Source organism: Haemorhous mexicanus, chromosome 6 (assembly GCF_027477595.1).
Source record: "Haemorhous mexicanus isolate bHaeMex1 chromosome 6, bHaeMex1.pri, whole genome shotgun sequence".
Lineage (NCBI taxonomy): Eukaryota > Metazoa > Chordata > Aves > Passeriformes > Fringillidae > Haemorhous > Haemorhous mexicanus.
This window is the reverse complement of record NC_082346.1, coordinates 57,579,050-57,721,922: the sequence shown is the minus strand read 5'-3', so window position 1 is coordinate 57,721,922 and position 142,873 is coordinate 57,579,050. Positions and strand designations below refer to the sequence as shown.

Here is a 142,873-nt window from a genome sequence, read left to right as displayed (position 1 = left end):
TTGTAGTCGAAGACAAATCCAGTGTTTAAAATGCAGAGCAGGACTGTTCCCTATGGAGACAGCAACTGCCCCACAGAGAAATAGTTTATGAAGAGACAAGCGTTAAGTGTGCCATGTTTTAGTACTTCTCCATAGAGCCATGAACCATTTTGAAAACATGCTCCGAGCTATTCCAACTTAAAATAAGAGACACACAGAGAAACAGCCAAAAAAAGTCACCTTAAGAACAAAAATAAGTGCAAACATTTCTTTACTTTAGAAATTCAAGCTAAGAGGAGTGGGAACACAAATACCGGACTATGAGAACAGTGTGTTCATGATGTAGTCAAGGATGAGAAAGTCTTTTTTTTTTTTCTTATTTAAAAAAAAAAAACAAAACAAAAACAACTTTTGCCCCATATTCACTGCAGCACAGAGCATGCTCATAGCATCAGTTTAATGAATTATTTCTATACTAAGATCAGACAAAAACTTGTTTCAACTTTTCCCTGCTCCATACGCTAATGATGTTCTTATGGCACATCCTATTTTATGATTTTCTAAAAAAAAATAAAAACAAACAGTAATTGAAGACTGAAATGCAAACAAAAGTGTCACAAGAATGCAAAATTAAGATTACCAGCTTCAGTAATGCTGACTCTACATTAAACTCTTTACATGTTGCTCAACATGCAAAACCCATTGTTATAAAATTTAAAGTGTAAATTAACTAGTTTTGAAATAGATTAACAGTAATAATTCCACTTCAAAAACAAAACAAAAAAATCTAATAAATACTATATCAAGTATCTTCAGGAGAAAAAAATAACTTAATTTTAGTAGAAAGAAAAATAACTTAATTTTACTAGATTTTGTTCAGTGCTATTTCCAATCACAGCAATAATAAAAAAAGAAAAAAAAAAAAAAAAGAAAAAACTGATTAAGTAGAATAAGACCACAGTACCAAAGCCACTTATGTTCAAGATACAGTACTCTCCCACAACTTTCATATGTAACAGGTTCAGCAAAAATATTTTACAGTTGAGAAATTAAACTGAAAACAAACCCCAAAACTATAAATAAAAGCAAAATTTCACATTACATGTACATTCATAGTTTAAGAGATGAATAATAAGAGGCTGTAACAAGTATATCCTGATTTTCCTTAAAGAGGAAGTACTTATTTAAAAAAAAAAAAAATTCAATCCCATATTATTTATGTAGGTAGTGCTCAGTTTTTGGACCAGAGGGGGAAAGGCATTGGGAAGGTTTTTCTTCATAAGATGCAATACAGTATTTCAAGCACAACTTTTAAAAATAATCTAAATCAGTGCTTCAAATTCATTTCAAAACACACGCTTAAGTTTCACCAAACAACTCCAGGAGTGTCAAGAAAGCTGGTGAAGCAATGCTAATGCAGCAGAAGGACATTCACACCCCTCAGATATTATTATTACTATTACATTTCAGTCCCATGTACATGTACCTTGAATGGTTAATTTGACTGGAAGGGAACAAAGTGATATCCACCGACATGCACAGACCAAACGATGATCTAGTAGGCAAGAAACTGAATTATCTGGAGTAAAACTGGCTATAGTTACAGGCAGCCTCAGTTTACAGACAAACTAAAAAAAAAAACCATTACCCCCAACAACTTCCCCTGAAAAGGTGGGACTTGGGGAAGAAGTCAGGCCACGCTTTCCCTCCAGCGGTTCATCTTCATGCTGCCTCTCGGGAACACCAGAAATTGCACACAATTTGGCTCAGAGGGAATTGCCAACTTCATAAAAATAAAATAAAATAAAACATCGATTCATGTTGCTGGTTTTAGCATGGCAGCAAACTTTTCGGGCAAGACAGCAGGGCATCTCCTAATGCCCACGGCATGAGTTACCTTGAACTAGGAAGCCCCAGAAACCTGGGATCAGGAGGGGTATTTGGCCACTCTGTAGGTGCTGTCCCCTCCAAGGGTGATGGGAGCAGCCTCTGGATGCAGATATGGGAATGAAAATATTCACATATTATACAATCTTTTTGTATGTCCTAGCATGCATCCTTCAACATTTTGGGAGTGACTACGCTGCAGACAGAAGGTGTTTTTCCATCCACGTTTTATGCTCAAAAGCAGCTTTTCAGCAGGTCAACCCAGTGAGGAGGATGGGTGGGAAGGGAAAATTTAAGTCAAGTCCCAAGGCAAAAACTTCTCATTTAGATTTTAGGACCAACTGCAGAACCGTATTAATGGAATTAAGAGAATAAAAAATGACCAGTACCAAAGATGCAGCCAGGAATCCTCAACCCCTTTAAAATTTAGGCCAATTCAATGTCTCATCTAGCTCTATGAAATAAAAGTACATCTGCTCACTCTGTAATGTGTGGACAGGTTTCTCTACACCAAAATGTATTTAAATCATAGTTCATCTCTTCAGATGTTTCTCTGCAACACACAGAGGGCATTTGGGGAGCTTAATGGAAGCCAAATTTTTCTCCAGAATGTGCTGATAATCTTTTTTCAAAAAAAAAAAAGGTTAAAAAAAAAGGAAAAGAAAACCCAAACAAACAAAACCCTGACCACAAAGCAAGTACTTCCAGTGTGAAAACTGATGCTAAATCATTGCAGAATTACTTAAGATCATTTCACATTAATAATGTAACATGGGTGCACAAGAGAAGACCTAAAGGACTGTGCTAGGCAGGGTGGCAGGGGAAGGGGGGAGGTGGAGAGGTGGAAGGATTGCATTAAAAGGCCTCTGGAGTGTATACCGCTGCATCTTTTCAAGATCATATACCTGAAGTGAATATCACCAAAACAAAATAAAAGAAAGGAAGGAGAAAAACAAAATTAAAATTCAGATGCTGCCTTTTGTTTTTTTTCCCCTGTTTTGTTTTAAAAGGGTTGGGGGGGGGGGGTTGTAGATACTAAAAAAAAAAAAAAAAACCAAACGAAACAAAACAGAAGTCACACATCTCAAACAACCAAGGACTTTACAAGGCCACAATGAAATTTGCGGATATGTCTGTAGAGATCCCCGGACTGCGTGAAGCGTCTCTCGCACCACTTGCACCCGTGGGGTTTCTCCCTGGTGTGCACGACCGCGTGGCGGCTCAGGTTGTGGGAATACTGGAAGCTCTTCCCGCACTGGCCGCAGGTGTAGGGCTTCTCCCCCGAGTGAGTCCTCTCGTGCCTCTTGAGCGTGTACATGCAGGAAAAAGTCTTTCCGCACAGGGTGCAAGTGGGGACTGACCCGTCGGGGGACAGGCGGGTCCGGGAGCCGTCCTTGTCACGGAAGTGAGAGCTCAGGTGCAGCTGAAGGATGTGTGGGCTCGGGAACACCTTGCTACAGAGGGGACAAATGCAGATATGCCCGGGAGGCACGAGGACGCCCGAGGAGATGTCCGACGAATCCATGTCATCCTCGCTCTCGTCTCGCTCTTGATCTATATCCTCCTCTCGGGCATGAGAGCTGCCATTCCCGGCGAACATGTGTCCTAACCCTGTCACTAGGCTTTTGGCTGAATTCCCAAAATGCTGACTCTCTGGACTCCTGGCTTCGCTGTCCTCCTGATCTGACAGCAAGTCTTGTTCATCTTTAACAAGTGGCTCGGTACCCTGCTGCTGGCTGTCGGAAGCCAGCTGTCCAAAGACATAGGAGGGGTGTAAGGAATCTCTCCCCGGCACGGGCTTGAAAGACAAATCCAGCGCGCAGTCCACATCACTCGAAGCCAGGGGATGGTTAACAGACCTTTGGGACAAAGGTCCTGTGGAACTATTGACATTAGCCTTTGTTTTTCCAGCTGCTGCGGCGCACGGTTCTGCCTCTGTCGGCACAGAGCTGACACTTATGTGATCAGAGGACCAGGCGGGGTGACTGCTGACCTTTTCTTTGCCTGCTGCTCTCTCGTATTCTGCAACGCTGAATTTTTGTTTGTTTCCTGGGTCAAACTCATGGACCAGGGGCACTCCGGCATCTAGAAAATGCTCCGCTTTCTCCAAACTAGCCGCCTCATCATTAATCTTCTCTTCCGAACATAATTCTTTATCTTTCAACTTGCCCTTGCAGACTTTCACAATGTCATACATGTGAAGGTAGCTCGCCGCAGCCAGCACATCTTCCACTGGGAGACTGTTGAATTCCAGCTTTCCCTCGTACATGAATTCGAGCAGCAGGCTGAAGGCAGGGGCTGTGACAATGTCACTGTTCAGATGCACAATATCCCTTTTGTCTAACTGGTCCCTGTAGAAAAGATGGAAGTACATACTGCAAGAGGCAAGAACGGCTCTGTGAGCTCTGAATTGAGCTTCTCCAACTAAAACAGTACAGTCACACAGGAAGCCCTGGTGACGCTGCTGACTCAGACACTGCAGCAACTGGCGGCTATGGTCTGGAAACTCCATTCTTCCTTCATAACCTGTTCAAAACAGGAAAAACTTGAATGCTACTGTAAACTAAAGCCTCCTAGCAGCTGTAACAAACAGATCGGCTTTTTGGTAACCCAAGCCAAAGAAACAGCCTTGGAGATAACATTTACTGTTAATTGTCTGTAATAGTTTTATTAAGGGGGGGGGAGGGAAAAAAAAAAAACACCAACACAACATGTTTCTCATCCTTTCGCACCTGCTCCGAACAGGAAAAACTTGATTGTAAGTAAACAAAAGCTAGTAAAGCAGCAGCCCCTCCAACCTTTGTTTCTCCCACTAAGCACTTTAATAAAATTATGCAGAAGAAAGCGCACACACACCCCCGAAAAGAAAAAAAGCATCAACTCCCAGGCTGTCTTCCCAGCAACACTAACTTGGGGCATCTTTTAATAAAGCATATTCCCCGCGTCACGCACGCACACACACACACACGCACATTTAAACTTTATCCTCAGTCGTTATGCACCGAAACACAACAAAACAGCGGCGGCTGGCGCTGGGGGAGCGGCGGCTCTGCGGGGAGGGGGGCGAGAGGCCCCGGCCCCCGCACGCGAAAAGGGCGGGGGGGATAAAGGGGGGAGGGAAAAAAAAAAAGTTTCCCTTGAAGTTATTAAACGGCAAGGAGGAAAATACGCGGCGGAAGGCCAGCGGGAGGGCAGGACGGAGGCTGCAGCCGGCTGCGTGCCGCGGCCAGGCGCTTACCTTCCGCGGGGCGCGGCGGGGCCGGCCGCGGGCGCGGAGCCGGGCGGGCAGGAGGGAGCGCGGTGCGAGTGCGACCGAGGCGCGGCGGGAGGGAGGGAGGGGGAGAGAGAGAGAGGCAGGCGGGAGGGAGGAGGAGGGAGGGAAGGAGGAGTGCTCGGTTTGCTAATTACACCGCAAGCTGGAGAGTCAGCTGCTCTGACTTCACTGCGATGGAAATGCTACCTCCAGCTGTGCGCCTTTTAATGCCATATGTTACTCCAAATCTCGCTACCAGCCAACCACAGCTTGCTGCCTTTTAAAGTTCCAGCAGCCCCATTTATAGCCCGCGATTAAATCCCACAAACTTGCCCCGAGCCCGCCCCCCCTCTCCGACACTCTCGCCACCACCAGCCCCCAGCCCGGACCCCACCTCCCGCCGCAAAGTTGCTCCCCGCAGCCCGCCGCTGTGACCTTCGCCGGTGCCCGGCTCCGCGCAGCGCTGGGGGGGCCGGCAAGGGGAAGCACCGCGGAGCCGCTTCTGGGATCTCCCCCTTTCACACCCGCGCTCCCCAACTTTGCGGGGAGGACTTTCCCCCGCCGGGGTGTGGCGTGGCGGCGAGTCCCCCCCGCGCTTCCCCGCTCCGCGGGTCCCCCCGCGTTACTCACCGGCGGGCGGCGGCGGCGCTCGGCGTCCGCATGTGCGCGGCGGCGGCGCGGGCGCTCCGCGGGCGCGGCGCGGGGCTGTGGCGGAGCAGGTTGTTCGCCGGCCGCTCTCGCGATACTTTCGCTGCTGCGAGCCGCGGGTGCGGGCGAGGGTGCGGTGGCGAGCGGCCGTGTCCCCGTCTGGAGCACACAATGGCCCCGCCGCCCCGGCCAGCCCCGCCGCCGCCGGCCGGTGCGCGCTGCCGGCTGCGCCCTCCCCCTGGCCGCCTCCTCCTCCTCCTCCTCCTCCTCCTCCTCCTCCTCCTGCTGCTGCCGCCGCTGCTGCTGCTGCTGCCGCCCTCCCCTCCCGGCCGCTGCATTGGCAGCGCCGCCGTCCCGCTCCCAACTCCGCTGCGCCGCCGCGGACAGGGCGCGCCCGCCCGCCCGCCCGCTGCAGCCCGACGTGCCGCGGAGCGCGGGGCCGGGGCAGCGCGGCCGCGGGAGCTCCGCGGAGCCGGCCCCGCCGCGGGGCTGGGGCGAGGGGCGCGGCGCTGCCCCCCCGACACACAGACACACACACAGACACACACCCCGGGTTTGTCTGTAGTTGCGCGCCAGCTGATAAATACCAAATGCCGACGGATTTCTCAAGATGACCTTTTCTGTAGTTGATTTGAATTTTAAATTTTAATTAGCTGTAATCGCATCAAAAGTAAGCGCCCTGCGAGGAGGGGGCGCGGGGTTCCCGCCGGGGTTCCCAGCCCGGTCGGACCCGGCAGACGCGGCCGAAACCCGCTGGGAAGCTGCGGCTGCCGGAGCCCCGGTGCCGCTCCGACCCCGCGGAGAGCTGCCCGGGATGTCGCGGCTCTGGCTTGTCCCAGAGCCTCGGGGCTGCAGCAGCGCCCGGAGGGGAGGCAGGGGGCTGGGGGTTGAGGCTCCGGGTCGAGGTGGATGTTGACGTTTTGAGGGATGAATGTGAGAGTGCTGGTGGGTGAGGGGGAGTGGAGGGGTAGCGGAGCACCGGGGCCACTTCAGAGCTCCCCTCCTAACGCCGTGCGTGGTGCCAGCTGGAGTCTCCAGACTGTGCTTTAGTCTCCAACAAGTACAGCAGGGAAACTCCTTTCCCTTTCCTTCCTCTAGGTTGCTTTGCCTAGATTGTAATATCTGCAAAATAGCAACTTTTTTTTTAAATGAATCCATTTTCCCCATATTTTTCTACAATGGTAGCATTAGTCCCTTAAAACATCAGGTTTGATTTGGATTTAATCTAATTTAATTTGGATCTCTGATATATTAAGGCTCTTTGTCACAGGAGCTGGGGTCTGCATCACCAACGCCACTTTTCTTCCACAAACCTCAACTGTTTAACTCCATTGGCAGTGCATGCCCGGATATTTGGGTGGGTTTGAGCATTAATGATTGCATTGTCACAAAGCCCTTCTCAGAGTAGCCGTATTTGGTAATACCTGCTGTAAGGTTCAAATTGGAAAACTCCAGCTCAGAATGTGGAGGTGCCCAGCTTCAGCAAAAGAGTTAAAGGTCCTGGGGTTAAATCTGCCACCATTCAGTAAAGCTGAGAGCTTTATCTATTTGTCCACCATGGTAGACAGGACTGGCGAGCTCTGTCTGTTTAAAGACAGTGTCATCCTGCAGTCACAGGCTCCACCAAAACTGGAGCAATTTCTTCCCCAAAATGCAAGTGCAATCTCCATGAAGTTACTCTGTGGATTTGCTAACTTGTGGAGTTTTGTTGTCTTTGTACATTGGAAATATTAGGCAGAATTTTGTACTCATATGAATTAGGCTTCTTGGCAGAAATACCTTGTTTTGTGTAAGTAATAATTCACGTTACCCTCTCCCCTTTAATAAATAAATTGGGAAAAAACAAGATTACAAAAAGAACCAAGGTCTTAATTCCTATTTGGGCGCTATATGTTCGGTGTAATTGTCTACAATCTAGCAGAGTCTCATTTTTAGGAAGCCAATTACAATTTCACAGTAAGTCTGTGGTCATTATCGGGTTTGAAGTGTCAGAAAATACAACAGCATTCCCATTTCCTCTAAGTATCCATTTGGCATGTTGCTGGCTTGCTTTTTCAGGACTCAGACATACTATACTCACCTTCACACCAAGGCAACGCTGGGTACAATACAGGTGTTGTACTGATTTAGCGACGGCTGTATAAAATACTGGTAGTACAACTCGCTAATGTAAACAAGCACAAAGTCATTACTGGAAGCAAGGCAACAGGAAGAACTGCCCCAGAAACTTTATTCTGGGAGCTCCTGTGTTTCTGACAGCCCTCGTGAGAGCACGACAGGGTGAGCAAACGATCTGCTTTCCTTTCCCTGGCCCCTGAGCCCTTCTCAGGCTGAGGGCTCCCCTCCCACCAAGCCCAGAGAAGGCTCTGTTTTCAGTCCTTCCTCAGTGGAGCAGAGCCAGGCAGAGCTGCTTGGCCAATACTGAGCTTTGTGGCCGGTGCCTGTGCTCGGAGGAGATCACAACCACTGTGCCACCAAACAGCAGGATGGCTGAATGTGGATGGGGGCTGATGGAAGCTGTTGGGAGTGACTATGTTCAGCATCCTTGTGCAGCTGTGTGCATTCCTGGGTCTGGCTGAAACTCTCCTGGGCTCCAACGAGACTTTTGCTGCCTATGGAGCTTTCCAGAGTTGAGCAGAAAGCCCAGCTTTAGGGCAGAGAGAGTAAAAATCAGTGGTGCTGGCAGGGCTTCCACTTGCCAGGCAAGGCTAGCCCTGTTCCTGGTTGGTTTTGCTGCCTGGACACCAGCCAAAGCCCACAGAAATTAGTAGAAAAACCAACTGGATCAGGTCCATAAAGCCTGAGGACTCGCTTCCATTCTTACCCCTTTGATCCAACAAGAGTAGGTATTTACTGAGTGGGGCCTCTCTAGCCCTCTTTGTTGGCCAGATGCAGAAGTGGTAGCAACAGGTTTTTCATGCGATTTAATTGTTTTCTCTCTCACCGCATTGGGCAGAAGCCTCTTTGTGTTTGTTTCTACATGATTTCAGTGCTTTTATGTTCTTTTTCATTTTTAATAGGTCATCTTCTTTGTGATAGTCCAGTTGTATTTCAGAGGGAGAGTCAGGGCCTGAGACTGTCTAATACTTGCAGGATTGAAGCTATTTTAAGTGCATTGGTCATAGTGAGGTTTATTTGCAGAAGTTCTTCCAAACTTTTTCAAAGGCTGTTTTATCCCTTGCAGACAGCAGCGAGCATTAGAAGGACCGAATGCTTCTTTCGCTGCTGTGAAACAGGGAGGAATTTAACCCCAAAAGATGCAGACCTGCTGGTGGTAAGACAAGGAGCTGCCCTTGGCATCCACGGGACTTCCCCAATTAGCAATCTCCTCCAGCACTTACCCTGCAGTCAAATCCAAGGTCAGCATTTGGGGGGGTTGCTCAGTTTGCAGTCAAGTCATAAAAGTGGGCACGACTTTCCCAAAGATCTTTTCAAGCATGTCATCCAAGACTCCAGAAAGCATTAACTTGCACTGCTGCCATTCCAGACATTAATCAGAGCATATATTGCAGACAGTCTCCTCAGCAGTGTGCTTATGTGAGTTGTATTTGTTTTATGGCTGTCCTGCTGATTTCTCCCCGATAACGAGACCCTGCGTGTGCTGCAGTATTTGTGAGTATATATTGGAGCAGCCAGGGCCATTGTCAAATCATCCTAGCAAATGGAGAGGCTGGTGGCACTAAGCTGCATGTATAAATTACATATTGTTCTATTTGCCATAACGTGGCTGTCAATAAGGCTGCATCAATCTAGGAGCAGGCATTCAAATCAAAAAGGACTCTGCAGAGGTACCACTGGCACAGGTCACATTCGACTCTGCAGTGAGAGCTTGCAACATCCCTGTCCGAGCCAGCCAGGCATTTAATATCACACCTGTACCTTGGCTCCCCTGTCAGCATCTGGGAGGCAGCTTTCACTCTGTTATTCATCTCCTATAGTTTCACTCAGCTTTTCTAACCCTTAGCTTCTGGTTGTTTGGGTTTTTTTACAGTCTGCTGTGTTCTGTTTTTCTAGAAATGGTAAATGAAGGTACCTTTTCAGCCTTTATAAAGCCATTGCTTTTTCAGTGAAGAGATCATGCTTCTTGCTTTGCAATGGTGAAGGAAATTTGCATGGCACTGACAAAGCACACTCCTCTTTTAGAGTTTTTTTTCCTCTTTCACTCTTGTTCATCACCCTAGCAACTGTATTTTAACACTGCTTGGGTTTTCTTTGCCAAATTAATTTTAAAATTGAAATAAAATTAAGCAGGTTCCTTCCTTTTTAATATTTGTTTTATTTATTTATCAATGCCCAGGAAGGAATCTGAGAACCCACATTATAAAATAACAGGTGTATAGAAGTTTGTAGAAGGATATATAAAGAAGGACAGTGAAAGACCATAAATATCAGTGGACAGTAAGAGACAAAATTGGTGTCTGCTTTGGGACCAGACATAAAATTTATCAAACCCAGACAAAAGTCTTTAAAACAGAAACTGCTGTATCCTCAGTAAGGGTCCAGTGTAGAGTTACTAATTTCTTATTAAAGGAGAGAATTTAATTGGCGTTGCTCTATTTGTAAGCAAATAATGCACCATGTTAACAATGCACTTCATTTTGGTAACTCCCAGAAGAGACCTTAATATTGCAGAAGTGTTTTGCTAGATTAGGACTGGGAAACCTCAGGATGAAAATACTTGCTAAGCAAAAAATATAACCTAGAATAAAGGACTTTCATTGTAAAGATGTTCTCATACAACTTTTGCAGCAGTTCCCCAGAAAACACTTCATCCCAGGACAAATCAATGTGTTACCACAACTACAGCCTTGAGCATTGTAAGGCAGAGATCTGGCATATTTATCCCACTATTTGCAAAAGGTCTCTTAAGCAGGATCCATTCCTCTCCTGGGTCTTGTGGGGTTGGCAGAATGTGTTCTTGGAACAAGTGTTGGGTTCCTCATTAGATAAATCAGCAATCTCAGGGCATAAAAGACTCTGTCTTTTCTCACATGTGGGGTATTTAATACCAGGCTTCTATTTTGCTTTTCCATGGGGTTTCCAAATCAACCTAGACTGAGTGCAAACAAGCAAGTATTCCAGATGCCTGTTAAAATAAGAAAATCCCAAACATCTCACTTTTCTCCATTGCCCATACTAAAACCTCCCTGTTCCACAGTTCAGACTGTCCTTGCTACAATGTCAGTCGGTGACAGCCACTCCTGCCCTTCCCACACCTCCCCAGAGCTAAAGCAATCACCTCTACTATTCTTTTATCCTTTCTTTAGGTACTGAATCAAAACCAAGCTGCCTGTTCCTTCCTCCAAGACCCTCTGTAACTTGGAGTGCTCACAGTGGTGTCATCTTCCAACCCTATTCCTTGGCCTCCTAGGATGTTTTCCTCTTCCCTCACCCTTGTATCCTTTTTGTGCTGGCCCTTTCAGCAAAGGCAAGTCCTGCTCTTTCCTGTGCCTCAACCTTGCCTTGATGTTGCTCACAGTGTAGTCAGAGGAGCTGGGATGAAGATTTTGGTGACACTGGATAGGAAGGATTTTGGGGTGACTCAGGGAGCTCTGCGCAGAGAGAAGCTGGGCTCAGTGGGCTGTCTCTGCTTGACTCCTTAGGGAGCCTGAATTCAAAACCTGTGCCTCTGAGAGCAGCCCAGCTCCAGGTGTGGAGAGAGAAATGGGAGGCTGGGCACGAGGAGAGCAAGACAAACCATTTTTCTAGTCAAAATGAGCTGCTTTTGTCTTAGGGCTGTACAGTAGCCATCACACTGGTTGCTCCACTTCCCTCTGATATATTCCAGGTGGAGGGGAAGTCCAGAGAATGTCATGTAAGAAATGCAAATAAAAATGTCTTTCTAGACTTCCTTCTCTTATGTATTGTCTGCCAGAACCTTCACTCCCCTCTTTTACTGTTTTGCCTATGGATGCATTTTATGCTTTTATGTTGCTCTTCTGGTAAAAGAAGAATTACTTGCTGTGAGTTTACATAACTTGCCTTTTACTGCTCTGGAAATGAATATGGGACTTCAGTCTTAATTAGACTTTCAGTGTAAGTCCTGCTTTAATGAATCACTGAAAGATGTGAATAACATTAAGCTTCAGAATGTGGCTGCAGAGTTGGATACCTGAGGCTGATCACCCGACTGGGTCTGTGGGAGGATGAGCACTTAGTACTGAGGTGAAGGTGCAGTGAGGGGGAACAGACTCACTGAAACCTGAGTAAGTTTGAATTTAGATGCAGGTAGACCCCTGCCTGTGGAAGAGTTTTGATTTTAGAGCCTGTTCTCGTGTATTCAACAGTTTGCTCCTGCATCATGGCTTCACAACAAAGCAACAGACTTCAGTGCATCAGGAAGTTCAGGCTGCAGTCTGAGATCCAGGCTATCACATTACCGAGTTCCTCTTGCAACACAGCGACCAGCCTGAGCTCCACCTGCACCCAGGGAGGAGAGGGATTTCAGTAGTTTGCTCTTGGAAATAAAGTGGGATGGTAGAGATGTCAGAAGATGTACAAAGCTTTGGGAAAAAAATACCGGCTCGTTAAGATATACTCCCGATGCTTTTGCAAAGTGTCTGTCTCACCTGGTGAACCTGGTGACACTTGCTAAAGAGCAAAAGACACTCAGCACCACACTTAACCTGGAGGCCAGCCCATAACAGTTAATGAGTGAAGGGAACAACCTGGAATGGTGATCACCTGCTGGGGACCTGCGGGTGTCGCTGGTAGGATGTCCCCTGGTCACAGCACAGTGGGATGAACGGAGCACTGCTGTAGAAATGGTGCTGGTGCCCATCTGTAGACAAAAAGGGGTTTTGCAGAAGCTGGCACGACAATGAAAGGCTCCTTTGCAGAAGACAAAGAAGGGGCTAAACTAAAAGTAAAACTAAATGGACTGGGGGAGTTACAGAAGTAGCAGTGGGCCAAAACCCCGTGGTTTTTGCACCTCCCTTTTTTGTTTGACCTTCATGACTCAGACTTATTGATGTGCCTAGGAGGTCCATTGGGCTGGGGTGATTGTAGGACCCCAGGTTTTTGTTGCCAGCAGTGTACATGGTGTGATGTGCTGCTGCTCATGCCTGCCTTTAATTCCATAGTCCAAAAGGCTAAGTACTTACTTTTAGCTGAGTGAAGTAGAGATAGCCTCCAGCTCTAGTCCAGAACAACGTTCAAACTACACCTTTGTAATCAGGATACTCTCATGCTCTCTGCTGCATCTTAGTGATGAATATGGGAGAGGATTTGTGACTACATGAATTTAGACCAGACTCCTAAGAAGGCAGGGACAGAAAAGGAAAGCAGAGGTCCTTTTAAGATCAGTTCTAGCAAAAATATAGTTAAAGAGGAATTTTTAAAAATTTGGTTACTGAGATTTACTTCAATTTCCCCAGCTCTTCCAGCACTGCATTTGATGTGAAGTCAATACTGAGAAGGTCGGCTCTTATGCAGAAGCTGAAACCCAAACAATTCCTCTCTCCTAATTTGGAGATCAGATTGTCCATTTGGTTCATGTATACAGGTAAGGTGGGCAAAAGTAGCAAAATTTATATAGCGCAGAGATGAGAAAGAAAGGATTGCAAGGTAAATTATGTTTGGAACCATACAGAACTCTGGGGAAATAAGTGAACACCAAGGAACAGTAAAAGGATAAAAATGGCAAAAAAAGTACATTTTGTTTACTGGAAAAATAAGACGGGTAAAGGCTAAATCCCACAATCCTTTACTCATGCAAGGATTCCTGTTGACTTAAATACTTGTGTAGAAGTATTTCTCTGGGTAAAGGATTTGTTGGACTGTGTCCAAAACCGGGTTAAGGTTGATGTTTTCACAGAGGCAGCAGTCTTTCCTATGCCACCCTGGATAGTAAATGACATCCATGGAACACGTCTTACAGGACACACCACACAAATGAACAAACAACAACAAAAAAGCAACCTCTGCTGAAGTGCCTGGGATGTTCAGGGTGGCAGGGGGCTGGCAGGAAGGTGACTCAGTGGCCTGGAGGAAGGGTCGGGGGTGCCGGCTCTGCAGACCCTCGGCCGGAGCTCACGGCTGCCAGCACAAACTCACACAAGTTGTTCTGGCACCTGGCCTAGAACAACAAAGGGCTGTTTTTTCCCTTTTGTGCTCAACCCCGTTGCACTGGGACAATGTGAAATTTTTAATTTTATACGCAGAAGGAAGAAAGTATTCGACCTTTTCCTTTTTTTTTTTTTTTTTTTACTTTTCTGTTTCTCCACTGTACTTATCTTTACGTGTGGTTGTGTTACAAGGCCAGGTCAGCAAATACTTTATTCCAGTGACAAGTTTTTGTGCAAAGGTCACAAAGGGTGGCTGTGAGTGATCAGGGCACTTCTAATAGTCACAGACAGATGTGCTACTCCCACCTTTAATTTTCTCCTTCTTCTGTGGGCTGCCAGGTCCAGCTGTTGCAGAAAAAGGGAGAGAACAACGAGTAGAGCAGTAGAAGGGAGGAGTTTGGTGCTTAAAGCCTGACAGACAAATGAGATAAAAAGTCCTGTCTCCCCCGTGCCCTGCTCTTGGCACCAGTGACTCAGGGAGCAAATCTTGCACTTGTCCAGGTGTGCCTCAATGGAGATGCAGAACTCTGGCCAGCCACAGCTCTTGCCACATCTTCAGCAGAGCCATCAGAGTGAGCCTGCATGTACCTGCCCAGCAGCACCAGCAAAGGCTCCACTCTGCCAACGTGAGCCCAGTCTGAGGGAGAACTGCTCATCACCCTCATCCTCCTCCAGGACTTTGCATTAGGTGCCATGAACATGCACAACCCTGGTGTCACTGAGGCTTAACTCTAGGCAGGTGCTCCCTGGATCAGGACCTAAATGGTTAATTTTCAAGTGGCTTCTTAGAGCAGATGTTCCCATGTGTATCCCCTCCTTCCTTCTTCTGACACATTTCCTACACAAACAGCAGATTGCATTGCTGCTGTCCTTTTGATCTGCGGGAGGGGGAGGAAAATCCCACACAAATTATATTAGTTCTCTTTTCAGGCAGGCTGGTGATGGTGGGTATGGGCATGTGCCTCCCTCCCACCTCTCCCTGCCCAGATGCTTTTCCTGGGACTTTCTTTTTTAGTCCCTGCCCACTTCTGGAGCTGCTTTTAAGGTTGCTTACCTTAAAGTCTGGAAAGAAAGAGGAGGTAAGGGTGGGCAAATTGTTAAAAAATTGTTGTTGCAAAACACTGCTGTCTGCCTAAACACATTCAGAGGCTGAGGTACTGTCTGCTCCACCTGCTGCCATGCTGCTGGCTCTTGTGCATGGCACTTGGGTACCTCCACTCTTTGTGGGCACTGATGAGTTAAGCCACACTGCCTGGGTGAGGCTTAAGTCCTTACCAGTCAGGAGACTCTCTTTGAGCTTGTGTCTAGATCATTCCCAATCCCAAACTTAGTGTCCAGCCTAGCGGACATGGCCATATAGTCTCAGGCTGGTTGATGAGGGACAGCTCTTGCAGCCTCTGTGAGAGGTGACTCAGGGTGGGGTGGCAGGACACCGCAGGGTCAGATCATTATGGGGAGATCAGGCCTTCCCTCTTTCTTCCAGGATGAGAACCAGGAAGCAGAAAACTCAGCAAGATTGGGTTGAGGATGAATTAAAGAAGGTGATTCTCTATGGGATTGTAGTTAAGGTGTGCATCTCCTTGATACAGCACCTCCAGGGTGTCAAGACTGTGTAGGTTTGAAGGACCATGAGAAAATGTCATGGTTAATAAATTCATCAAAAGGTGTCAAATGCAATGCACAGAACTGGGTTTATAAAGCCATACAGTGCTGACAGTGTGAAGAATATTCTGGGGTAGCATCACTGATTGCTTACCACGTTCCTACATTCATCTGACCACATCACTGCTGTTCTTTTTTGGAGAGAAGACACTAGGTTTGATGTTCCTCTGCTCTGTCCCAGGATGGCCTTTTACATTATTATCCTGAGACAGAGAAGAAAGCTTTCTGTCACTCTGCTTTGGGTGGCAGTTGCAGGAGCCCTCAAGATGTATGATGGAGATGTTGGAGGTAAGGTGTGATGGAGCTGATGGAGTCAAGGTCTGGTGGCCACTCATTTTTCTAGCATCACCCACCTGTGGCTTGACTGGGGTGAAAAAGACAAACAGTTCTGCCTGAGCTCCTTCCTAGAAGGACCAGGCATGGCTGTTCAGGAAGGACTTTTTGGGATGTCTGGAGGGCTTAACACAGCCAGTGTCCCTGGCCTTGCCACAGCAGCAAGGTGCTGCTGTGGGTGCACATGTGGGTGCACTGACACAAGGCAGGATGCACATGTGAAGTAGCCTAGAACTGAGCTGGCAGCTGCTGAGACATCTAAACATAGCCAGTGGAGTTTCAGAAATCAGGTGTTTTTCTTTATTTAATTTTATCTTTTTCCCCTGCTTTAGCATCATCCTCATTTCTAACCCTCAGCAGTGGGCTTATGGCATCAGTGCTTTCTCCCATGGCCTTTGGAAGCTTCCATAACAAACACCTGATTATTATGAGGTCGATGATTCTTGAGGCAGGGGATGGGAAGGCTCAAACGTGACACTGTGACCAGCCAAACAGCAAGGCAGGGAGTGACTTATTGAAATGCTCTAAATAACAAATTCTTTTAAACCAAAACCAATTCCAAAGAGACTCAGCATATTTGCAGATGTTATTCATAGAGAAGGAGAATCAAATATCATCAAATAACCCACTAAGCCTGACTTGCTCACTGGCTTAGATGGGATAAGCTAAGCTTTGCATGTTATTTCGCTTGATTTCTTGAGCTTGTAACCAGAAGCAGGCAGTTTGCAGCAGTCAGCCCTCACGTTCAATTCAGCTCCTTCTTCTGTTGCTAAATTTATTAAAATTGCCCAAGAGTGTGCACTGGAGCCATCTCCATGTGGCTGTTCACCAGCATTTCTGCAGAGACATCAAGTACACAAGGATCCTGGGCGGGTTGTGTGTGTGGGGGAGGCTGTGTGCAGCCATGGGGGCTGGCTGGGCACTGCCAGCACCTCTGCTTTCCCAGAACATCTGGCAAAGAGCCAGAACATCTGCCCCTGGCACAGGCCACCAGCCTCAAGTAGTGCTGCTCTTGCAATTGCTCTCACAGCAACAGGCAGCAGTGGGGAAAGGGAAGAACAGGCTTGTACACTCCTGCAAGGAAAAGTGCAGGTCGCTTTTCTTTCTTTTTTGCTGTCTTCTTTTTGCTTTTCTTTCATGGTGTTTCACACGCAGTGGTTTTTACAGTTGTGTTTGGGATGTTTCCTACATGGTGATTTATGGATATCTTTGGATTTCACAAAGGTCTGATGTTTGGTGTTTCACCTTGTCTGCAGGAGAAAAAAATAACCTGCCCAGTTCTTTGTTTTCCTCATTTACATTTTTTCATTATTCTTCCATTGCAACCCATCAAGTGAGCTCTCATTTCAAAAAGTATGGGGGTAGAAAAGCTACAGTTTGCTCTATTTTCATTTCCCTGAAACTTTTTTGAAGTTCATGAAATGATGAGAAGGTAGAGACAGCAAAGAAAAAGCAGCCAGAAAAATGGGGACAAGAGAATCCCTCCCACTTGTCCCCCTGGCATCACCCCAACATCTTTCATTTCATTTTGTTCAGCAATAACAATAATAGGAAACAGACTTTTTTATCAAGTTATCAAGTGTCCTTTGTGAATACTCAAAAAGGTAATTGCTTTTTTAGTTTGTGACCATAAGCACTGGGCTTCATCGCTCAACAATTGGAAATGGAAAAGTTAAAAAGAAAAGCAGGTTATGGTAGGCACAGTCCCAGTCACCAGGAGCTCAGACTGAATAAGGGAGACAAGGATTCCCCCACAAGCATCAGAACCCTGAGGTCTCCACAGGCCATAAGGGTACACTTGCTCTTAGACATTCAGTCCATCAGACCATATTGGCTCTGCAATATCAGTAAAAGCTGAAAGCAATTTCTTTGTGCCTTTCCCAAAGTTGCCAGCATCCCTCAGTCCCACCCAGCATCTGTCCCGTGGTACAAACTCTCTGTCCCTGATGCTTTCACAGGTAATGCCAGGAGTGTGATCAGAGCTCAGGGCTTAGGTGGTTGCCCTTCACATCAGGAGACTGTATGATGCATTTCAGCACTTAAAAAGATAAACTTGCCAGTTTCATTGCCTTGTGTGTAATATATGTTTATGAAGAATGTGTCCATACAATTTATACCACTAAATTTTCAACCCTGTGGCAGCCCTTAGTAGCCTTAGATGCAGCAAGAATCAAATTCTTTCCCTTTAACATCAAATTGTTCGTTATTGTGTGATTTATTCAAAGGCTGCAGCGTGGAAAGTAAGAAATGCCTGTTGTTGCCAATAATATAATCACATGTGGGGCTTAATCCTGTAAAGATGCACAAGGAAAGTTACTTACATATCTAAGTCTTTGGTGCAAGCAGCAGTTTGAATAAACTCCTCAGCCTGAACATGCATCTGTACAGTATTTAACATGTAGGGTTTGAGCCAGCCTGGGGTCTTTGTGCTAAATATATAATAATTATTATAATGAGGGTATTAATGATTTGTTTGTGTGCTGTTCTTACATCTAGTGCCAAATATTATACAGAATGTGAATCTGGGAAGAATTTAGCCCTTCACATTTTATATCTGTAATAATCCATGACTGAATTGCTGGATTCCATCTCATTTGTATATGCCATATTTTTTTCCAGAACATCTGTTTAAACCCACACTGGATAGCTGCCAGATTAGTGGAAAGGATATGGTATAAAGAAGACTTTTGTTTCCTCCGAGCAAGGAGAAAAAATAAGTTACAAGTTGGTGCAGATTGCCGAGAAGAAGCAACTTTTTCTCTCCAGAAGCAGATGTCCTGTAGTGTTTGAAAATGAAATGTTTTTGTGTCTTGCAGGCAAAGGTTCTGTGCTTCAACAATATTGATTGTCAGTTAGTGCAGGCTGTCAGCCTGCCGTGGTTAACCTACCAGTTGTTGGAGAGACAATCACGAGCAATTAAGAATCACATTTTGCAGTTTCAAATGCATCCATATTGCCACTTCATTCAAAATCCTTTTTTTTTCCCATGTTGGAAAGTACATTGGTGAGAGAGAGAGAAGGAGTTTTCTTTTTTCCTCCTGCCAACCATATTTTCATTGCTGGTCAAATTAAGAGAGATATATAATGCTCATAAAGTTGCTGCAGTTTCTTGATTAAAATCTTACATCCAGCACTCCTTTCAACATCAATCTATATTTATAAGGAGTGAGCACATTGCATTGCATGTCTCTGTGTTGTGCCTTAGACACAAAGCACCAGGGAAGCATCAAGGAAAGATTCAGCTGCAGAACCAGCAGTAGCACAAAGAGGAAAGGACTGTTCTTCATGAGGACAGGCCTTTGTGATTTGAAACAGGAAAATGGATGGGAAGATTAAAACCAAGAAGAGCCAAGGGCTTAGCAGCTGAAATTGCACCAGTGCTGGCTATGCAGCAGTTGTGGGAATGGCTGGTGGAGTCAAGGTAGCAAAGAGCTGGAATCAACCTGAGAAAAACAGCCCACGTGAGATGAAAATGGAGCACTACACATTCCCAAAATCAGAGTGCCTGGAAAACCTGTGGCTCTTGCCACCTCTCTGCCAACCATCCTTCAAGGCTTCAGTAGCTGGTGGCCCTTTAAAGAGAAATATCAGAGGCACTGGGTCTGGGCACACTCTTACCATACCTCAATTTATCACAAAGCCTGTGCCAGGCACTATGAACATTATGCTGTGACAAACCATGCATACTGTCACCTTAGCTGGTGGTTTCAGTCCAAACACCTGGGAACCATCTCAACATCATAAACCAGCATGACTTAGAAGGACTTTAGGCAAAGACAAATCCTGCCTCCTTTTCCAGAACTATTCCATACAAAATCATTTCCTAAAAGCAGCAAAAAATCCATCAGTTCTTCAAAGACAGCACACCACTCACAGCCTCGAAGGAGGTTACCAACCATCAGATGACTCCCACCATGGGGTTTCTCCACACCCTAACCCTCAGAAGCCCTTCCTGTGCCTCTGTAACCCACCTCTTATGACATCCTTGTGTTGTCTGGGTCTATAATGCTCGGGGGAATGGGACTGGGAGCAGCCCTTGCAGGTTTTGTTGGTGAGAACATGCCCCTTGCAGACACATGGGGTTCTGCCTTATGCACAGGGAGAGCAAGAAAATGTCAAGTCCTAAGAAAACCCATAGACATTGTTCAGAGATTGTCAGGAGCAACCAGTAGAAAATGTCAGCACATGCTTCACAGCTCAGAGGATCAGAAAAAGAAGTTGGCTGTGACCCTGTCCTTGGGAAGGGTTTTTTCCCTACCCTGCACTCCCTTCCAACAGCATGATAAGACCCCCAAACACAGAGCAGCATCCAAACACACTAAGCCAGCAATGGACTTGAGCTGAGTCCCACAGAGCTGCTGTGGCATTGCAGCACTGATGGATTAATACAGAAATCTTCATGATTTAGGATCTCAGCAGAAGTATTTCAGAAGGGATGTGCAATTTGGGTCAGCAGTACTGCAAATGAAAGATGCTCAAAGTGGGGAATCCAAAGAAAAAAGGGAAATTATGCAGCTGAATAATATTGAAAAATCATTTCCTACATGCAAATGTACACAGGTTCTGATACCAAGGCTGATATGAGTATAGAAGTGAAGAGTTTCATCTTTAGTAAGACTTTGTCAATTCAAAACTTAGATTAAAGGGATTTCTGTGCAGTAGCTCTCTGACCATCTTCACCTCTTTTCTGTACAAAACACAAGTTTGTGGTTTTGCAATCACATTTTCCTATTTTTAAAACATGTTTTCTCTGCTGTCTTGCTCTGTGAGAAAGACATTGAAAGTGCAAGAGAAACTGTCTCAACAGAGGAAACTGAAATGGTTTCGTGCATGACATGTGAACAAGGGAACAAAGTAAACACTGACAAAAATAGAAAGCAGTGCTTTATTTTCTCTCTGATCTTTCATTTTTAGGGGATATTTGTGATTACAGAGAACTTCCAACATTTCAGGCAAATGGGAAATTTTTGAACAACTGATGTAATAGAGAGTTTAGGTGTTAGCATGCGATGGAACAATATCTTATTCTTCCTGACAGCAGGATACAAAGATTGTATTTAGGACTCTTCCTGAACTGAGCAAGAGCAATGGAGAAATGGCTTTAAATGGACTGCAGATCTTTGCAGCACACTCCATAACTCTGATAGCTCTGTCTCTTTGATTCATCTAGGGTTAAGCATTCAAGAAAACTAAACATGTTTTTTTTTCCCCCTTCTCCTGTGTCTGTCTTTGAGCTGAGGAGGAGTTTTCTATCGACTGATTCAAGCTGTGGAAAAGTACCCTGAGCACCTCACTGTTATTTATGATCCCCAAAATCTTGTTCCTGTTACCAGAGATGAGAAGCTTGAGAAAATCACTTGGTCTTATGCTAATCTCGATCAAACTGTTGACACTGACATTAAGCAAACATACTGGGGTGTAATTACATTTCACACTGATCTATGAAATATTCATGTAATAATAACGAATACATACATGCAATCCTACAATATCATCATCATAAACTGTGGTCAAATATGTATGATATTTGCAATTCTTATACCTTGTTCATATAAATAAATATTCATTAGAACTGAAACTAATTACTGCATGGTTGATGACAGCTGAGAATATTAAGCACCACTACTGAATTATGCCTTCAAAGACAATGAAATGACATTCATTTTTAAGTTGGGTCAGTTTATTTGTCCAGCTATGACAATATTTTTTTCCAATGGAAAGAATAATGTTTATACTAATTGTCATGAGAATGTCTAAGCATTTTCTGTGACTAGTAATCAAATTAGGGAGCTGCAAGTGTCTGTAACTACACCAATGCTAGTCTATTTTCATATTTAAAATTGGCCTTTCCCACAGCTCATTCAAGTTTATGTTCTAGCCACATGTCCCACAGATAAATAAACAGATGCTCTATATAAAGAGTTAGATCATATTCTGAATGAGTGAGGAACATATGTCATCATTAAGGAAAGCTTCAGTGCCAACGCTGGCATTAAGGTAGAGGAAAGAAAACAAGGAGGAACTTGAAATAGAGCAACATAATCCCAAGGAAGTTGTCAAAACCAGAAGAGAGGTTATTTGTGCTAGAGTTGGCAAGAAAATGTTGTTCGGCAGTTTTTACTGAAAAACAAAAGAATAGCTAGAGGAAATTTTGATTTTTAATTAAAAAACATCCTCTGTTGTTGGTAGTTCTGGCCTGGAACCAGAGAGTATGTTTTTTTACCTTAACATGCCAAATCCCTATGTTTTGTTTGCGCTGAACTTTTTGTGCAGTGTTTGAGGTGCTCAGTGAAAACAAGAAAACAAATAAAACTGAAATTTCCCAAGAATATTTCTCTTTGTTGGAAATCTAATTTTTCAAGTGAGAAATTTTCATGTAAGTTTTTTTTCACATGCTGCTGATGAAAGGAGGATATCCAGATATAGCTGATGATAGATCTTTGCTGTCTGAATGCAACCAGATGACATTGCTTTTATTGTTACTGTAGTGTTGTGTGCTTCATAAATAGAGACTGGAAAGACAGTTCATGCCCAAGAGATCATTGTAATCTAAATATAAGTCTAGAGGCTTTATTTATAAAATGTACAGAATCAGGGGTTTTTAATTGCATGCAGAAATATTGTTCAGAGAAAAGTACTATGCACACATAAAAAGAATTTTAGTTCTGAAGTTTTGAGAAAATTGTAAATGAAAGTTCATGCTATAAGTGACAATTAAAAAAAAAAAAAAGAAGAGAAAAGGCATTTGTAAATACCTTAAGGATTTAACTGCAATTCAATCATAGCAAATGAACAGAGGACTGACACAGAAAACCTGGAAAAGACCAAAGATCTCCCTGAAGAACCAAAAGAGGGAGGTGAAGTCTGTGATGGGCAGAGATCACTGATGCAATCCGAGGATTTATGCAGGGTATTGATCCAGGTGATGGTTGATTTCCCTAAATAAAAATCTTTCAAAGATACATCCAAAGGTGTGCTGAATAATAATGCACAAGGTATTGGAAGGAGCGGCAGAGCTGCTGCTACTCCGATTTTTATTGCTAAATTCCCTAAAAAAGGGTTAATTTTTTGGTTTTGGGGTATCCAAAATGTTATGTTTCTGGGAAGGGAGAGACTGTCTAGAGGAAAAGGAAAGACCCACTTGACTGCTATCAGCATGGGGGGATGAGGATCAGGAAACTGGGGACCAGGCTGGGGAGCCTCTGGCTGATGGTCCATGGAGAGGAGGGACGCTCTGCATCTGCACAGCGTGCACCACCTCCGGAGGAGGCTGCTGGATTTAGCACCACTTTTGGCTGCCAGTTGCATTGGTCAGTGGCAGTGTGTAAAGGTTTGGCAGTACACAGCCGGATCTGTGTGAGACTTGGCTGCCTGCACCATCTTTTTATGTACTTGATTTGAGAAATGAGTACACGACAGAAATTTCTCATGGCCTGACGCGACAGAAAACATCCAGGGCTTTGTAAGCTGAAAACCTCTCTTAAAGTCCCAGATCCAGGAAACACCCGCCTGGCACTCTGGAATTGGAAAAGAAACTTTACAAGAAAGTTGTTGAAAGGCTATTTGGAGCAGGATCATTTATACCATGAAGGTTTATGCTATTTCTTGTCCATGGCTGTGCAACTGCCCCTCTGTCCAGGTGTCCAGCATTGCCACAAAAATGAGACTACACCAGCCAGCCCCTGCCAACAAGTTCTGACCTCCTGAAAAGGGAGTGAGGGAAAGGGCAGCCTAGACCAGGGTGGCCACTGTAATTGTCTGCTCACAGTTGTTATGGCCATGACCATCTGCTCTGGGTCCCTTGGATGGGCCAGTCTTCTGAGGCTGACTGGAAGAAGAGCAGAGCCACAGGCTGCCAACCCCAGTCAGCAGGCACTGGCAGGCAGTTGGCAATCAGGTATGTTCCTACCTTGCTCCAGCTATTTCATTTATGTGACTGTTTGGGGGAAACATCTGGCACAACATCTGACTGACACATATCCAGCTACAGAAAGTTGATAAAAACCAAAGCAGCCATCAGGGATAACAAAATGCATTTTTATGCATCTTAAGCCTCATTCTGTTCTCTCAGCCACCAGGAGTGAGCCAGGAGTAACTCAGCTGAGGTCAGTGAAGGACAGGCTAAAGATGGTATGAGTTTTGGTTAAAATGTTCCTGCCTAATGAGACATCCTCTTAACCAAGCCATCCAAATTTCCCCACTTGCACCATCACTGATTTTGTGTAGGACCCAGGATAGTAATTTTTCTTTCCCTCACCTCAGTTTCTCTCTCTAAATGAGGGAAACAAAAGGCTGCTTTGGTCACACAAGTTGATATCTGCCAGTGCATTCTAGAAGAGCTAAACACAATTACAGCCATTCTGGCTCCATTGATGACTGCATGTAACTTTTGGTGTACATTTAACAACTAAAGGTAAAACAAGATCAGGAGCTGGAAAGTGAAATACTTGCAGTTTAGCCTGACTGTAAAAAGCATGTTTTCAGGACAAATGATGAACCACTGCAACAGCTTCCCAACAACCCTGGTGGATTCTCCATGCAGAGCATTTACAGGCTGCCTAGCTTTTTTTCTGACATTAAAGACAGAAGATCCAGAGGATTAGAAATATGTTTTAACATTTAGCTTTCCTATATCCAACAGCTGCTGTCCTCACTACTTTAAATTAAAGATAACAGGATGATGTGAGGGAAGCCCAGGTCCCCGTGGGGCTCAGATGCACGATCCAGCTACCGCGAGCGAACAAGCCACCTCATGTCAGCTGAGATGTGGTAACTCTGTGGGTGCTTGCTCCTACAAGCAATAACAATAGCTCCCTACAGCAGCTGCAGGTGCTATCTCAGCCCTGCTTTCACCACAGGCAAGTGCCATTCTGCTGCCTTTACGGGAGGCAAAGCAGGGCCATGGTTACAGCAGTCACCCCGCTCGGCTGGGCTGACAGGCAGCAGCTTGTCAGATGGCAGGAGCTCGATTGAGACCTGCAGGGATGTGGTCATCCTTCAGACATCTTAGAAGTGGATTGTGGCTGTGCAGTGGCAAAGTTCAAACAGGAAGCCCACAATCTTCTCCCCAGCTCCACGTGAAGTTCTACGGCTTCAGAAGCAGCCACTGCTGCTGCCATCCAAAGTAAATGCTTAAAATACTTTCTGCTGTTGGAATATGCCAGAACAGCCCTCCTCCCACATCCAGCCCCCATATGGAACGATCTAAATGCAAAAGAAATGACTAAAAGGGTGTTTTTGGAAATAATTAGGTCAATTAGAATGTAACAAGGAGAGTGGTCTAGACATAGAGAGCATTTAAATTAGAAACAAACTACTCCATTTGGGTTCTTCAGTTCAATCAGCTATTTAATCATCAATTCATCTATGTGAATTCCTAGCAAATTAGGGAATTTGCTAATTTAATGTACCCTCAAGGTGGTGACTAAATTATGTATCAATGTCACTGATGCCTGCTCTGTCTAAGGCATGAGAAACACAGTCAAGCTCTTCAGAGTGGGGCTTTGGTGTCACACACTCTCCAGGGATCACACAAACTGATCTGTTTTAGAAAGGTCTGTAAGGGTAAAAAAGAGACTTTGGTTCTGCCTTAGCCACTCTGAATTTTGTTTAATGTTTCCTTGCCCAAACCTGAAGCCCAAGCACAAAACTGCTAATAAATGAGAGGGAACTGAAATGAATTTGTTTCTCAGCATGTCCTGTACTCTAAAGTGGCAGGTGGCCATTTTTGAAGCCAAAGGTAATAAACAATAATCACTTTTATAACTGATACAGTATAAGCAGATCTAAAAGTGGAAGGTGATATAGGAAACCATAGCATCCTCTTACATGATATGTTAAGAAACTAGTCCTGTGGCATGTCCAGCATGTCTCCCAGGCAATAGAAAATGCCATCAGTCTCTCCTAGTGGAGCTAACCCTTACCTGGGTGAGCCTGGCCCCTGTGCAAAGCCACACAAGAGTTATCCATCACTCAGGTCACTCCTCTAATTGTAACTGACACATTAAAAAAATCTGTTCTGACTCTATAATTGATGCCCTGCCAGAAGCCAAAGTGTCCCTCCTCTGGGGCTCAGATGTGATCATCTCGCATCCTTAGGACTGACACAGACTGATGTCAAGCTCTGAAGAAAACAAGTGTGTGGTGTTTCTCTGAAAGGGACCTTTGCAGAAAACATGGGTGGGGAGGAAATGGAAGATGAGAAAGTTGGGTAGAAAGGAAAACAAAACTGGAATTTTTGAGAAATTTTACTTTGTGCTGCACAACCTGCATGTTTTACCCTCTTTGCCATTCCCTTTCATTTAGACTCAGCAATTTGAGGAAGCTCCCACTGTGTAGTCAATAACAGGATTCAATCTTGGGTCCTGCCTAGAGCAAAATGGATGCTGTTATTTGTCACACAGTAGCCCTGCTTAAACACCCCGTAGGAAAGGGTGTGCTCCTGTGTGGTGAGAGCAGGCTGACAGCCCCAGAGATCCTTTCTGGATGGAGTGGTACCTCTACAGGTAAGAGGCAGCATCATTCCAGCACGAGGTGCTCTCTGTCAGACCCTGTCATCTGCAGGGGTTCCTGAGAGGTGACACGGAGACGGGAACCAGGCTGAACGTCAGAGCTCAGATGTTTCTTGAGTGGTATTCAAATGCCTGGAGATAGAGGGATGGGTGCAGCCTTGGCAAGATCTTAAAAGCAAGATAAGGAGCAAGGAATAATTAGGCATCTGACTGGAGCTGAAAATTCACATCTCTCCTCAGGATTGGTGAACAGCTTTGGCTAAAATAAGATGCAATTTGAATCTCTGCCAGTTGCCTGTATTAAACTGAACCCTGCTTTTCTTTTCTTTTTTATTTTTTTCTCCTTAAGATCAGAGATTGCTTTGTTCAATGTTGGAGCACGTCAGAAATTCTTCTGTGATCCTTGGAAGTCTAAGTGGGGGGGAGTGGAGAAGAAGGAGTTGCCATATCGCTGCATTTCACACCTGGTGCAACCAAGTGAATGCTGCCTCCAGGTCTGGGTCTGGGATTCAGCAGGGATTTTGTGAAATTACAGAAGCTGCATAGATACAGTTACCCACTTTGCTACCTCTCTGTGCCTGTTTTTAGGACATTTGTCTTGGTTAAATATAAACTCCAAAGAGAGGGACCCTCTGCTCATGCTGGGGCTGGCTGTTTTCAGAGATGTTTGCCCTTCAGCCCAGGACCTTGCACAGAGATCAGCTTCCTTCCATAGCTATTTGCTGGCTTTAAAATGACTTGCACCCTTCCCACATGGGCCTGAAATGGCGTCCCCAGGTCCTTGGGATTCTGAAAGCTTGCAGGCACCATCACTGAAGCCCAGAGCAGACCTGGGAGAGGGGTTTCAAGAAAAATACCCTTTGACTTCAGGGGAAAGTGAGAATATTTGGCCAATAAATGAATACACCAAGTATAGACTAATGTGGTCAGCTCTGAAATGAAAATAAAGACAATTTTAGCATTCCTTTACAGTGCCTGATTGAAGAATTTGGTCACATGGCAGGAAAGAAGGTCACTGATGAGAGCTCTTTTAACAGAAGCTCATTCGTATTTTAAACTGGTCACATGCCTTTTCATTTGTGTCTTCTCTGATGTGAGTCCCCTCTTCCTTCATCTTTATTTACACTAATCCGTTTTCATAATTCGCTTTGAATTGCAAGCAGACTTTTCCCTGTCAGCCAGTTTGAAGGGGCAGCAGAGGCATCCCCCTCAACTCCTGCTTGCCCTGTGCCCAAGAGGAATCGTTTCTCCTAAGGAAAGAGTATCATGGCAACTGCTTTGACATGATGCATTTTATGCTGACTGGTCAAGATCAATTTTAGAAACAAACTGTAGCACGCAAGTGTTGCTACTCTTCCATTTGTCTCTGCAGTCAGGCTCGCATCAAACACATTCCACGTCACGGACCCGAAGAAAAGGTTTGCAGTGGGACTCACAGCTAACACTATCAGAAGTGTTCCACAGTGATGGCACTGTGGCAAAACACAGATTTCTATCACAGAAACATAGATCATGCTCAGGAGGACAGCAGTGTTTGTAAAAGCGTGCAGTACATAATGAGGAGAATTTCACCACGCACTGCAAGGAGATATGTCGGCAGCTACAAAGCAATAGATTTAATTCATACCTGCGAATAATTTGATCTTCAATTTTCCTCCATGTTACTTTCTACACCCAAACAGCTTGTACAAGCTATCAACGGGCAGAAATTGTCAAGGAGTTATGGCTTTTTAAGATCTGACTTTCTCAGCAGTTGCAAACGCAAGAGCAGAATGCTGATTAGCCCTTAGATGACATATGCATAAAAAAAAGGACCCCAGGAATATAATAATTCAAGGCTACTTCAGATGGATTGTGTTTTTGTAAACACTACACAAATAGTGATTTGGGGAATCTGAGCCCCGAGCTGAAAGCCAGGCTGAATGCATTTCCAGGGAATATGCAGTTAGCACCTCGACTGTGGTAAGATTACAACGAGCATTTTTGACTATTGCTAACTATACATTTGAGCTGTGTGGGTCAGTGTGGTGACTCAGCAATCAAAGTTACTTCATCCTGCTGCAGAGGACTGCAGTTTGGTTTCCAGCACCACATTTAGGATTTCCAGGGGGAGCAGGAGATGAGTCAGGGAATTAGAGCAACCTTGCATTACTTAACTAGTGCTTGTGGCTTGATCAATGGCACTGGGAAGGCTCTGCTGTAGGGAACCCCTGCAACAGTGTCGCAGTGTGCTCACTGCTACAGAGCGCTGTGGAGGCTGCCAGTGCACTCAGAAACAGGGGGGAAATAGAGAAGACAAAAAAGATACATACTGTGAGCAAATAATGTGAAAAATTACTGTAGCATCACAGGGCAGGTATTTACCTTATTGTGAGTGAACTGATGCATACTGTATCACATCTGTGATGCAGGCAGACACAAAACTTCATATTGCATGGCTAAAAAATACTGCTATTTTATAGGTATAGCCAATCCCTGGTAAACTGGAATGTACACAAACCCCACAACATTCCTTAGAGCAGGAGTGCGTCCTCCTGGTCAGCGGCAACATCAGGCTGGTAATTAACAAATGCCTGGATAAAATGAGCAAGGTCTTGTTTATCAATCAACATCCTATTAATTAGCTCACATGCCAATTTAAATTGAAGTGATTTGTATTAATAATGGTCGTCTGTGCAAGTTGTGTGGCTTACCTGCAGGAATCTGTCCTTGCCCCTGGGCTTAAATTTTGGCACGTATTCCAGCTTAGGAAATATCTTCACAATTTAAGAACACTGATTTTTGAGAGCTAAACAGCTGTGTAACTGATAGCTATTTATTAATAGAACTTTTGCATGGGAAACCATCACCTGAGAACTACATCTGAAGTGAAAACAGAATAACAGTGTTATGTAAGAAACTCTCTAGCTGAAATCATATCATAAAAAAGCTCCAATGACACACATAAGGGGGTAACATTATTTGCAAATTATAATAATGGCTTTCCACATCTGTTCTCATGAAGAGGGAAAGCTGTGTGGCTGCTGGTATTTTATTTAAGGTTTGAATCCATCCCATATTGCTTTACAGTTTGCAAAAAACCCACAAAACTATTACTCTTATTCATTTTACCTTTTCTTATTTTGTGGAAGGCAGTGGTGTAGCTCAGGTTACTCGGAGGATGTCATCATCCCAAGATCAGGTCAAGCCTCTTCTGGAACTGAATTATCCCAGGTGTGCTTTCAATTTAAAAATGACTCTGTGAGGACAAATATTAGGACAATCACAGCTGCTTCTGTGCTACCGCACGTGATTGTTATTTTATCATTTATAGACTTGCCAGAGCTCCCTGGTGCTGTGTGCTGTCCTCACACTTCACAAGAGGCAACGCCTGCCCCAAGGAACTTATAATCCAAAACCACAGAATGGGCTGAGAGAAGGGAATTAATCAATGATTGACTTTCTCTGCATTAAATACAGGAGTATCTGAGGCATGGAGATTCAATGACTTGGCTAGGTTATGCAGAGAGTCTATAAAAGAATTGGGAATTGAAAGTAGCCCTCTTCCATCTAAATCCAGACATGTTGAGTCATCAGTCAATAACAAGACTGATTTCCATGGCAGTGGTGTTTGGAGGCTTTAATCAGGTTTCATGTCCTATTATGCTGGGTACTGTGTAAATATAGAATAACAGATACTCTCTGCCAGCATGTCCTTAAACAGATCCCTGCTGATTTCAGTGGAACTCTACACGTCCAGAAGGATACCCTGGGGTAGATCTGATTTTCTAAATAGGGATGAGGCACAGTAGGTGGGAGTAAAACCTGCAGGATTTGTGGGGAATATACCATTATTGGTAATGGGTAGCAACTTATTTGATCCCTTGCTTTATTTTGGAAAAGGTTAAATGAACGAGGGAAAATCATTAACTTTTTCAGTGATAGTCTGGTACCTATATGCTTTTAAGTATCTCAGTAGTGGTGTTTTACTGAAATGTAAAGTTTTTCCGCCCAAGAATAAATCAAAACCACTTAAAACAACTTTGGCAAAGCTCTTCTCCAGTTTTGGACACAGTCTTTAGCAAAGAGTAACCTGTTTTCTAGCTGAAAAGGTGGGACTGTGAAAGGTAGATGGAAAATAAAGATGCTATAATGGGAGAACTGTGAGCACGTTTGGAGGACATCTGCTAAGATGTTATCGGTGGCAAAGAAGCCCTGCCCATTCGGTGACATCATTCCCTACAACTGCCAGCCTGTCCTGGCAGGCTCCGGGGCTGCAGCGGGAACGCTGTGTGAGAGCCAGGCTGGATGCGGCAGAGGAACACAGTGGGCTTGATTCCCTCTGGGCTGCCAGGGAATAAATGGCTGAGGAGCAGTCGCTCCTCCAGCTGAATGCAGATGACAAGGCTGAGGGCAGTGAAGACTGCAAGGCCAGTCAGCAGATTGATTTCTTTCACGGTTGCCTTTGTTATTTTAAAGTTAGTATGTAAGATGAGCACCAAGAAGTTCCTGCAGAGATAGTCCTCAGCACAGGACATGGACATATGGAGAAGTGGGTTCTGTCCCACATAGCCCTGGGGGGATAGCCCTGACTTACACAGGCTCCTCTTGGATCCAGCTAATGCATGAGCCCTTCTGCTCAAGGCTGGGACGGGAAGCTGAGCAGAAAGGCAATGCCCAAGAAAACTGATGCTATGTGCCAAGTATGTTGAGGGGTGGGATGGGAAACCAAACAGGTACGTGTTACATCAGCGTGTGTGCAGGGGTTTTGACCCTGAATTTTGCAGTGCTTGTGTCTGATTTTTGCTCCTAATATCTTCTTAAACTTCTCCCTAATACCTACTTAACTTCTGGTTTCAATGCCTTACTCTCCAGGAGCGTGCTTGAATCAGGACTGTGTTGTTGAGGCAGACCTCCAGATCACATTGATTTATTGCTGTTAGGTTTGTGTCACAGACCAGTCTGGCAGTGCATGAACTGAGTGCCCTTCCCGTGAACCTAAAGCAGTGTGATCCTGCAGAGCAGTTCACATGAACTCTGGCCATCAGAGTTATCCCAAATATATGGATCCCACATCCCTTATACTACTGGGTATATAGTCCATGGGACCCCATTAAAGGTAGCCTGAAGCACCCCCACTTCCCTGAAACACCTTAGGAGATGGGGTCATCCTCCACTCCTCCAGGGCCACTACTGCTCACACACACCAAGTGCATTGCAGCTTGTTGCTCTCAGGGAACTTCAGGCTGAGGGCAGAGGAAGAGGGTTTGGGCTTGGAGAGGAGCCCATCCCCCTCAGAGCAGGAGACATAACTCACTCTGGCCAAAGAGCCCAGCAGCCACAAGCCTATCTACAGGCACAGCTAACAAAACCAGTATAGAAGTAGCCAAGGGCTAGAAAAAGCACTCAAAAGTTTTGTGACAATAAGACATCCTGCAGAAAAGGAGAACTCAGTGATTTCACTGAAGGCAAATCTAGCATAAGCTTAGATATCAAAGAAACACAGGAGAAGGATGCTAAAACAAAAAAAAAATAATATAAAAAGTTATTATTGCAACTTTCCTTTCACAGGACTGCTTCTTGTACTACAAATAAAGCAGAAGACATCATTAGGCACAATTTTGTGGCTGCAGTAGCTAGAATGTCAGACCAGACTGATGCTGAAACAGTCACTTCTCCCCTTAATTTTCCAAACTATATAATTTTGAGCAGGTGATTCAAAGCATAGCAGATTGTTGTGTGCATGCAGATGCCATTAAAAACACACTGAAGAAATTACCAGCAATCCCCTCTCTTCTAGCATTATTATGAAAATGATAAAAACACTTGCCAGTCCACTGGATAAATGCCATAGGTATATACACTTTAAAGGATATGGGAAGCCCCTTGTCACCATAATGCTTAAAATCTTAAAAACTTGATTGCAACTCTTGCTCTTTAGGAAACTGCAAATGTCATGAGGAAGACTGAGCTGCTCTGTGCAGCTGGAGATCCATGTGGCTAGAACCAGGGCTCCAAGAACCCACTGCTGTGCCTGTGCCCTCATCCAGCAGAGTGGCTGCTGCTCCTTTCACAGAGATCTGTATGTGGGGATCTGCAGGGGTAATCAAACACTGAAACGGCCCCCCAGGTTAATAGGCCCACACTGTGCTTTGCTCTGTAACTTTAGGTGAAGAACATAATCAGCACTGGGTGTGTGAGGATTGGGAATTCAACAGGAACCTGAAAGTTTTTGCTTTTCTTTTAGTATGTGTCTGTAAAGTCAGTATTTCAGTCTCAGAGGATTTGCCTATCTGACTATAGTTAAGATCGTGATGTTGTCTCACACAGATCATTGGAGTTTAGCTTTTTCAGGTATCTTTCCTGATCTAAGAATTCATGACAAGTCACTTCACAAGGAAGGGGGAAAAGCAGCAGTTTGAAGCAGACTTCAGTCCCTTCACATCAAAGCCCAAGTGTTCTGATGTGCCTACAGCACCTAACGGTGCCTAGTCCAGACAGAGACTTGTGGTTATTATTGTAACAACAAAAGCAACTGCAGTGGGGTATGGCACAGAGGTGAGTATTTGCCATTTTGGTTTTATTTAGTGCATTTTCTATGCAAACCAATTGGGTTCCTGTTTATGTATCAAACTCCCCACAGCATGTTTGCCCCTTGTCATGGCTATCATTATTCCTGGTGAAGAGCACTGTACTGCTCTCACTTTGGAGTTAACAGCATTGACTACCCCCCTACCCAGGGCTGTCTAGCTTTAGCATCCCAGAACAGAAACAGCAAACCAAAGCTAGGTCTCCTGTCCAGCCTGTTCCAGGACTTCTAGAAAGCCATGAGGAAGAGCAGCAAGGCCTCATTCAGTGCTGCTCTCCAGCAACCTTACCAGTTCAGCTGACAGCATTGGAGAAGTACAGATGCACTCACACATCTATTTAGTCTCAAGATGAATTTCTAAAAAGCAAATGCACAATGTTTCAGCATGACTATATTTATTAGTTCTTTTCCAGAGAGCTTGCTATTGTTTTGCTATTGAGAAATATACCTTCAAACATTGGATTAGTTCAGTTTTAGAAGCACAACTATGTTTATTATATTTGGCACTGTGAAAAGAACTTCTAATTTCTATTTTTATTGAGCTAGATTTTTCTCTGAGACCAAACCTGAGTTGTTTGTTTAAAAGCTAATACTGCCTAGACTGAGATACCAGCTCTGTAATTCTAATAAGATGCCATACAGTTTTTTCCTCTGAGTATGTCTGAGTACAGCCCACCTTTTAAAAAGGGAGGAACAAATTCACTGTTGGACCACAGAGGTGCTGTCGTTACTTAAATCATGGAATAGAGCTTATTCTACTGGGGGTTAACTCAGTAATTCCACTTCATCTTACCATGCTAATCTTTCTTCTTATGCCTGACTGGATAATTTTACCCAAAGCTTCATAATTTAAAAATTTAGAAATAACTTTTAAAAGTGATGCTGAATCAATTGTTACCTATATACGTGTTCAAAATGGATGGGAACAGGAGTGCCTGCTCTTCTGGCGTGGTATCAATACACTGTCTGGAAATCATCCATTCTTTGCCACTAACTCCTACATTCAGTATTTTCAGGTAATGTAATACCAAGTTGATGCACCTTATCCTGAAGCACTTAATAAACTGGAGTTAACAGATGTGAAATCTGAGGAAGCGCTCAGGGAAATCTAGGGACTTCCCTGAAAATTAGGGTTTATAGACTATAATCCCACTGATGATAGCTGAGTGATAAAACCCACATTGTTTGTATTTATAACAATTCTTGAGTGATTTCATTGTTCTCAAAGAAAAAAAAAGCTGCTTTTGTTCATTGTTGATACAAAGTCACTCTTGTTGTTGCAGACCAGGCACTTCCTACTTTACCTGGGTATTTTTATCCACAGTACTTTGCTGTGTTTGAGAGATAAGCCCTTTCTCCAGACTCTGAATCACACTTCCCCCTCAGATTTGGGGAATGTCAGATCCAGATCGGGATCCAAACTTTCTAGTTTGGGCCTGTCTTTCATCATGGTAAATCAACAGTCGGCAAATCTAAACAATATGTTCATGTTGAAATCTGGAGGGTTTTTTTTAATTGTACTTCCTTTCTAGCAAACAACGGACGTTTATTTTCTTCTCTTCAGGACAGAAAACTGTTTACCCTATGATCTTATTTTTTAAACTGCTGCTTCATTTGCAGGGGGAAGTCCTAATGACCTTGCTCACCATGCAGCCTGGGAGCTTATCAATCAAGAGAGGGCTTGTCAGGAAGGTGAGAAAGCTCTCCTGAAATCAGATCTATTACCAGAGATCCCCCTGCCCCCACTGTCTCACGGCCAGTGAACTCCTATACTTACACACACTCTTTATTTCTAGATGTAACTACAGCCTGAAGGCTCAAAATTAGTTGATAAATTAATTTTGTCCTTGTTTTTGTTAAGTAAAATACATGTCCTCTGAGTTGCCTCCAAGTTTTGCACACTGGTGATGAATTTAATTTTAAATACATCTTTAAGGACTACCTACATTTTAATACACACTAAGTATTTTGTAAGTAATGCATAGTAGGTCAAAATGTGATCACAACCCCAGATCTTTCCTTTCCATTACCTTTACACCTTAGAGAGTTCCCACAGCCATTCCATTCTGCCCTGGGTAACTGGGCCAGTACCACAGGGCCTGCTTACTCTGCTAAAGTGTCTGAATGGTACATTTTAAAAACTGTGCTGAAATATGCCCCAGTAAACCTAAAGGTGAAGCACAGAAAATCCCACACTAGTGTAGCTGCTCTGCCAGCAGGAACTGCTCTGTATGTTGGTGGGAAAGGAAACATTATTCTTTCTTCACCCTCCATGAAGAAAAGTGAAACATTTCTCCTCTGCCTCATTGTTGGCTCCTCTAGCATACCAGTGTACCCCAAATCCAGGAATCCATTTGATGCTTGGGAACCCTGATGACGGACATGATCAGCCAGACCTAGCTGATCAAAATGGAAGAAGAAAGTGAATTTCAGTAAACATTTACAATCATCAAAATGTTGTAGTAAAAAAGCATCTTATTATATCCAATAGGTTTGTAAAGGCAGAGCTGTATTCCCCAGCTTTACTGCAGTAAATGCGTTTTATGCACTTTTATGTTGCCAACAGTGCAAAGCTGTGGGAGATGTGCTGTTTCCCAAATTCCAGCCAGCTTCCGATTGCAGAAATGTGATCATCAGTGATCGTATGTTTCTGAAGAAATCCAATCAGTTCTTACAACCCAGTTAATGTTTATGGCACTGTCAATTTGAGAATAAGCGAGATCTCTTAATGACCGAAGAAGACAAATTTTGATAGTGGAAGGGTGGAGAAACATTAATCTGTCATTAGTGTTTCCACAACATTGTTTTTTAGAGCAGAATGGCTCTCAAAAACCTTACCAAAAATATTGCCATGCTGTAAGCAATAGTTGGAGCAATTTGTCATGTTTTGAGCCATTCCTACTGTGAAAGCAGGAAGGCCTTGAGTGCAACATCCAGAATCACTACCCCAGCCCCTCCAAGGGTAATTCCTTAATTCAGCCTGTCCAATGTGGAAAGGGATATTGGAGCATCCTCCAACGTACTGTGGTACCTCGTTAGTTATCTGGTATTTTATGGGAGTGTAAGGGAAAACTCTGAGGGCAGAGAAGCACCCCATGTCTTTGGGGGAGCTTGCTGGAAGCATCCCAAGAGGTTTAAAGGAGCCTGACCCTCCCTTGGGTCTGAAATGCTAGGGCTGCCTAAGCCTCTCACCTATGTGGGGCAGGGTCCCTCTTTTTTGGGGTTGCCCTTTGTCCAGAGAAGGGCACTAATCTGGTGGATTAAGGGGCTGGAGAACAAGTCTTTCAAGGAACAGCTGAAGGCACTGAGGGTGGTTTAGCCTGGAAAAAAAAAGAGGCTCAAGGGGATCTTACAATTCTCTAGAACTCCCTGAGAGGAGGGTGTAGCCAGGTGGAGCTCAGTCTCTCTTTTCAGGCAATCAGTGACAGGACCAGAGAATATAGTCTTACATTGCAGCGAGAAAGGTTTAGGTTGGACATTAGCAAGAAATTCTTCACAAGGAAGGGTGTTTTGACATTGGAATGGGCTGCCCATTTCAATGGGAGGTGGTGGAGTGACTGTCCCTGGAGGTGTTTAAGGAACGACTGGATGTGGCACTTAGTGCCATATCTAGTTGACATACTGGTGTTCGGTTATACGTTGGACTCGATGACCTGCCTTTTCCAACCTAACTGATTCTGTGAAATTGTCCATGCTCCAGGCAGCCGGTTCACAGGCCGAGTCAGGACAGGCCACATCCCTCGCCTCCCGGGGCACAGCGTCCCCAGCGCTCTGGTCCAGGCCCGGGCCGGGGAAAGGGGGGACACCGGGCCGCCCGGGGCCAGGAAACGCCGCCCCCGGGGCCTGGGGCCGGGCCGGCGGGTGGGCGGAGGGGGCCGGGCTGGCGGGCGCTGCTCCGCCGCGCTGTGGGAGCTCGGAGGGTGGCGAGGCCACGAACCGCGTCCGGGGAGCGGCGCGGAGCGGAGCGAGGCGTCTCCTCGGCACGGGCGGGAAGCGGCGGCGGGACCCGGCGGCGGCTCCGCGGAGGGTGTGAGCGAGCGAGCGCCGCGGAGACGCGTGCCGGACGAGCCCGGCGCGGGCGGCGGGAGCGCGGCCCGGGGGTGCGGGGGGAGGCGGCGGCGGAGCGAGGCGAGGGGCGGCCTCGCAGGGCGGAGCGGCGGGGAAGGCGAGCCGGCAGCCGGAGCGGGTGTGCGAGCCCCACGGGCCGAGCGCCTACGAGAGGGGGAGGAGGAGCCGCCCCGCCGCCCGGGGATGGTGAGGAGGAGGCGGCGGCTGCCGGGAGCCCAGTGAGGCCTTCGCTCGGCGCCCGCCGCAGAGCCCGCCCGCCTCGCCGGCCGCCCCCTTCCCCCGCTCGCTCGCTGGCTCGCTCCCCCCTTCCCTCCCCTTCCCCTGACTCCCTCCCCAGCTCCCTTCCCCTGCCGCCGCCGCCGCCTCCTCCTCGGGCTCCAGCCATGTAAGTGACCCGCTCCCCGGCTGGGAAGGGCTGGGGGAAGGAAGCGCCGGGGCCGGGGCCTGCTCGGCGCGGCCGCATTGTGCGGGGCCGGGAGGGAAGGGAAGGGCCGGGAAAGGGGGCGGCCGCTCTCCCTTCGCCTTCCCCGGGCGTGGGCTGCCCCGCCGGCCCCCGGGCACGGCCAGGCGGAGTGGGGGGCGAGGAGGCCCGGGAGGCAGGCGGCCCCGGCCGGTCGGTTCGTCCTGCAGGCGGGCCCGGAGCGGACAGGAAGCTGTTGGCTCCCCGGGGATGCGATGGGTGAGAGGGCGGCGGGGCGGGGGTCTCCCCTCGGGCCTGCCCCCGCCCCGGCCCCTGAGCGAGCATCCCCCGGGGAGACGGCGGTGGGGGCGGCTGGGAGGTGGCTTGTGATATTTCTGAAACAGCGGCGGGCAAAGTAGCCGAGGGCCCCCCATTTTCCCACCTCCCCCGCCCCCATTTTCTCCCCTTGTCTTCTGCGGCCGCGTTGTTCAGCCCAGCTCCGCTTTGCGGACCACGGAGTGTTTGCCGACGGGGGTGTGATTCCCTCCGTGGGCATTTCGCGTGGGTAGGTGGCTGTGCAGTGCTTGTGGACTTGATTTTTTTTTTTCTTTTTTTTTTCCCTTTCCTTTTTTTTTTTTTTTTTTTGCAGTCGTGTTTTGCAGAGGTCTAGGGAGCTGTCTGCAGAATCCCCCCCCCGCTCCCCCAGGTGAAGCAGTTGCCGAAATGTTCTTAGAGACTTGTAGGACTTGTGTCTGTTTCTTTGTAAAACACATAATCAAGCATATAAACGTTCTGGTACTTTCAATTTATTTTACTGACAGGACGCTACTGATGAAGGTACATCTTGCACCTTATTGGTGGTGTGTGCCCCCGGCCACCCCTGTGGGAAATATTTTACTGTTTTGGTTTGTTTTCCTGCCTCATGTAAGAAGCAAATCCATGATTTTCTCTTGTTTGTTTTATTTATACCACAGGAGGGATGTACATTTCAAAATACAGTTATAAAAGGGAGTTACTAACACTTAATGCTCAAGAGTATTTGTTTGCAGGTAAATAAATTTGACATACTGCATGACTAGTAATTACTTTCATGTAGTAGTTAGTTTCATGGTGACAGCCACAACATTTGTCTGAGTTAGCAGATTTAAAGACACTGTGGGACTGCCTTTAATTTTTTTTTTTTTAAATAGTAGGGTTTGTGTTGTGTGTGATGTTTATAGAACTGTTTTTGGTGTGCAGTAGTGGTAAATCAAATTTAAGAATTGATCCAGTGTCCACAAGTCACTTTCAGCTCCAGTATTCACTTACGGTCTTATAAAAATGTTCTGTAAGTGATTACATTAACAATTGAATAGTTTCACAACTGTCTTGATTTCTTTGGGGACTGAACAAAACTTCATTTGCAAATACTTTAAAATGGAATTTGATTAAATATATCTCAGGTTGGTAGCAAAGTTCCGAGCAGCACAATTCTTAAATTATATGAGCGTAAACTGTAAAAAGACTTGTTCTTGTTTGGGAACATAAAGAAGATTTTGTCTGGGCTGCAGAGGGGCTTATGAAGAAGTCACTTTTCTGCCATCACTCAGTTTTGAAATAGGTAGCTTAGTTTGTCCTATCAAACTGTTGTTGTGTTTGCAGCATGGACAGTTGGATGTCGTAACTGTGGCCCCTCACCTGAACAGCATTAACCTCCTGTCTATTGATCAGAGGCAGGAGAGCACAAATATTTCAAATTACAGTTTTTTAAACCTAGATTAGGCTAATAGATTGGGAAAAAAAAAAAAAAAGGGGGAGGGGGGGTTGTGGCTGTAGAGATTTTTGTTTTCCAGTTGCCATTTTCCCCAAAACTTAGTATCTGAGAATCCTTTGTGAACCTTGTGATATGCTGCACTTGCTGCTATAGAAATTCCAGTAGAGATGTGGTGTCATCGGACACACAGAGCACATAGTAGCAAATACTGGTGGCCACACCTAAGTCGTGGCCCACAATGCCTTTTTGTAAGGGAAGCTAAGATGGTGGCACAACCTGGTCCTTCTAAGCTTCCTTGAAAGCTGTCTGCCCAGATTTGGTAACTGGGTCATGGTGCGAAGCTGCTGCAGGCTCAGAGGGCCTTGAGCACATTGGAGTCACTGCTGCTCCCGTGAAACAGCCAGGGCAGGATTTGCGTAAGGCAGGAGATGTACTTCACTGGTCAAAGCCTGGTGGGAACATCTATCTGTACGCTCCACTTGAAACGTTGGCTGGAGCCCAACTTTGTTGTGTCTGTGCTGTTTTGGTGCAGTTGGCTGTCAGCTGGGAGCTTGCACTGGGAAGAGAGCGTAGGTTGCTCGTGGCATCCCATGTAATGGGCCTGAATGCACTGCCCTGGCCCAGTCCAGCTCCCGTGTACCTCATCTGCTCTCATGGCAGTGTCATGTGGCCACAGTAGGCAAACTTGGGCAGCTGGATCCTGTTTTGCCTGGTCCTGTTGCTGTATGTTGTGAGAACATGTAAGGATGTACATTTGGGCTCAGAGTGTTCTGGGAGAATCAGGACTGTGCCACACCAGGGCAGTGGGCATCGGTAACTGGTTGTGTGACAAGGCAAAGTGTTAGCCCAGGGGAATGCTTTTTTGTAATCTGCTTTCTGATCTGGGCTAATGAGTGCAGCCCAAACACAGTCTGACGTGCCAGGACTGAGGCTGGTGGGTCAGTCTCCTTTTAGTCCCTTGCTTACTCTACCTCACGAAGATGAGGTGATTACCGTGGGTGCTCCTGCACCCCATAAGCTTAAGCTTCAGCTTAATGGAAGACTTCCTTTTCTTCCTGATCTGCTCTAGGGTGTGAGTGGAAACAAATATAAAACTTTCCATTGAAAAGAAGACAGGAAATTCAGATTAATATTTCTACTTTCTCAGAGAAAAAAGAAGGTGAGGATAATGTATGGAAGAGAATGAGAGAAGGAGCTCTAACATGACTCTCCCAAATACGGAAAAGGTGGTCCTGCTCCACCTTCTGTTGGATGCTTGGTTTGACTGACTCCTTAAAGCAGGTTTCATTGCTGCAGTGCCTACAGAAGTGAGTTATCTCATTATTTATGAAGAACTTAATAACCTTTAAGGCATTAATATGTACGCAAAACCAGTGTCACCCTGATACAATGCTGATGTCATGCCGTTCATGATTTACAGCCCTTCAGCTGCGTGAGGACTATTGCAGTGTTAAAAAAAATATTACAGAAATGCATGTTGAAAAACAAGCAAAGAGAAGACTAAGAGAAAGACCAAGTTGTTTAGCTTTTGACAGTATTCAGTCCTGTGCAGACACAGACTGGAGCAGCCAGGTCATACTTACCTCAGATGCCCTCTCTTCACTGGGAACCATTCCTAGATGGCCATAAATGAGGACTGTAATCATTCCTTTTCTTTTTTTTTTTTTTTTTTTCTTTTTCCCCTCTAAGGATTTTATGGAAAGGAACTTTTTCTGGTTTACACATCTTCAGTAGTACATTGACCTATAGTTAACTTGCTCTTCTATTCCGAGAAATCACTCTTGCTTGCTGCCACTGTCTTCAATAACGTCTCTTACTAAAATAGATGTATTAGGCACAGCTTGAAAGTGTGTTTTAAAATACAGTAGATAGGGCAGGTTTGCTGCTGCTGGAACTGGGCCTATGGACATCTTGTTAGACAGTGAGAAGGGATCCCCAGCTCTTCACATTGCGAATTAAAAATAGCTTAAGTTTCTCCATGTGAAGTAAGTGCTCTGACATGGCTGACTGAAGGACTGAGGTGGGACCCATGATGCAGGTTGGTGTCAGGAAGTGTTTAATGTTTTTCCACTTTGTTGTGCCATGGCTTCTTTACAAAACTCTCCGCCCCCTTCACCACCCCTCTCCCCTGAAAGGAGGTGGGCAGGTAAAGACATATCCCTGAGAGCATGCCTTCAGTAGCAAGTGGGAAATGTTTCTTGGGTTGAAATGTTAGGGAAAAGGCAGTCCAAGCTGCTTGGACACCACAAAGAGTAGAAAAAATAGTCCCTCCGAACTTTTTATTTCTTTGTTGATTTGCTTTTTTTGGCTCTGTTATCATTCAGATTTGGATTATTAAATGACAGTTTAGCTGATGACAAGCAGGAAGCTGCCAAATTGTAATCCTGACAAGTGTTAATGCAGGCAAACCTGGAGTAAGTTAGCTGCAGATTGGAAAATTCTGGTCCTTCATGCTTTTTTATGTTTTTAATAATAGTATTGCCCTTTCTACAGCCTAGTTTGTCTTGTAGCTTCCGTTTTTGTGTATGGTTGTTGGAAAGGATATTGATTGCTCAGTGCCTGTAAATGGCTGAATTCAGGATGCAGAGGTAGGATTGCACAGTCCCTGCACCCTGTATGACACAAAGTTAGAAGCGTTAACTTTCACACCTGGGTGTTGCATTTCCATACTCAAGCTGTGATAATCTTGGGGGTTTTGTTCAACACTTTGCAAATTGCTCAAGCCTCTAAGTGAGGTCTAGCCTCCTCTTGACATCAGCAAGCAAGTCTAGCTTGCATGGCTGTTGTGCATTGTGCACTGCCATTTTGAAAAGAAAAAGCCTTCTGTGTTTGTCAGGTTCTATCCTAATTGCTCTGGAGCTCAAGGAGTTTGTTCCAAGGTATCTCTGGCAGCTGTGGATTACTGGTCTCTATTCTGCAGCATACAGTGTTCTCATATTTATTTATGAAATTAGGAATTATTACATGTCACTTGTTCCAGTGTAATTTTTTGTGTATCTTTCCTCCTTCAGGCAAACATCTGTTTTGTGGAGTTGATAATTCTAACTAGTGAGATCTGCAGATTTGTAATTTGGAAAACAAATCCAAACTCACCTTGTTTCTGATGAGAACTTCAACATAAACTGTTAACTGGAATAGCTGAGGAACATTAACAAACAGTGTAGGTTTGTAGGCAGAGTGTCAGGGAAGTGACCTCCTTTCTCCATCCATTTCTGCTGGCAGTGATGGAACTTGGTCAAATTTGAGCTTTGTGCTTTGAACGCTGCCTATTTCAGATCACTGGGATGTACTACAAAGCCCTCTGCCCCTGCTGGGGTTTCAGTTCTAGGTTGGATTCATTTTGACCACCTGTTTTCTTCCATCCAGTGTTATGTCTTAGTGAGTTATGGGGAATTAGTTGCTTTTTAATCTAGTTTCTGATGGATGGCTATCACCTGCAATGCTCTGAGATAATTGATGCACACATGCCAGATGCATGCAGAGATGGTATATATTTGTCAGGTGGGAATGGGATGTCTCTGTGGTAGGTGAGAGACTCCAGTAAAAGCTGGGTATTTGGTGGCAGTTTACAAATGCTGCTGGGTTTTGTTTTATTAAACTTGTTGGTTACTGCTGGGAATTTGTCATCAGTTAGGTTTTTTGATCACTCAGATAATACCAAATTGAATGGCAGCATGGACACTTCGGAGAGCATAGAAGAAATAAAGAAAAACAGGGAATATTTGTACCACAAGGAGAAAAATAATCAGATTCAATTTAGAAAAATTATAAAAGCTAATGCATTTGGGAAGAGATTACATTCAGTGAGGGAGAGAAATGGCACAGAATGTTTCTGTGGTAGTCAGCCACGAGCAAGGCACATTTTCAATAAGAAATGGCAATCTTGAGCTATTTAGAGAGGGATTTTGTCTCATAAAGCAGAGGGGTAAAAGTCCCAGGTTGTGCTTGGGATATTTCATTGTGAGAAAGGCAGCAGCAAACTGCAGCACAGTTAAGGAAAAGCAGTAAAGTTGATCAGGGTGCTCTAAGGGCTGGGATAAGAGTAAGGTACGTGAGCTTATCTGTGGTTGTTTGTATACCTCTAGGAGAGGTAGAAGTTAGAAATATCAAAGTTAGAGAAGATACTTTTTGGGGAGCCAAGGAGATCTGAGTGGGATTAAGGGGATGATGCTGAAGGTAGGAAAATTGGAAGCAGGATAGGAATATTCATTGTCAGAGGTTTATCTCTAAGACACACTGTATGCTGGTTAATAGACTATTATCAGGCTGTATGAAACCTTCCAGGAAATGTGCTGGAAGTCTTCCTTACCAGGAAACATTGAAAACTGGGTTTGTGATATTTCAGAATTTTTATTGTTGCGAAGAACGAGGTGGTGTTGCAGAGATGGAGGTCTACTAGGTAAGATCTTGGATCCACCCGTAATTCAGACAACACCTGGTAGTGTTGTGAGTCTGCCCATGATCACCCTACTCAGTGAAGAAGTAGAACCTTAGCTAGCCTGTATTTTGGCACCTCTACCTGCCAAGATAAATTCTTGTGGAGAGCTAAGCCCTTGCTTAAGATTTGTAATAATAATAGAACAGAAAAATCCCAAACCAGCAATGCAGCAATGAAAACTACTCCCTGTTGTATACGTAGTTGCACATCTGCAAGGTGCTTTGAAATGATGGTGTACTCTTCTTTTGATCCTTTTAGAAATAGCTGGAAGGGAGGAAAACGGAGGAGAAAACCCTCGTCCCTGTTGTGGAGCCTTCTGCTGGAGTTCAGGAATTTCAGCTGAGTGATCTTTTGCCATAAACTGGTTTTCAAGAGACATTCCTGCCATTATGAATGAAGTAGCGATAGTGAAGGAAGGCTGGCTTCACAAACGAGGTAAGTGACTCTTCCCTTCTGGACAGTGAAACGACTCCATCCCTCTCTAATCTGGTGTTTAGCAGCATGTCCTCAAATAATCCATAATTTTCCTGTTCATCCTAGTGGGAAACAGCACATAGGGAGTGTGCCTGACTTTTTTTCAAGCTTTAGAAAATCCATGTGTAAGGGTTTTTCTTTTGTGTGTGTGCATGTGTTCACCAAAAATTGGTGTCAACTGCTTTGAAAATGATAAAGGTAGCAAGTGAAAGAGGTACTACTTAGAGTGTTAGGGGTTAAACTGTAGTAAATAATTTTGGTTTTTGTGTAGGTCTGTAGCTTTCCTTTTTGTGCTAGAAGGGAGAATTAAGATGGATATTTTTGAACGGTGAAAAATATGCCTGTATTTTATGAGCAATTCTGTGCTCTTGCAGAGACTTGCTAGAAAATGTGCTATTCTGTGTGTGTCTGAACTGCTCTGAGTACCAGTGTCCTGGACAGGAAGAATAGCCTTGAGTTTCTGCACTCTGTGCATTTTGGTTGTACCATGAACGACATTTGATTTTTATAAAAAGTCTTTATTCTTGACAGAGTGGCAAAACTAATAAGACAGTCACGTGTATGGTTAGGCTTTTTGCCTTCTTTTCTTTCCAAAACAGTGGGTTTGGTTTTTCTGGGGAGGTGTTCATTTTCAAGCATTGATCCTATTGGGTATTACCTGTGTCTTTGTACTCTACTATTGTTTCTTGGAAAGGAGAGAGCAGTGTTAGGTACTTTCCATGATAGTGTCATTTTTTTGGACCAAAACCAGAATCTGTGTGCTCCAGCAGTAGGGAAACTTACATGGTTCTGCAGACTCAGGATTTTTCTAGAGGGTTTGCAACAACTTGCCTGAAGGTGCAAAGGTATAACATAATTATTTATGGAAGAAATTTGAAATGCATTATCATAACCTTGGTAAAGGGTGGTGGTTCTTCAACAACAATAAGAAATATCTAGGAATTTAGAAAACATGTTGATAATGTGTATTTAAGAGGGTGGAAGTGTATATTTCTAACAATTGGATATGCAGTGTAGTTCAGCAGATTGATGCTTGATGTACAAATGTTTTGTTGAAGCTTTTTTAGGGGGGTGTGTGGGATTTTTTTTTGTTCCGGTTTATTTCAGTTGGAAACACCTTTGCACTCATTAGCTTAACTAGCTCATTCAGTAATTCTGGTGTACCCAAGCTGCTTTGATCTGACAAAGTATTTGAGAACTATTCTGTGTTTGGATTAAATAGAAGAAAGAAACCCAGAATTATACTTCCAATTCCCGTTTATGAATCTAGAAACTCTTCAAATCGGAGATTTTTTTTTGTTTGTTTTAAACAATGTTTTCAGGCTGGGGGTTTTTAATCATCTGTTGTTGCAGTTCTTCCTACACTTAACCTGTAATTTTTAAAAAAAAATTTGTTATTTTGAGGAGCACTGCACAAAAGTCTGAGGGAGAAACATTTATTTTAAACAGTATGGAAAAGGCATTGTCAGGATGATTCAGAGGCACATGTGTCTGAAACTTTTAAACGATCATGTTGTATTTCAGGTTTGTCTGTGTTTAGTTTTATGAACTGAATTTTTGTTGTTTCTAGGATTATGATAAAGCTACTTTCAAGTAAGGAGACCTCTGGAGGAGGTCTTAGTAAAAGATGCCCAGATCTCCTGATTTTTTTTGTTGTTTTAAAATTGCCTTAGAGAAACAGATTATTATCTCTGATGGATTGCTGATAATATTATGATGAGATTACATGCTGAGCACATTCCAATTTTCAAAATGTTACTCTGCATGTTCCTCATATTTGATGCTGCAAATTTGTGCCCGAACTCCTAAACTGTTAAACGGACCTTGGCATTTTTTGGATGCCAGGTTTCCTAATCTTTTTAACCTGTTTCCCAATGTTCTTCTGCCCTCTTGGTATGTGCAATGACACCTATTTCATTCCAATCCATTGGCTTTGCAGCTGTTAATTTGGCGTTGTCCTCATGAGAGGTTTTTAGAAAGCAATGCTCTATTTTCTCTTCAGCCTGCTGGTGTCAGCCCTGGGAATCTCTTGGTTTTTGTAGCTGTTCAGGGATAGGTTGACAAATTCAGTTCATTTGGCTCTGTCTTTGCTGGGGAGTAACTTATCCACTCTGTGTATGCATGTGTTTTGTTAAGCTTCTTTTTTTTTTTAATAATCTACATTTATTACCAGACACTATCAGTTTGCTGGCTCTGCTAGATTAAGTGCTTCAGCCACAGGATGTTTCCAAAACTGATGTCTGATATGGTGAGCTTCTGAAGTCAAGGCATAAACAATAATTAGTGCAGGGAGGGACTGCTAAAGGGGGGATTTCAGATACAAGAAACATATATATATATATATGTGTGTGTGTGTGTGTGTGTGTGTGTGTGTATACACACACATATACAGGTGTGTATATACATGTGTGTGTATATATATGTAGTATTTTAGATTATTTATAAAACCAAATGTTGCACTGCATGTGCACTTTAAAGATCCTAGGGTTTTCCACATGCAAATATGTTAGTGACTGGCTAAAATCCAGATTAGGCAATGATGTTCTCTCAGCCTAACGTTCCTCATAGCTTTGGTTGGATTTGGTGTCTCTTACAGTTCCTGTCCTGAGCAGTTGAACAGCGTGGCTGGGTGCAGTTAAACAGTTGCCACATCTCACCCCAGCAGTGGCTTAATTTTGGTGGTTTTAATGATTTGTGTATGTATAAATCAGGCTGCAAAGTGCTCTGGAGCCCTTCTGGATGGCAGGTGTAAGTAAGCATAAAGCCATCATTAGCAGGAGCAGGTGTTTCGGCCTGGCAGGGAAGTAGCAGGGCTTTCTAAAGCTGTGTAGTTGTTTTCTTCTGTCAGCATGCTTTACATTTATGTTTTTGTTTCAAAGATTAAAAATACAAATGGAGAAATGAAATTAAACATTGCTGCCTGACCGAGAGTTCTTGGCAGTTCTCTAAGTCAGTCACTGAAGGAAGCTCCACTTCCAGTATTGCAGATGTTTGTTTGTGCTGGGGCCAGTTGTGTCCATGACATGTCTAACCTCAACCAGGCAGAAATAAAAGAATTTGTGAATGAACTTTCCCCTCCCCATCCCTTTCTCCATTAACAGTGCTTGGTGCTGTTACTCAAATACCAGCAAGGACAGACTCTTGTGACCACCCTTTGTATACCTGCATGGCTGGACTGTTCCAGCACACAGGTGGGAGGTGTGAAGGATCTCAGGCTTGTGTTTGTGCATCCAGCCTGTGTGTGTACATCCAGGGTGTGCAGTCCCTGCTTGTGTGATGCTGAACGTTTTGTTTAGTGGGAAAGGAAAGGATGGGGGAAATGGTTCGATGCAGAGGTGCTATAATTGTGATTGAATATGAGGAGAGAAGGAGAAAATTATCTGCCCAAATTGCTGCTTGTTGAGCTCTGAGATTATAGGCTTTCTGAATGTATGTCATGAGGATCCTTAATTTTGGTTGTGTGTGGGGAACTTTTTGGAGAACAGAGGTATACCCAAGTGTATTTTACTTGCTTTACTGATCCATTTTAAAGATCTCATTGGATTTCTTACATCTTTCTGCACTGGTCCCTGTTTATAAAGGTCCTTCTATTGTTTTCAGTCTTCATCCTGGTTTTTTTTTTTTTTTTTTTTTTTTTTAAGTCTTTCTGCATGGCTAACAAAGAGGGGATTGTGTGTTTTGATACTCTGTCATCTCTGTCCTCCCTAGTATGTCCGGTTTTCTTATTAGGGCATAAACTTGTATGAAAAAAGGGAGTCTTTTGGAGGCAGGGAAAGAGGAGGAGGGAAAAATACACCCTGACATTTGAAAAAGGAAATTGAAAAATCTCCATTTCTCAGTCTGAGAAATCTGAAGCAATTATAAGGGACTGGAGAGACCTGTATATTCATTAATATTTAGCAGGAAATGCACAGCTGTTTTGTTTTTAAATAGCATATTAACACCACATAGTAATTTTAACTATGAAAATCATAACATGTCCTCCAAATGCCAATTTTTATGGACTTCAGTCAGGTAAAACTATTTGACTGATGGAGTCTGTAGCTTACAAGCTGATCAAACCTAATAGAGGCCCTAAAATGAGAAATAATACATAGGATACCTCCTCCACTTCTGGATGTAATAACTTTTTTTTCTTTTGGTTAAAGAATTATTTCTGTAATGAATGGAGTGATACAGACAACCTAATAAATAACAAGTGGCCCATTGTGATTTTTCTTGCTATAACTTCATTGCATAAAGTGGATGCAAGATTTGTGTGTAAACCAGGACTAAAATGCTGATTGTTGCTCTTTTAACTTGCCCTAGCAGAATAGCACAGATGGTGAACTTTACCTTTGTTATTTGGAGCGCAGGTTCATACTTTCAGTATTCTGTTAGTGTGAATCAAAAAAGGATTTTACAAGACATGACCAGATAAATTTTTAAGCCAGGGAGTCTCTGGTGTTGCTGTTTTTCTTCACCTCTTCTTTCTTCTCTCTTTTCTGTTCTCACCATGTTCCCTACCTCTTTTTCTGTGTGTGTGCGTGTATGTTTTATGTTGGGGTGTTTTTTTGTTCTTACCTTGGCTTCTGTCTGTCCCTGGGATGTAGTGATGCACTGTCTTGGTGACCTGTGTAGTCAGAACCTTTGAGGTTCAGATTAGTTCAAGGATCGTCTGCCTTTCATGGTATTTCAAAGAATGGCTGTGGCACTTGATGCAAAGGATCCTAAGAGTCATCTGAACTCTGAAGATGCCAGCTATAGAGGGCACAGCTGCTTCAGAGGAAAAAGCTGGGGGGAATGGAAAGGTAAGAAACAAGACAGGGGCTGAACAAAAAACACAGTGGGGCTGAACGAAGAATGGAGTGGGGAAGTTGTGACAGAGGGAAAGAAGGTGATCCTGTTTCTAGAACTGAAGGGTTGGGTTTATAGGGAAATCTGTTGCTCTTCTTGTTGGAAACAAAAGATAAGCTGTGTCAGTTTGTGGTTTTCCTTGTGTGTCTCTTTTTCAACACAAGGGGCAATAGTTTTGCAATTCTAGCTCTTGGTTGCTTTCATTTTGCTTGTCCTGTTCTGGGAAAAGGGGACTGGGGAGGAACCAGGAAATTGTCAACTAATAAATCTGACCTTGGTGGTAGGCAAGATGCTAGAGACATTAAGAAAGGATGAGATCACAAAACATCTGGAGAAATATGAGCTGATAATGGCTAGTCAGCTAGACTTTTGGAGGGTAATCTCATCTGATGGAATTATTTGTGGAGAGATCATAGGAAACAGGCTGGGTCCACTGTACTGTAAAAAGTTTGCTCTGGATGACAGGGGAAGTCAGAAACTGAGAATCAGCTGGTGCAGTGTAACTGTGCTGTACTTCATCTTTGAAAGACCTGGTGTAGCCTAGAAATGGCTCATCTTCCTTTCACAGAACAGACTACTTGTCTTGGAGTGTTTCTGTTACTTTCCAGCAACCTTTCAGAAAACTGTCTTCAAGAACATTTTTGCATTAAACCCATTCTTTATTCTACAGTTTCACATTTTTGAAGGGTGACATCCAAATGTTTCTTTCTTCAGTAAAAATTACTTCCAAAAAGTCTTTATTCTAACATTTTCACAAAACACTTTCAGTTCTTTAGAGAAGTGATGCTGGGTTAGATGTGTTTTTCATTGATTGTAAACTGACTGGAGCTTACTTGGAAGTGAGACTGAGCACTCTCTCTTTGAATGGCAAAGAGGAAGAGCTGGGATGTTGATGCCCAAGTTATTTATGTCAGTCCTGGAAGTTTACTTTCATATTCTGTTTTATTGCACATCAGAAGGGAAACAAACTAGGTCTCAATTTTATCTCTAAAAGTGGGGTAGCGTCATAGATTAATGTTACTTGTTATTAAAAGGGATTTGAGCATGAGGGATCTAGGACATTGCAAGCCCTGTAAAAGCGAGCCTGGGAATGCTTGATACAGTGGATCATGCAGAAAGTGCCTGTATTGGCTTTGATTTTCTTTTTCATGGTTCCTTCTTTTTCAAAAAGGGAAAGGTAGGCCTCTGAAAAAGAAAAAAAAGAAAGCTCTCCATGTTTTCTGTTCTTTTTTTCTCTCAGTAGGCATATTGAGAAGTCATCAGGTTTGGATGTAGGAAGAAAGAAGTACTGAGTGAGTATGCTATTTTGAGGTAAAGAGAGAGCAAGAGAATAAAGCTTGCTCGTTCCTGCAGAGGTGGTTTTAGGCAAGGTGCTGTGCCGTGCATTTAAAATTTGGCGCCTTGTCCTTGCTTGGAAATGCCTTCCTCTGAAGCCCCTGCGTGGATGCCAGAAGGTTCCTTCCCTTCCAGCTGGTGCTGCTGCCACTGTGTAAGCACTGTCAGTTGCACTCCTTGTCTGTGCCTGTGCCTTCCCCTGCCCAAACTTGCTCCTGGTTATCCCTCGTAGCCTGAGATTCTGCCATCTGAAAAAGCTGGCAAGGACTTTGATGCACTTACAGCAGTACATGGTGACATGTGTCTCTCCTCTCCTACATTTTCTGTGTCACTAATAATTCTCTTAAAAATTACAGTGGTGGTTGGTGTCAGATTCATTTGGGAAACAGGCCTTGATATCTGTTGGGGGAAAAAAAGGATTTGTTTATTAGCTCAACATTTAATTTTAATGTATTTTAAAAGAGAGAGCATTGTAGAAATCAAATACTTGTCAGCAGTTTAAGGTTTTCCCCATTTTACATATTGGAGTAGATGATTTACAAAGAAAAAAAAATTAGTTAAGCCTTATTTAAAAGTAGTCTCTCATGGGGGAAGACAGAGGAGGGATTATTATTTTCAGATGCATTATGTTGTAGGTACAATATGCTTCTTAAAGGGGGAACAAAAACCAGGAAACTATGTGAGGAAAGAGGAAGAAAAAGAATGGAGAAAGAAAAGCACCATATTAGGTGTGAAGTAGTGTGTTTTTGTGAGAAATATTTACTGCAGCTGAAAGGGGGAAATAATGAAGACTGACTTTGAGTGCAGTTGGTAAGCACGCTACAGACCTCTGGGGTTATTCTCCCACCTCTTCAAGTTGAGCCAAAAATGTGAAAAAGATAGCTGGTCAAATAACATTGTGAAATTTGTCAGTTTATTCAAAAGTGCATGGTCATATTTGAGGACAGCTGAGGTAAACAATCATCACAGACTGTGGGCAAGTCAGTTACTGTTTCCCCTGAGCCTCCTGGGTAAGTTGGGAGAGCATGTTTTGAAGTGCTGTCCAAAACCCAGGCCTTTGGTGAACTGCATGTAGAAATACACTTTGGAGTCAGTGGTTCTGTGCATGGTGAAGTGGTATGTCATGCTCTTAATGAGACTGAGTGCAGCATCTGAGTAATTTATGGGGCTGTCAAATCAGTCTCCTCTGCCTGGGCTTTACTAATGGTCTCCTAATGAGAACCACAGGATTAGCATGCCAGAAAAGTGGGCTTTGTGTTGGTGGTGAGCCACAGCCTTCACAGGAGATACCTGTTCTGAGAGGGAGCTTGGTCCAGCCTTGGAATGGTTGGGGTTGGAAGAGGCCTTTGAAGATCATCTAGTCTAGCCCCTGTGTCATAGGCAGGCACACCTTGCACTAACTAGACCATGTTGCTCAAAGCCCTATCCAAGCTGGCCTTGGACAGTTCTAGGGATGGGACATCCACAGCTTCACTGGGCTGCCTGTGCTTCTACCACCTTCAGAGTGAAGAATTTCTTTATTAAATATTATGTAGTCTAAATCTACTCTCCTATATTTTAGAGCCATAACCTGTCACAATAAATAAAAAGCCTCTGAATTTTTCTTTAAAGTCCTCAGTATGTATAAAAAGTGAGCAGTAAGGTCTCTCCAGAGCATCCTCTTTACAGGCTGAACAGCCCCAAACCCTCTCAGCCTGTCTCCGTAGGAGAGGTCTTCAAGACAAACATTATTTGCTGATGGACGCTCAAGTGGTTGATGCTGGTGTGCCTTGAAGTGAACTTCAGGTACTGATGGAGGTCAGGCTGCTTACAGCAATTGCTACTAATTCTCAAAATTTAAGTGCAGCCTTTATTTATGGTGGCTTTATAAATCAGTTCCCACTGTAGAAGTCACAAGATTTTGAAAGTTTTGCCTGTTTTTCTCCCTGAAGCAGAGACGCTTGCTAGTCTTCATGACATTGGTTATCTTCTCCAATTTTTCTCTAAGTGCCTGCTTCATGGTTTAGACTAAGCAGAACAAAAAGGGCTGCTTAATTACTTGTCAGAAAAAAGCTCAAAAAATAGAGGATTTGAAATAATTTGTAGTGTGTGTTTTTGTTTTTCTGGTCTCCTAACCTTAGCGATATTAGTACCCTGCTATTTCTGCAGTTGTTCAGAGGGTCTGGGGATCACAGAGCACATCCTGATTACACTTCAGAAAGCAGGCAGTATGAAAAAATAAATTTCTGATTACCTGCAAGATGCTTGACAGATTTAATTGTTAATAGAAACAAAGAAATGAAACTGTATTTGAACTGCTTTTTTTTATTTATCAAATGCCTAAAATAAATCTTAAGATTCAAGAGAAAAAATACTTAGTTAAAATTTTGCTGTATCTTCCTGTACAAGCCTTTGTATGTGCCATATTACAAATGACAACATATTGCTGCAGAGTGATGTAGTTAAACTGGTGTGGAAAACATTCACACTGAGTAGGGTTTATGCCCAGAATTACAAGACTGCACACAATTCTGTGTATTTTTGGTTTTATGCCTACACTGGAGCTTCTCAGTTGGAGTATTAGTAAATAGTTACACCCTTGAACAACCTGTTAAGCAGCTCAAAATCCATTGCCAGGCCTCTGAATAGTGGGAATAGAGCTTTTTATTTGCTGGTTGCTTTTCAGGGGCTTCCAGGCATGGATTGTCTGGACTGGTGTTTTTACATGTCATATGTATCCCTGTGCCTCTCTGTGGTCAATAAACCATCTATAAATAGCAATCATTTAACTAACTGAAAGTGTTTTCTTTGTAATGTAGATTTTTCTTTGTCTTGTTTTATTATTTTTAACTTTTGATCATGCAGGCTCCTTGCCTTCCTGTGCTCATTAAGTAGAATGAAAATTTGGAAACACCAAGGAATAATTCAAGACTCAAATGTGTAGTTGCATAGAATTAGCTGTATTAAATGTTTATTATTCTACTGTAAGTTTATGCATGGAGCAGTCAAGAATCCAGTTGTGATTATCTGTGGTGACAGTGCTGGTTGTAGGATTTGGAAGTAGTTTTCTAGGTGGACTTTGATTTCTGGGCAGAGGATATGAGCCCTATGCCAGTATATAAATTCACTGATTAAGTAATTTTATGGAAAGTGGTCTTCATGCTGCTGGGACAATGTGTCAGGAAGACCATGTTTCAGATCATCATGGTTTTTTTTCCCCATAATTTTTTTTAAAAAGAAATCCTGCCTTTTTGCGTGGTTGTTACTAAAAAAATGGTTTATCTGCTTTAGTCATAGAATAGTTTGAGTTGGAATGGACCTTCGAGATCATATAATTCAACCCCCCTGCCATGGACAGGGACACCTTCCACTAGATAAGGTTGCTCAAAGGCTCATACAAACTGGTCTTGAACACTTCTAGGGATGGGATATTCACAGCTTCTCTGGGCAGCTCGTTCTAGTGCCTCACCACCCTCAGCCTAAGGAATTGCTAACCTCATCTAATCTAAATCTTTTCTCTTAGTTTGAAACCATTCTCTGTTGTCCTGTCACTGTCTGCCTATGTAATAAGTCACTGTCTCTCAATCTCTCTTAAAGAGTGAAATTGGTGACTTTAATACTGTCTTTGGTGTTATTTTTCAAACAGTGAAAGAGTAGTATACTATTGACCTTTTCAATTTGAAGTTTTCTTTGTATCAGGGACAGCTGTAAATCTGGTCTTCTTTTCTGATATAGGTATATTTTTACTCCAGGAGGAACATTTGAAAGGTATATAACTGATGTATCTCCTGATGTCGAAGTCAAAGTTGTCTTATCACTTGCGCAATAAGAAAAGCATTTATTCTAAATAAGAATTAGGCAAAAATTGCATCTTCATTTGTGGAAAACCACTGCAAACTTGCTGGCAGCAACCTCCAGCTGACTTCGGTATCTCTATATTGCCTACTGAACACTTGTGACAGCTTGTTTCTGTTGTTTCTGCTGAAGTTTAGCCTGTAAAGTCAAGATATCTTGATCTGAGAGATGGGAAGATGGTTAAATTACATCATCATGGAAGAATAGCAGCGTACTTAGCTTTAAAGCCATTCACGACTACATTGGCACCCCTTTGTTATACAGTGTAGCTGAAAACGAACTGCAGCAATAATGAACCAATCCATCTAAATCACAGCAGCTGAACAACTGACTGTTCTATCTCAAAATGCAAATGCTTTGTGCAGAATGGATTTAATTGTAAATGTTTGCTTAGTAGGGAATATGAGCCTTTTAGTTTGTGACAATAATTGTGAATACAAAGACCCACTGAATTTTAGGGTTTACATAGCTTGTCCCTGTTCTCATAACAATATTTCAAAGTCACTTTTTTAAAATGTACCATTTGGCTTTTTTCTAGCCAGTGAATAGAACTAAATGCCCAATCTCCAAGTGGTGTTTTGGAAACTGAAGGATAAATTTAGCTCTATGTACTTTGATCAGGCAGAATTTTCTGTTATATTTCTTTCAAATCTGTGCTAGAGCTTTTATGTAGCTTCAGATAATAAGAGGGAAAAAATGCTGACTTTCAGAGCTTGAATTTGTTTTGCTGTGCAGAAATGCCAAGTGTAACTTAGAGTATTAAGCATTTTCTTTGAGATCCTAGTAAGGTGCCTCTCAAACAATTAAAAGGTTAGTGTGAGGAATTTCTTTTGTAGTCAAACTAACAAGCAAAACCCCTCTGTATTAAAATCTTCATTCTTTGTTAAATTCCTGAAGCCTAACCGCTTGAGTGCAGCTGAAGAGGGTGAATCTCTCTCACTGATTTGAATGAATTAAAATAAAAGCAGCATTGTCATTTTGGGAAAGGGAAAAGCTTATTGAGCTTCATCAGAAAAAGCAAGAAAGCAGGAATACCTGCCTCCAGGCTGTTCTTAGGTATCTGTGTAAGGAAAAACAGATATAACTTGGAAAACAGACGCACACAAAATGTGCCTGTTTATGCTTCTGTTGGCATTTTGTGTGTTCTTTAATAGCCTTCACATGTGGATTAGTCCTTCTGAAAAAAAAAGGCAACCAAGCCCCCTGAAGAATAGGCCTTTGTGACACTGGAGAAGTTTACTGTGCCAAAGTTATGGTAAGAATTTGTAAATTTTGGCTGCTGAAGTACTTCCTTCCCCTGCTATGTTTTTATGTTGGAAACTTGTAAGTGTGGAATAGAGGGTGTTTTTTGGTTTGAGTTGTTGGTTTTTTTGGTTTTTTTTTTTTAAATGACAATGCAAACATTTATTTCACAAACTAAACCGCCTGTTCACATGACACTGCTGCTGTATATAAACACCCTGTTGATCTTGTTCTGCAGAAGTGTTTGTTGGGCTTCCTGAGTCATACTGAAATGCTCTACTGCTTCTCTTGGTGCTGTGCTGTGGACTTGGCCTGTATCTGCTCAGATTTAATTTCCAAATTTATGTCCCTGAAAGACATATTTTTACTTGGAACAGGGCCCTCAAAGTTGGGATGTTTTCTGGTGCCCCATTTTCTCTTTGTCTTTAAAATTTTTCTTTCTGCTGTCTTGGGAAGATGTTTGGTGCTTCATAGTTGCAAACATCTCTTCCTCTTATATGTGATATTGCTTCTTCACACAGATCTTAGTTTGTGGCAGGCAATAATTCAGACTGAAAGAGCTGTGCAGAACTCACAGGCCCAAGAGGATGCTGCTGGCTGCACTGCAGGTGAGCCTTCCTGGCAGCCTGGGATGCAGTGACAAGCTGTGCAACACAGTTGACTTCACAGGGGTTCTCTGGAGCAACCAAGGGCAGAATTAGAGTCCAGGGCTAGACTGTCATGGTGACAAAATATTTAGAAAACATTTTCTAGCTTGAAACAAAAGCTTGGATTGTGCAACACAAAGTACTGTCCCAGTGTCATAAACGATGCTGTGTATTTTTAAAGGGTTCTGTGTGTTCCCTGACTGTCAGCTCTTGCCAGATTCAGCATGTTCAGGTAAAATGAGGCATTTTTTCTCCAGACTGTTGCTTTTACAAGCTGGGTTAATTGTCATCCTTTATGCAGTGGGGTTGCAAAGATGTGGCAGCCAAATGTGACCTCACATTTTGAACACAGTGGGACATCCCTGTTAAAGACAGATGCAGTGGAGCGGTGTCTTCCCTTCAGCCATGGTGGCACAGCTGCATTAAGATCAGTTGCTTAAAACTTACACCTTGTAATTGGCCTAGACTGATCTGATTTCTTGTGTGCCCTGTGACTAGACTTGGTGATTGCTTTTATTGGGTTAGAATGTGCTGTTCTTGCTGCAGTAGGAACTTTTTGTTCTGTAGGTGTTTCATCCTTCCGTAATAACTCATGTAACTTTCTTTTCGTTAATGTCTGAGGTTTTGTGAAGCCCCAGTCTTACCAATATCTGTACTCGAACTTCACTCTGACAACAGAAACCACAGGTCTAAAGTGTCTGTAGAAGATTGGGAATAATATTTTTGGGAATAATATAAAAATATTTTAAGATGAGCAAACCTATGAAAACAGAATAAAGACTGCTAGCCAGCCACATACAGTTCAGTTCAGCACATTGCACCATTTGGAATTAATGCATATTTTTCCCAGTCTAGTCTGTGTTTCCTGGGTAATATCAGTTGTAATTTCAGAGAGAGCATGATTTTACATGTATCCCGCCTTCTCTGCTTAGAGCAGCAGGTGGCCAGATTTCTTTCTGAAAAATAGTGACTTGTCTCAGCTCTAAGCAGATCAGCTGCAGAGACTTTTTTAATCTTCTAAGTTCCTGTAGTTGTTGGACTGTACCGTTACTCTTGAAAATGGAAAACAGAAGCAAAACATGGAGGGGGAGAATATACTTTTCTAAGGTTTGCATCATCTTGCATCTTTGTATGCTTGGCATGTAACCACGTCCCATTCAGAGTGCTGCTCTGAACAGAGCAGAGCTCGTTCTTTAGGCTGCTGCTTTGTCCCTGCCACTAGTTCCTCTGTTGCATTGAGCTACAAAACCAGCTGCTTTTGCTTTTCATACCTATTTGTACCATCTCTAATTTGCTATTAAGATGTTAACTTCTGCCTCCCCTCAGCCTAGCATGTGTCTATACTGTGACTACAACGTAGAGGCAAGCAAGCAGTTTTTCGTGCTTTCTCTTGTGCTGCCCTTTCACACTTGGGAAATGGTCCCTGTAAACAGCTGCAGTGCTGCTTTATTATCCTCTTCAAAAGCTCTGGCTCCTTGTGTTGCTTATAAAAGGCCCCAATGAACTTGTAATGTGTGTGTACTGAGACTGCTGTTCCCAGCAATGCCCAGTATCGGTCCCCCTTTTTGTGTGTGTCTGTCTGGCTTTCCATTGTCCCTATCCTGTGACAGTCACCTCCCAGAACAGAGACTGTCTCGTTGTTCCATGTGTACAGCAGGTGGCTCAGATCCAGATGTGTATGTGAAGTTGCTGTGTACTGCAGTAACACAAATCATTATGTTACAGAAAAGCTGCATCTAAAATAGAGGAAAAAATTCAGATACGCTGTAATAAGTTTTATGTACTTTCAAGGGTTGGGGTTTGGGTTTGTTTTTTTTTGTTAATCCTCTGACATGTTACTGGTAGGATTATGCAAAAAATGGATATATATCAAGTTCTCTTAACATTTAAAAAAACCTTTCCTGTGGCCAAAGGAAAGCTTTCTTCTTGGGAGCTGCTCCAGGCTACTAGCAATGGGCTACTTCATAACAGCTCTTGTTGGTTTCTTGGAGAGGTTTGTTTATTCCTGTGAATAGAGTGGGTGTGCTTATGGCAAAACCTCATGTTTCTGGAGACTTTCCTCTTTTCAGGCATTACTTTAGAAATGGAATGACACACAACAGGATGTGTGGTTGTAGATACATGTTCACGCTTCAGGGCCCATGCATACCTTTGTGACCATGTACAATCCTGTGCTTTTTCTCTCATCATTCATGTGGTGAAATAAACCATGGAGGAACAGTGGATTCATTTCTCCTTTTCATGACCAGAACACACAGAGAATGTATTGATACTCATCTTTCTGTTGACTCTTAAAATGCTCAGACCAGTTATTGGAGGTAAGGAGATAAAAATGAGGGCACATGACCATGCAGGTTTGAGATTTTATTCCTCAAATTTGATTTGAAAATTGCAGTTCGATAAAATTGCATTTGTTCTATTTCTTGTATTTGTATGGTTTTTAATTCTGAATTACCTACATGCAGTATTAGTGTTAGGAATTGTCTTGCAGTATTCTGAGTGGCCCCACTTTGGGAAGGGTGATCAGACCAGATCACCTCAAATGGCTCTTTTTAACATAAAGTATTCTGTGGTTCTTGACCGATTTAATACTGGGATATTGGGGATCTCATGCAAAGCCCACCTTGATTTTGAAGGAGGATAACAACTTTATATGTAGAGGTGTTTGGCTTTATTTTTCATATTCCTTGTGATGGCCATCAAAGAGAAAATAAATAGCAGTTCCTCAGTTGTCAACAGGCCTTTTCATTTTTCAGTGTTGGCTGGTCTTTTCATATACAGAAGTTGAGATTTTTCAAGGGAAAGGTTCAAAACTTGGAATAAACAAGCTGTGCTTATTTACTACTTTTTGTAAGTGTTCTGGGTCTGAACCCAAAAGTTACTTTTTGCTTTAGTTGATAGAATGTCTAGTTTACTAAGATTGCTATGTAGCTGTGAAGCTGCTGGAAGTTTTGCTTTCATTTGTTTATTTGGCTCTTGTTGCTGTGAGGCTTGCTGTCAGAAAGTAGAAATGTTTCTAACCTTATCCCAGCCTTTCTCCTTCACTTTTTTATAGTCCTGGTATAAAAGAAAGGGCAGAAATTTGAGTGTAGCAGGATGTGTAGTAGAACTAGCTCTGCTCTTTCTAGGCACCTTCAAGCAGGGCTTCTATTTTATCACTGACAGGAGTTAAATGAGGTGCCTGATGGTGCTGCCTTCAGAAGAAGCTAGTTGGCTACAGTTCCTTCAGCTCTCTGGCAGAGGAGGTGTGCTTTAGATGCATGTTGTGTTGCTGGTGGCTGGAGTTTACAGCTACAGCCTGTTGTGAAAGATGAGGCCTGGGCCATGAGGTCCAGCTTATCAGCAGCAATTGGTAGAATAGTCCATAGATACCAGAGGTGACCTGGAAGTTCATCATGGCTGATCTGGTGTCCTCAGCTACCACCACCTCACAAATTTCTTCCTTTGACCAAATCAGTGTAGTGACTGTGTCATTTATCAAGACCTGTTCCTGATGGTTTAGTAACAGTCTTGTCATTTTTTGGCCATTGAGCTGAGCAGTCACCTTTTGGAGTCAGATTCGATAAACCCGGTGATCCATAGTGTGATGGATCTCTGCTGTTTGTTCCAGGGTAATAGTCACCTCAAACAGTTGACATTAAATGCTGCTTTATGAATGCCCTTAAGTTGTAGATTATTTCATAACAGGTTCTCTGGATGGTTGCAGCTAGAGTCCCAGAGGACGGAGTAAATTTTGGACCTGATGTGCTGTTTCACTTAGAAAAAGAGAGCTTTGAGGGCAGGGTTGAAGCCTGGCTCAGCCAGGAATGGGAAACCTTGAGTAGTGTGCAGCCTCTGGAATTTTTTTATCTGAGACAGTATTGTGTGAAGTCTGGAGCCAAGGTCTCCATATGAAACTACATTAGGCCTGTATTTGGATCTGTGTATGAAATGAGATAGCTGTAGTACCAAAGGGACTTTTTTTATTTCTTATTGTTGTATAACCTAAACTATCTAGAGCAGGGAGATTCTTGAAGGATGCATGTCTAATACCAGCTTCCTGTTAGACTTTCACTAATTATTTTTAAATTATACTTAGAATCTGCCGTGGATGTTTTTAATTCTCTGCTTTGAAAACTTGATACGTCGTCCTTCCTTTTCCCACAATACCAGAATAGTGGTGGTTATTTTGGAAATTGTTTTCCTTGTTCAGTTTTGGATTTTTGCATGCAAAGAGCCCTTATGTCTGATACCCTCTTCCGTTTGCCTTGGGCTGGAAATGCTGTTGCTAAAAGGCATATCCATTACCTATTCCATGTGGCCCAGGGGAGCTTGGTAGGTTAGTCAAATTGAAGGCAGAGCATCAGGAGCTGAAGAGGTGTCTGGAGCAGGAGGGTACCATCCTGGAACTGAGAATTGAACCCAGTCTTCCCCTGCTCTGCCACAAACTTCCTCCTTGTACAGTCACCTCGGACAGGGTTATTTTTCTCTCTCTGTGCCCCAGTTCCCTATCTGTAAAGTGGTGATAACAGCACTTCCTTGCTTCATGGGGATGTTGTGAGGACAAATGCAGCTCAAGCTGTGGGGCTCTTGGATACTGTGGTAACTGGGAGCACAGATGGAAGAAGGGAAATGTTCCACATATAAGCTTTCTGTTCTTTGAGCCCAGTGGTAGATTATGGCACTGATGTGAGTGTGGCTTCCACTGAAGTCATGGCTTGACTGGTGCCATGTCTTCCAGTCAAAGGTTTCCTTCCTTCCATGTGCCAACAGGGAAAGCCCTTGACGTCCTCCTGGGTGTGATTGTTTGGCTCCTTGGCTGCAGGCTCCCTGAGCCCAAGAGCCTGGGTGACTCTTGCTGTCTGTTTTCCAGCCTGGCCTATTCACAGTTATTGAATAGAGTGTGTGCTTCTGCCACCAGCCACCCAGGGCATTTCAAAGACTAACTCACACCCAGGAAAGAGTTAAAAATAGATATGAATGAATTTTCACTTGCAAAATCCAGACTGCTGTGGCAATTACTCTGAGCAAGCCCTGGACTGCAGTGTGACCAGAAGAAAGCAATTGTCCCTGACACAACTGGTTAAATTTCATAGAAACCACATCCTTTGTGTTGCCACTGACAACATAACATTCCTTAATGTTTGATTTCAAGCAAAGCTTTATTACCCAGCTGTACATGCAAGCATACTTTCTTCTAAAGAATTTCTGTCCAGAGTCACCACAGAGTGAAACTTTTCCATTTTAATGTGGACTTTATAGTCTTGTTTACATATAGTACAACCAGGTAAGAGACAGGAAACCTATCTGCTTAACATGTACGTTGTGGCATGTCTGAAGGGAAGGAGCCAGTGAGTTGAGTATTTGTTCAATTGAGTCTTGTTCATGCAAATAAGTTTTATTTTGGAGGCTTTTTGGGCCATGAGGTAGAAGTATATTTCATTTATTGCTTACTCCTTGGAACATGGGGCTCATGTCATCTTTCTTCTTCACCTGCCTTGATAAATTCTATATTTAGTCATCTCTGTCCATCCACTTGAACAGGACTAAAATAGCTTCAGTGTAATCCATCCTCTCTGTCCTTTCCTCTCCACCCCTTCCCTCCCCTTTCCTTTCCTGCTGCTAGGTTTAGGGCATTCAGTTGTTTGGGAAGTGGTGTTTGTTTTGCTTTGTTTCCTTACAAGTAGGGTTGGAGGGCAGGAGAAAGCATTTATACTCTGGCATAAAGTTGTTGTGAAGAGTATGCAAACTGTCAGAAACACTTCCTCCTCTCTTACAACATTTGCTGAGGGGTCAGAGTGTGTGCAGAGTGTGTGGAGGGAGGTGGAGCAGAGAGGTTGGGAAATTACTTGCATGTGGCATACATCTGTCTGACAAAAAGCCAACCGTGCCAGGGGATAAATGGACAAACAAATAGTGTTTCAGTTCTGAACTCAGGTTCAGAACTTAAAGTTTGCACAGGAGCAACTCTTCAGATAAGTTTCCAATTGGACCTTGACTTGTGTTGTGCAAACACGTAGTAGCTAGCACAGAGGAGTCTGTCCTCTAAAACCCTGCCTGGGAGAGGATCTGGGCACAGGCTGTGCTTTGTATGGCTTCTCCTGTGTCCTGCAATGGGCATATATAAAAATATATATATATATATATATATATATATATATATATAAAATATATAAATTTTTTTTTTTTTTTTTTTGTGTGTGTATATATACCTAGCCTAACACAGATCAACACTGGCCAAAACCCCCCAAAGTATTTAACGCCTTGCCTTTAGCATGAATTAAGGTGAAGTAGCATTTCTGTTAATCTGGCTGTGGACATTGGCTATTTTTGGATTGGATAAAGAATGTCCACTGAATTTACCAAAATGCTTGCTGTCTATGTTATCTGAAATATTATGGTCTTCCACTATTAAGCTGATAGGGATTTAAGGCAAAGGGTATTGTTTTGGTGAAACTGCTTTGAAATACGGCCTGCCAAGTTCTTGTATCTCGAGCTGAGTGTTGGGTATGTTATTGTTGCTGACAGACATGTTGTCTGGAGATGTAGGGGGACTGATTGTTCCAACAAAAAATGTTGCTTTTTGTACCTCAAGCATTCTTTTAAGGTGTTAAAGAGGGTGATGTGGAGCAGAAAGATTGAGGGAAAACCCTTTAACTGATGCCTAATAAAATTATAAAATTCAAGTTGTTTTTCATTAAATTTTTCTTTTCAGTATCTGCTTTTCAAAAGGAAGTGAGGAATTTTCCTTTCTTCTTTTTTTTTTTTTGCTTATTTTTGCATTCGTAGAATTGCTGCAGGACAGAAGGAAGAGAGAGTTGGTTTTGAAAATTGGTCACAATTTTAAAGATTAAATTTCTTTGTTCTTCCTCCTCTTTTGCCTGTGTGCCAATAAAAGCCTGAGCCATGTAACAGTGCAGCCCCATTTTGAGTTGCACCCTGAGTGATGCGGGTGTGAAGGACAACTGATCAGCTGATTGGAGGACACTGATCATGTAGGGTCTTCTGTGGTGTGAGCTGTGTTGTGCAGTGCAGTGGAACCACTCTCCAGACCTGGCTTGCACTCAGGAGCCAGAATCCTGGTTTGAACCTCCATGCTGTGAATTTGTAACAGGGCTTGCTGCCAGCGCCCACCTCGCCTTTGTGCAGTGGTGTCTGATTGCCTTGGCCCCCTTGCTCAGCCCTGCTTTTAAAGCAAAGGGCACTTGAGTTTCTAGGAATGTTAATTCCTTACTTTGCAAGCACAAATACATGCTCTGAGTGTTTGGAAAGGAGCAGGCCCTGAATTTAGGGCTTACACTCCCAGGCACGAGGTAATCCTGTTAGGAGTCTGGGCTGCTGCGATGGTCCCGGGCAGGCTGTGCTGCCTGGCAGGCATCTGCTTCTCTGCCAATTGAGTCAAGTCAATATCCTCAAAACTGTAATTTACACTGTAATGATGGATTACACTTACCATGGTTTACAGAGTTTTGTGTTGTGCATTTAATAAAAGAAAATGCTTTCTAATGCTTATTATTTCTGAAGTCCAACACGTCTGGACTAAAGCTCAGTGTATGCAAGGCAAACTATGCTTTAATTTTACAATTGTCTGATGGGACTTTGCGATTTATTTGTTGTTACTTCCTTAATGATGTTGCAGTCAGAGGCACTGTTTTGCTAAATGTTGTGTAAAAAGTAAATTGTAGCACAGCAGATGTTGGTATTTGGATGGATGTCGGTGCAATGGGGGGACAGCAACAGTCATCTCTGTCAGCTGTCTTCAGGCTCGGCAGGCCTGCTGCGTGGTTACTTTGGTGTGTAAAAACAGCTCGTTTTGCAACTGGGAAGTTTGGCATTACATTTGGCACTGAGCCATGTAGCTGGGTTAACACAAATGTTTATCCAGTGATTTTCTCAAAATTGGTAACTTGGAGAGAATGTTATTAAACTTCAGTACAAAGAAAGGGGGAATATGGATGAATCTCTTTCTAAAAAAGGCATTGATGTTTATAATCCTAAATTCCATTTAAAAAAATCCTTTTATTTCCCTCATCTCTGTCTTCTTTGCTTTTTCATCATCATCCTTTTTCCAGCTTACTGTCTACAGTTTCCTTTTTAAGAATTAAGACATGGAAGCATACCTAATGAAATGCCATAACCACCTTTTCTCCATCCTGTGTGCTGTCATGAATTAGGTGCAAAGAATAGAGGACTGCAAATGAAGCTGTTTAATTGCCACCATCCAAAATCTGGTAGAAGTTCCAACTGCAGCATGAAATGAGAACCTGCTTGTATGCTTATCTGCTGAGCAGTTGATTTCTGTATGATAAACTACTGTAAATTTTACCTTTGGGTTAAGTACAGCAATCCTTGCAGGCCATCAAGAATTTTTCATAGAACTCCTGTTAGTATTGGATGTATTTCTTTATGGAAGTAGCAATTTGGACTGCATTTTCAATAAGGACAGGCAGGAGCAAGTAGGTGGTAGTCTTGCAGAGCAGCAGTTTCAATCAGATTTTATACCTGAAATTTGGAACCTGTTGATTTAATGTTCATTGGGAAACTTTATCATAAAGGATTAATTTTTCAAAACCATTTTAATCTTGTATTGCATCTGTGATTAAATAACTAGATTGCTTGGAAAGGCTTCCATTTCTTTTGAAATTGGGAAGATGATTACACTAGGAAATTTGGATTCTCTGATGAGGGGAAGAAAAGTGTATAGAAAAACATTTTCTCAGACCAGTGATAGTGACCCAGTAGTGGGCTTGTGCTTAGATAATCTTGTAGTTGAGCTGCAATTTTACCACCAAATAAAATACCAGGACAGTAATTTTCATTTGGGTCCTTTGTTCTCTCTCTTTTTTTTCTTTTTTTCTCTTTTTTAAAGAAGAGGGTGTTACCTGTATTGTCCAATTTCTATAGCCAAATGTGTCTTCATTTAGAAAACCGTAATTTGCAATAAGTCTGCCCACAACCAAGGTTCATTTAGTATGCTGTGGATAAATGAAAGTTTTAAGTGTTCAGTGACTGCTTTTTGGAAACATTTTTGTCTCAGTTTGATACTCAAGCTGTAATCCTGAAGTTAAAAAGGTTTTCTCACAGGGGATGGGGAAATAAATGTGCAAAAGCAGTAAACAGGAGAATAATCTAAACCTTACAGCTTCCCCAGACCAGAGGGTGGCACAGTCTTTGTGGCCAGTGTGACACAGGAAGATTTTCCTGTGAGTGTTGGCTGTGTCTGTGAAGGAGTAGGGTCAGTGCAGGGACCCTGTGCTCCCAGACCCTGTGTTCCCAGTTAGCTCTGTGGAACATCCCTATGTGCTTGTGTATCTGAAGGATGCAGCTTTGAGATTCCAACTTGCTGGATTGGGCTGCATGTCGGGAAGGAGGTGCTGAGTGGGGAGCATCCTCTCTCCACAGGCTGGGCACAACCTGTGCTTCCAGCTGCCTGTATTGGTGCTGGGACAGGAGCAGGAGAGGACTGGTGATGGCCACAGGCACAACTGCCTGTGCTCTCAGCTCAGTCAGTGCCTTCCCTTCTGCCCACCAGAGACCCAGCTTGTCCCTTTGTCAGCACTGCTCTGATGCAGCTGTTTCAGCCAGAATTGTAGCCATGTCTTAACTCATGTCTAGCACAGTTCTCTGCCTCCCAAGGGTGCCTCTCTCCCCCCACCTCCTTTTCTCCTTCAGCTCCCCTCCCACCTTACTGGAAGCCGCAGGGTTTGCAGGGTGGCCTTGCTTCACTTGACCCTTGGAGTGGCAGAGGAGCCCCCAGCAGCTGCCACCTGAGCTGGAAGCATCAGCTCAGGGACCAGTGGCAGAAAATGCTATAAAACAGGGTGTGCTAAGCATCAAACAGTGCTTGCTTACAGGGTTTTCTGATCGTGTGTCTGTACCTTCCTTGCCAGAAGTCCCTGAGGCACCTGGCTTTCAGGAATGTTACCCCAGGTGACCTGTAGGGCTCTTTCTCTCTCCCTTTAAAAAAAAATGGAATTAATAAACAAGAGAGTGGAAAATAAACAAGAAAAAGCAAAAAGCTGTCATTTAAAAGTTTAAAGCTGACTTTTCCTGGAGAGCTGTTGTAGTTGTTGCAAGTTCTACACCTGATGGGTAGCTGTAATGCGGTCAGGTGAGGGATGTGTTTTGGAGTTTGTTTGGCTTCTGTTCTTTGGGGACATCCTAGTGAGAGTGGGAAGATGGAACTACAGAGAGTGGACTGTGTTCAATTTTGGGATGGGGCTTTCAGGATTTGGGTGGATGAAGGAATGTGTGTGGTGAGGAGCAGTTGTGTGGTGTGCTGTGCATGGAGAACCAGGTGTGGAGGAAAGGTGGGGCCGATGTGGCAGTCCCGGACCTCAGAAGATCCAGTGGGGCAAGTACCAGATTTGATGCCCACAGAAACTGGTGTGAGTTTAGGGCAGGCTGGGGATGATGTTTATTTTAACACTGCTTACAGGAGCAGTTTAAATAGAAAATGGAATTTTTGCCATGTCCTCCCAAAACAAAAGTAAGAGGCACTGCAGACTGGAAACTGTAATTCAGGCAGGCTCCCATCTTCTGTGTCCATCTGCTTCCCACTTCTGTGAGGGATATATTGTTTATTTTTTATGCTATTTTTAAAATGAAAAGTGACTTTAGTGTAGCAAGATGCTGTTGGCAACAAGGAAATTAATTTATGGTAGCAGTGTCAAGGTAGGTGGGTCTTTATAGTGTCTTTTTTCAGATTGGTCTTTATTTCATTCATCCTTGTGTGAGAAAGAGATCTTTGTGTGACTGAAATGCATTCTCTCCTAGAGCTTGGAGCTGTTACAGAGAAGTATAATAAGCTTAATATAATAGATAACTTTCAGGTTAAAAGATAGTTGTGGTTATATGTACATGTTTTTAGTTGTATTTTAGGCATGTTTCAATGTCACAGGGCTAAATTGTGGTACCACTGAAATCCAGCACGAATTTTGCTGTTTGATTATATTAAGACTCAACATTTTTACTATCTATTTTAAAAATAAATGAGATGTAATAGTGTGTCTCACTGAGGTTGTGACCCTGTTGAGGCAGCAGTGTGGATTGTGCTCTGCTTTACAGTGACAACACACCTAAGTTCAAGGCACAGAAATCCTTGGCAGAGTTTCTTATGGCTGTGTTACTCGGCTAAGCTAAGCACCAGAGCTGCAGTGGCTGTTCTGCTCTTACGCTATTCAGTGGTGAAGTTGCTTTAATAAATTCTCAGCATGCAATTATGTTACTTTGCAAAATTCCTCTGAAGTGAGGCAGCACTCCTGTTATCTGGAGGAGATTTTCATTGCTGAGTTTGGGGTAGTGACTCAGTAAAACTTATCTGTGGAATACTAAATTTGGAGGCGTAACCAGGAGGTTGCCATGATAACAAATATTAGGACTTGCTTTCTGGGAAGTGCTCCTAATTTTTCCATTGATGGCCATTAAATGCCTCAAGATAAATGAAACTTTTTATTAGAACTAACATGGTCTCCTTGTTCTCCTCCAGGATTTTGTAGACTTGCTAGTGACTAAATGAAGAAGGGAAGTCCAAATTAGCCCCAGCCCTATAAAGACACCAACTCTTTTTTAGTGTTGTTTCTTATTTTTTCCATTGAAATGTTTGCTTAACTTAGCTTTCATTCATCTTTCTACGAAATATTTATCAGTTTGTATAAACATTTTAAAATTCTACATTGATTTTATTTTCTTGGCACTTTTAAGAAATTTCCTGATGCACAGCATGATCACGCAATTACTGGTAGAGCTTTTATTGTAAGTGACCGAAAACAACTCCGTGCATTTATGTTGAAAATTAGGACTCAAACCCAGAAGCTAAAGGATAACAATACAATGTGTTAATTTCTTACTCTCCATAAATTGCTTATTTGTTAAAATCTGTATTCTGCAGCTTAGTTTTTACCAAGAGAGCTTCCCCCCTCTTCAAACTGCCTCTGTAGTTGGTTCATATCTATTTTAGAAATGCTGCTGTTTCCATAAATCTCCCCCAATGTCCTTTAACCTTTTTTTTCCTCCATTTCTTTACAATTCCCTGAGGTTTTGATTCACTTTGTGAATGACACAATGATGTGGTAATGGGAGCCTAGAAGAGCAAGCCAGGGACTCAAGGAGTGGTGGATGAAAACATCCTCAATGTGGATGTTTTCTGTTTTCTTCCTGGCTGTGTCCTGCTTTTTCCCTTCCCTGCTCCTGCTTTCCTATGGGCTCCCACCCCGCAAGCTACCAGGTCATCTCTCAGCCTCACCAACTTTGGGATTTTAATGAGGAACCTCTGCTGAGTACTTTCCAGGTTTAATATTCGTAAAACAAATAAAAGCATCGTAAAAATCACTTGCCTGAGTCTTTGACTCACCTAATCTTTTTTTAATGGGGCAGAATGAGAGAAGGGACCTAAAATAACTTTTAATCAATTCATGATGCTTTTCCTGAACATCCCCTATGTTTAGGTCGCTTGAGGAATAAAAGTTAAAAACCTGTGATTTCAGTCTTAATTTGTTCTGGAAGAGCTTTGGTTTGTGTATGTTTTTTTGCTTTGTCCCCTCAGACACTCTGCCAGGCTCTAGATGGGATTTACGGAAGAGCAGAACTGGGTGTGTGAATTCAAATCAGGCATGTGTTCAGATAAGCACAAGTGTCATGCCTAAGGATTCTTAGGCAAAAAGGTAAAATCATTGAATCAACTTTCAGAGGCTGTCTAGAAAAGCCCATCCTTTTTCAAATACACCAGGGTGTGGTGTGTTTGGTGTTTCTGGTTTAGTTTTTATTTTTCTTTGTATTTGTAGTAGACATAAAATCTTTGGAGGACCAAGTCATGCTGTTTGTATGAGTACATGGGGTGTATTTAAGAGCCTGAGTTGCAGAAATATTGACCATATTCAGACTGAGCTTGAGGAATAGTTGTAGCCACCTCCTTCCTCTAAGGGAAGATATTTAAAAACTTGCAGAGGCTCATTAGCTTAAGTGCCTTGTTAGCTGCTTGTGCTATTTTCCATCATAGTGTCAAGGTAAAAATTACTTGGGGAGAAATAATTGTTCTAAGTATGCTTAATTCATTTCAGTGAATCTGACACCTCCTCTGTCATTTTTATTTATTTATAAAAATGGGAGAGAGTTGGGCACCATCAAAAGCAGAGAAATACATGATGGCACTTTCTGTTGCAGGAATGTTTTATTTTGTTAAAATCCTATAGCTGCTTGCAAATTTATTTCTGAAGATTTCTTTAATTGTGTCGGACACCTCATGGTAGTTTTAAGTCCTTTTGTTCACTACCATGAGGTAGTGAAGATGCAATTCACTCTGAGATTGTTTTCAGTATAGCTTAAGAAATCACTTTATATTTTCCTGTAATTTATGTAGCTATCCTTAAAACTGCTGTTTTTAATGAAATTTCATTTACATCTTCTCCCACTGGAGACAGCTGTAGGTTAGGACTAGCCTGACTAAGCTGTGCCAAAGGTAGGAGTAAGGAGTTTTTTACATGCTGATTAATTCTCTTTTGCTCCTTTGGGAATATCTGGTATTGCTTAAATTGATTGCTGTAAGCAATATGGCAACATTTTTGACCTTCTAAACTGAAATTCAGCAAAAAAAGAAAAAGAAAAATATAAACCTTCATGTTTCAGTTTTACATAACTATACAGTTGAAATATAGTGGTAAAAAATACAGGGGTGTCGTCTTCTGAAGTGGTGGTGTTGGCTGGTGATCTCAAACCCTTTGGGAGAGATAGAATCTGAGAACGTGGTAGTTGTCCATCCCCTGCACAGAGAAAGTATTGGGTGAGAATCTGTTTTTCTTTCTCTGTAATCTGGCTTCTCATCTCTCCCATGGCCAGCTTTGTGAATCAGAGCACCCGTTGCCTTCCTTAGGTGTTTCCCACCTGCGCTGTTGTGTAACTACAGACAGGGGCAGCTTCCAGTACGTTTACTTTTCTACAGAGCTTTGTGGGAAGCCCGAAGCCAAGGCTGTGTGCTGCTTTCTGAAGTTAATTTACAGATGTGGGGTGCCAGGTGACCAGGAGTTGTCTTCCCACAGCTCCCTTTGTCACTCGAAGACCAGACGGCTCATCCATCACCCTCTGCCCCACCTCTAGTGCCCACCTCCCCCCTCCCCAATATTCCCCCAAGATATGGTAATGAAGCAGGTGCCCTGGACTGCAACTCTCCCTGAGCTTGAGAAGCAGCAGGAGGTTTAGAAAAGCCTAAACCAAGGAGGAGGAGGAGGTGCTTCTCCTGAACCTGTTGGCAGTCACGTCAGTCACGGCCATGCACCCCACAGCCATCCCACTGCCTGCGGGGGAAGAAAGTGAGGAACCGATTTGTCGCGCCCCAGTCAGCCCACTGGGACTGTGGGACCCCACACTAGGGCCGTGCCAGGCACAGAGGAGCTGAGCTGTGCAGGGCTGGCCTGGTTGGTGGTGTTCCCACAGCGCTGGCCTGGCGCAGAGGCCGAGGGCTGCGGGTGACCTCCCCGCCGGGGAGCAGCCCCGTCGGCAGCCCCAGCCACCTCATTGAGATTCCAGGCACAGGGAGCGCCTCTGCAGCTGTACGCTGGAGGCGGTGGCCGAGGAGGCATCCAGAGAGGGGCCCCAAAAAATCATCAAAGAACCGGCCCCTTCGCTGCGCCTCTGAATAGGCAGACAAACCAGAGGTCCTCCTCTCTCCGCCAGCGTGTTGGGAAAGACATTAACATAACCTCTTTTTTTTTTTCCTTTCTTTTTAATTTCCCCAAGCTACCGAAAATCTACTGTGTTTAAATATCTTGTTCTGACAGTTTGCATCGGGGAGAGAAGAGTGGTGCACCAGCCTGGTGGGTGTCTGTGCAGCTATTTTTATAAAAAATGAAACATACTTCAGCTGAGAGTTTTCATTCAGGTCACCCTAGACTTAATTGTTTGGTGTCAGGTCGTTAAGATCCAGAATTAGCTCCCTGCACTTGGAAAGGGCTTGCTTCCGAGTGCTTTAGAAATGCGAAGGCAAGTTTTCAAGCCCTGCTTTCTTTTTCCAAATCTGTTTTGATTTCAGCTGGTTTTGAAGCTAGTGGACACTTACTCAGTTTACTCAAGCAGTAAGAACTAACTGTAAATCCCCATCTCACTCCTCAGCACAAACTCGATGGCAGCTCCTGAAAGCTTCACATCTTTAAGGAAATTGGCGTCTGTTTTCCGAGCCCTTATTAGGCCGACAGGATGCAGACCACTTCTCATGGCCATTGAGGCTCAGAAATGAGTCACTGTGCCTTTGATGGGTGGCACATTAGCGCTCCGATTGGCATAACTTTCATGTTCCCTCGGACAGGAACTGGGGCTGTACGAGCAGGGAGTGCCCTACATCATCAGAGTGTGTGGGAATGTAGAGAAGGCTTGCATAACTCAAAAGCTCTAATTTTTTGAGTGTTATGCTTAAATGCAATTAAAGGTGCTACTTCTGATGCTCAGAGCAGAAAGTTTAATGCATTATTTATTGGTAGATTTGTGGCAGCCACCTGACTGCATTTCATATAACTGAGACTTTGTTTTCAGTCAGTGCTCCTGGGCTTGTTACTTGGTTACTTTGGGCCATAAGAAAGTTAATAGTCGGCCGGGTGCTTTTGTAAATATCAAGGGTAGCATTGGATGCTGACTTGGTTAGCCTAATGATTTTTTTTTTTTCAAACCGTTGGTATGTATGAGTTGATTAAAACAAAAGCAGAGGCTTCTTAAATATAGTCTGTTCTGAATTAAAGGGTGTGGTGTTGGCTTTGAATGAGCTTGATGCAGCAACAAGCATGCAGCAGTTGGTAAATAAAGATGGATTTTCTTTTGTTCTGCTGGTGCTTGCTGCTCATTATTCTCCACTTACCCCGTGAGCTTCCCAGGGAGTGGCAGCTGTTTCTGATGTTAGACACTCTATCAGTGGTAGACAGCTCCAGATTCGGTGAGATACTGTTGTGGGGAGGAGAGGAAAATAATCTAACCCTGCATTGTTGTAAATCCTCAGTAGAATTAACTTTTCATGAGCCAAAGGAGTTTTGTGTTTAACTTTTTCTGAAATATTCAGGCATAAGAGTGCTTTACAGTATGTGTTACAGCGAAAAAGCTTTTCTGGCATGAGATGGATTTACATTCTGAGTGTGTGTTAAGTATTTTAATGTGCAGTGTGTGGGGGCAGGCTCAAGGCAATAAAGGGAAATCAGTCTATAACAATCTTTGTGTATGTTTCCAGATATATACAGTTTGGGAATCTTTGCAATTTGGAAATTGCTCGGAGTAAACAGAATGATACATAAAGATTTTAAATAATAAAGCTAGCAAGCTACAGAGGAGTCTGTTTGGTTCCAGGATTTTATATGTAGGATTTATAACCCATGCTTTTGCTTTCCTGTCTCTGCAGTGTTAGCATTCTGTTACTGAAAACAAAGAAGGCTCTGCCAGGGCATTACACAAGCAATGAATCACAGAGGAAAAAATGTTTTGCTTTGTAAATTGTTCACTTTTCCATGGTGGATCATTATTTTTTTTTTAGTGTTGTCTGATAGAATTTGCCACACATGCTTGCATTTACTGTACTCGGTACGATTCTTTCTAGTGTGACTACATAACTGCTAATATTAGTGACTTCAAGTAACTTCTTCTTGTGATTCTTAAAAACAAAACCGCAACAGGAACAAAGAACACAGGGCAAAAATTGAAACAGCTCAGTTCACTCTTGAGGCATGACAGCTTGCTGAGTATATTGGAGGAAGGAAAAGGTGTTGATGTTTTTCAGACAGCTTTGTCCCAGCAGTTCCACATAATTATTTTTTTGTCTGTATTGACAAACTCCTTTTCTGCCTCTGGTACTCAAATTTGCTGTCACCTTTTGATGTGGTCCTCGTGGGCTGTAGGCCATTTATAGTCTTTTAGCTAATCATAAAAATATAAACTTGTTTCTTAAGAATATGCACTTGGTACATCTTTTTTGGTGACTGTTTGGTGAATCTGTGTTTCTGAGCTTCTGCAGAGGAATGATAGCTTGCTCAGGCTTGAATGTAAAATTATTCTTGGAGATCATCTCTTTGGGAAGTCACACACCAGGCAGTGTCTTGCCACTTTTTTGCAGGATGCAGAAGTACAACCTCAGTGTGTTATATAATAAAAATTTGTACCACAGATGCTGCACTGTGCCTCATACTCTCCTTTGGCAAGAACAATAATCAATAATAGGCTGGATTGCCATATTACAGTATTCAGTAAGCTCCAGACATGTGGAAAAAATTTTAAAAAATCATGCTATTTATTTGCAAATTAAAAAGGTGGATCAGGAACCATAACCAGCTAAAGCAATGCTTAAAGGAAGATCCAAGTAGAGTGATCCCTGCAGAAAGGCTGGTGGTAATGAAATCCTTGATTTTTCACACAGAAGCAGTGAGTGTGGAGGAGGATGCTATATATGTATGGAATGCACAATTTTAAAGACTGTGTGATTAATCCTGTTAGAGGATGTGTTTCTAACAGAGAAGCAGATTGGTGGGATAAAGCTGTAAGAAAGTATGAGAGCCAAACATAAGCATCTAATCTTAGAGAAAGTCTCCTATGACAGTACAGTCTAATTCTGTTTAAAATTATGTATACTTCACTGCAAATAACCAGATAATAATTTCAGAATCTGCAAAAAATTATTGTCCCCTCTGTAAATGTCAGTGGGGAAGATGTGTAGCATAAACGAGGGAGTAAGGGAAGTAGAAACTCTGTCTTGTCCCTGTTCAGATATTATGTGTCCCATCCAATCTGGATTTAGTCCTAAGTGCAGATATGATAAGGGGTGTGTGGTGGTCATTAGGTCTCCTGGGTGTGCTTTATGCAACAGAAGAAAATACCAACGAGTCAGGTATGTAACAGCATGTTCCAAAATCCTGATGGTCTAGGCAGCCACCTTCCCAACCCGCTTACCTGGCAAGCCTCTAGTCAAGAGCTGGGCTGAGCATGCCGTGTGTCTTCTTGTCCCTGTAGTCACATCTGTGGTGTAACTGTAATGAGATTGGACTAATCTCACTGATCTGGGCCGAGTTGGACTGATAATTTAAATGTGAAAGGCTTCATAATCTCCTGCTGATCCCAGAAAGTTTTTGGCATTTAATTAAGGTCAGAATTAAAAAGATGATGACAACAAAACCTTCTACATTTACCTCCTTGCCTATAAATGTTAAACCATGACAGGTGAGTTCTGAAATTCCTGGAGTGATGATGACACTTCTGTAAACGCCTTACAGGCTGGTGTAACACTTAAAGCAGCCATCTCTAAAAGAAACGGTGAGAAAGTTTGTGCTCCTTTTCCTCTCCTCTTTCTTGCCCCATACCTGTTTCATTAGTTCAAATGGATGTTTTCTGTGGACATGGCCACTGCAAAGATGACTCTGTGTGACTCTCCCTGACAGTTCAGTAGCTCTTAGTTTTTTGGTTTAGATGAGGAAATTGAAGGCCTAGTGAGGACTAAAGAGGTGAAAGCAGCTGGTGGGGGCTGTGCACACCCGTGTCTGTGTTGTGTGGGCGTCAGGGTTGCTTCTGCTTCTGTGTGCAGGAGGGAGAAGGATGAGTATGAACGGAGAAGTGACACAGCTGCTGCCCAAAGCAGGTTGAAACTGCACCACAGACGGAGAGGAGGTCTGTGGGGACAGGAAGGAGACAAAGCAGCTGCAAGGGAGTTCCTGGGGCAGGGTGCACTTTGCTGGGAGAGAAATCACCAGCAGAGGAAAGCTGAGCAGCAGGAAAGTATAAGAGGAGCCTTGGAGAACAGGAGAGCACTAAAAGGTTTCCAGAGCCAATAAATCTGGTGAGCCTTCTTCTCTTGCCTCTCTTGGTTGTTTGAAGAGCTTGCCAGCAGGTGAACCTGTGGGCACTGGACACCAGCCACTGCAGGGCAGCATTACAGGGTGCACAGGCGTGGTCCTGCTGTGGCGGGCTAGAAAGGAGTTCAGCTCCTAGTGTGCTCTCTCATCTTCTCCCCACTGTTAAACAAACCAGTGAGAAACCATACAGAAGGGAGGAGGGCATGGTTGATGTGTGGCTGTGGGTGCTTTGTAGTTGACCACTTGCTTTTAAAATTTTTAAATCAGTTTTTGGGGTGAGCAGAATTGGAAAAGTGTGGCCAGTATTGTGTTTAGAATAACACCTTGAATGAGATTTTTGTGACTCAGTTGAGTAGAAGCAGGACCTTTTAGGACCTTGAGGGGCAGCTTGATGCCATGAAAAGCTATTTGAAATTCTTGAGACTGCCTCAGAAAACAATGATCTGGTAAATGAGCAAAAAACTCAGGCATACTGATAGTCATCCAGAAGAGCCATCGAAGGGATATCTGCTTCCTTCCCTGAAGACCTTAATAAATCCAGTAAATAACAGGTTTTGGTTAACTCTTTCCTTCTTATTCTGCTGCTGAACGTTTTGAATGTGTCTGTAATGCAGTCATGCAAGTGTCACCTGTGCAGGTTTCTCAGATGAGCAGTAGCATGGTGTGAGCAATGGGTGTTTCCTCAGACAAAGAAAGGTGGCATATCTTTCAGAGTAGATGTTTGTTTTTGACTTTGTGGTGGCTATACATCATCCAGTGTTTTCTCCTTCATATTGTGATGTATCATCTTGTGTTTCATGCTTGAGATGTTGTGAGAGAAGTGAGTGATGTTATGTAACATAAGCAGAGAATTATCTTCTTATGGTCTGAAAGTGACTGTTGGTTTGATAAAGCAGTTGACTAATTAGTAAATTACCCATTCTTGTTTAAAATACTTGCGCTGCAAAATGTAAATGAAAAAAATTTCTCCACTTGTCAGTATGAAAAATGACAATAGCAAAAATAATACACAGGACATCTGCTCTGATTTTTTTAAAATTTAAAATGCATTTAAGGCAGATGTTGCAGAATTTGAATGGAAATCGAAGTAGATGGAAGAACAAAACATAGCTGTTTACCTTTTGTGAAGTCCCATTTTTATGGCTAACATCGCTATCAGTATGTGACTCAGTGCCTGTATTTTTCCACTGTTTGTATCAGACTGAACTGAATGTTCTTACAACTGCTGCTGTCAGGATGACATATAGTTCCAATATTAACAGAAAATATTGGTGTGTCAGTATTTTGGGGTGTTTTCTGATGTTGTTTCCCTTGACCCATCCTCTCTTTCCAGGAGAATACATCAAAACATGGAGGCCGCGGTATTTTCTGTTGAAGAATGATGGCACCTTCATTGGCTACAAGGAACGGCCACAGGATGTGGACCAGCGGGAATCACCTTTAAATAACTTCTCAGTAGCTCGTAAGTGTTTTTAGCTGCTTCCATGTCCACTTTGGGGTTGATGTCTTCTTGTAACATAGCTGGTAAGCTGCATCAGTAACATTCACATCTGCCCAGAGCGCCGTGTCTAAACACAGAGTGTGTTTATTTGAGCTGACAAATCCCACTGTGTTTCTCAGGAATGATTGTAACGTGGAGGTTTGATGCTCTGCTTATTTTTCTTGTTTTTTAAGTTTTCTAGTAATTTAGTGTTTCTGGTTATTGAATAAAAGGGGTTTATTTGTTAATATTTTGTATGTATGTTAGTCAGCAAATTGCTTTAAAGTGGAAATTGACCCAGGTGCATGTACTTGGCGAGTGGGTACAGCAGAAGCATTTCTGCCACCAGATCTGGATTCCAGTGGCATTGACATTGGTCAGAGTTATTTAATTGTTAGCATAAGAGAATGCAGAGTGAGCACATGTTTTAATGAAGCACACTTGGATTTTCTTAATTTTGAACACAAACCCATAGTTCTTTTATTAAAGCCAACAAAAGGGTTTGGAAAAAATAGCATCTCCTAACCTCTGCACTCTCTACTGTGAAAACATTTCTGACTTTGCTCAGGTGCTGCAGCACAGGATGTGATAGAAGACTCTGAAGATAATTTCCTTTTCTTGCTCATGTTTTTAACTTTTCACTGTATACTTCCAGCTTTTATTTTCTCCTGTTCTTAATCTTTCCTGTCTCGTGATCTGCCTGTGTCTCGTTCCACCACTTAAAAATAGATCATTGTGGCACCTGTTATTAACAATGATCTGTTCCATGTTCCTTGTGACTACTGGAAGCAAAGCTCTGCAGAGAGAAGGGTAGGGGCTTTCCCTCTTCATTACAAGGTAGCTGAAAATACAGGGGACTCATCTTTGTAGCTGATCATTAAGCAGGTATTTATTTTGAAACACCCTGCTCCTGGAAGAGGGCTGGGCAGCAGTAGGAATTAATGGAAATGTTCATTATTTTTCCTCCAGTAGCAGCACATACGTGTTCTGAGTGATGATGGGAATACATAATGGACATGCTGTTTCCTGGTGCCTCTGTCCAGGATTCCAAGAGTGCTTTGGGGCTTTTTGTGTTGCTTGAGAGGGAGAATTCTTGTAGTGTTTTCATTTCAGTAATGACATGGTACTTTCCTCTTTAGACTGGTATCTTCTTACAGATCAAGAAGGTAAAGCAAAGCAGAAGAAAGCCATTAATTTATAAATTAATTCAGTGCTTGGTCTATAGCCAGAGGCTTTTAACAAATGCACTTTCTGGAGGACACTTCCATCCTCTTGCTGCTGCTAACTGCATTACTTGGGCAGCTCAGTGCTAAGGAGTAAAAATGTGTCCATCACCTTTTCTTTGTCTAAGTTGCCTTTAAAATGGGTTAACTTAAATCAGTTTTCTCAACAGCAGTGTGGTGCTGTTTTGGCAGATTGAGCCCATCAGTCTCAGCATTTATAGATAAACAGGTTTGTTACCATGGCATTGGAGCATTGTCAGAGAAGACACAGCACGTGCCTATGGATGAATTGTAAGAGTTGCCTGTAAGAGGCATTGTGGGCTGGGTGGTGGGTGAGAGGATATTCCTAGCAGTGCTCTTGCCTGGTGGCAGCTCAGGCAGGCCTTGAAGACTGGAGTGGGGCCTCCTTGCTAGAAGTCATTATTGTGGATTTGGGCCCGCAGAAGCAGCTGTTTCTCCCCCAGGATTTAATTTCTCATGTAGGCAGTAGCAGGCAGTGCTTCCAGCACTTCTGTCCCTTCTGGGTGCCCTCCACACTTTCACAGATTGACAGAATATTCTGAGTTGGAGGGGACCCACAGGATCGTCGAGTCCAACTCTTCATGTAAATGGCCCATATGGGGATTGAAGCCACAAACTTGGTGCTATTAGCGCCAGGCTCTAACCAGCTGAGCTCATCTCAGAGATCACTGTTTGGATGTATTTTGCACCACAGGCTTTCCCTTTGAACCTGTTTGCCTGATCCTTTCATTCAGGTTAACATGTCGTGTTAGTGTGAATGAATTTCAGCTGTCTCTGGAGGAAGGCTCAGGCCAGAGCACAGGCCTGCAGAAGCCTCCTGCCAGTGACAGGTAGGGGAAATAATTTTGTAAAAAATTATTTTAAATATTAAGATAAAATATTTTGTTAAAATTAATCTTTCTGTTTTCTTTTGGTCCAAGAGACCATGATAGCCTCGACTTTTTTTTTGTTAATTAGTGAAGCAGATTTTTTTTTTAATGAGATGGCAGGCTGTCTCTGTCAGTCTGTTCTTTGGAAGTGGTCCCATGTTTCTGATTAAAATCTTTACCCTCTTCTGCTGTACAAAAATGTAGGCTTTTTTATCTTTGCAAGTAAAAGGAGGGTTTTTTTAAAAGGGGAATTTTATTACTTGTAGTGTAAAATTCATATTGAGTGATTTTGTCAGTGCATGAGAAGTGGGAAATAATTAATGAGAAAGCCATGACAGAAGATAACAACTAATGGTCACCTGTCCTTTCTTTTAATGGCTATGAAGAAAGTATTAGCAATAAATAGTGTGTGATTTCCATGTGCTTGACAGTCCCTTCTTTCTCCTACACTGGCCTTTTCCTTTTGGTCTGTGAGGGTTTTAACTGTACATTTTTGAAAACTTGTTTCTAAGCCCGTTTAGCTAAAGAAAGGTGTACTATTTCTTTTAAATAACCTTTTCTCCACCTAATTTTCCTTTTAAAATAGCCATATACTAATGTTTGTGTGTTTAAGGAGTTTATTTTCTCTGGAATTAACCTATTGATTGTTTAAAAAAAAATTGACAACAGACAAAAAACAAATGCAGAAGAACCCAAATAACATTCGTGAAGCATGTTGCCTGAGTGTTTTCTTATTTGTGTTTTGTGTTCTGTACTTTACTACTAATAAGGTAGAAGGAATAAAAAAGTCTGTGCCTAAAAGTTCTGCTCCAGAGCCCCTGCAGATGAATAACCAGTAGAGGCTGAGTTGTAAATCTGAGAGATAAGTAGCCGTCATACCAATTGTAATCTTGGATTATCATGTATGTCTCCCTATTAGGTTATAAGCCTTTAAAACCATATAGCTGAGAAAAGCAGTATATTGTGAAAAACCACATGGAGAGAGAGGCTGTTCCTGTTAGAAAGGGATTATTGCTCCCGGCTGTCAAAAAGGAAGATGGACTGTGGTGGTTTTGTTGTACTGCTGAAAACATAATTGCTCAACAATACGAGAGCTCCTTTTGGGACAGGACTGTGTGCCTGCAGTCAGGCATTTTTCAGAGGGTACAGGATGGCCAGATTAGTGGTTGAATTTTTGTCTGCTGTTACTGAGAGCCAGCGTTGTGCTGGTCTGTAACTTGGTGCTCCTGGCCCCTCACTTTTGCCATGCTGAACAGTTCAGAGTTTAATTTATCCTGTGGTGTTAGCAGAAAACAGACATTTCAGCATAATATTTGTGTTTGTCTTCCAAAAGTTTTATTTTTTCATCATTCTATTTTCCTTGCTTACCTTTTCCTTTTTTTTTCTGTTTTCTTTTTTCTGTTTCTCCATACCCTTTCTTAAAGAAATCAAAGCAGGAATAGGAAGGATTCTTCCTTGACATTATTGTTTTAAGTGTGATGTCATTATATAGGGAGCAGAGTTTGACACTTTCATCGAAAGTAATCTGCCTTTTAGCTTAAGTGCTGGGAAAGCAAATATTGTGACATTTTAGAAAGTCACTGGGATAATACTAAGTGTCTTTCAAATACAAAACGGTAATTTACATTTGAATGCCTTGGTGTCTTTTCCTGTTAGGAACAATTTCTCTGTCCTACTTACTTTAAAAGACCAAACGCCAGGAAAGAATCAAGAGGTTCTTTAGAGAAATTTAAATAATTTTTAACAGGCTGCTGTTTATAGTACCTACTCTGTTGCAAATGGGGAATACTTTCGTTGGCCTGTTTCACAGGAAAAACTTCCTTCAATGTGGGTAACCCTCAGCCCCTGTTTGAAATTGAATATTTTTATAGCAGAATCCCCAAACATGCCATAAATCAGACCTAATACTACACAGCATCTCTGTGCTCTGCTGGAGTGGTGCACGTTGCAGTAATGTATTGATGATTAGAGAAGGTGGATTTTGGATTTCTCTAACTTCAGCTACAATGAAGAGAACACACTTGGGTTTAAAAGTAAGAAAAAAATACTGTTCATTCGTTTCATTGATAAAATCCATGGGATTATCATACATGGTCAGAAACAAGTGGTAGTTTCAAACTTCTAGAACCTCTCTGGTATGGCACTTTGGTAAAGTAATGCCTTCTGTATTTCTTGATATGTGCTGTTATGATTGAGCAGGGTAATTAGACAGCATATTGTTCACTAAACAAAACAATTCTGGGTGACATTCCTGAATTATAGTGGTTATTAACTGACAAATCTCTATTATTCATCTTGCTGTACGCCTTAAAGATTGCTGGATCAGCAAGCTTAACAAATATCAATGGACAGTGCTGATTTAGGGGAAGAGTGACATGTAATTGGTCCCTGTCTATAACAGAAAAAACCTTGTGTGGTTTATCATGCTGAAATTAAATGGTTAAATCTAGAGTTCATGGCTAGTTTAAATACCTATGCAGCTACTTCAGAATATGAATCTAAAGTGTTTTTAAAATCTAAGCAAAACCTCTCTGTTTATTTCTTAATGATGCTGTACTTTGGGATAAGTATGGGAGAACAGCTCTGGATTAGCACACGGTTAGGAAATAGCCTGATGTGTTGTTCTTCGAGTCTGCAGGCAGATTTGGTGTCTTAGGGCTGCATTGTGCAGGTTCCTAGAGGACAGCCCCAGCCTTCCTCTAATCAGGTTAGGCAGATAAAAACGGAAGGCAGAACAAACAAACAACAAAAAAAGAAGGGCAGCTAAGGAGGTGGGAGGTCTGGAAGCAGGAGTGAGATCTTTGGAGTGGAATTTATCAGCCCCAGGCTCATGGGGCTGTGCCAGCCTGGGCAGTTGTGTTTGGCTTTCACAGAGGTGGCTGCAAGGCTGAGCCCAGCACGGCCACATCGCTGCATGGACATTGTTTAATCTGAACTAAGGAGTGCCATTTATTGCACTAAAGCTTTTGCATGACTCATTAATAAACTTTCTCTTATCTAATTGAAGTGCTTTAGTAGGATGCAGTATAACCTCTGCGTGCTATTAAAGAAAAATTATATTTTCTTGTAATGAAAAATGCAGAGTTACTAATTGAAAAGCTTATAATTCCAGCAGCAAATGAGGCATGAAATATATTGCCAAAAATACAGTGCTCAAAAACACTGGCAGTAAATATTTTATCTTGGTGCTAATTAAGAGCTTGAACTTAAAACTGAGCATTCTAAATTTACACAATAATGAAATTAACCTAATGGTACCAGTGTAACCTTAGTAATGTGTACTGTTATTCTGGTGGATTCAGTCCTCTACTTGCACATTGCTGATGGTAGAGGAAGTTCATAGCTCTAGCAGTGAACAGAAATTTCTACTTGTCTTCATAGTGCCTTTTTATTTATTTAGAAGTCTATTTAGAAACTGAAGACCAAATAACAGCAAGCTTGTGGTTTCATTAACTGCAAGGAAAAGAGTTTAATGCAAGAAAAAACCACACAATTATATTTTTTTTTCCCTGCTGACTTGGTTTCTTAATTTGACTTTCCTCTAGCAGGGTCTGTTTAATTAATTAGCTTTTCTATTAACATTTGTCCGAAAAGTGTGGTGGTTTGGCTCCTGTTGTTATTTCATTGATTTTCTTCTGTTTTTCAGATCTCTCTTAGTAGAGCTAAAGTGTGCCCTTTATCCAGGAGCATTTTCTGGCCCAAATTTGAAGGATAAACACTTGTAACATCCTAAGAAGCTTAAAGCAATAGATGTAATTTAAAAATTAAAAAAAAAATGACACTCAGCTCTCAACAGAACATTTTGATGAAGGAAGTGGTGGCTGAGCATGCAACTGTACTTCTGTAGCCTTTTTAGGCTGTGCTTAAAGCCTGGCAGGGATGGAAGCTGCTCGCTGCGTGTCGGTGCAGCATCCGTCTGCAGCAGCTCTCCCGAAGGCTTCTGGAACAGGGTCTTCTCAGGGGGTGCCTTTGCAGTTTGATGTTCCCTCTAGTGTTTGAGGACTGGAAATGCTGAGTCTGAGCTTCATCAGGTTGCTGCAAAATGATCAGATGTTCTCCTGCAGCTCCCTGGAACCCATGGACAGGGTTTTATATGGGAAAGTCAATAGGAGGGAATGTGGGGGCTTGACTTCAGTTTTGTGTATGTAATTGCTACATTATCAAATGGCTTTGGCCCTGTGCTGTGCTCTGGATGACCTTTAGAGTATGGGACCTGAGTCTGAATGGCTTCTGTGTTATCACATCACATTTCTGCTTACCTCTATGGGCAGACCAAATGTGGAGCCTTTCCAAGCAGAATTTGATTTCAGAGCTGCTTAGATGGCTATCTCCCGAGCTATTTATTGGTTTCATCAACACAGTAAATTGTCTCAAGTCTCCTAAAGAAGTACTTACAGAGATTTCTATGGCTGATTAATTGCAACAGTTTGCTAGATAAGAATAAAGACAAATGATTATTTAAACCTGCTTATGTACCATGACTCTTTCTTCCTTGATTGTGGTAGAGTGCCAGCTGATGAAGACAGAGCGACCTAAACCAAACACATTTATCATTAGATGCCTCCAGTGGACCACAGTAATTGAAAGAACATTTCATGTGGAGACTCCAGAGGAGCGGTATGTTTCATTCATATTTAATGCATAAACTCCTTGCAAAAGCAGATGCAAGTGTTCAGCATTAATAGTGAGTCCTCTGCTGAAGCTCTTATTTATCAGATGATGTACGTCTGGACTGAAAAGTGACAAAGAATTTTCGAGTGCCTTCAGTTTTAGTGCATTTTCCAGTATAAAAGCAACCCTAAAGGGGGGGTTTCAGAGAGTGGATTTTGAGCAGTGTTTGTAAGTGAATTGTTGCTAGGTTGGGTATCCAAAACGGACAGGTGCAGGTGTGTACCAGCACACAGGTAGTTATTTCTGTAATGTAAGGTTCATTTCTCACTGGAAATGTTGTGGTATGTAAAATGAAGGGTTTCTGACCTGGGAGTTTCTGGAAGGATGAGCAAAAATGAAATAGAGATTCAGGCAGAGTTGAGTTGTATCAGAATAGTGACCTTTTATCGTCTATTTAGGCACCCTGTTTCTAAAGGAAAAGTTAGTTGTATCATTGCTGATTGCTAATGTTTTATGCAAATTAGATAATAAAGGTGATAGTTATCTGCTGCAGGTGCAGATTTCTGTTTCATCTTTTAGGAAACAAAGCTAAGAGCTACATCCTGTGCTCTCATCATTGGAGAACTGATCTCTTACCTCCAGAGAGAACAGTTTTCCAGCACAGCTATAATACAGCTACTGAGTATTTAAATATTTACTTGCACTTCAGAAACTGAACTCAAATTATTTCAGTGTCTTTGCCCTAAGGGAGTGGGTATCTTAAAACCGTGGTCCTCCTTAGGTATGATCCTCACACATGTTTATTTTGAAGACCAGTAAATTCTACCAAGCATTACTCACTTATTTCTTTCATAGCCTTTGCATGCACTTTGCATACTCCTTATTATTGCTTTTGATTCTGTTACAATGATCAGAAGGAGGTTTAGTCAAATTAAAAGCAAAGAAAAAGAAACTTGTCCTTGTTTCTTTTAGGAACTTCGTGGTCAGTGACCCTAAAGGGAGTGAATAGCAGTTTCCACTTCGGGGAAGATTGTATTTCAGTCTTGTTTTGTTCCCTCCTAGCCAATTAAGTCAGCTTTGTGACACTTCAGGGCTCAGAGTGTTAGTCACCTCTGTTGTGTACTCTTGAGACATAAAAGCTGAGGGTGAAATTCTGTTCTCCCAGAAATCAAAGATACTCACTTCAGGAGGGCTGAGATCTCAACCAAGTCAGTAACAAAAGAGATATGAAGGTCAATATGCCTTTAGCTTTCTATATACCTTTAGAACCAATGTTTGCTTTTTGAAAAGAAATGGAGAGAGAAAAGTGTGGAAGAAGAAGTTCTTTTTGTAATAATTTTGAATGTAAAAATACGACTAGTAAATAAGGGAATGTGTTAGGGATGGTGAATGGAGCAGTCTGTGCTGGGAGTATAGGGAGAATGTTCTGAATGTTTGACATTTCCCTGCTGCCCCATACAGGGCTGGATGAATTGTGCACAATTCAGGCAAAATCCAAAATAAAAATGCACAAGGCAGGAATGATCTTATGAGGTGCAATTTTTATTAAAATCTTGTGTTGGATACTTTTTCCCATGGACTTTGCTTCCTCTGGGGAATGATCTGCCTCTTGCATGCATTATAAATGGAAACTCACATGTTCAGATATGATTTTTTAAAAAAACCAACTTCATAGGACCAGTGAAAAATTGGACATTGATAAGGATGGCATGGCTGCACTGCAGATTGTGCACAGAGTTGTTCAGCATTGGCTGCTGCTGTAGTAGCGAAATATTTTACCTGGGATGTCCTTAGGAGAAGAATTTAACCAGTCCCTAGAAAAAACCAACTAAATCACCACATCCTGTTCCCTGCATATACAAAAGAAGTAAACATATAAGTTCAGATAGTCTGCTGGATGTGTCTTCAGCTCCTGTGTGTGTGTCTTTAAAGCCTGTCCTGAGACCCTGGAAGCCCTTATGAGTTGTATTCTTTATGTTCAATAAATTTGCAGTGAAATCGAGTGACGGCCAAGAACTTTCACTTCAGTAGCTTCAAAGGTGTGAAATCTCCCAAAGGACACTGGAGTGGAAGTTGTCTCCATGGGAGTTGAAGGGGTCACTGTTAGAGCACTGGTTGCTGAAACAGCTGTGGAAACTTTATTGTAACCAAGACCTGTGCCCAAGATGAAATGTCACTGCTTTTGCTGACATTCTGCTAAAGTTTACACAGCAATTGCTGTACTAATGTAATCATCTTTACAACAGAAGAATAACCTAAGTGTCCTGAAGTTTAAGACCTTTTCTAAGAACATCTCTTGCCACTTCAGCCACTAAAATTTGGGATATGTGTGTGAAGAGGTGCCATGGTGTCCCCAGGAGTTGGATGTGTGTTTCAGTGCACCATAAAAATGTAGAAACTGCTTTAATTGCTTTGTGTGTCATATAAGCCTTTTGCTTTTTCATTTTAGCAAGTTTGTTTTGGTTATGTAAATCTCTGTATCACCAGGTCATATCCTGAGCTGTTGACTGAATGCCCATTAGAAAATCTGTTATCCAAAAAGTCTTGTATTATGTCCAGACTGGGAGGACTTCAGTTGTCTCTTGTTTCTAGTATGATTAATAAGATTTTAAAAATGCATTTTTACAGTGCTTGAAAATGCACATAATTCATCATATCATTGATTCATGAGAGAGTATTAGTGGCTCCGTATTCCTTGGTGATCCTTGCCATGGCAGATGGTAATCTAAAGCCACAAGTAATTAATGCCTTTGCCTATATTTTGCCAGGGAAGAATGGACAAAAGCCATCCAAACAGTAGCAGACAGCCTGAAGAAACAAGAGGAAGAGATGATGGATTTCAGATCTGGCTCTCCCAGTGATAATTCAGGTGCCGAAGAAATGGAAGTTTCTATGACAAAGCCAAAACACAAAGTGGTAAGTGGGTGTAGCAGGAATGACTGCTTTTTAGCTCTCCTCAAATATACACAAGAAGTAGCCATCAAGCTGTCTGTACCCCTGACAATTACATGATTGGCTGTAGATGCAGCTTCTGGAGGAAACAATTGTCTCAGCTGAGCAGAGCCTGCCTGAGTCTGCCAGAGCTCTGAGTTCACGTGTCCTTACTGGATGGCTTTCAAGGCCAGCTCAGGTCTGGGTTTGGTTTGCCCATTTTCCTGTGGTACAGAGCCTGAAACCAAAGCTCCTGCTGGACCTTGTGACCCTCTAAACTCCTTGGAGGCTGGTGCTGAAGTATTCTGATGGATGTGCAGTATTTAGGGTGGGTCTATTGATTTTATTGCTCTGGATTAGGCATTTAGGCTAACTCCAGCCAGCCACTGCAGTGTCTGTCCATAGTGCTCCTACAACTTCGGCTTTTGCATTGGGCACTACATAGTCTGAATGCAGAGGGCCAACTAAGGAATGGCCTTCCATGACATGAGTATGTGCCAGAGGAGATCTTTGCCCTGTTGAGCCTTTTTAGGTTTCTGTCTTCAACTTCCCTTTATTTCTTTCTACCCCATTGTGTTCTCTTCGTATTTCTGTTTTTGAAAGTGTTCCCACCTGTTCCTGCAAGAGGGAATTGATAGAACCTTTCCCCATCCAAATCCAGTGTCTGTGGATTTTAGGCGGCCACTTTCTTGTGTCTTCATCTCACCATTGTCATCCTCACCCACTTTCATAAGTTTGTTTCAGTTTTGGGAAAACCAGTGAAGTTTTTCTATAAAAAGATAGCCACCAGTGTCTTCGCTAAACTTGTGTGTTACCCTTGTGTCATGTCAGTGCTTTCAGAGTGATGTGGTTGGCTACTTTAATGCCACTCTTGAGTCAGAGCTTGCCAGCAGGCTTCTAGGTCTTTGGCCGAACAGATCCTGCTCTTGCTGAGGAGTCCTTCATAGAAATGCAGTTACCACCTCATTCGTCAGATGGATACAGTCTTCTAAACAGTGACTCTCTTCCTGAACATGTTATTGAGGATAACCAAAATTATTATTGGGGTCCTGACATCAACTGTATTGAGCAATTTGGCAGAAAATCTCCTCACCCAGCTTTAGGGAATAATATGGAAGTTTGCCGTTGGAGACATCTTAATTTTCTTCCCAAACTGAGGCTGCAGCAGCCTTTGGTTGCGTCAGTCCTATTGCTGCTGTGTGGCAATGGTCACTGATCTGGTGGTAGAGTCTTTGCTCAGCCTCTGATTCCTCCAGTGTTTTTCCTCATGGTGAAACAAATCAGAGTAAATGGCTGATCTGTGAGGCAGTGTCAGAGACTGGAGGGATGTCTCAAGTATTTTGGGGTGCATGTGTGTGGGGGAAAGGGACGGGTGAGGCCTTGCTCTGGTGAGATAGTGAAGTGCCCTACCACCCCCCAGAGCCTGTATCCCAGCCTGGCAGAGCTGCCAGTCACTGACACACCAGAGGCAGTGCTCCATTCTCCCCTAACCCAGCTCCTGAGAGGCCAAGTGACCACAAGTCCCACGTGGGGGAAGGGCCAGTGAAGGCCAAGGGATATTTAGGGTCCAACATGAGGCCATAACCTTGTTTAGACCCTCCCTGTTCTTGGAGTTTCTGTCTGAACACAGCTGGAACCCAGGAGCTGGTAGCTGTATGTGTGCTTTTCTAGATTTTTCCTGTCTTTTTCTCCTCATTCCCTCTTGTTGGAATATTTTGAATAGCTTACCATCAAATGGATTTATAGTTTGCTAAGGTGAATGGTCCAAGTTAATGTTGTGAGAAGTGTTTTATATTGATTGGATATTGTAGTAAACCTTTACCAAAGTAGCCTGTTTTTCTAAAGTTTGCCAAGTAAGTGTTTTGTGTTGTTTTGACCTCATGAGAATATCTGGTTGGTATTTCTTCTGTGTGTCCAGCTCAGAATAAGGAGAAGGTAATTTTCGGTCAAAACCAGTATTTTCTGGCGAAAAGGTCATGGAATCCCAGGTATAGAAGCTTGATGAGACATGTGGTCTGAGAAAATCTGCCAGAAAACGCAGGTATATATTGGAGCTTTGTCAAAAGAAGAGAAAAAACTACCTGGTAAGGGTTCCACTTCCGAGTCCTAAATGGCTGCCCAGAAAGATAAAAAGCACGTGTTGGAAAGGCCAGAGAAAGAGCTGATGAAGCTGCAAATTGCCTTGGAGGCTGAAACAATAGCTCGCCTCAGGGTGGAGTGAGAATTAACAGCTCAAAAGCAACTAGCCCGAAACCTGAGAAACCTGTTAAACAACTTTGTGCGGGAACCAAAGAGCTTTAGAGTTGCAAATTAACTCCATTGAGGAAGCTGTGGAGGATGAACCCGGGAATCCAGCATAGGGGAGGAGTTGTGCCTCCCTGATGGTGATTTCAACCCTCTTAGCTTTTCAGAGGATGCAACAAAGCCAAACCCCTCCCCAAAGCATAAACTCCGCCCATCGGTAAAAAAAGAGGTGGGACTCTCTGAGCATGATGTCACTGATGCCACCTCCCTCCACTCCTTGGAGGAGGGATTTGACTCAGCAAAGCCAGCTGCCCCTGCCCCTCACCCCAAGCCCTGCTATCCAGAGGCAGAGCAGATGGTGATGATATCGCGCTCTCCAACAGAATTGGTTCATTTGCAAGGGAAAATCAGCAGTCGTCCTAAAGAAAATAAAACTGAGAATGTTTTGAAAATTTCACTGATGGGGAGTGAAGCAAAGCTTTCTGAGGAAGGAGCAGTTAAAACCTGTTTATACTAAAGTTTATATCCCTTTCCCCACTCCAACATGTGGTGAAATTACTGAAAGAGTATGTCAGGCAGTGGGCTTCCAACCAGTGCACGGGAAACAGCCAGTGCCCTCTTGGCTTTCTCCAATCTTACTGCTATTTGTTGCAGAATTTAAGGATCAAGCCTGAGACAAACTCTGTGCCAGCTCCAAAAAGTGGGAGAGGGTGGTGAATTCAAATACCCTCAAAGTTTCCCTGTATTTGCAATGAAGCTTTGCAAGCTCCTCCTACACTGCCTCCTCCGGGCAGCAGTGGGTGTTGAGCCTTGCCGACCGCTAGAGACCAGAGGTGGGAGTGCAGAATCCCTAACCTCTTGGGGAAAAAATACTTTTGTCATTGTGCAAGTTTGTTGTTTTAGTCTTGGTAATAACTCTGCGTGTTCAGGTATATCCTGACCAGGCAGAAGACTCGGTGTATTTCTGGAAGTGGAATAAAGAGCTGCTTAAGCAGAAGTGGAAAGGACTGTAACTATACACACAGCTGTAAGATCTGCAGCTGGAGACATCTAAATTATGTGATTAAAGTCAGCTCTGGACAAAGAGGAGCACAGAGGGACTGTATTGAACAATATAGTAAACAGCAAATCCATTGGAGAGAAGGCTGCAGTGAAATCTGAAATCTAAAATGAAATATATTAAATGATTTATCATCTTTATTTTCAGAACAGTGTCCCCAGTATGCTAGCAGTGTTGTTTTCTCCTGGTTTAGTTGACCATCCTAGCAGGACTTTGTACCTAACAATTGTTGTAGCAAGTATGGTTTCAAGGTAGTGAGCAAGAAAGAAAAGAGAGTGGTGTCCTTTTCCCTAAGGACCAGTCAAACATCACACACACAGAACAAATATATGTTATTGGTTGGCTTTTGGACTGGAGTCCAAATTTGCAAAATTGGATGTAACAGAATATGTGGATCTAATGATAACTGTTTTGTCTGAAGTGAAAGGGTCTCAAAAGAATGGCTGGCTACTCTAATTCAAGTTGACCTACATGGCTCAGAACGCTCATCAGTGTTGTTAAGGTACTAGATAACTTAAGTTTCATTAGTGATGGTTGCATTTTTTTATATGTTCTAAGGTTATTTTCGCAGACTGTTAATTATTCAATTAAACTTTCTATAGCAGAGAACACAAAGATTGCCAAGTAGATGCTTCGTCTTTTTGAAGTAGGTCTGAGTTCTCCTTCTAGAAGTGTTCCATGAGAGGATGAAGTGGTGATAGGACAGAGGAGTTGCTGTCCTTTGCTGCATCAAGTGTTTAAATGTTTTTATCTTGAATGGTTTTAAGATATTTATGTTCATATATATTTATATAAGTTTGTTGCTGCAATATTTTGAAATGTTTATATTTTCCCTCTGGTTGCCAGAGTGAGTGGAAAGATTCCTCCTTCCAGTTTAGTTTGGGGGGCTCACATATAGGATTTCATATGATGATGGAAACAGGTTTGTGTCTTCTCAGTGCAGAGTATGGAATGGCTATATTGAGGGAAGCGTGTGTAGTAATGGTAAGCAATGTGTGAGGTATGACTGTACACAAGAAGAGGATTTTGAACTGTTGGTGGCCCTGGAATGAAGGAGAAAAGGGGTTGACAGTGGAACTGATGTGGAGATGGGAAGTTCCAGCTATTGATGAGGAAGGCATAAGTGACTAAGAGAAAAAAGATTTGGGGTTTGAGAACTGCTGAAGAGTCTGGTAAAGTTGAAAAGTGTCTGGTCTTGACTAAAATTATGTGCTGAGGAGGTTGGAATGACTGAGTGTTGGTATGTATTGGACCCTACCCCTGAGGCAATTCAGACAATTAGTAGAGTTTTACTGAGTGTTGTTTCCCATGGTGCCCACTGACCTCTTCCTCTTTCCCTGGGTGCAGGTTCTGGTAATCCCCCTGAAACCTGCTTGGTGGGAGGGATAACAGTGGCAATTTGGGACATGTATATTTGTTCAGGTGGTGCTGATACCTGGACCTATAAGATAATGGACTCTGAAATGCAAAACAGCCTAACTATTGATCCTGACAGAGTTTGACAAGGAGTGCAATGTATTACACTATCAATAAGTCATAGAGAATCCTAAATAGAACTCACCAAGCTATTTTGGAGCCCAGCTTATAGGTACAGCAAGTACCAAAAATAATTGCATAAAATTGTATAAAACCTCACAGAAAAGGAGTGCTGTCTCAAGGAACACACAGGAAATCACAGACTGAACTGCTGGACTCTTCAGGTGCTGCAGCTGAAAGAATGGTTCATGAACTCTTCCCCCAGATGCTGATTTGCATCACACCTCACCTGCAGTGAGGAGGGAGTGGAAAGACTGAACTGCATGGGAGGATACTAACTAGACTTATGTTTTGGTTATTGGAATAGCAATTGACCATTATATGAGTTTCAGTGTACTTTCCTCTTCTTTCTTTTCTGCTCTGTCTGCTAGATCAGACCACAAGAGGAAAGGTGTCATTACTGTGGTCCTGTCTTGAGGCATGGTGTGATTGTCTGAGAGTGGAAAGATGTGATGTCTCAAGAAATTTTGAGGTGCATGTGTGTGTGGGGAGGGGCAGGTGAGGCCTTGCTCTGGTGAGACAGTGAAGGGCCCTACCACCCCCCAGAGCCCTGATACAGGCTCCCCCAGAGCCTGTATCCTGGTCACTGACACACCAGAGGCAGTGTTCCATTCTCCCCTAACCCAGCTCCTGAGAGGCCAAGTGACCACAGTCCCGCGTGGGGGAAGGGCCAGTGAAGGCCAAGGGATATTTAGGGTCCAACATGAGGCCATAACCTTGTTTAGACCCTCCCTGTTCTTGGAGTTTCTGTCTGAACACAGCTGGAACCCAGGAGCTGGTAGCTGTATGTGTGCTTTTCTAGATTTTTCCTGTCTTTTTCTCCTCATTCCCTCTTGTTGGAATATTTTGAATAGCTTACCATCGAATGGATTTATAGTTTGCTAAGGTGAATGGTCCAAGTTAATGTTGTGAGAAGTGTTTTATATTGATTGGATATTGTAGTAAACCTTTACCAAAGTAGCCTGTTTTTCTAAAGTTTGCCAAGTAAGTGTTTTGTGTTGTTTTGACCTCATGAGAGTATCTGGTTGGTATTTCTTCTGTGTGTCCAACTCAGAGTGCATGAACCACTGGAAAGCCCTTTCAAAAGTCCTATGGAGTGAGTTGATAGAGACCTTACAGAGAGTCATTTTGTCTCTGTTTTTTGGTACAGTTCAATGAAGCATGAGAAAACTGATCTCCTAGAGAGGTGGGGAACATCAGAAAAAAGGTGTGGGTTTAATCCCTGGAATCAGAGCAGCTTGTGCCTTTTAATGAATGTCTGCACTGGCTAAGAGGTCAAAATGGCTTTGGATTAATATGTTCAGTGTTACTTGTACAGTTCAGTGTTGAGTCATGCAACAGAGCATTCAGTTAATTGAAAGCTTATGGTTTTCTGTAGATAGTGATTGATTATCTTTGGGAGTGCACTGGCATTCATTTTTGTGGAAGAATCATTTCTGCTCCTGAATTCTACTAAACAAAAGGATTAAAAAACCCACATGTGCAACATATGCCATGCGTTCTCACGTGAATGAGAAATTCTGGTCTGAGAATAATACACTTCTTGTTAGATCATGTAATTCATTTCTTCTTTATCTGTATCGTTAACAGACCATGAATGAGTTTGAATACCTTAAGCTACTGGGAAAAGGCACTTTTGGAAAGGTCATTTTAGTTAAAGAAAAAGCAACTGGACGGTATTATGCTATGAAAATTCTGAAGAAGGAAGTTATTGTAGCAAAGGTGAGTAGATGGGAAACTTTGGCATGTGGTTTGCCCTTGATACAGCCTTTGTCAAAGTCCTGGGAAGGATTCTCAGAGTAGTTTTAAATAATTGCTCTGTTAGTGTTTGAAATGTACCCCTGATCTGGCGAATCACTTTGCTGATTTCCTTCTGCTTGCATTTCAGGATGAAGTAGCACACACGCTGACAGAGAACCGGGTTTTACAGAACTCTCGGCATCCATTCCTAACAGTAAGCATTTCTGCCTCTGCACAGTGTAACTTGATATCCCCACCACCAAGGCTTTCCTTATTTTTTGTTTCTTACTTAATGCATCTGAGGTCTGTGTTTACAGAGTGGCTGTGTAATTTTGTAGCCTTCCATTTTAGGGGCGTATAAATGAAAATACTTTTTCAAGTTTTCTGATTCTTGCAGGGCAGGTCCTCAGCACCTCTTGAAGACAGTGTGGTTTGACATTAGGGCTCACCCGTTTAATTGGGTGAAAGGAGTATCTGCTTTCCTTGACCTTCAAATGTTTGGTCTCCCCTTTGTAGCAGAGGTCAGGGTGACTCTGCTTTTGTGACAAACAAATTCAGGAAGATATACTGGGGAGAAAAACCTTTGATTTTGTCTTTGTTGTTTTTTTAAGCTCCCAGATCCAGCTCACCAGTGGAATCAGAGCACTGGTAATGCCAGCCAAAGGATAGTGGTAGGAACATGTGGAATGGGAAGGAGAAGAGCAGGACTGTGCTTTATCTGCTGCTTTCCTTTTGAATTGTAAAGTCAATCCATACTCTCATTTTAGACCTCCAGTGCCAGCAGTCTCTTTGGGCTGAGTTCAGATATCCAAGTTCCATCTCAAGATTTTGTTTGTCATATTTACTACAAGTTTTCTCTGAATTTTTTACAACTGCTTAAAGCCTCTAAGGCTTTAAGAGGATCCTGTGTAGGATCCTGGTTGTAGGATCCTGGTTGTTTCATTTGGCCACGTACAAGGGCTTAGCTGGAACTCAGACCTTTTAAGCGTGACCTCTGGAAGTAAATATTGCTTGTATTGAGTAAACTCAATAATGCTGACATGTCTAAAACCTGTTTCTTCATTTTTGCAGAAAAAATATGACTGATTTAGAAGTGCCACCCTTTGTAATGAGGACAGTAATACCATATTCAGTATTTTCTTTTCAATGCTTTTATAAACCCAAGTATCCAGCACAAGGGCTGTCTTGAGACGTTAGCTACAAGACTGCGTCTAGCTTGGGTGCTAGGAAAAGGTTCTTACCCAGAGAGTAGTTGGACCCTGGAATAGGCTCCCCAGGGATGTGGTCACAGCACCAGCTTGACAGAGTTCAAGAAAAATTTGGACAAAACTCTGAGGTCCCTTGTGGGATTCTTGGGGTGGTCCTGTGCAGGGCCAGGAGTTGGGCTTGGTGATCCTTTTGGGCCCCTTCCAGATCAGCATATTCTGTGATGAAAAATCTTAATACTAGTTGATGTTACTCTTGCCACAGAAATACATGTGACAGGACTACACACAGGCGCCTTGTGACTCTCCATCACAGCCTCCATCTGGTCTGCTTTTGTGAATTGCTCACAAATTGGTATTGCCAGTGTTGGCCAATCCCCTGGCAGGCTGTCAGCAGGGAGCAGTTGCAGGCAGCAGGGCAGAGGCCAGGGGGCTGGTGTGTGAAAATACGTGGGTTTCATAGGAGAGGTCTTGTAGCCAGTGTGGTGAAACCTTGTGCTCTGGGGTTTGGTTGTGGCCTCTTTTCTGTCAGTTGAACCTGTGGCCAGAGGAAGAAATTTCAGTCACTGTTGGTAAACTTTGAGTCCCTGTTAATGGGCCAGGACTTTGTTTTGCAGCATTTTAGGTAATGATAGCTTCTGCAAGGAATTTGTTTAATGTTTTATTAAATTTATTTAGTGAAATAAGTTGGCAGTGAATCAGTCCTCAGCTGCAACAGGAAAATAAAAGTATTATATAAGATTTAAGGACAAAACGTTCGCTACAATAGAAAATTTCATGTCTGCTTCTGAAAATCTATTTAAAATGCTTTTCTAACTGTCACTGTGATTTGTCTTCTAAGTTTTGGTTTAAATCTGTTTCAGGCTTTAAAGTATTCCTTTCAGACACATGATCGCTTGTGTTTTGTTATGGAGTATGCTAATGGAGGGGAGGTAAGGGAAATACAATAATGTTTAATACTTTAGGATTTTCCTATTCTACTACTAATTTTGCTTGAGACTATTTAGCTAAGACCCATTTTTGCAATTCTAATTAATCCAAGTTGTCCCAATTAAACAGAGCTGTTCACAGGTTTAACTAATACGAAGAAGTAAGACTCTTAATTTTTTCAACTCCATTTTTAGAACATAGAGGTTTTGGGCATAGGTTCATATTTTACATGACAGCAGTGTATTGTAATCTGACATTCAGAAGTTCAAGAAGGCAAGATTGCTTTCTAGTTGCTCAAGCTGTCAGACAAGTTTTTACACTTAAACTAATATTGTGAGTATAGTTGGAGGGAGAACTAGAAACTGCTGACTGCTATTGGAGTAAGGAAGGAAAGGTTGGAATATTAACATTTCTCTTAAATCATGCATTAGGCTTTTGTTCTAATATGTAATTGTAGTTCAGTCAAAAATAGTTTTATCATTTTCTGAACCTGTAAGACTATAGTACATGAACTGGTTATCATTGTGTGTCTGTGAATATGAGACATAATTATCTAATAATTTAATTTTTGATGATTTTTAACACATTTGGGAACTCAGTTGGGTGAGGGTGGGAAGGGATTTTCTCTTAGTTAATAGCATCTTCCAAGCAGGATGGCTTGTGAACTGCAAGGCATAATTCAGAAATATTTACAGTTAACAAATTACTGTTCTTGTAGTTGTTTTTCCATCTGTCAAGAGAGCGTGTGTTCTCTGAAGACCGCGCTCGGTTTTATGGGGCTGAGATTGTTTCAGCGCTGGATTACCTGCATTCAGAGAAGAATGTGGTTTATAGAGATTTGAAGGTACGTAGAAAAATCATTTTCAGGCTTTTGGGGTTTGGCTTTTTGTTTGTTGTTAAAAAAAGCAAATGATCCTGAACTATTAAGAAATCCTTTCCTGACTGAACTTTATCCAAACTGTTGTTGCAGCTGTTGGGCTGGACTTTACAGGGTGTCTAAACCCTTTGATTGTCCAAGAAGCTGCATAAGGCATTTATTGTGACTCTGGCAGCATTTCAGAGAACTTGAAGGGTTACTGGGCTACAGGGGTTTCCTTTTCACTTGCCTCCTTATGTTCTGAAAGAACCTTTGCTGGTGCTTCTGCACGGTGGAACATAATCCTGGTCTTACCAGAGAGATGGAAGTTCACACTACAGGGATGTTGTGCTTCCTTGCAGCATGCTCACATCATCTTCATAGTAGCTGCTTGCAGTTAGAAAACTGCCTATGCTTCAAGTTACTCATTTGTTTGGGGAGCACAGAAGGGGAAAAGAAACCCCAACCAAACAAGGTATCTCAGGGCAAAGAGACTTGAGAAATTCTTGAGGAAAATGCAACAATAGCATTTTCTTTCTTTCTGAGAAGAGTTTTCAGAACAGGATGAAGGGATCCTGATAGTTTATTTAGGGGCATTCTAAAATGAATCATGCTCTGTAATGTTCTCAGACTATGTCAGAGTAATTTTGAGATCTCTGCTGGGATTTTGTCTCCATATCACTGTGATTCCCCTGTAATGCACTTAAATTGATACACTGAGGAAACTGTCCTAATACCTGGGTGACTTTCTCAAAAATTAGAGGCTCCGGGTGGGATGAATGCCATATGCTGAGTTAATACTGATTCTCATGTAAAGGGTCTCTTTGGAAGTGATTCCTTAACCTTGCATATGATTTCTGTTTTATTTCTTTTATGCTATTACTTACTGGTACAGATTATTTAATAAAATCAGAGTAAAAGCAGGGATGAAGTTGTGTGAGGGGGAATACTTAATATAATTTCTAAAGAACTGGTGTTCTATTGATGATGATACTGTAGAAGCATAAATACAATGTTCATGTTCTGCATTCTTTCTGTATATATGGTTGGTTACCCCAAGACTACAAATTAGTTACTTTATGTTCCCTAAAGAACTGAGCAAAATGTTACCAATGTATATTTACATTTTGCATGCTCTGGCAGCTCCTGTGGCTCTGACCCCAGTGAGGATGAGGTTCAAAACTGATCTGCAAAATTCATGTCTTGGATTATCCTGCTCGGGATTAGTGTATATTACAGGTAATCACGTCTTTTAATTTGGCTTTTCTTCCCAGCTGGAAAATCTTATGCTGGATAAAGATGGACACATAAAAATAACAGACTTCGGACTATGTAAAGAAGGCATCAAGGATGGAGCAACAATGAAGACTTTCTGTGGCACTCCAGAGTATCTTGCACCAGAGGTATGTTTATGTTGGCTGTTGTCTTAAATTGCCTTCTTTCACGCCTTCCATGGTAGCAGTAGGAGTACAGAATAATTCCTGTGCCATGATGTGCTCATGCACTAACTGCTGTTATATAATTACACATCCTGAGACTCCTTTATTCATCATGATCTGGAACACATCTTTAGCATAATGATACATGATAATTTTTTGGCGGGGTAGTTTCTGGAACAGTGCTTGTTTCTTGTATCAAATACATAATTTTTAAAAAAGTCCTTTTAATCACTTCAAATATTTCATGATAGATTATCTTTTTTGCAGCTTGCTGTGTGTTTTCCTATTTGAAAGGTTGTCAGTAGGACTTCACTTGAGAAGTAGAAGTATTGTCCAATTCTTTTACTATTTGAGGACAGTAAAAGGTGACATGCTTTCAGAAACAGGACAGACCAAGCTGTTTCTGCATTATTTAGCATGGCATGCATTAAAAGTGCTGACTGTTTTATGACTATAAAAGCACAAGATATTTCTCAGTGTTGACTTGAGCACTCCAGTTTCAGAGGACATAAATCCAGGGAGGGGATCTCAGTTCCCAAATAGTTTTTGGTAACTCTTTTTGTGCAGATTTTTTTTTTCCTTTTCAAGTGCAAAATGCAAATGCATGTTTGCAGGTTTGTTCCTGGAAGCAGTCTGAGTTGTGCAGCAGAGGTGGTGTAAGAGCTGGGGGTGAGCTGGGGGGGATTAGAAGTGAGGTCAGGTTGTAGGGGATGCGTGTACACTCAGTGCTCTGGGCACACCCCGAGCTGTGTGGGAGCAAACTCCTGGACTTGTAGGAAGCCTGAGCCAAGGTGGGGTGCCTTGCACGAGGGCTGCTTCCCTTGCAGTGGGGCTTTGCTTCCCGTGGCATTTGCATTTCCATCCTGCTCAGAAGCGAGCCTTGGGCTGCTGGCAGGTTATGGATTGTTGCCACAGCTTTCCTCTGAGTTGGGAGACTCGAGCATTGCAAACCTGCCTTGAACTGAACTGTGCAAAAGTAACAAAGATGGGAAACCAGCATGGAGGAGGAATATTTCTGCTGTGAGCTGATGTCTTTGCTGATCAGCGCTTTTGTGCTCCCTGCTTTCATAGTGGTGGCAGCATGCTCTTGGGTTTTGTTTGGTTTTGGTTTGGTTTTTTTTTTGTTTTTTTGTTTTTTTTTTTTTTAACTCCCAGCTGCTTTCAAGGGCCTCCAGTCCTTTGTAATAATGAAGAACGTGGGCACCTGTCGAAGTAGCTTGCAGCAAAGAGGTGGAGCCAGTCTCATGATGACTGCCAGCTTTTCCATGGATCACCAGAAGTCTTCAGTGAATCTAAATTGGGGTCCATGCACCACAATTTGAGATTTACTGATGCAGAGAGTAATTAGCAGCATGACAGAGTGTTTATTATTCATAAACATGCCTTTTATTTTAGCTTCCCTCTTAAAATCAATTGCTGAACTTCAGTTTCTCATCAAGGATTTTATGAGGATGCTAAAAATATTTATTGTTTTGGTTTTTCCTAACTTGGAATGTGGGGATTCCCTGTGCAGGCAGTTGGGCTGTTCTTTCTGTTCTGTTACTTGCTATTATTTTTTCTTATTTAATATTTATGATGAGTTGGCTCATTCAAAAACCCTGAAGGACAAATCCTTTTGATTAACTCAGTTCTCTCCCTTACTTGCAAGTCCCATCTGTGAGCTGGAGTGTTAGATTCTGGGGAAGCTTTTGTCATCTGGTTGATAGCATGCAAAAATCTGGAAATTGTGTGCAAATGATCTTCTGTGCGTTTAAGGTCATACATCCTTCAAAGCAGGGGTGTCAATGCTCCTGTCTGCATTTGTAACTCGAGTCCAGCACAGCAGTGAGCAGTGTGTCTGTACAGTTGTTGCATCGTTGTTTTTAGGTTCGTCCTGGAATCTCATGCATGGATGACAGTGACTGAACCATGTCAACTTTGATGTGTCAGATGCATCAATGGCTGTGATGTGTACAGCTGTTCTGCCTTCTCTTTTGAATTCCATCTCACAGCAGTCTAGAGCTGCTCGTTAAGAAATTATGATCCCTTAATTTAAGTGAAATGACCTTGTTACTTTACTACTCCCCAGCTATCCAGTCTCTTGCAATAAATCATGAATGAGTGCAATATTTTTTTTGTTACGGTGCAGTTTTGATATTCACACTATTGCTCTCTTATATGCAGTCACTAATATGATATGTGATGTGTTCATTGTGCTAAAGGACTTTGAAGAAATAAGCATTTTATATTCTGTTTAAAATAAATGGAGGTGAAGGAAATCATTGTAGTTAGTAATCTAGTTTATAATACAGAGTATTAATACACTTTCTAAAGTAACATGTGAAGTGTTTACTGCATTTCAGAAGCACCTGTAACATTAACTACGTGCACAACAAAGGCTTCTGTGGTTTTCTTTTTCTTTCAGTCTCTCCTATTGCATCTCTTGCAGCAGTTTAAAAAACAAAAATACAAATCGGGGGCCGTGTGAGTGTTTTATTTTAGGCAAGCCGAGCGTAGGGGAGTGTGAACAGGAAGTGCTGGTTGAGCGGGGTGACTCAGAGCGGGAACTGCATTGTCACACAATCTCCTCCTTGAGCCCAGGGCTGCCGTGCCTCGGGAAGGACGGGGCCGGCTCCTGGAATCCCAGAACTGCATTGTCACACAATCTCCTCCGTGAGCCGAGGGCTGCCGTGCCTCGGGAAGGACGGGGCCGGCTCCTGGAATCCCAGAACTGCATTGTCACACAATCTCCTCCGTGAGCCCAGGGCTGCCGTGCCTCGGGAAGGACGGGGCCAGCTCCTGGAATCCCAGAACTGCATTGTCACACAATCTCCTCCGTGAGCCGAGGGCTGCCGTGCCTCGGGAAGGACGGGGCCGGCTCCTGGAATCCCAGCCGGCGGCAGCTGTGCCGGCCGCGTACATGGAGGGGGCAGCTGCACAGCCAGCTGTCGTTTGGTGTGAATCATACGGCCGGGGATGCTGGAAATAGACCGACGTGGGGTAATCCAATACCTGGCAGCCTTTTGATTTTCACTGCAGGCCCTCTCCCTCGTTCAGATAATTAAGGGGAATAATTAGTGAATAAAGAGAGGCGGAGTGCAAACAGTTGTTATATGAAGTGCCTCGATGGTTCTTTTTTATGTGCAAAACCTTTATATCAAGATTTCTAAGATGTAAAGATCTAGCTTCTGTTAAACTTGCACTAACTTGGGCTCTTTTACCTTTTTAATTTTGAATGTTAAGTATTTCGAATTGCAGGAACGTAAAGCTCACACAGACACTGTCCAGTGAGAAAGCAGGATGGTGGTGCAGTTGTGGTTCATGCTCTTAGCAAGAGTAAGTAGCTCAATGCAGGCCTGTGCAAGGAGTAAAGATGATAACTAAAACCTGAGGACAGGGTTTGGAACATGAGATGTTGGTATCAGCTACAGACAACTGCATAGGAGACACGGAGTCTAGAGAAGTCCTGGTAACATCCACTGCACAGGCCACAAAACACTCCCCACTCCCTTCAGCAACCCGCTGTGCACAAGATCAGAAATGCCCTGTGGCAGGGCTTCTCTGGAGCAAGCAGGAGAGGTGGAGAGAGCTGCTGAGGGTCCTGAGTCCCTGTACCAGCTGCTGCTTTGCTAGGTAGAACTACCCAGGGGAAGGGAATGAACTGTGCTGGGCTCCTTTTGCTGTGAGACCTGGCAGAAATCCACCCCACTGACTGTTCCTGTGTTTGCAGCCCTCTGAGCAGGGGCAGGAGTGCCTTTGGAGCAGGGCATAGGGTTGGAGGGGAAACATTTCCAGATATTTGGCTGCCATTTTACAGCCTGAGAGCTGGTCAAATGTTAGAAGTGTGGTTCTGGCTCTTAGTGTTTAATATAGATTAGTCATTGAGTATTGGTGGGTGGCCTTTTAGGATGTGCAGAGCCACCCCTTTGGGTGCAGGTTGATAAGAAAATGATGGATATGTTTGGCTTTTTGTTTGTGAAGGAGCAGGTTGATGGCCTTTTCTCCCTGTACTGTCTCCTTGGTGGTTGGGATTTTTCTTAAAACTTGGATCCCGTTTGGAACAGTTTGTGATGAATAAGTGAGAGTTTAACAGCTAGCTCTGTAATGTGAGAACAGTTCTTGGCCTTTGGACTTTGAGGTTTTGCTTATCATGACTATAATGTGAGGGAGGATGGGAGAAAGAAGACAAGAAAGCTGCTGTAACATACGTGCTGCCTCCTTTTCCCCCCTCTGCTCACTCAGGATGGTGAGCATGGATGCCAGTTCTTTTCACATGGTTCTTCTGCAAATACTCTGCTGGTAGATATGGCTGTGTCATGAAAGATGGACTTGCTGGGGTAAATTTTGCTTCATGAGTTCTGTGTTCATGCCTGATGTGGGAGTATCTTCTAAAGCCTTTTCCTTACAATCTGCAGGTTCTGGAGGATAATGACTACGGCCGTGCAGTGGACTGGTGGGGTTTAGGAGTTGTGATGTATGAAATGATGTGTGGTCGGCTCCCTTTCTACAATCAGGACCATGAAAAGCTCTTTGAACTCATCCTTATGGAGGAGATCAGATTTCCACGCACATTGTCACCTGAAGCAAAATCCCTCTTGTCAGGCTTGCTGAAGAAAGACCCTAAGCAAAGGTGAGGCTGTTGCTTAATATTGCACTTTTTAAAGGTATTTGAAACAAAATTGTAATTTAATTTTTAATCCATTCAAATTGGTTATCCAACAAGATGCAGCAAATGGATCTGCTCATTGATTTTTAACTTTTAAATGAGCTGACCGCATAAATAGTGACACGAAGCAGCTTTGGTGCTAAACTTCAGAGTATGGTAGCTGCCATTAAAGTAAAACTATAGCCTGGGGAAAAGCAAGTTAACCCTACCTTTGGCTGTAATGAATGCAGTGGCTGCTGTGATGCTCTACCCCAAATGTTTTTGCCTTCTGTTGCAGTTGAGACTGCTGTCCTTTCCTGAATTTTTGTCTAGATATGTGCCAGTGTTTTAGCGTCCTGCTTTGGACAGTAGGTGGTGGTGTTTGTACCATGTTTGTAGTGGAGTTTATACCATGCTCAATTGACTTTTCCTGTTTCCTCCTTTTGTTTTTGTTTTTCTTTTATTGCTGTATTTTTTAAAAAATAACCCTTGATTTAAAAACAGAAAAAAACCACAAAAGAAGCCCCTCATGGCTAACAAACAGAAAATGGAACAAGATCCAAAAAGGATGTTGACCTTCACAGAGATAAACATCAGTTTAAAAACCTGCCATCTTGTCAACCCAGACATTTCTAAAACAAATAATATTGTGACTCTGCCCCTGATCTCCTGTTCTGAACCTTCCACTGTTAATAGGCCCCACATAGGAAACCTTTCATGTGAGGTGCAAGCAGAGGATTCCGGTTTACTTTCTGGTGTTTGTTTAGTCTCCATGCTTGTGTGTGCACATAGCAGGAAAATGGGATTTGCCACTACCTGGATACTTGTAGCAAGGATTTCTGTCTGTAGGCTATGTAGAATCACTGTAGGCTATTTCCTTCACTATTTTTTGATGGAAAATCCTGTTGGGAGGTCTCGTAATGCAAATCCACAGTTTTTTATGTTGGAGGATTCATCTTGGTGGTGCTGTGGGGAACGTGGCCAGCTCTGTACAAGGTGGCAACAGCTGCAGCCCCTCCTGAACCCAGTGCCTGTGAGAGGACCTCCTGGAGAAGGTTGAGTAATTGATGAGCAGCCCCCAGGCTCTGTGCTCTGTGAGCCTGGCTGCAGCTCCTGCCAACAGCATTCCTGTCCAGTAAAGCTCTGGGTTAAATGCAATTGTGACCCTTTCATAGCTTATTCAGGTGGGGCCTTTCAATCACTGGGAACACAAACAGCATCTGCTGCAGTTTGTTCTTAAAGGAGCATCTCTGATGAACCAAAATGCAAATTGTTTACAAACAAAGAATACCCACTTGTTTCTAATTACGAGATTTTCCCAATGCCAATAATTACTCCACAATATGCTCACTTTATACAAATAGCCACTTCTTCACATGGATCTTCTGCAAGCTTGGAAGCAGTGCTGCTCTGATCTGGTGGACAGATGATTTTCATGCTGCTGATAGAAATAACTGTTGACTAGACAAGCCTGCACACATGCCTTATTGTAATTATGCCTAATTACACTGGTGCTTCCCAAGCTTTTTTGGATCATGGATTGTTCTTAAATACTGGTTTCTCCCCAGTCACTGTTCCCGTAACTTTTTAAGTGAAGCTGTGGTTCAGCAAATCCCCTGCACTTTGTGACATTTCAGGCAGCATGGAGAACTGATCTGGAAGCACTGGAGGTGGAAGTCCTGCATCCTGCCCTTGTAGTGTTATGTTCTTTTTTCTGGGTGGTCTGGGTGCTGGGGAGAGTGCCTGGCATACTTGGTAGTTGACTCACAGTGCGCTCATGGAGCCATATGGACAAAAAACAGCCAGAGAGCTACTGAAATACATTCACTGAAAAGTTATATAATGTGTGATAGTCTGTGCTTTAGGGAGCCACTGTGTAATTCAGCAGAAGTGCTTTCTGGTGCCCAGTGGTGGAGAGAAGTTGGTGTCATTGTAATATTTGTGGCAGAAAGTGTCAGAATTAGCAGCATAGCTTTGGATGAACTTCAGAGTGAGATGGAGGAGGCAGCCAAAATCATGAGAAAAAGGAAATTGGGAGATGTTCTCACTTCCCCTAAAATAATAAAAAACCTCCAACCAACCCAACAATAAAGGTTGATATAGTGAAGCTTAGTGCCAAGGATACTTTAGGTTAAATATCAGGGAGCTAGGTAATTGTGATCTCTATCAGTCATTTAAATCTTAAAAATTACCTGTTGCACCTGAGCTGGATATACTGAAGCAGTGTTAGCACACTCTGTTCAGTAATAGTCAGTTCAGTCTCAAACTCCCAGACAAATGGAGAAAATATGAAGAAAAATAAATTGCATTCTGCTTTTAATCATGGCTGTTTTCTAAATTTGGTCATATGAAATCCATTTTGTAAGAGCAAAGGAATTTTGAAGTTTCTTTTGGGATTGATAGAAGTTTATTAATCTTGTAATGTGAGCCCTAATTTTCCTAAGAAGGAAAAAATCTATTCTGTAAATATTTCCTGTTAATGTGACCTGAAATTCCCCTTTGCTTTGTGACATGGATCAAATGAAAGAAGGTAATCAGAGCATTTTTTCATACATGAAACAACATACATGAAAAAATTTTTTACCTTTTATTGTTCTGTCTGTGGCTGTGGAGACCCCAGCCTGTGAAAGTGGGCATGGATCAGAGCACCCTCTGTAAACGGGCTAAGTTTAGATGAGTGGGTTTATAATCAGTGTCTTGCAAGCTCTGAATCTTGGCAGGTTTTTAGCTTGAGAGAACTTCAGGATGGTTTAATCTGAAGTGCCTTAGTTCCTTGTCATAAGCCGGGGTTGTTCAGCCTCTCTCAGATGGGGTTTGTCACAGGCTGCTTCACCTGCCTCTGTGGTGCTGTTGAACCTTGCCATTCAGCAAGAATGAGAAGAAGATGATGCAGCATTTCAAAAACACCTGTTCAAAAATCTAATGCCTTCAAAGAGTTGCAGTTGTGGCTTTGGAGAGCTGAAGCTCCCTGGGACCTGATGGTCAGTTCTTGCAGTCAGCTGGAGATCTGGTACTTCATTCTTCCCTAGCCGTGATGATTCTTTCCATATCCACATGAAAGTTTGGTCACAGATGTTCAGGAATGTCAGAATTGATCAAGCCCTTACTTGTATAACTCCTTGTTTTTTTCCCTAGTGAAAGGAGGAGATTTGTAGTTAAGCTGTGTGTCTGTGTCCTCTCTGCTACTCTGCTACAGGAAGGTTAGGTGGCTCTTGAGCACCCTTGCTCTCAGGCACAGGGAGGGCTGCAGCCCTCACAGCCACTGCTGGCGTTGGAAGAGTTAGAGGTGACACTTGTGGGGACTTGAGGGGCCTGGAGGTGGTCCCAGCTAGCTGGTGGCCAGCAGAAGGAGGTAACCTTGAAGAGCTGGTCCTCTTGGACAGAACACTTGGGTGCCTTGTGGACATGCAGAGTTTTGGAGCCACACATGACAGGTGACTTGTGTTTGCTCTGAAATGTGTGTGCCTTGAATAGGAAAGGGCTTCTGTCTCCAGACAGCTTCAGGGTCCTGTGTATCAGCTGAAGTGCAAAATGCTCATGTCTTCATGTTTCACCAGGTGCTTTGAGACAGCTGTTGTGTTTGATAATTTTAGTCTAAATCAGTTCTGTCCACAGCAATTTAGACAAACTCAAACAGTTCTCCCACAGAGATCTAAATTGAAGCTGAGAAAAACATAAAAGGCAAGTTTACAAGATTTTTTTTCTCCCAGCTTTCCAGAAATTACTATTTTAGAGACTTCCCAGGCTTCACCAACCTCAGACTTGTCTCCTCGATTACTGATGTTGTGAAGTGGGAGCTTTTTCAGTGCTTTTTGGATCTACCATGTTTGTGTCACATGCATGTGGTTAATGTAGAAGTGGGGAAGTAAAGCTCAGCAAAGAGCTGGACGTTAGCTGCATTAGGCTTTCCAAAAGTTTTAATCTCCGAGCACCCAAAGATTCTGTGTACATGGCTTTGGGAAGAATGTGGCCTTTTCCTTCCGAATATGGAGTCTTCAATCATGCTGTTCTCAAAGCCAAAGAGCTTCTCTGTGCTGATAGTGCCAGTCACAGGAAGCTGATGTGGATAGAGCTCCCAAATCCTTCTTGTGTCTGTTAGGAGCCTCTGAAGGTAAGGGCCATAGTAAAATAAGCTACTAATGTCCATCTTGACTGTATCAGAGAAGGAGAAATAGCAGTCTATGTGCTTGGAGCTGGTGAACACCAACAGCCTTTGCTGGTCTGTTGTTCTTCAGCCTGGTAGGAATGTGTGTGCCATGGTAGAATCAGGTTTGGAGGCAGGGCTGACTCAGAGAAATCATGTGAAGACAGGGCTGGAAAACTAGAAGTGTGCAGGTTTCTTTTTAAAGAGCTGAGAATGGACCTGGGAACTGAGCACTGTTTACTTCTACAAGTAAGTGGGCAAGTAGAGATACATTATTTTTCATGTGATCCACTAATTGCAATCTTCCTGTGTGTTTACAGACTATATATATATATATATATATATATATATATATATATATATATATATATGTGTGTGTTAAAAATGCAGTACAGCAAATTTTTAAAATTATTTCTGTATGATATATCTGTGGAATGATGGCTGATTGCCCTCAGTTTATGGAGCACAGACACTTGTCATTAAATGGTTAAAGGGACTTAAAAGCAATGTGCAGTTTCATAAAAATTTAAAATGTGAAAATCATTTCATTTTAATATTGATGTTGCACTTGATTAATAATTTTTACTTTTGGATTTAACTAAAATAAGAAAGTCTCTCAAGTGTAGATAGAAGTTGAATGAATAACCAGAATTATTTGGCGGTTAGGTTTTGAGGGATGTTTTATCTTGTTTTTCTTTAAATTGCTTTTTGGCTTCCATACTTCCTGTTCTATTTTTTATATACTGTAAATTTCTGTAGCTTTTGCTTTTCAAGTCCTATATATACTATTTTTGTTCTGTCTGAGGACTTAAATATGCAGAATTTAACTTTATTATCCAGGAATCTCTTCAGAGCTCTTATTTCTGCTGCATTTTACTTTATTTATTATGTGTTTCTATGAAAGACAAACCTGCTGCTCTTTACATTCTCACTGGTGCTTAACCACAATTTTTGTGCTCGTTGCCAATTTAATTGTGTTGTCCTTGAGACAGACCTTTCGTAATAATTCTGGAAAACAAAACTGTATTTTGGAATAAATCCATATCCAAAATACAAGGTTTCTGTTGTTTCACCATTCACTTTGACTGGATTTTTAAAAGGTAAGTAAAACATCTGGAGTCTTTCTTGGCATTTCCCTGACTATGTGTTTGCCCTTCATGGAACACAGGCTCGCATTAGATAACATATTCTGCAAAGCACTTGTGCATGGCCGCAGCCAGCCAGCCTTCCTGCCTGCTTCTGCAGAACACATTCAGGGGCTTCTTAGCTCAGAGTCACTGCCGAGCTCCTGTGCAGTCAGTTGACATCTGTGGATAAAGAGGATTGACTCCACCCTCTTCATCAGCCATCATCATTGTGCTGTGGAAGTAACAAGGAGTCTGGCAGAGACTTGGCAAAGCCACTACACCTGGAGGGAACCAGCCGAGAAGTGATTACTCACAGAGTTTGTTTCTGTTCCCAGGCTGCCCTGGAGTTTGTCTGTGTTCCAGGCTGCTCTGCAGCTGTAGAAGGTGCTGCCAGGCAGATGGGAGAGCCCTCGTCCAGCTTGGTTTGGCCCCTGGGGCTCTAGGATGGACTTGGGTTGGTCTTAGAGCTCACCTGGGGAGTAGAGAGTCACCCAGGTACTGGAAGGCTGGGGAGCTGTTCCACTGCACATTTCCTAAAGGGTGATAGGGAGCAAACCCCTTAGGTCACTGTGGCACTGTAATGGAAGAGGGCAGGAAGCAAGCACAGCCCCTGGACTGTCAGGCACCTGTGCTGCTGGGTGTCTCTGGTACAGCTGTGGCCTCTGCCAGTTTGCCTTCTCTGAGGTGGTGCTCAGGCATGGCTGAAGGCTTGAATGCATCAGGATCCATTCCCAGTGAGCACTGAGAACGAAGTGTCACAGTATTTGACTTCTCCATGCTGAGCTGTCATCCAGTGCTGTCCTAACAGCATTGTGCTTTCATGCTGCATTCCAGAGCATGCAGTGTCAAGCTGTAAAAACACCACTTCAATGGGTTTTAGCGCAGCCTTCATATTTTCTCTGATATTTTGAACCAAACTCCTCCCCTCTATCCCCAGCTAATCATGAACTGGGCATGGGGTTACCACAGGTGGCCCAGAGGACATTCAGGGCCAGATGTTGTGCACAATGGATGAGGCCTGGCCAGGTCTTGGCTTCAGGCCCAGAGAACAGGCCTTGTCCCTGATGTCTGTAACAGTATAACTCTAGCCTGGGTCTTGTAGAGTCATTGCTTCAAGCTCTTGAAATGGGGTCAGTATCTCAGCTTGCCGCTGGCACCAGCCATGGGAGAACAGGCAGATCCTAGAGATCAGCCTAGGTGAACATGGTAACACCTGAGCATGGTTTTAACCTTGTTACCTGAGTCTCCTGCTGAGTACCCAGTATTTGTTTTATTTCTCGATGCCTCCTTTGCTTGCAGATGTGGTTCAGTCTTTTAGAGAACATTTTAACCTCCACAGCAAAATTTAAGCATCAGTTAGCTCAACACTGCAGCAAAACTGATTGCATCTATAAGCTGTGTGGACAGTTTTATTTTGGAATAAAAGTGCTTTATCTTGATATACCTCAAGTCAATAAAACACTCTTTGTGCTTTCCTGAAGCCAAGGAAGAAGAAAGATATGCATATGCTGTGATATTATCACTGCAGTTGTCAACTGTTTTCTTTAATGGAAATTTAAATCAGGTTGCATAAATCAGTTTGCCTTAAAAAGCCTTGTCTCTCTTTCACTTCAGATTCAGTTTTACTGCTGGCATCACTGTGCTCTAGAAGACTGTAAGGGGTAGTTGCATATTAATGTTGAGAGAAGGATCTGTGGCTCAGACTTTTTACTTTGCAGGATCTGCTGTGGTCCCCAGGACAGCATCATTCCTGAAGGGCAGGTTTTTTGAACTGGGTTATTGTTTTTTCTTTGTCTAAGAGAGACATTTTTTCTAATTCTGTTTGTTAGCCTGTTTTTAAATCTTTTAATGGAACTGTGTTGAAGCCTAAAATAGGCCTTGCAAAAAAACCAAACACACAGCAAATGCTAGAACTGCTCCCAAATGCATTATATAAACTCAAAATTTCTTCAGTACACTGCAATAAAAATTGTATTAGAAAAAATAACTGTACTCAAACATTTAATTACTTATTTTGCTTCCTACAGGTTAGGTGGTGGTCCTGATGATGCCAAGGAGATTATGCAGCACAAATTCTTTGCTGGCATTGTTTGGCAAGATGTATACGAGAAAAAGGTATTTATACAACTGTTCTCCCAAGGTGAATTGTAGCTGTGGATGTATCAAATGTTTCAATTTTGTTGCTCTCTAAAGGTACACAGAAACCTTCCACAGATAAGGTTTGTAGTTGTATTTAGCAACAATTTAAAATACTGTAATCAGATCACTTCTGGATTTTTATTTTGCAATGATAGGAGTATCTTTTAATGAGATACATGGTTTTATGGCTGAATAAATAGGATGTGATCAAAATAGCTTCCAAATTTAGAGAGTATATAAGCATTTAAAATGGCTTTTCCCATGAACTCTTACTGCCATTTCCTGCTGTTGACTGAAGCATCCCTTGTAAATCCAGAGTTGCTGCTGGTTCCTGAGCATCTGAAGCCAAACTTCCAGTAGCAGAAGATGGGCTCTTCTTTTCCATTTCATTTTCCTTGCCTTTTCAATCTAATGTTGTCAGCATTCAAGACAAGTCCAAAGACTGGACTTTCATCAGTCCAAGCCTAATACTATTTTTTGTGTGTGGTTAAGGACCAATATTGAGTGTCTGCATTTCATGGTATTTCTCATGGGTTTTCTTTGAGACCCACTGGGTTTGTTGGCTTTTCAATGGGAGCCACTGAAGTTAAAGAGCCCAGCCCTTCCTGTAAGAATGTGTTTCATCAGTTGCCTGTGCCTCACTGTCCCTTCCTTCTCAGATAACTATTTCACACCTCCAAGATGCCCTGCTTTGTGCTCTAAGGGTGGTGTGCTGTTGTCCTCTCACGTTCAGTTCTCAACAGCCACATTCTCATAACACTCATGAAATGCAGCCAAATGTGGGTCTGCTGATTCAAGGCTCCCATCTACTGGTGCCACATGATCTCACTCAATCCCAGCCTTTGCTGATTTCCCTCCTTCCCCCAGCAGTCCCTTGTGGTATCAGATCTCATCTCATCTCTAAATGCAGTTTGGTTGTCCCTCCAGTTGGTGGGAGCAGGTAAGAAACTTGGCAGAAACTGAGTTCCCATATTGTAGTGGGAGCATTGTATATAGCTACAGAGAGTGTTCTGTTTCCTTCTTTTCTTTCATTTCCTCACAGATCTGTGTGGCTAAAAGAACTGAAAAAATCATAAAACAAGTTTTTGTGCCTTGAAAGTGTGGATAAGACATTAAGACTTCAGCCCTTTCAGAGAATCACTTGAGGGAGAGCTGCATGCAGTCATGAGGGCAGGAGAGAGTTCCATGGAATTTATTTAGTACAACATAAAAAGTAGATCTGAATTCCTGTTCTAAAGAGGAAATTGTCTCCATTTTCACCCAGCTGACATGCTGAATGCTTGGGGGTTTGCTGGTTTTATGCAGTTAAAGGTAAAAAGCTGACAGTGGGGCTCGAATATTTTGAGTAAAGTTATTTGTCATTTGGTAGTAGTCCCAGTTCCCTGAAGAGAAGAGGTATCACACAAGCTAGAGGCAATGTTTTATTTATCTGTAGGACTCAGAAATCCTTCATAAATTGTTCCATAGTGGTAAGGATTCAGATTATTCTGAAAACTGTCAGGAAACTCCAAATACTTGGATCTTTTAGAGAAAACTGTGTACTAATTGAGACTGTTCCTGACCTTGGCCTGTCCAAGGAGTCTAGATCCTGGCTTTGTTCGTGTCCCATTAGTGTTTGCATTGGAGGTAGGCACACTGTGCAAATGGAGAGCCTGTGAGTAGTTGCTGCCTACATTCTGGTGGTCCCAAGAGGGCCTTGCAGCATTTACCTGAAGTGCAGTCCCATGGATTAAAGCTGCATTTTATCAACTGCTGAGAGGTGTTTGTGTGCTAAGCCTGGTTCCCCACCATCTCCAGTAATGCTGGGTATGTGTATGAATATGGGCTTGGGTAGTCCAGAATGTTTGCTTTGTAATTAAGCTTTTTGGAAACATAGCTTTGCTTTAAATTATAAGGAGCTTTGAATAACTGGGGTTGTCCCTCAGATTTAAAATGTTTGTTAGGCTCGCTTGGAAGAGTGCTGTGTGTCTCTGGTGCAGAGAAAGGTGCAGTTTAATTCGCAGTATTTTGCCCACCCACAAGCAAACCATACTCAAAGAGATTTTAATCACATGAGGATTTTTTTAGGTGCTTTTTCTCTCTTAAACCAGCATGAGCCTGTGGGTACCAATGCTGGTCTGCAGCCGTGGGAGGCTACAGGTGGCACCTCCCTGCCAGTTGAACTGCAGAGCTATTGCAGTGACAGCTTCCCAGTAAAGTGACATATTTGCTTGTTAAAGCCAGCATTGGAGCTTTCTGTGGCTTCCCCTCTGTTTCCAGCTTAGCGCTCAGAATTTGACAGCTAGGGGGAAAAGATGTCTTGTGGGTGCATCATAATCTGTCTCAAATTGCTTTTAACAGATACTAAAATAAAAAGGAAAATGATACAGGCAGCGCTAGCCCATTCCACATGTGTGCTGGCTTGGGATTGCTGCTCCGAGTCGCTCCAATGTGCTCAGTTCAGGTGGCTGCTGCCGTGCCCAAGTCCTAAATCACTCCGAGCTGTGCACAGCAAGCAGAGCAACTGGGGGCACTGTGAGTGCCAAAACCACCATTAGCTTAAAAGGACAGATAGAGCTTCACACACACACATGCACAGCCTGTCAAACCCAGGGTCTGGGAAGTAGACAGAAGCTGCTGCAAGGAGAGAGAGGGAATAGAGTTACATGAGGAAGAATCTTCCTGCTCCACAGGGCTTTTATATGTAATATGTTGGTGTGATTTGATTGAGAAGTGTTATTAACATTATAACGTGAAGCATTCCCTCTTCAATAGCTTCAGGGGACTGCAAGGCTCAGAGTAACTCCTGACTTTGGGATATCCTATTTCCTTTTCCTTTTTAAATTCAGGACATAAAGACTGCTTCTGAAGACCTAATATTTTTTTGCAAGGGTAATGTACCCAGCTCCTTTAAGCCATTCTTGGGCACAAAGAATTTTGAGTAATTGGGAAAAAAAGATGATGAATATATACTATAATTGTGCTCTCTTATAATAAACAGAGCTTTTATGTTCCTAAATTTTTAAGCATTGATTTTAAACAGTAAATGCTTCTTTGTATGTGGGAGCACTGCCATATATATACATTACATTTCTTACAGTCTTTACATTGAAAATTAACGCATTTGATTGGATTGCTGTTTATAAGACGGGACACTGTTAGGTGCTGTCAAAACAGATCACAAAGACCATCCTGGTGATAGGGAGCCTAAAAGTTGACAAATGATTCTCCACATCCAAGCAGGAGGCATAGTCAGGAGTAGGGAAGAAGTGTTTTGTGTATTCCAAGATTTGCTGATGTTTTCCAGGTAGTGATTTCTGTCAGTGTCGTTCTTGTTTGTACAAATGCAGGAGTGCATGTCTTGGGGTCACTCCATAATTCCAGTTGGAGCAATTTACCATCCACCTTGCTAAACCTCTCCCTGCAGTTTTGGATTGGAAGCTTGACGCTCCCTCAGTCACGCTCCTGAACTGCTGCCCGGTGTGGCTGTGCGCTATTAAAAGATGGCCACGCGTAACCCCGGTGGTGGGCGAGCGGGATCCTGGCCCTGTTCATATCCTGGTTCTGCCCCCATGCAGGGGAAGGGGGGCAAGGTCTGAATCCTTCTCCAGTGCCCTCCAGAGCTGTCCACATTCCAAGTGTGTGCATCTGTATGCAGCCAGCTCCCCATCCCGCTTCCCAGGCGCGCTCCTCCTCCAGCCCCAGCCAGGCAGCTCCGCTCCATCTGGAGCTGCTCTTGCCAGAGCTTGCCTAGGTACACATGGATGATTTCCAGCCTGTCTGCCTGAGTTTCAGGAATAAACCCCAACAAGTGCAGCTCCTGGTGTAGCAAGAGGAGGATGTTCACTGCTGACTGGGCTCAGGTTTTTGTAAGCACTCCAGGTTTTCAAAGTTCAGAGACATCAAACTGCTTTTGGGGACTGTGGTATTTTCAGGGTCCCCCGTGGTGGGAAGGAATGATGAATCTGACTCCATGTTCTTAGAAGGCTAATTTATTATTATATTATATTATATTATATTATATTATATTATATTATATTATATTATATTATACTTAAGAATAGAGAAAGGATACTTAGAGAAGGCTTAAGAAGACACTAATGAAAAACCCGTAACTTTTTCCAGAGTCCCGACACAGCTGCACTATGATTGGTCATTAAGTCAAAGCAATTCACATGTTGGATAAACAATCTCCAACCACATTCCAAAGCTGCAAAACACAGGAGAAGCAAATGAGATAATAATGTTTTCCTTTTTCTCTGAGGCTTCTCAGCTTCCCAGGAGAAGAAATCCTGATGAAGGGATTTTTCCAGAAAATATGACAGTGAAAGGGGACCAGGAATATTAAAGCTTAATGTTGCTGCTGCCTTGGCCTAGATTCTGCTGGGCTGGTCAGGCCTTCATTGTGAGCTGCATGGGCACAGTAGCATTGTAGCTGAAACTTCTTGGTGAATGCTGCAACCCTTGTGGTGATACACAGGGTTAGCTGATAAGTTTCATATCATTAAGCATCTTCTTACTCTTTTGCATTTTCATCCTCCTTAAGCATAAATCTGTGAGATTGACAATTTCCATATAATGATGTGGGGAAGTAGTATGTGTTGATATTTTTAAACACTGGTCAGCATGTTATTACTTGAAGAAATTTTAGGATTCAAAAGTTTTCTTTGTGCAGTTAAATCCTAGGGAAAAAATGCCTTAAATGCCCCATAAATAGTAAGTGCACACCTAATAAGTATTTTTACTGTATATGCTTCCTTTGAGGACTGGTGTTTTCTAGACATTTTAGGAATGTAGAAAAAGACACTGTAGCTTATAACTGTCAAATTCTACTTGTTTCAAACAGCACTGCAAGAACCTGTAAATGGACACTTTTTTTTCTTTCCTTAGCTTGTACCTCCATTCAAGCCACAAGTTACATCTGAAACAGATACAAGATACTTTGATGAAGAATTTACAGCACAGATGATAACAATCACTCCTCCTGACCAAGGTAAAGTTTTTCCAAATGTTTCCCACTGTGCTCTCCACACCACCAGGAATAATTTGCTATGGTGGGTCTCTTCAGCCCATATAAAAAAGTATCAGTTTAAACTTGAGGCTTTTCCATATATATTTGACCAAGAAGTTGGTAAAATGAAAAACCTACTTAATAAGAGCGAAAAGTGAAGGACCACATTATTTGTACTGTGGTCTTTTCCAAATCTGCACACTCCCACTGGAAATCAGTGATAATAATGTTTAGCTCATGTCCATATCCACATGCACTGTGTATATGCAAGCAGTCAGTTGAGCATGGGCTAATGTCCCATCAATATATTGTATTTTTGTGATAACTGAGCATGTCTGATGCTCTCAAATAGCAATTGCCAGAAATTCAGAACAGTGAGTGTGGATTTTAGCAGTGCAGCTCCTAGCAATTTTAAAAGAACATCTGAACATCTATTTTTTGAAATAACTTTACCATGCAACATCTTATTGTTGATTTGCTGAAAATAAAACTAAAGGTAGCGAATGTTACTAATGGTTTTTATTCCTCTTTCAGATGACAGCATGGATTGTGTAGATAATGAGAGAAGACCTCATTTTCCTCAGTTCTCCTACTCAGCCAGTGGAACCGCTTAATGTTTTGCCATTCAGAAACAAAACAGACTGCATTTTGGGGACCTTACTTCAATGGACACTAGAGAACTTTCTATATTATCAAGTTACAAACTGTGTTTGTATTACAACTTAGATGAATTTGTAGGAAGCCTCACAGATTCTGTATTTAAAACAATTCTTTGATGCGTTTTTGAGAAGGAGAACAAATCCATTCTTTAAGTATTATGTCAAGGCTTTTATGCTGAATCACCATAGGTTTTTAAGAATATACACCAAAACTGTTTACTTTAGAAATAATTAAGGTATTCAACATATCAGCAACTCTGACCAGAAAACCCCCTTATTTTATTTATTTCATACAGTTCATTATCTAAATACAGAATCTGCACTCTGATCAATTAGATTTATATAGGAAGATATAAGACTTTAGTAGCTAGTGCAATAATATAAGCAACAAAGTGAACAAACTCTGGAGGGTTAAGGTTCAAACTCATTTTGGACAGCAGTGAAGTGTCATCCAACTCCAGAAAACCAACTATAGGAACAGCATTAATGGCCTCAGTGAGGTAAATCAAAAAGCAAAAGTTATTTTTGTTATAACATCTGCTACAAGACATTACATATCAAACTGAATCCGGTGGGATTGCCACGCCGTACAGATGAGTATTTCATTCTAGACAGTGCATTTAATTATTCCGTTTGCATAGAATCTAGGAATACTTCATAGGATTGGCTTCTCAGAACCTAGAAAACGCTTGATTTACCAATCTAATATGAAAGGCAACAACACAAAATCACCCACTTCCACCACTGTACAGAAATACCACACAGGTCTAAGTGAGAAATCATCCTCATGAGCGAGTCAGCCAGACACGAGTACCTTTGGCACTGAAGTAATGACTTGTTGCCGCTTTTTTTTTTTTTACGAAAAGATATATGAATATATATAAACACTTAATGAATTTTTGCATCATGCCAGATCATTTCTTCTTTCTTGAGTGTGCATTAAAGGTATCAACCAACAGTTCATGGTGCCTTCTCACTCTTGAAGATTCAGTTTAACAGTGTTTCCCATGTATAAAAAAAACTAGGTTGAAACTTCATATGTGTTTGAATAATAATGGTGTTCAAAAAGTGAACTCTTTTTGTTTTTCATTTTTAATCTTAGTGGGAAATTCCCCACACCCTATTTTTGTTGTATCATGTTTCTTTGTAATTTTCATAAAAGCAGTCTTATTCTGTCTCTGCTGCAAATAAAGTTATTCCATTGTAGGTTGCGTTCTTTAAATTGCGCTCTTTTTTTGGTTTTTTTCATTCTCTTCACTGTATAAAAAATGATGACATATATTCCAGTTAAGTAGCATTTAATGTTTTTATTTGACAGGAATTATATTATGAAAACCCTCTCTCCCCCTCTCCATCAGACACTGCTGTGCTTGCACAGAGAGCCCATCATCTTGACTTTTTTTAACAACATTCAACTCTAGTATTTTTACTCATGATATGAAAGTTTCCCTCCAAATACTTAAATAAAATTGCTTTAATGAGTTAGGTTCTTATTTCTTGTGGTAGGAGCCTTCTGAATTTGTAGAGATGCAACAACTGCTCCAGTTTCTCAAGTGTGATGTGCATATCACTGAGGGATTCAGGTTGTTCTGTTCCTCCTCAGTTGTTTCATCTCTGTGCTGATCAGTATGCAAAGATAATTTTGGAAAACGCTTGTTCAGAGAAAAGCAACCTGTGCCAGGAATAAATTGTCTTGAGGTGAATGAGGACTGGCCTTGTTTTGCTGCCCTCCTGGTGCCAGCAAAAGGCCCTGATCTGCAAAGGTATTTCTGTTCCACCACCCGGGCCAGTCTGTGCTGCACAATCTCTAATGCTCTCCAGGCACTAATGTTAATCACAGCTGGGAGGTGGTTACAGGAGGCTGGAATGTCCTTTTTCAAACAAGAATACAAAGAACAAGATATGAACATCCAAGAACAACTGCAGTGTGCTTCAGAATAAGCAACAGGAATTGCAGCAGTGGTAAGCCATTAAACATCCAGCAGGTTTTTTGGTTCAAAGAATAAGCTGTAATTCCCAGTGCAATTTACTGTGTGTTTATGCAAGGAGGGAAGGGCAAGAAGAGATCTCTGTCTCTAGAGACTGGTGCTGGACAGCCTGTCCCATCCAGCAAGTCTGATCTAACTGCTCTCCTTCCTTTGCTTCCAAGCCTTCATCTACGTCTCCAGCCAGCCCAGGGACCAAGTCCAAGGAAACTCTTCTGCAAGTCTACAAGTCTTGACAAGTTCTGAACCAACACAACTTTGTGCATCCAAATATAGGCAACACTACTGAGCAAAGGTTACCATTATCTGCCCCAGGAAAATCTGCTCTGTCAAATGCAGGAGCAGGCATGGATCAGGTTGTTTTGTTGAGGCTGTTTATGTCTCACTATTTTTCTGCCAGTTGTTGCTAATGGATTGTTTTAATTCCCTCATATAAAATGGAACTAAAAAAAAAAAAACCTGCCAGAAATCTCTGAATCTTAATATTGTTAGCAACTGAGAGCTGTGAGGGCCACACCTGAATGCTGGCCACATTCCCTCATTTTGCCAGTGATTGTTCTAAATACCTTACTTGTTGTCCATAATTGAATGGTTATGGCTGTTACAGCTGTATATCTGCAAACATAAAGTGTGTTCTTTACATTTTTAACACAGAAAATCCTACTGCAAAAACCTGTGACCTGAGTCAGATTCTTTTTGTACCATATATGCAGAGACTGCTTAAATCTTTGCATGTTTCTTTACCTCTTTGATTTGAAACCTCAAAACTTTTCTAACAACCTCTACAGCCAGAACCTCCCCATTTTTTCTTCTGGCATTGGAAAATGTCATCTTGCTCTGGTGTTGCACCTTGCAGCAAAGCTGGTGCATCCCAGGTTCTGAACACCAGTAGCTGATCTGTGTTACAGCCCAGGAATGTTGTAAATTTGAACTTGGAGAAAAACAGGAAAAAAGCCCCTTGGCAAGAGCGCATGAGTAAGTTCTCTGTGTGCCTGTGACTGCAGTCTGGAATTGAGGTCAGCTGGGCAGTGGTTGAAACAGATACACTCCGCTGGGTGCTGCTTGGGGTTGAGACATGGGCTGGAGCCAGGTAATTCTGCAAATTCCATTTTATACTCCCTGGTGTAACTAAAGCATCCAGTACAATCCCATTAGGATATGACAGGCTGTTCTCCCTTTAAAGTGGATGAAGATAACTCTGGTTCATGGCATTCCAAACTTTGCACAAACTGTGACCTCTACCTCCCCCCCCCCCCCCCCCCAGTACAATAAGCAGCTTTTTCTTCATTTTTCTTTCTGCACCTTCACTCCTCCAGCAGGTGACCTCCACCTGCTCTCCAGCTCTCATACTTGCCTCGAGTCCTGGCTGTTTTTGAATTCGTTCACAGTTTTCCACCTGAGAAACAAATTATGATATTTTTTGGAGGTTTGGGGGCAAAACCTTGCCTGGATTGTTTGAATTGGACGGTCCTTGCTTTAACTAGTGGGAATTTTTGTCTGCTGCTTTGGATTGTGCCCGTGTGTTGAAGTGCTCAGTACACCAGCACTGTGTTTTGATACTCCTGAGTGTTTGTGGGGCCTTTTCAATCTTTGTCAGAGAAAATACCCTTTGCGTCTTAGAGAGCACATGCCAAAACAGATTTTTATCTCCAGGATGGTGGTCTCAGATCAGAGGTCACAGCCCACAGTGGGAGTGCAAACTCCGAGGAGACAGAGGTGCAGAGGGGGAGCCCACACACAGAAAATGCCTGTGCAAGTTGTACAGAGCTGCCTGAGAAGTTTGGGAAATGATGATTTAACAGGTCCAGTTTATTTCACTGTATCTAGAAGAGCTTCAGAGGTAAAGACAAAATTGAAGAAACAGGCGAATGTAAAGGATCTTGTTTCTTCAGCGTTGCAAATGAGTATTTGTCTTCCACTTTGAGTTCAATTTTTTGTAATAACAGGGAGGTTAATTGCCACGAGGAGTAACTCACAAGGAACACACAGTGCCTGTAGCGAGCGGGGTAATTGTCCCCCTGCAGCTGAGAGTGCAGCCGTGTGCCCGCTGTCTGCTGCAGCATATGCTGCATTCTAATCAGGGGATGGCTGCTTGCTCTCTGCCCAAAATCATTTTCAACAAATGCAATTTGTTACAGTAGTTCCTGCTTGACACTTTTTAAAATTTCTGTAACTGATGGTCACCGCCCTGGTTTTGTGAGCGTGGTGGGTTCTTAAGGACCAAATCAAGGTATTTATGTGTAAAAAAACCTCTACTTCCCTCTGTGGTTTTTCAGCCTGCACATAGCTCAGTTCTGTTTCCCGTTTGCTGAAGTGCTGCTTCACATGGGGTTTTTTTGCCTGTAACTGGGTTTTTTTGCCTCCCCCCCAAAGATGGGCTTTGTGTTAATGTAACCCTGTTTTCCACACTTTCTTCACGTTTTGTGTCAGGTTACTGTAACTGCTTGTGTTGCATTTCTTGGGGGCTTTGAGTTTGTTTCAAGAAGATAAATGGCAACACAGCATTTGCTGTATTTTCTGGATTCTGGAGGTCTCTCGAATTCTCTCCATATTAATACATTCACCCTGCAGAGCATATAATTATTTTTATGCTGGAGTGAGAAGTCTTCACAGAGGACACACAAACTCTTCCCCAAACACTGTGATCTTTAGTTATTGGTAAACTCCCTGTATCCATTCCTTTGTGCTGCTGTGTCCTTACAGTACTGATGCTGTTACCCATAAAGTTGTGTAGTACTGAAAAAAATCTATATCAGAACAAAAAATAGTGATTGTGATCTTCAGCAGAGTGCCTGAGAGTTCATCAAAACTGGATTAAAATGAACATGAAATCAATTCTTAAACATGCTGGACTCGATGGCCTTTGTGGGTCCCTTTCAACTTGGTTTATTCTGTGATTCTGCGCCCCTGCTCTGCATTAGGACTTGCTGCACTTTGTAGGCTCCTTACTCTGAAATTGGCTTTTTATTTTAATATATTGGGACACAAATCTGACTTCAGAGAACAATTCCAGCACCTTCTCCCACACACGGGGCTGCAGTTCATACAGCATTTGAGTGACCATTTTTTTTTCCTAAAAAGCTAATGAACTTTTCTCACATACTTGATAAATTGCTCCAGTGACTTTTAAAGGCTTTGTGGATGTGCAGAAAGATCAGAACATTAGCCCTTCAATGAACTTCCAGAACAAAAAATGGAGTGACATTATTAGGAGGGTTGCAGCACACGGTAAGTTTTCCATATGATAACTTTAGCTGTTGTGATTGTTCCCTATTCTGATGATATTGGGAGAAATGAAACTAAACAGGAAGACAGGAATACCTGGTGCACATTCAGTAATGGCTGTAGAGTGAAACTGAGTAAAAAGCAGAGAGAACAAAGTCTCTTGGAGTAACTGCAGATTGGAAAGTTGCAGAGGAAAGGAAGTGGAAGAAAGCGGAACAAAATGTACTTATTTACGCAGGTGAGGTCATAAATTTAATGTGTAACTAAGATAAAGGGATTAAACTTAGTATCTCCCTTTACTTGATTGTAAAACTTAGAATCAGGTTACCTCTCCCAAGTTTTACTTTCTGTGGTGACTTGCTCAATGTGGAGGAAGTGGGGATCAAAGGTGACTGCTTGGTATTTAAAATTATCTTTTTTTAAAATTCCCATAAGCAGCAAAGGGAGTTGTAATGAGGACGATACTTCCTGGACTGCCCAGTGATTTTTCAGATAACTTTGAGAAACCTCTGATAGCTGTACCTTGCTTGGGGTAGGAGAGGCACCCCAGTAATGCAGGAAAGCACCGAGTTTGGCTGGAGGTCAGTGTGTGAATGGCACAGAGCTGTCTGGGGTTCCCCTGTGCAGAACAGTTGTGTCAACTTTCTTTTCAGATCACTGACAGTAACTTGGCCTTTATTAGCAATCTCTCTATAATCTCTCCTCACAAGAAAGGTGAAGTCAGCAAGGACACCTCAAACAGGGAGAAAACCCTGGATATAAATCCATTTCTTTTCCTAACGGGTTCAGCTGCAGTTTTCTCTGAGCAGCACTGGATCCGGGCATGCAGGCTGGTGGAGCCCCAAGCACCCGAGGGCTGCTGCACAGGAAGGCTGGAGCAGCACAAAGAAGCTTCCAACTCCCCATCTGGAAAAAGCCCCCACAGGAGCACAGGCAATGGTAATGCCATCTGTCTTCTGCTGAGCAGATCTCCTCTCCTGGGAGCAGGAAAAAAGCTGGCACATGGAGGTGGGCTTTCAGTTCCTGCTGCACGGAGGTTGGATGCAGATTGCTGGGTGGTACCTGTAGAGACCAGCCTGCACTATTGAGTTCCTTTTCCCTTTTTTTCAGGGTTTTTTTTTTCAGAATTCCAGTTCTCTTTATTTGCCTTTTGCCTTATGACATCATTCTCCCATCTATTCCCAGCAGACAAGGAATAATGGATTCCTTCTTCCTCTTCACCCTTGCTTTCATTCTTTTTTTGTGCCTTACCTTGTCCCTCATCTTCTGCAGTCCCTTCTAGAGGGTTTGTTATCAACTGACAGATTATCTCTTTAAATAATTATTTTCCTCATGCTGGATGCTCCTTGGGTCACTGTGGAGACTTCATCTGACCCCAGTCCATAGGAACACTTACACTGTCTGTACAGACCCACGTCCTCAAGGTTCATGTAGACTCTTGACTGGTGTATTTTGGCATGAAATACTGGGCTAAACAAAGAAAAGAGCAAGTCTCTCATTGAGTTTTAAAGTGATTTCCTATTCCTATTGATATTTTTAATATAAATTCTGCTACAGATAAGAGGAGGAGATAAGTCCCAGTGCCTTTTGTCACACACTGTTGCTTCTTTAGTAGAGGTAGAAGGGAATTTGGTTACCCCTTACTGGCATTCATTTCTGTTACAGGACATACCTAAATTTGTGTGAATTTCCACCTGATTAATTAAAAAAAACCCTGGGAAAAACAAAACAGAAAATTTGTCTGCCCTTTATCTCACTTTGCTTTGCTTTGCTTTTTGGTATGAACTATCAAGTTTAACCTATCTACAGTTCTCTAAAAATGTAGAGTTAAGTACCTGATAAGACACTAACTGAAAATTGCTGACGGAAAATATTTACATCTTCTCTTAAAACTCTTACAAACACTTAAGAACTCATTAAAATGTGGGAAACTAAACCCAAGCTACTTCAGCATCCTCAAGTTCACTGCTTCAGTCTGCAGCCTGTATATCCTGAGATCAATTTACCCACTTTTCTAGGTGTGAAAGGCTTGCAGTCCAACTCAGCAATATTGATAAATCTCTTGGAACTCGAGACTTAATCATGTACTTTCCCATCCTACTGCAGGACCAGGGAAAGCTTCCCCTCTCTGGCAGCCAGCCCACATTATCCCCTTGGGTACCCACTGATCTCATTTTCTAAGAGGAACTGAGGGGGAATTCCTGCCAGGCAGCTCTGTGGAAGTTGCCCAAGAAGTTTTAACACCCTATTCCTGGATGATATTGTCCCATCCTATAGTTACCCTGCTTGGCTCCAGCTAGTCTGCAGATGCAGATTCAAAATAAAATCAACCTCCATTCTGCTCCCTCCCCCCTTATCTGGGCAGCTAAGTGAAATCCAAACATATGGCCTCCATAAATCCTTTGTAAATGGCCTCGTGTGAAACACTCAGCCAAAGCAATGGTTGTCATTAAACAAATAATGACACCACTAGAGCAGAACACAAATTACACACGGGGGCAGATCCTCAGCTGTGCAGCCCAGTTTGCCCAGTGACACCAGGCTCACTGACACTGGTCCCTTGGTGCTGGTGCTGCCTGCCATGAAACCAACCTGGAATCCACACAATCCTCCTGCAAAGCTTTCAGGGGTGCCCTTGCAGGGCCAGACTCTGAATGAAAGGATGCTCTGCAGCGTTTGTGGAAGAGCAGGACGTGAACACTGGGACAGGCTGCCCAGGGAGTGGTGGAGTCACCCATCATCCTGGGGGTATTTAAAAGCTGTGTGGATGTGGCACCTGGGGACAGGGTTTAGTGCTGGGCTTGGCAGTGCTAGGTGAATTGGATGGATTTGATGTTTTTTATAACCTAAATGATTCTATGGTTCTGTGACAGCAAATTTTCAATAAACACAGATCATAATCAAGAATGCTTCCACAGCTAGGCAAACCAGAGTAAAACAACTGAAATAAAATACTGCTGGAGACAGGTTTAAATATAGACTGACTCAAAAGCACGTGAAGAGCTGTTCTACTGCTGGGGCAAACTGTCTCTCAGTAATATGAAATGCCACAGGGAATGTGTCAGAATAGTTTGCTACAACAAATAAACACACACACACCCCAGCCCACTGAATTTTTTCAGTAATTATAAACTCTTACATGCAATCTAGGTAATCCCAGAACTTTCTGAACAGTTATGAAACTGTGGAGCATGTTGCATTAAAACATGAATCAAAATAATCATCTTAAATTTATTTTACACCTTTCAAGGAGCTCAGTTCATCACACTTTTCCTTGTGTGGCATCTGACCAGATTGTCAAAACCCATTCTTACAGGGTACTGCAGGGTACTATAACTTAAGTGATTCATGCATGCAGCTGTTGGAACTGCTTGTTGGGTTGTGAAAAAGCTTGTGGTGCCAAGTGCTGATCTAGGAGAACTCAGATCTCCATCAGCCGCCTTGGCTCCGAGTTGTTACTGAACAACAGATGGTAGCAGGAGTTAAGCAAACTAAGAAAATAGTCTAAGTTAAAGGCCTCACAAGAACTGAAATTCTTGAGAAAATACAAAGAACAAGTGTTAAGGTTGGAACTAGTTTCCATGTCCAAGTGATGTATGCCACTAAACTTTAAAGGGTGCTCTCATTTCTGGCAGCACTCGTTTTGGTGGAAGTTTTCATTTAACTTGGGCAGAGCAACCACGTAGGGAATTAATATCACAGCATTTCAAGGACAGCTCAGAGCCACGACTCCTGCTCATGAAGCTGCACTTGCCACAATGTCTAGCACTAAGGAAAAGATGAAAGAAGCCCAAGTTGTGTTGTTTTGCAGTAGATTACAAGCAGCAGCAGCAATGAAGGGGCAGCATCACAAGCGCTGATGATTTCTCCAGCAGAACAAGGACAGCACTGCAGTTCACAAATGGGAACCTTGTTAGTGCTAAGGGGAACAGAAGTGCACAGGCTCTCACTGTGTCCTTATCAGCAGCAACAGCACTGAAGGGACAAGGCCAGTGCAAGATGTAAGAAAAACTGATCTAGCAATGAACCCAAACATGACAGTGCACAGAGTAAACAGAGTGAAGTCTTGCACCCGGGAAGAAAGGTAACTCCATGTTCAATAACTTGTAGTTTTTGGTCTCACCAAGACAGCACACTCCAGTATCAGCTAGGTGAGGAAAAAAAGGTATTTTCAGCACTTACAGAAGTTTGTGCTCAGCAGTGCTGATCCAAAGTCAAAGGAATAAAGCAGTTTTCTAGAATACCTCTTTACTCCACGCCCTGGCTGAGCAAGAAAGATCCTGCATTCCTGTGACCCATCTCAGTACACAAATTTCTTCAAACCAGCTCTGTAAGCAGCAGTACAGGCAACTACACCCAACTGAAACCAAGTTATCTCATTTTTAGAGAAGTGAGGACTTCCAGAACAACCTGGAGTGAAACCACTCAACAGAAGAGAAAACCATTTACATAGGAAATATTCAAACTGGCTTTCTTAACATTTTTGGGAAGAAACCATGAAAATCTGCACATTGACTACATATTTTCAACCTTACATTTTACTGTACTTTAACTCCTTATACTGGTTTTCCCAACTGATCCCAGGTTTCTAAGCTTGTTTTTACTGCATTTAGAAATACTTCAAAATCTATTTTGGGGCAGTAAATAATCTTGCTATCATGGAAAGCAAAATGAGAACAATCAGATTACTCATTTGGGGAGGTATTACTCAGTGCAAGAAAGCGTGGGAGAACGAAGCTCCAATGAATGAAATGAAACTCACGGGGATGAAATACATAAAAGTGCATTAAATTCTGTATGTAAACTACTTGGTTGAAAATTGAATCATTTCTTTAGGTTCAGAAATCAATATTCAGCAAAGTGCTGCACTCTACAGCGCATCCCACCAAAACACCTAAGGATATGAGTAAGTTTGATCATATCAGTAGTTCAAGCAGAGTAAACAGGATGTAAGAGTGGACATACTCATAGCCTTTTACCAGTTCCTCATTTTTGGCAGCAGCAATCAATACTCAGGAGAACAGAAGAAGGCAGCAGATCTCAGAGTGCTGAAGAGTTTCAACAGTAATATAAACTCCTAAGGGTGTCCACACCTCAACACAGAGCCTTGCAGTCCTCAGAAACACATGAAATCCTTGTGCTTTGGCAGACTCTGAAGAGCACAGATGTACCTCATGAGTGACCTGGAAGTCACCAGGCTTCTTGTTCCCCTCTGTGGTTTCTCTGCACTGCGGGGTCTCCAGGGCCACCAAAGCCTTGTGTGCAGCAGCAGCAGCAGCAGCAGCTCTGGATCTCTGGCACAGGGGGGTCTGTGCTGCCTCTGCCCCTGCAACCCAACAAGGTTTGCCTTTTCCCGGGCAAGGACACCTCCATTTCTCTCCTCTCATCCAGTGCTGCTCATCTCATCTCATCAGAACCAACAGTGAGGTTGGTCACATGTAACAGGTCCCTGACAAATCTGTTCCCAATTATGTTCCCACCCTTCCTGTGCCTGGATGTGGAGCTGGACACAGCTTTTGTGAGGATTCACACTATAACATTCCTGTGGGCTGAGGTCACACTGACCAGCCCATCGTTCCCCAAATTGTTCTCCTCAAAAACTGGCACAACTGTCACCTTTTTTCCACCACCAGGACATCCCTGAGGTGCCACTGCCAGCTAGCACCCCACTGTACACTTCCTGGTCCAGATTCACAGTCCTACTCTTGGCATGGACATCACTGTACTCTTTCACATCTTTATGAGAAGCAACTTGAGTAGGATGTTAATTCAATGCAAAGAAATGTATAATGGGAATATTTGGTTTGGATTTTTTTTTTTGGTGGGTTTGTTGTTGTTGGGCTTTTTTTAAAAGTGTGACATAACTTACATGTTGGCATATAATCACCCTTATTTGTCATACTGATACATTAGAATTCAAAGGAAAAAATGGGATCTATTTATGCTTTTGCATCTAATTTACATTTTGCTCTTGCCTTTGCAGGCAGCAAAATGGACCGTTTGGAATTTCAGGCCATATTTTATGAATGGTACAAAATATCTGGGATTAAAAAAAAAAATCTGTTTTGTGAACCTTTGACCTACAGGTTAATGAGGGGAATATTTTGAAACACACTTCCTCTCCAAATTAGCAGTCCAATTATTACAGTATCAATTGAGCAGTGAGGAATTCAGAAAAAACCCAAGAATTTGGGTAACAAAAGCCATAAACCCAACGTCGTGCTGCCACCCTGTGGCTTGAGGATGAAACTTCTGCGGCGAAGGTTGGAAGAGGAATTGTTTTATTTTAAACCTCTAATCAGATTAAAGAGCACTCCTGCACAAGGAGCTGCTGGCAGCTGGTGGAATTCAGTTCAAGTCTGAGAGAATTCGTACAGAACAGACCAGGAAAGTACTGGTGCAGGTTATCAGGGGGGCACCTGCCCTCAAAACCTTCAACTGGGTTTTTGTCAGGGAAAGAAGAAACAGAAAAACATCTGTCCCTTACAGAACAAATAAATGAGAAGGGGATTATGATTTAAACTATGACACTTAAGCAAAACAATGTAAGAGAATACAATTAAATAAATCCTAAAATTTAAAGTAATCCTATAACCGCAAAATGTTCAAGCAATAATAAACTCTGCAAGAGATAAGTAACTTAACATCTATCACAGGGTTTTAATGCAAATCACAGCCATGAGAATAAAAACTTTTAATAAAAGTGTAAGACATAATAATTTGATTCCAGCTGAGTTTTCTCCCAGAGGAAGAAAACAAAATAACAAAAGCCCAGAATACACACCACCAGCAAATATTAAAGCTTGTATTACAATTGTAGCAGTTCAAAATGCAATCAACTGTAAAAGCTATGGTATTTTAATATCTATCAATATAAAATATCTATACAAAAAAGTTATATATGTGTGTGCATGCGTATTAGCCATTAAAATATACAACACTGTGTGATCATTCTCACCCTATTGCAATTTTAATAATGTAAAATAAAAAGTAATTTGGAAGAATTTTATTCCAATTCTCTTGCCTTTGAATTACACAGCTCCTACTTATTTCTTAAAGAATCATTTACATTTTCTGAGGCCTCTTGGCTGCTTTTAATAGGTTAACCAATTTACCTCACTAAAAACAGTGTTCAAAGCTTTGCTACCTTCCCCTTCCCAGTAGTGAAAAACCCTAGAGAGTGGAGTAAAGCAGGTACAGGTGATCTTCCTCAGCCTTACCTGTCCTCACTCAGAAGCCTGCTGGGAGCAGGATGCTCTCTGGGAAGAGCCCCTCATATCCCTCTCCTTTTCTAAGCTGCCACACCCGAGGTTGTGCTGCCAGGTTGGGCTCTGGAGTCCCTGTGCTGCTGCAGCAGTTTTGTCCTGCACGTCTGAGGGCTGCTGCTGGGTAGGTTGAGGTTTTCCTCCCTCTCCCTGAAAAACCCTACATGTTCCTGCAGCAGCCTGGATCTAAGCTTAGTCTGACAATCCATGATAAAGCACTGCAAAGAACAGAGGACAAAGCTTGACAGACACAGAACAAACTGTGTCTGCCACACTCTATCCCAGCTGGAGCTGCCCCAGGCACCGAGGGCTTGGTGTCCAGGCAGTCAGTGCTCTTGGAATCCAGATGGGTGGCAAAGGCAGCACAAAGAGCTTTTAGTTGCAGAATTTGCCATGATGAAACAGTATTACACCTAACCAAAAGCTACAGAGCAGCAGCAGATGCAAGCTTGTACACATACTCTATGTGTGGGAGCCTAATGACAGGTAAGTTTTGCTGGGATTCAATTTTTTAATCCAGTTTGATCCTGCCAAAACCCAAAGCCATCAAGCAATGACTGGTAGGGAGCATGGTGAAAGACAGCAGTATTTATTCCTTGCATGGTGCTGGCATTTGCTGCTGTCTCACCAATTCAGCCAGAGGCCAATTGAGTGTTTTCAAAGGAAAACAGGCCCAACAAACCTGGGGACAAAGATAACTGTTTCCATTTTTACTTCTTGGCTGCACCTCTTCAAAGTAAGATTCAGAAGATTTAAGCCCTTCGCACATTGCTGCCACTTCTGAGTGTCACAGCTGATGGCAGCAAACTCAGCACAGAAGAAAAGCATTTATGCTTTGCCCATACTTGTAAGGAAAAAAAGGACATTGTCTCTCACTCTCACCTGCATTATTTGGAGTTTATGCCCTGTCCTGAGATAAAATACAGCTGCATCTAGTTATCACTGTATCATTGCATTCCAGAAAGGAATAGAAAAAAAAGGCTATGAACTGGCTGCAAGTCAGGGCCCAAATGTGTAGGACACTAATACAAAAAGGAGGGGAAGAGGTTGAGGTGCTGGCTGTATTAAACAAAAGACACATCAATCACAGAATGGAGAGCTAACATTTATTTATTTTTAATTTTCACACTGTCTGGATCACCTGTAGGATGCCTCACTTTTCTCTTGGAAGAAAGCAGACTTCTGGACTGAACTGCAAAATATTTGGGAATTCCTTTGTGCACAGGACAAATGCTATTGAAGGAGATGGCTCAAGTGTATTTGTTCTTTTCAGAGAGCTTTTTTACAACGTTGTGGGTTTGTTCTAATACAGTCTGGAGATACTGGAGACTACTGCAGTCATTAACCACCTTAGACTATCCTTAAATATCTGGTGTCTATGAAACCACACATTTCTAGAACTGACTCAGTTATTAGTCTTAAAAGAAACTGTTTTATCCTCATCAGATCAGCTGACTTCCTTTTGGACATAAAGTATGTCACTTTGAGACATATGTCACCAGTAATGATACACAGGCCTCAGAAGTTTCTCATCCATCTGTAAAATTGTTACTGGAGGATATTTTTACCCATAATATGCTGGCTCCTCAGGGGATCTCCTTCCCTTGGAACAGCAGGCAAACTTTGATTTTTGACACTTTGCACTGAGTGGGAGGGGAAGAACATACAATTACAACAAAAAAGCACAGGATTGAACCCAATTTTCTGCTCAGCTAATAAACCAGACAATTTCTCTGGCTCTCATTTACAGTCCTAGGGGTACCCTATGTGTTGTACTGTAACTCTATTACAGCTCAATGATCAGTGGCAACAGACAAGTCCTTGTGAGGAGGAGTTAATTAGGCAAAGAGAAAAATCTTTGTACTTCTCACCCAAAGACTCTTCCCTTCACACAGGTTGTTTTTTTTTTTTTCTGTAGGCATTATAAAGATTTACAAGCAGTCTCCAGTCTTACCTCCCATTGTTTATGTGAGAACTGCAGGACTAGAAAAAGAACTTTCCTGAATATATCTGAGTCTTTTGGTAAACACAGGCAGTTTTGTCACCTTCTGAAGCCAGAGAAGCAGATGTGGTAACCACTAAACCCCATTTCTCACATGTATGAAGGATCTCCCCTATGCAAGACTTGGCCATGCTGTTCTGTGCTCCTCCTGCCCTTCCCCTCCCAGCCTCTAACCTTCTTCCAGCCCTCCTGCTTTTCTCCTCCCAGCTCTTCACGCTGCACTGGGTATCTATCCTAATGCACAGCCATCTTTCAAGCAGCTAGAGGATAACAAATAAGAACATTAAGCCATGAAATTTATGTCATTGTTTACAGAGGACAGCTTTCTATGAAATACAGCAGTGACTAAATGAGCCAAAAAACATTTCTATCACTAGTTTGAAACACAAATCATTTGTAAACAAAATGTCTCATCTCTCCCAGAGCCTAGAAGCAAAACATTATTTTCAGTCTCACCCTCAGGAGAGAGTAAGAAAAGGCAGACACATACTTAAAGGTTTCAATCGAAAAATATACTTGACTGAAAAAACACTTTAGTTCACTGCTTAAAGCTTCAAATGAAACAAAGCCAATTTTTAAAACTCTTTCCTAAAACTAACATTTAAGTGCAGTAAACCACAGCTTCTTGCCATCCATAAAACTCAGCTTTGTGGCTTAAAATGATTGCCACAGGAGCAACATTTTTATCTGCCCTGTGATACCAGCTGGGAACTGCAGCAGAGATCTGCCACTATCCTGACTTCATCTATTAGAGCTTTGAAAAGACAGATAATGCTATGGAATTCCTGCACAGTCCAACTAATTCTTCCACTACCAAGTCACCTGACTTGAGACATTTTTTTTTGTTTGTTTGTTATGGGAATGAAGATAAGACACATTTCACAGTTGATCAAAATGAAGACTGGAGTAAGAACCAGTAAAGTCTCCCATTTTAACTGGCTCCAAAACATGCAGAACAGGAAAACCAACCAGATCCATCAGCATGTCCAGGCTGGCACAGATGGTCAGTCTAAGCTGGAACAGATGGTTGGGAGTGAAGTGACACCCCTCAGGAAACCCTGAAGTGCACAAATGCTTTTAAAGTGTGTCTGCATAGTTATACAAAGTGCTACACAGGCTAGAGAGGATGTCATCCTGCACCTCACTGTGGCTGATACACCCAAAGCCATGACACTGCAGCTATGAAGAGCTGCTCTCCAGTAACAGCCACCCCCACCCTTTGCTAAAGCATTTACCATTTTCTTTGGGTAGCTGCAGGATTCTGACAGGCAAATACCCAGAATGCCTCCAAGAGAATGTCAAATAAAGGTGTCCCCATGAGGGAGAAGTCGAGCTCTCAAATTGCACTGCAATGGACTTTCCATCTCTTCAAACAGAAATGGCTAAAGTGGAGGGAAACAGGTAAAACAAGGTTACTCCACCCAAAACATACTAATTACAGCTGAGAAGACTGGGAAGCATGAGTGGCAGGCTTTGCTTCAGGGCAAAGAATTTGAGAAATAGACCATTAGCTGTGCCACAAGGATTTCTTTTCTTGTGTGTGTCAAACCTATTCCTTCTATCCTACAATCTTAAATCAGCCACTCAAATCAGCATTTTCCCGAGGTAAAGACCACTGTAGTTTTCTCTTAGGCATAGTTTGCCATATGAAAAGTGGCTTTTTTAATGAAACACAGCAAAATCAGTAAAAGAAACCTACTTTGAAGGGCTGTCCAGCAGTACTTCACTCTTACAGCACAAACAATACTAAGGCTCTGCAGTGATTTGAAAAGAAAATGAGGAATGAACTGGTTTATGGAGAGGTACCCCTGAGTGCTGACCATTTTTCAGACCACTTCATGAGCTATTTCTGAGTGGGTATTCAGAACAATATGAAGTTTACCGTGTAGGTGATAAACTCATACAGATAAGTTGCTTTCCAAGAAAGACCTTTCAGTGAAGGTACTGGAAAATTTATTAATGAGAAAAACTTTTCTGCTCCAAGCCTGGTGTGCTACTGCTCTTTCTATCAAAGTTACCACAGAAAGATTAAAACCATTCAAGCAGTCAGTAAACACAAGTTGTTTGTGATAGCTTAAAAAAAACTTAACCAGAATCAGCAAATTTTCTTACTTGGAAAAGCCCTCAGGCCTGGCTGATTTTCCTAGTAAGCTCACAAAGAAAATGTTGTGTGTCCAGAATGGATTCACACTCACCTGAAAGCACAGAAGGAGCAACTGATTTCTATTCTGATCCCACAAAAGTGTGTCCTAACATGACCAACAAGCGAAGAGAATATTCTGAATCCTGTATCACATCAGGAACACCAGGTAAGAGCACAGAGTGGTCCCTTCCAGACAGGCATATCACAACTAGGGAAAAGGAGAAAGCCGACTCAAAATAATCTAAAAAGCTTTAAAATATAAATGTTTATTTAGCTACAATATTTAAAAGTACAATATAAAGATATAAAACATAGAAATTTCATAACTAATTCACATGCTAAAAGGAGTATTTGACCAGCTGCAAGGAGAAGACTTCATAAAATTCATGGATGTTTTAGCCACAAGGGTTATTTCATCAAGTTTCAGACTTGAAATACTGAACAACCATTGCAGAGAACTTGCTCTCCCACATCACCATAACTAGGGAAAAAAAGAAACAAAAAAAAAAACAGAAGAAAGAAAAGTCAGAGTGCCTACTGTTTCTGGAACATAACATTGGCACACTATTCCATTATCAACTGCAACCACGGGACTCCCACGCAGCACACTCAGTATTTCTTTATACCACAGGATTGTTAACAATGAGGGGAAAAAAAATTAAGATTATTCCTTGGAAGTGCATGCATTCAGCATAGGCCAGCACGCTATACTGCTGGTGGGAAAGCAAGAGAAATTTTTGCCTCCTACAGCATTTAAGTAAGAAGCTGAACGAGACTTGTACTACGGTTGATTAGAGTGCTTCACACAGGCATCTTGGTTTGCATGTTTCAGACAGTTTTACTGCTGCTAAAGCATGGGAAGACTTTAACTTCTGTACGAGGTAGTTATCTGCTGCACCCAACTATCAGGCCATGTGTAATTAAAATAAGCTTCCAAACTCGAAAGGCACTTACTCAACAGTGGAGCACATAGAGCAGGTAACCGTGTTACAGCAGCTGCAGAGCCTGCTGCAGCTCTGGCAGACGAGCCGGTCACACTGCGCACACGCCTCCTTCATGTCGGCCGTTCTCACACACGACGAGCAGGCTCTGGACGCTCCCAGCGGCGGAACTGCTTGGCAAAGACACGGTAAAGAATGGATGAGCTTTACAGCAAGGCAGAGAAAGCAGCTGGGAAGTCCCAGGAGCTGCAGAGCGCGGCCCGTCCGTGCACGGCTACAGGTGGCAGCACTTCGCAGGACGCTCGGGAATGCCAAGGGACAGGGAGCGCCGCTTGGAACTTTCTCTGCTCAGAGGCAAGACTAAGGGATGCTAAAACAGAACATACACGCAGCAATTCCAAAATCCGTCAAATCTAACGCTTCCTTTAAGGAAAGTCAACAAAGAAGAACTACACAGCACAAAACTACTCATCATAGTACAGGCCTCCTTGGGAGGGGAAGCCAAGGGACAGCACTGGTCTCTGTATTAACCAGGGACAGGAACAGAGGGAATGACCTCAAGTTGTGCCAAGGAAGTTTTAGGTTGGATATTAGAAAAAGGTTCTTCACCCAGAGGGTGGTCTGGCACTGCAACAGGCTCCTCGGGGAAGTGGCCACGGCCCCAACCCTGCCAGAGTTTAAGAATCATTCCGACAACGCTCTCAGGTTCACGGTGGGAACGTCGGGGATGTCCTGGGCGGGACAGGAGTTGCACTTCGATGGGTCCCCTCCAGCTGAGGGTATTGCGCGGTTCTGTGACACGGCCCGGGCACTCACCCCTGTCCGCGGGCCGCCGCCGCAGTTTCCCGTCGTGGCCGATGAGGAGCTGCCCGCTCCAGCGGGGCCCCTCGCCCTGCGCCTCCCCGGCCGGCCCCGGCTCCCCCGCACGGGCGGCGGCCGCCGCGCCCTCCATGTACGCCTGGGCACCCCTGAAGAGCAGCCGCCGGGTCCTCTCTGCCGGCGGGAGAGGACAGCAGAGTCAGGAGCGGGCTCCCCATGCCCGCGGGCCGCGGCGGGCCGGCACATCCCCCCGGCGGGGCTGCCGGCCAGGCGCTCCCCCCTCCACGCCCCGCTCACCGAACACCTCCCGCCGGTACTCCTCGCCCCGCACGCCGCGGCTCAGCTCCCGCAGCCCCACGCGGGTCTTCAGCTGGAGCGGGGCCGCGTCCCCGAAGGGGCAGGAGCGCTTCGGCATGGCCGGACCGACCCGCGCCCGCCCCGCCCCGCCCCGCCCCGCGTCGCGTCAAGGCCGCGCCACCGCCTCCCTCACATCCCGGCCCGGGCGCTCGGGAACCGCGGCCGCTCCGTTCTTTCCTTAGGAAAGCGAAAGCTTCGTCCGCAGCGGAAAATTTCTCTTCCCGCCGCGTCCTGAGCGCCCGGCGGGGTTGTCAGAGGCGCCGGCCCGGCCTCGCCGCCCCGCCCGCTGCCACCGCCCCTCAGGCGTCACCTCCGTGCGCCCGGAGCGGCGGCGCGGACCCGGCGGGGCAAAGCGAAACCGCTTTTGGGACTCGCGTTTGTCAATAAACTCAGAATCACGGTTATGCTGGAGTGGGAAGGACCCACGAGGATCATCGAGTCCAACTCTTGGCCCTGCACAGGACACCCCAGGACTCGCACCATGTGCCTGAGAGCATTGTCCAAACGCTTCTTGAACTCTGTCAGGCGTGGGGCTGTCACCGCTGCCCTGGGGAGCCTGTTCTAGAGCCCGACCACCTTCTGGTGGAGAACCTTTCCCTTAACCTCCCCTGACACAGCTTGTGCCCATTTCCTCACGTCCTGTCGCTGGTCACCAGAGAGAAGAGGTCAATGTCTTCCCCTCATGAGGAAGTTGTACCTGCAGCGAGGTTTCCCCTCAGTCTTCTCTCCAGGCTGAGCAGACCAAGAGCCCTCAGCTACTCCTCATAGAGCTTCCCCACCACACCCTTCACCACCCTCGTGGCCCTCTCGTATTGCTTTAATCCTTTTTTATTTTGTGGCACTCAAAACTGCCCCCAGCACTCGAGGTGAGGCAGCCAGAGCCCAGAGCAGAGCAGGACAATCAATCCCCTCCCTCATCCGGCTGTCGATGCTCCCAGGACAGGACTGTCCCTCCTGGCTGCCAGGGCATGGCTGGCTCATACCCAGCTTCCCATCAACCCCCAGGTCCCTTTCCTAGTTCCCCAGTCTGTCTCTATATTCAGAGTTGCCCTGTTCCAGGTGCAGAAACCAGCACTTTTCAAGTTCAAACTTCATACAGCTGGTGACTGCCTAGCCCTCTAATTTGTCAAGGTCTGTCTGCAAGACCTCTGCCTTCCAGGGAATCAACAGCTCTTCCCAATTTTATCTATAAACCTACTTAGTATCTTTCCAGTCCTGCATCCAACTTATGAACCCTCTTTTCCCATCTTGACAGGCCCCCTCACTACATTGGGCTCACGGAGTTCTTTGTGCAGCCAAAACCCCTGCCCAGGTTTGGGCTGTCTGAATGCTGTGGGACCAACAAAAATGTGCACAAGCTTGAGAATTTCCTTTTTGAAAGGCCACCAAGTAGGCTGGAGAATCCGTGGGCTCCTCAGCACCAGCCAACATCAGGTGTGGGATTACCACTTATGGGCACAATAAGTTTTTGGGGACTGACACCCAGTTTCAGCTAAATCTGGAGTTCTCCAAGACATTCTGCTGTGACAGGGAATTACTGCAATTAATTTGCTATTTACAGGTGTGCTCTATTGCATCCCAGGTGTGGTTACATGGGTTAAAAGTATCAGATGCCATTTCAAGTGGCAGCCTGTCTGGGTACTATGTATATTTTGAAAATACATTGTTTTCCTCAGGGCAAACAAGTTTAAAACTGTTGGAGTTTAGGTGCTATGTTTTGTGTCACTTGAAGGTGATCTGCCAAGACAGTTTTATTTCTTCCAGACACTTTCATTTCTTCCAGAGGTCTCTGAATTCAAAACTTCCCCTGTATGTACTGTTGACAGAATCGCAACCAAGTAAAGGAGCAATTTTTCCATGAATGAACTTACAGTCTGCTGACGGTGAAGGTCTTATTCCTAGTTTTTTTGTTTTGTTCTGGTCAAAAACAAGTTATCAAGTAAAGACTTATGTTTCTTCCTGAAAAAAAAAAAACAAAGAAACAAAACCTCTAAACACCAAAACCCAAACAATAACAACCTCCTCAAAAAGCACTGACAGAGCCAGTATTTTTTAAAAGGCTTTCATTCAAAAACTCATAGAAACTTCAATGTACATTTTCAATACTAGCACAAGATTTAGAATGGCATAGATTAGTGTGCTGAAAATGGGCCACAATACCTAATGGACTAACTCTTGTCTGGTTTCATTGCTTGAGTTCTTCCAAAACTACTGAAACCCCAAGACCAGTAGTACTGAGCACAGTGCCTGACTATGGCTGTAGGATCACAGGCTATCCTGAGTTGGAAGGGACACACAAGGATCATCAAGCTCTGCATTCTGGCCCTGACCAGAACAGCCCTAAAAATCACACCAATGCCTGAGAGAATTGTTAAACACCAAAGTGATGAGAATGAGTTGCTGAACTGCTAATACTTTACAGGTACAAGCACTCTGGTTTCATACAGATTAATGTGATTTTTAAATTATTTTCTGTAGAGCTGATGAGTCCAGACTTCTGGTCTGTGGAGCCAAAGCCATGGTTGTAATTCACAGCAACTCCCAAAAATCTCTTCTGAGCTCAAAAATCTTATTCCTGCCACTCTTTCTTTATCTGCAAGGATTTCTGCTTTGGCTTTTTCTGCACATACTTGCAAATGCATACTTAAGGATGTTCAGCAGACTTTTCCAACTGCATATTGAAAACTCATGGCCTTTTCTTTCTGTCTAAAGAAACTACTTTTTAAATATTCACTAGCTAGACACTCCACTGTTCCTGAAGTTCTCTGGGGAATATGGGTTAATCAGAATGTAATTGCAGTTGGAAAGAGCTCTGACAGGATAGAGGACAGTGGATCACACATGTTTCATCACATGGCATGGCATAAGCATGGATGAAACTTGGCTGTCTGAGAACTGGATGAAATACAAGGAAAGAACTAAAAGCACTATTCCACTTGTGGGGAAGGAGTGCTCTGAAACACTGATATCAAATATGAAGTAGACTTGAAAGGGAGCTCATGCTGAAACAGTGCTGCTTTACGCTGAAGAGTGAATTTAAGGGCACTTTTGCAGAATCACAGGATATTCTGAGTTGGAAGGGAATGACAAGGATCATCAAGTCAAGCTTTTGCTGAGGGCTGATTACATTTGACACATTGCCACCACTACCCCACTGCAGGAATCTTCTGTTGCAGATCTGAGTCATCCTAGGTTGGTGACACCTCTTAATTGCTTTGTAAAACTCACCTTCACCAACATCTGCTACTGACCATCTCTCTCCTCTTTGCAAGCTATGAAGGCAAAATAATTCTGTCTGCTCTGTACTAGCAGGCCTGAGCACCCTGCAGGGAGGGAATTGCTTCACCTGCCTGTCTTCTGAATTGTTACCCAGAAGAATGGTGCTGAGTGTTTTATTAGTTCCAGAGCAGTGAGCCTTGAGGAAGATTCACTGGTCATTTGGAAGTAGAAAAATAGTGATCCAGGCCTTAAAATACTTTATCAATCCCTTCAGCTTCACTTATACCAAAGCCCTCCTCTCCATGTGCTTGTAACAAAACTTCCCAATTTTTTCTATTCCTTCATCACTAGGTCATTTAGAAAGATATCAAATACATCACATAGAGGTGGGATTCTGCCTCCTCCTTTAAATTGGGAGTTTCCTTAGTTGAATTGGTATAAAATGAGTGGCTTGTGGCCAACTTGATGGTTCTTCTTTAATGTTTGCATGCTAAAATGGTTAAAGAAATATTCTGGAAATTCTTTCAAGTGGGAATTATATGGTAGTAGCTGATATAGTTGGCCATGTGCCAGCATGCAGTCTGTGTTATGTGGGATGGGCTATCAGGATGGGCACACATCCCCTGGTGGACCTAGGGCAAAGCACCACACCCCATGTGCTCAGTCCCACTGCACTGTCCTTTCTCTGCTCTGCAATATGGATCTGAAGATAAAAGAACCATCCTTGCATAAAACTGCTTTTACTAGAAGGGCTAAGGGCTGTTTTCTTTTTCTGTGTCCTTTTCTTAGTGCATGTTTAACAGACATGTTTACAGCTGGGATCAGAGGGCTACACCTGGTTCAGACATTATCTATTCACAGGAGCATGTGGTTTCATGAGGACTTGCTAGCATAGAGTTCATGCCCTCATCTTGATGAGCTCTTGATGAGGTTCATGCATCCAAAAAATTTTTGACACACTGGTGATATGCAGGATTAAGGGCTAGCTCTTGAGAAATGCTGCTGTTAAGAGAGGGCTCTGCCATCTTGTCACCCCAGCCAATGCTTGCTCTTAAATTAGCACAGCGTGGTTGAGTTTCAGAGCGTGTTTCGTTCCTGCCAGACCTGAGATGCACCAGTACTGCTCAGCAGATCAGAGCACCCAAGGGTCCCACTCACTAGAGGGCACCCTCAAAACTATAAATTATTTTTGGTGTTACAAAGATGTTATTGTTCTGCTGACAGGGGTTTACAAAAGGGCTGCTGTCGGCGAGACTGGGGGTAGCACGGTCGGAACGGATGGAGACGAGAGATCTCTGAAGCCAAGTCGTAGAACTTGCGGTTTATTGCAAAGGGTGTGGGTACAGGGCCCTGCTGGGAGCTGCCAGCTGCAGCTCGGAGCAGGCCCGAGAGAAGAGAAAGGATGAGAGGGTAATAACGTAAAAAGGCAAGAGCTAAGAGCATAGAAAAGTAAGAACGCAAGAGTAAAAGTAAGAGAACAAGAGTAAAAGCAAGAGCATAAGAGCAAAAGCAAGAGCATAAGAGCAAAAGCAAGAGCATAAGAGAGCGAAGTTCCCGTTACAATATAATATATCATCTTCTGTGTTGAATATTCTGATTCTCACTAACCAATCTAGTACAGCATACAAATCCTATAGCATTTACATACAACTTATAAGAATCACTACATTACCATATTGTGCTACATTTTAAACTCTAAAAACTACTCTTCGGACCCCTTCTGCCAAGCTGGCAGGGTCTACTCTGACCCTTGGATCTGCCTGCTTGCAGAGGGTATTGTTTCATCAAAAGGGGATTACCTTCAGCCGGCCACACCATTGTTTTCCTGTTGTTCAGTAACTAAGAGATGTCAAAGCTTGCTTTCATTTCAATCTCGCTTATAGTTTCTATATTCTCAAAATCTTTTGCCAGGCAATCATATTTGTAAAGCTTTCTTGTTTCATCTTCCCCAACAGGCTGCTTCCCCCATTTTTCTTCCCATGCTTGTTGTTGTTCCTGGCCCTCCCATAATGCGCTTTCATTTCCATTGCATTGTTTTCTTTCAGTTTGCTTCTTTCCAGGATATTTTAATCTGTCATGAAAAAAGGAATATGAACTCTGACAGTGAGAACTGCTATCACTGACCTAACATAGTGCCAAGGGTTCTGTTTTCTTTCTCTGCAGGCAGCAATGTTTTTGATTTAATGCTAGGTGGTCGTCCTAAGAATTCTTTAAATCTTTGTCCAAGTAGTGCTATCCATTATTGAGTGTGGATTAACGTGGGAGAAGCTCTGAGAGGTAGCTCTGTCCTTTCACTATCCCCACACAGTACAAACTTCCTCTCCCACACACGGCTTGGGAAGGGATGGACAAAACCTTCCTCCCTCCACATTGCAGCTGCACCCAGCCCTGCTGTTATTATTTTGTTGTGGAAGTGAATCCTTGCTTCAAGACAGCTTTATGTTGTTCCTGGTATGCTCTCCTCTCTCCATTCCCCAGAGCAGCCGTTCAGCTGGAATAACTCAGGGTGCATCTGCTCAGCTCAAAGGGGCTGTGTCAGGGCAGGCTGGCCAAGAACCCAGCTCTGCACTCACCATGTCTAACAAACCATCCCCATCAGCAACCCACAGAGTCTGTTTATTTTAAATATGTGTAGCTGTGTTGTCAGCCCTGCACAGAGAAGATCTCTGTGCACAGAACAGAAGCTGCACAGAGTCAAGGCAATTCCCTAAACGTTGTCAGGATAACATGCTACAGCTACAGGGACCATGACAGGCACTAATGTGGAAATTTCCTGAGCACAGCCTTTGCAGATGGAATCCATTTATGCAGGGAAGTCTTGAAGGCACTCATTCTCTTTGCTCTCTGCTGAGCAGTTTGCATGAGTGGTGTGGTATAAGCTATAAAAGTAATGCTCAATCCTAGGCCTACCATCCAGGGTGCCAATTAATAGAACGAGACTTTTTGTGCTGCTGGCATATTTCCTCTGCATGGAAATCATCAATGCATTTTGCACAGGGCTCAGACTTTTATCAGTACCAGCTTTAGTATTTTAATTATATAGTGTGGGGAAAATCAATCTCTAATAGACAAAATGCCTTATCCTATTTGTAATGCCTTAACTAGCTAGCTTCTTTTATTTCTTTCATTTGACTTCTTTTCCATGTATATTAGAATCTATTATAACTTATTCTATACATTTATGCTCAGTAGCTTCTAATAATGTATTTATATTCATGTTTTTTGATTTTTTTTCTGCATGAGGATATCAGAGAAGATATTGTGACACAATCCTGTCCTTTTTTTCTTTCCTATCTGCAAGATTTAGAAGATCCCCAGATTTTTGGTGAAGGTGTTCAGTATTGCCTGTTTCTTATACTGATCCATTATCACTACCTAAGCTGTAGGAAGGGTTACTTAAATGTACAAATGTATCACCACTGTAACTGGTTCAAATATAAAACTGTGCTACTGGCATTGAATAACTGATGGATAATGAAGAAGAGTAGCTTGGCATTCCTCCTAGCTCTTCAAAATTCACAGCCCCCACCCAGTTTGTCCCAGGCACAGGTTGTTCTTCAGGCCAGGTCCAGCACCCAGCATATAAACTGCTTGCCATTTTATTCCAACTTCAGTTCTTCTGGCAAAGTTGGAGTTGTTACCTATTCCAGTACCCAATATACACAAGTAGAGATCACTGAAGGCACACTATTTTTTCTGCAGAACATACAGTACTAAAAATCAGTGGACCAAATACTCAGGGAATGGTTTTGATGTCTTAGTCCCCTTTTCCAATAATCTCCTTTGGAAGCTATAGATAGAAACTTAATGCTGTTTCAGAATGACAAGGCAAGCCTTTTGTGAACTTACTTGGTAAATGTCTTCAAGCTATATTTTATCTCAGACAGACATGACTGAGGCCCCGTTGGTACAGCTACAAACTGCATTCCTGAATTCTGAAAGAGCCCAGCTTCCAATGAAAGCAGCAAACAGTGATAAGAGTCATTGCCAAGGTCACCACAAGGGCACAGCCTCAATGGCTGGGAGAAATGAAGCAGCAGAAAATTGGAGTACTAAATCTGAACTGTTTTCAATGCTATGGGGTGGTAACTGAGCTGCAGATCTGTGACTGTGGTACTGACATACCCGTGACTGTGCACTGGGAGCAAAACGAGTCTTATCTGTAGCAAGGCAGAGTCTTGAAACTAGAATATCACATTGTCTTGGCAATTCTCCCTTTCTTCTTCATCCATTTGTTTAGGATGTAAAACATGCCATTACAAAGGATGCATTACAGTGGACATGTAGCAGGAATCTGTGGTACTACACATCAACATGAGTAATGGGAAACACCTTCCCTGCCTCTCAATGCCATTATCCCCCTCAGTATAGCCCAGCAGACCATCTGCTTTATTCAAGATGCAAATGCACTGTTGGCTCATGCTCATCCTGACATCTTACTTAAACCTCAGGTTGTTCTTGGCAGAGCTGCTCCTTAAGCAGGTGCTTCCCAGCCTGTACGGAGACATCAGGAACCTGGGCCTCTTCCTGAGCTTCAGGAGCTTTCCATGGTCCAGCTCCCAAGCTTATCAATTTTTCAGCCATTCTGGAATTCAGAGCTCAAAGGGCAAGTTTCCATTCAAGGTGGAGGGTTGCACTATTTTAAGAATCTCAGTGGAAACACAACTCTAATTACTATAGGTTTGACACAGTGAGTTTCTTCTTCAGAAGCAAAGAACACCATGAACCACCTCTTTATGATCATGACTGGTAATACACTGTGTTTCCACGCTTGTCATTTTATCAGACTCACCAAAAGCTGATTCCAGCACCACGTGCTTGGGATCTTTTCCATTTACAGGCCAGCCAGGCTGACAAATCTCAGTAGTAAACACAATTTCCTCATATTTCAAGAATTAGGCCCAGTTAGCAGGAAAGTTTTGCCTTTTGTAGCGAAAAATGTATACTGCCACCTCTGCTGGAAGGGCATGTATAGTTGACTGTCTTTAAGACAGTCCTATATATATATATATATATATATATATATATATATATATTGCAGTCTTTAAGAAAACTTGTCTCCAGTGACTCAGCCCAGGGTATTTTAAGGATTTCAGCAGTCACCTAAACTGTCTGAAGTGCTCTGCCACTCCTCAGGCACTGTAAAGGTATCACCAGAAACCCAACACTGCTGTCTGAGGCTCTATTTAGAGCCCTGAAATGTAAACTCTGGTGTCTACGCTCAGCTCCTGAAAGGCAATGCCTGTCACAGGAAAGGTGCATTATCTTGAGACTATGAAAACATTAAAATACACAAGTGTTTGGGGTTTTTTTCCGACAAAGATATTTTCTTGCCAAACACATTTATTTAGACACTGTTCAAATTTGTACTGCTTTCAACCACTGAAAAATGCAGCTGTTGGATTTTTTTGTAAATTTTTTTACATTAATGGAAGATATGAAATATATATGCTTACAAAAGATCTTCTCTCCTGTTTTATTTTTCTTACCATCTCATAGAGCCGATGGGCAAATATTTAATGAACAGTGTCTGCTCCAGAAATCTACAGATATTAATAACATATGAAAGTATCTTAGAACAACTAATTTCCTGTAAGTATATAAGAAATTAAATGGCAAAACCTTGCAATCATTCTGTAAAACATGATTTTACAGAATTTACATTTTAAAACATCACAAAAAGCTTGTTTGTGATGGATCTGTGATTTGGGAAAAAAAAGATCCAGTTCCCTACCTCCCTGAAGCAGCCTGTACAATCCCACTTTCCTTATACTACAGATCCCTGTAGCACCGTGTCAGTTGAGCAGGCTCCATGCTTCAGGCATCCTCTTTGTCACTGGGAATCTGGATCTAATAAAGAGACAAAGCAAGCACTGACACACTCATTAGTGACCAGCAAACCACCAGGCTACACCCCAGATGAACTACCACAAACAGGCACTTCTAGAAATGAGATGGCTGGAGCTGGGTTTCCTTTCTTGCCTGATGCCCAGTTAAAAGGGTAATGTGAGCTCGTCCTTTTTGCCAACATCTGACACTTTAAACCAGCTCTCTAATGGGCAGGACATGTTACTGTACAGGAGGCAAGGCCACTTCCACAGGGAATAATTAGTGGGCTAGAGCTTGACCCCATGTAAAGTATTACTGTCAGAGGTTAGGGGCAGGAATGTATTTTTTTCCTCCATCCCAAAAATCAGACACAGCTCTCCAGCTTGGGGGTTTTTTGAAAATTTTTTTTTTTGGTGTGTGGTGTTTTGGGGGTTATTTGGTATTTTGACTTGGGCATTGCCAGCCTGACATGGATTTAGAAGACACTACCTAAGATGCTTCAGCTACCAAAGACCATTCTATGTGAAATTATACATATGTGTGT

At 42.9% G+C, this 142,873-nt stretch overlaps 3 protein-coding genes and 1 long non-coding RNA gene across 8 annotated transcripts in view; 2 read left to right on the top strand and 2 right to left on the bottom strand.

The window, feature by feature from the left end:
- ZBTB42 (zinc finger and BTB domain containing 42) overlaps positions 1 to 5,959 on the bottom strand; it is a 6,362-nt gene extending 403 nt beyond the window's left edge. The window contains exons 1-2 of one of the 2 annotated variants that reach the window (XM_059850455.1): positions 5,750 to 5,959; positions 1 to 4,392 (exon numbers count right to left, since the gene is read on the bottom strand). The exon at positions 1 to 4,392 is cut by the window's left edge and continues 403 nt beyond it. In XM_059850455.1, the coding sequence (XP_059706438.1) occupies positions 2,951 to 4,378 (1,428 nt within the window). In that variant the 5' untranslated portion in view covers positions 4,379 to 4,392; positions 5,750 to 5,959 and the 3' untranslated portion in view covers positions 1 to 2,950. Of the gene's footprint in view, positions 4,393 to 5,104; positions 5,200 to 5,749 lie in introns of those variants that run through there. The other variant, XM_059850454.1, reaches the window with a different exon arrangement.
- A 268-nt stretch (positions 5,960 to 6,227) lies between these two features.
- Positions 6,228 to 15,991, top strand: LOC132329393 (uncharacterized). Of its 2 annotated transcripts, none has more exons than XR_009487053.1 (4): positions 6,228 to 6,389; positions 8,952 to 9,126; positions 13,144 to 13,271; positions 14,335 to 15,991. It is a non-coding gene; the product is annotated as an uncharacterized LOC132329393 (long non-coding RNA). The 2 variants fall into 2 exon arrangements; XR_009487054.1 differs by lacking the exon at positions 6,228 to 6,389 and adding an exon at positions 7,867 to 8,047.
- Positions 15,992 to 37,222: 21,231 nt separating this feature from the next.
- AKT1 (AKT serine/threonine kinase 1) lies at positions 37,223 to 115,766 on the top strand. Its single transcript, XM_059850450.1, has 14 exons — positions 37,223 to 37,360; positions 43,825 to 44,001; positions 76,050 to 76,178; positions 82,815 to 82,926; positions 85,689 to 85,836; positions 92,282 to 92,413; positions 92,580 to 92,645; positions 94,500 to 94,568; positions 95,285 to 95,410; positions 96,697 to 96,825; positions 101,256 to 101,470; positions 108,784 to 108,871; positions 113,765 to 113,867; positions 114,420 to 115,766. The coding sequence occupies exons 2-14, from the start codon at positions 43,956 to 43,958 to the stop codon at positions 114,497 to 114,499; spliced, it is 1,443 nt and encodes a 480-aa protein (XP_059706433.1). The 5' UTR covers positions 37,223 to 37,360; positions 43,825 to 43,955; the 3' UTR covers positions 114,500 to 115,766.
- A 12,345-nt stretch (positions 115,767 to 128,111) lies between these two features.
- Positions 128,112 to 133,558, bottom strand: SIVA1 (SIVA1 apoptosis inducing factor). 3 transcript variants are annotated; one of them, XR_009487052.1, is made up of 5 exons: positions 133,222 to 133,558; positions 132,922 to 133,098; positions 132,119 to 132,275; positions 131,217 to 131,372; positions 128,112 to 130,403 (listed from the first exon to the last, which is right to left on the bottom strand). XR_009487052.1 is itself a non-coding variant. In XM_059850453.1 (4 exons), the coding sequence occupies exons 1-4, from the start codon at positions 133,337 to 133,339 to the stop codon at positions 131,318 to 131,320; spliced, it is 507 nt and encodes a 168-aa protein (XP_059706436.1). In that variant the 5' UTR covers positions 133,340 to 133,558; the 3' UTR covers positions 128,112 to 131,317. The 3 variants fall into 3 exon arrangements, 2 of the variants coding, with proteins under 2 accessions (XP_059706436.1, XP_059706434.1); XM_059850453.1 differs by having other exon boundaries at positions 128,112 to 131,372; XM_059850451.1 differs by lacking the exons at positions 128,112 to 130,403; positions 131,217 to 131,372 and adding an exon at positions 131,415 to 131,645 and having other exon boundaries at positions 133,222 to 133,556.
- Positions 133,559 to 142,873: the final 9,315 nt, after the last annotated feature.

Excerpts from the sequence above, each read along its gene's own strand:
- SIVA1 (XM_059850451.1), bottom strand. The coding sequence starts at position 133,339 with ATGCCGAAGCGCTCCTGCCCCTTCGGGGACGCGGCCCCGCTCCAGCTG. Across the intron at positions 132,276-132,921 it reads GCGGCGGCCCGCGGACAGGG|TTCCGCCGCTGGGAGCGTCC; the intron begins GTGAGTGCCCGG and ends TTTGCCAAGCAG. Across the intron at positions 131,646-132,118 it reads TCTATGTGCTCCACTGTTGA|TTATGGTGATGTGGGAGAGC; the intron begins GTAAGTGCCTTT and ends TTTTTTCCCTAG.
- AKT1 (XM_059850450.1), top strand. The coding sequence starts at position 43,956 with ATGAATGAAGTAGCGATAGTGAAGGAAGGCTGGCTTCACAAACGAG. Across the intron at positions 44,002-76,049 it reads AGGCTGGCTTCACAAACGAG|GAGAATACATCAAAACATGG; the intron begins GTAAGTGACTCT and ends CTCTCTTTCCAG. Across the intron at positions 85,837-92,281 it reads CAAAGCCAAAACACAAAGTG|ACCATGAATGAGTTTGAATA; the intron begins GTAAGTGGGTGT and ends TATCGTTAACAG.